Below are 144179 nucleotides of genomic sequence, written 5' to 3'. Positions count from 1 at the left end.
TTCCAGGCTGGGGAGATTATTAGCCAGAGTAAAGGAAAGTTGGGTTGGTGTACTGGGACTTTGCGAAGCCACAGCACCCACAGACTGCCCCGGGCTTCATCTCATTTACGAAGTTCAAGAAGCAACTGGCCAGCCAGGATAAATTTGGTTTTATGACCTGCCTCGCAAGAAAGGCCTCTGCTGAATTACATTTGAACGCTGAGTCCCAGTCTATTAAAATCAAGGGTTAGTGTTATAATAGTCTCCTGAAGAATGTTTATGTGTTCTATAAAACTCTCTTGCAGAATACATTATTATTTAAAGATTTTATTTATGTTTGAGAGAGAGAGAGAGAGAGTGAGAAAGAGACAGCAGGGGGAGGAGCAGAGGGAGAGGGAGTGGGGAAAGAATACTGAGCAGACTCCATGCAGAGCATGGAGTCCAACTTGGGGCTCGATTCCAGGACCCTGAGATCATGACCTGAGCCAAAGGTAGACGCTTAACCGACTGAGTCATCCAAGCAAACCCGAAAGTAGATACCATGTATGCCCACTGCTAACCACTGTCATTGACATTTGAGGTGGTTTCAAAAGGTCCCCAGTGGTTTTTGACAAATGTATTCTAATGGTTCAGCAAATGTTGCTACCATTTCCTGAGCATCTGTGAAGTTCCAGGCACTGTCTAGGAGCTAAGGATGTAGAGAGGAGGGAGCCACCCGCACAGAGGGTGACTGTATCTCAATTACAGTCTCCCGGTCCTGGAAGTTACCTGCTGGCAGGTGCCATCCAGGCCAACGGCTTCCAGCTTCTCTCTGCCTCAGGTGTTCTCTGCCTATGGTTCTTGGCCCATGCTCGGGGGCATGCCTCTGTCCATGGGGGGAGGAAGTGGGTAAGTGCCATAGCTTCCTTGCTCTTTGGTAGGACAAGGTGAGCTGTGATCTTTTCGGACTGTCTGAGACTCGCCAACAGAACTGGGCCCTGTTCTTGAACCCACAGCAGTGACGTTGTGAATGCTTCCTCTCTTGTCTCTCTGCCATTCCCTGTCTCAATTCCTCACTCACTTGCCTCTGCTTCTTGGGCGCATTTTCTAAAGAAATTACTTGCATCCACATCCTTAATTTGGGATCTGCTTTTGGGGGAATGTGTCCTCAAGGGGCTTCTGACCTCATTGTTAGGGCATATGGATTATTACTGAGGCTGCAGATGGACTGGAAAAAACCACACTGACAAAATGAGAGGTGCCTTCCTTAGCAATGACAAATGCATCATGCGCCTCCCTTTCAGGGCTTTTGGGTCAGAGTTTAACATGGAGCAAAGACATCCAGGGACACCTGCAAGGCGAAGCCAGGCCAGAGCACCCATGCTGAGGTGTGAAGCTCTGGCACGTGGGGATGGAATTTCCAAGTGGTTCATAGCACCATCATCTGGCGCCTGAACTAGAGGAAAGAGGGGAAGAGCATGGGAGGAGAAAGGGATCATTGTAGAGAGCGCTGGGAAGGCCTTATTTTAAGCCGCCAGTTGTCTTTGTCCTCACAGGCGAGCTCACGTTCTGACTCAGTGGGACATTCTGTCCCTGGACACAAGGTCACTCCTACGGACGCTCCTATGGTTGTTGGCTGCAGGTTGGGGGAAACTGGAAAAATCTGGGACTTCATGCGCCCCAAAGAGCAGCATCATGGGAAAGGGGATATAGTGTCTTACAGGCAGGCAGTCTGATGTTCTCCTTTTGTACCACTATCCTTGAAACCTGGATATAAGTGATGGGGATCACAAGTACACCCTTCTCTAAGGTCATCTTCTAGCCTCCCGGCAACCACTCCCCCACCCCCACCCCCACCCCGGTCAGGCACGGTTTGTGCGAAGAGGATGAGTGCGAGGTTTGGGGTCTGCTTCCCACTGATTTTCAGTAAGTTGAAGCATATCTAGCAAACTATTGGAAAAGCTTAAGACCAGTCCATATCATAAGCGGATTTGCATGAGGGCTTTTATTACTGTTATAGGGAGAGAGCTTTGAGCTCTGCTTTCTGGGGCACAGGAAGCTGATATGAGATGCCTTGTCCCCTGCCAGACCTCAAGAGATGGGTCCTTCAAGCCCAGTGGAGAGGACGTGAAGAGGAGGCAGGAGAAGCTGTTGGCGTGAGGCACTGTGAGGCTTGTGGAGGCCGAAGCAGGTCAGATTTGGGCCTGTGCTAGACGTGGGTCAGAGTTGAAAGATGATCCTCTCCACTTCCCCCTGGGCACAGCAGGGCGGTGAGGCCAGAGAAAATGCAGGGATCATGAGCTCATCTCGTGGGGTCTCTGGCTTGGGGGCCCAGCCATGGAGGGAGCCAGCAGCCATGTTCCTTGGCTCACTGACCGTGTTGCAAGTGGCAGACACCCCTCATATGAATGATGGCTGCAGACCACAGTGGAGGGCCTGGAGAGGAAGCATAAGAGAACTCTGGGAGCACCTATAAGACACCTGCAGTGATCCCAGAAGTGACTGGCCGACATTTTTCACTGGGACAGAGGAAGAATTCAGTTCTTCCTCTGAACTGGGAGTGAGATTTGCAGTCTAAAAATTCCAAATCAAAGGTTGGGAAAACTGGCCAAAACTTGTATTGGTAGACGTGGAGAGGCTGACCCAGTCAAGTGCTAATCGTAGGCAGGTCCCCCCTGGTCTTCAAGGGTACTGAGTACCAAAAAGTGAGATCCAGCGTCAGGAGTGCACGCCATCTCCGGGCATGGACACTGACCCTAAATGTTTCCAAGGGCCAGTTATTGTAAACCTGGCTTTAAAGGTACCCAACTCAGCTGCAGGGTTATGAACTTGTTTTAATTTTGCAGCTTTATCCTTAGCTATTCTATGCATGTGCAAAAGCAAAGTTACATTTCTAGGTTCTTTATCGCTCTGTATTAGGGCTATCAGATTGAGCTAATAGAATGCATGATATCTACTTAAACTTGAATTTCAGATAAACAACAAATAATTTTTATTATAAAAAATTAGCATGTTTGGGTGCCTGGGTGGCTCAGTGGGTTAAGCCTCTGCCTTTGGCTCAGGTCATGTTCCTCGGGTCCTGGGATTTAGCCCTGCATCGGGCTCTCCACTCAGTGGGGAGTCTGCTTCCTCCTCTCTCTCTGCCGGCCTCTCTGCCTACTTGTGATCTCTGTCTGTCAAATAAATAAATAAAATTAAAAAAATAGCATGCAACTTGGGGACATATTTATACTAAAAATTATTTGTTATTTATACAAAATTCAAACTTAACTATTCATCCTGTATTTTATCTGGTAACCCTGCTCTGAATAGATCTTTCCCTAGAGAGCATCTGGAATAAAGGAAAAGTTTTGTGGTGGTCCTTTTTCCTCTGGGTAAGACTTCAATGGCTGATTGATTTGTCTTTCTTATTGCATTCTCCATTTATGTTACAAAAGCACTGGAATGGCCTAAAACAAAAGGCACAATCAAACCATTCAAATAGAAACAGAAGATCAAAAGAAATAGAAAAAGATGGGTAAGTTTGAATTCCAAAAGCCTACACTGATATGGTGGAGGTCAGTCTCTACATTTGCTTCTGAACTCCTTGGCAGGCCAAAGCCAAGAGAAAGCATTATTTAATACAAGGACACAGACAGTTCAAGCCTTTTTCTGGCCCTGACTTCCAGGGGAGTTCATTCTGTAGTTGGTAACAGCACGCTCACCAGTGTGCTCTGAAGCGACAGTGAGCTGGGGGGCTCCCACCCCTGGAATGGCTCACCCCATCACTTCAGCCATCTCCTCATTTACTCATCTGCAGCGAGACCTATCCCGCTGAATATACAAACTGAAACTACAGACATAAGATATTGTAACGAGAGCTGGGACTAAGGATATCAACCATGGCAATAATAACAATGTGTTCTGGGGTGCCTGGGTGGCTTGGTCCCTTAAGCATCTGACTTTTGGGCTCCCTGCTCAATGGGAAGTCTGCTTCTCCTTCTCCCTCTGCCTGCCACTCCCCCTGCTTGTGTGAGCTTTCTCTCTGTGTCAAATAAATACATAAAATCTTAAAAAAAAAAAAAAGATATCTGCTTTCAGTTTAAAGTCCTTGACTAGAGTAGATGGGAAGAATCATCAAATACAAAACCAAGAAGGGGAGTCTCCCTATATTGCACCTGAGAAATCATCCAGTGTATATAAATAAGAGATATTATTATCACCTCTATTCCTGGATGTTTCTGGGCATAGGTGACTCAGCACCTAACTGGGCTAATGATCTCATTGTCATGTAGCTTTGCCAGTTAGACAAGTCTTTTTATATTGAACCATAATTTCCCTCCTAATTGCTCATTGGTTTCTTCTACATCTACAGAAACCCAGTTTTGTCTTTTGGTTATTTATGTATTTATTTTTGTTGAACAAATATAGCCCCGTTGGCAGAACTTCTGTTAGGAACGGATGGATGGGCTGCATGGAGGAGTGAGACTATGGTTGAATGGTGAGACCCGGGGAGAGGAGGGAGATGTGAATACAAAGGGCAAAGGGGAAGTCTGAGACTCCGGTGAAGGCTCAAGGTACAGGAACGAGGTGTCAGGACCCAGCCTGCACGAGCTTCTCCTCTGGCTGCATCCTGGACACTGCCTTCATCTGACATTCGCTTGCTCTGAATCCTAATCACCAGTCACCTTTCTCCAACTGTTTGATCTCTTGGAAGTCTTGGACCTTTGTTTTTATTGACCCCCAACACCTCTTGTGCCCCCACCTCTACAAGGGCTCAGGGCACGCCCCCTGCCTCTCTCTGACGCTGCCAGTAGCTCCTTCCTAAGTTCTTTCACGGGCCTGCAATAAAGCTGCCCATGCTTCTCTCCTCACTCCTTCTCATTGACACCCATGCCTTTGACTACGATCCATGCTCTGACACCCCCTAAACCTAAATCTGTGCTTCAAACTTCCCTCTTCATGAGATCCGCCCACACATTTATAGTTTCTGTGTTTTTTAAAGATTTTATTCATTTATTCGTCAGAGAGAGAGAGAGCAAATGAGTACAAGCAGGGGGACAGACTGGTAGAAGGAGAAGCATTGGGCTCCCTGCTCTCTGAGGGGAGAGAGCAGGGAGCCCAACGCGGGACTCGATCCCAGGACCCCGGGATCATGACCTGAGCCAAAGGCAGATGCTTAACTGACTGAGCCACCCACATGTACCTATAATTTTTAATTTACTGTTTAATGTATCTAGATTTTCTGTTGGCCCCAAACTCAAAAGGTCCAAAGTGGAATTCTTTCTCTCTTCCCACTCTCAACTTATTTATCATGCTGCATTTTCTATTTCAGAAAATGACACAACTATCCAAGCCTGAAGCCTAGAAGTCATTCTAGAATCCCTTTTCCACGCCAGTGAGATTCCACTGATGGTATTTATGCATATCTCTTGCACCTGTCTTATCTCTTCTACGTCCCATCCTTGCCATTATTTAGACACTTTCCCACCTGGGCCATTCAACAACTTCCAAAAGATCTCCCTGCTACCCACATCGGCCACCTTTTTTGCCCTTCTAGCCCCACCCTCCATGTGGGTCCATCAGAGTCATCTTCGTAAGCTGCAAATGTTATCATATCTTCTTTGATATGGCACTTACAAGTCTTCGTCCACGGGACCCTTCCTACCTCTCCAGCTGTTGGTGACCATCTAAGAACCAGTATTTTATCTGTTGAAATCAACCGATTAAAAAGTATTTCTTGAATACCTTCTCCATGCTTAAGCTTGTGTTAGGTCTGGAGGATGACATAAAAGAAGTTTAGTACATGACCTTCAACTTCTATGGGCTTTCAAAACTAACATATGAAAAGAATTACTGCATAATTAAGTGCTTAATCGTGTGGTATAGACTCCAAAAGCAATATGAAGTGTATTTCCAGATTTTCTAAGGTTCATAAAAATCTACCAGTATGTGTACATACATAAATTATGTATGTGTAATTCCCTGATAAAAAGTTTATAATACAAATTTGCCTTGGTAACGCTAGTCACAAACTGTGAAGGAGGAAGGAGGTCACCTCCATTAGGAAACAAGCCTTTATTAATTTGAGGGCTTACTTCACAGAACTATGTATTTTATTGCAATTTTCATCCTATTCTCATTTCAGTCGGAAGGAAAATGGTCTGTGTAATTGAAACCAAAAACGGGCTATTGCTTACACTTCTTAGAGGGATATAAATCAGACCGAGTCAACATCAGGCCCAACATGCAAGGTAAGAAGAAAAACCGCTCATAACTGTGCTATGGATTATATGTTTGTTTTCCCCCAAAATTCATGTGTTGAACCCTAGTCCCAATGTGATGATAATTGGAGGTGTGGTAATTAGGTCATGAGGGTGGAGCCCACATTTATGGGATTAGTGTCCTTGTAAGAAGAGAGCCTCTCTCTCGGCCATGTGAGTGTAACGGAGAAGGTAGCGTATCTACAAGCAAAGAGGCAGGTCCTCAGGGGAAAACAGATCCACCAGCACCTTGATCCTGGACTTCCCATCCTCCAGGACTCTTGAGAAATAGATGCTTGTTGTTTAGGCCAGCCAGTCTATGGTATTTTTGTTATAGCACCCTGAAGTGATGAAGACAAACTCTTCAGCATAGCAACCGAAATCAATGTACCGCCCAGCTTCCAAAGAACACAATTTAGCTCCAAGCAGAGAACCTTGAAAACTGATGCACACTCTCTGCAATCTAATAGTGGTCGAGCACTTCCATTATGAAGCCTGGGCAGGCTGGCGTATTATGAGGTTCCCATCATGTCAACTTCCCATGCAGAACTCCACAGAGAGGCCATAAGGGCCCAGCTTTTCTGTCCTGAAAATAGATGGATGTGGCTTTGCAGAAAGGAAACCAATTTAGATGAAACATGGTACCCATTACTTTCGCTGTGAAAACTGTTCATAGGTGAAATACCAGAAGTCCAGGGAAATTAAATCATCTCTTCTTGTTCTTGCTCATTAGCTTGTATGGGCTTGAAACAAAGGAAACTGGTGCTAAAGGATTTAAGTCACGCCGGACGGTTTTTCTGGAGTGGCCAGGGCTTTGGACTAGGAGGCAGGAAGCTTGAGTCCTACTCCTGCCTCTAACCGACTGTGTGTGCCTGCTAAGCCCCTTTGCTTCTGGAGTCGCAGGCTCCTTATAAAGTCCTGCTGGCAATAACACATGTTTTTTTAATGAAAACATCTCAGGAAGTTTGGGGGCCTATAAAAACATAGGGTATCTGGGATTTCTACTGCAACCCTTTAAAGAGCCCTTGGGCTATTTATATCCAGGGCCTTAATTCCTTCGTGACTTGCCTCTGTGCAGAGTTTACCATAATGTGAGCACCTGCTCACTTGTTCCACTGCCAAAATTAGATTTTAAAAGGACCTATTGTATTAACACAGTGTCTTCAAGTTTTGGAAACACTTTCACAACATCATTTCATTCAGTCCTCACAATACCTCTGAAACAGGCAGAGCAAGTATTGTTCTTATTTCAGGGGTGAGGGAACTGAACTCTTGGTTCAGGATCCAGGAGCGCTTCACTTCCTTTGTCCCCTCCCAACTCCCCAGCCTCTCTCTGCTTCCCCGAAGGCCCATGTGTTGGTTTTTCTGGGCCTTCCAGGTTAGAGCCTCGAAACTTGGGTTGATCTTCCCACTCGGCCCTAAATACAAGTGTTCTGTCTTGCTCCTTTTAATCTGAAGTTTTCTATATAAAACTTCATCTGGGGAGGAAAAAAAAAAATCCCAGTCTTTCGCCAAGCATCTACTGCCTGCCTATCCTAGGCCAGATATTCTATTTTCATCCTTTCTCCCTTCATTTTGCTCTCCATCACTACAAAAATAATTTATTCAGCAAATATTCCTTGAGTTCCTACTTTTTACAGGGCACCTTTTAGATATTTAATGGTGAAGGAGGCAGGTACAGGTAAGGTATTTGCCATGGTGGAGCAGCTATGTGAATTGGGAAGTGGTATATGCTTTATGATGTTCCTCTCCATTTGCATTTTCAGTCTTAGGTTTCAAATCACACAAGGCTGGAATAGCCAAACTATGGAAAGAACCTAGATGTCCATCAACAGATGAATGGATAAAGAAGATTTTATATACATACACACATATATATACATACACACACACACACACACGTATATATACGAATACTATGCAGTCATCAAAAATGGAAATCCAGCCATTTGTAACGATGCAGGTGGAACTAAGGGTATTACGCTGAGCAAAATAAGTCAATCAGAGAAAGATAATTATCGTATGAACTCACTGATATGAGGAATTTGAGAAACAAGACAGAGGATCATAGGGGAAGGGAGGGAAAATGAAACAAGATGAAACCAGAGACTGAGACAAACCATAAGAGACTCAGGACTCAGAGGGTAGTTGGAGTGGAGGGGGGTGGAGGGATGGGGTAGCACTGTGAATTGTGTAAGATTGATGATTTACAGACCTGTACCCCTGAAGCAAATAATATATGTTAATAAAAAGATTACACAAGTTTGGTTCCTTGCATTGTGTGAATTCATCCCTCCTTGATATATAGAGTTATCTCAATAGGGTATTTTTACCTGCCTCGAAGACTTCCACTGATACCAAAAGTCAGGGGGCACCTGGGTGGTACAGTTGGTTGGGAGGATGACTCTTGGTTTTGGCTGGGGTCCTCGTCTCAGGGTCCTGGGATTGAGCCCCGTATCAGGCTCCATGCTCAGTGCAGAGTTTGCTTGGGGATTCTCTCTTCCTCTAACCTCCCTTCTCAAATAACTATATAAATATTTATAAAAAGTCAGGACTGGTAGAAACATGAAAAGAAAACAAGAAGTTTTATCACACAAGAAATAGAGAAATAGTGACAAAACCAAGATCATTTAAATTACTGAGTGGTAAATGTTGTTGGGTCATTATTTATAAGACTCTAGAGATTCTCTGACACCCAGCTGGTGGGTTAAGAGAAATTTTCTACTAAGAACTAGCTGCATTTACAAAAGCTCATTTGTGCACCTGCTACATGAAGCCTGTAGTGAAGTATAAGTTCAAGACCTTCCTAATTCATTAGTCGGTAACTTATTGATTCTGAAAGCTACAGACCCCGTGCCTTGTCATCATTTTCATAGAGCATTCCTCAGGGTAGTGTTCACTGTAAAATATTGAGCTTATTAAGAGTTTTGGGGCCTCTGATTAACTTTCACAGCAAAAGCTATGTTAAGTAAATTAGGTACCAAATAAATCTAATATGATTGTGGAAAGTCTTTAGCTAAATTAAGATGCTGACAGCTCACATAACAAGATGTGAAGCAATGATAATTAAGAAAAATAATCACCTATGCTGCTGAGAGGACGGGTCTGACCCCCCAGTGAAGTGACTCCCAAGGCATCTCTTTTCTATAAGACAAATCTTGCTGTTTTGTTCTGCTGCAAAGGGTGGGGGTGGTGATGGGGCAAGAGATCTCTTTCTTTATTCCAGTATTCGCTATATACTCTAATACAGAGAATTATGTGTGGGGAATAATCTTGTTTGAGGCAGAAGAATGCAGAATAATCTTGTTAGAGGCAGAATCTCTAACACAGAGATTGTGTGTGGGGAATAATTTTGTTTTAGCAGAATTACCCAAGCTCTCTTACATCCTTCAATATGGCGCTCACAACTCCCACTCCCTGCTTTCCTCCTCTATTGAAGAGGCAAGAGGACGAAGAACTTCACCAGGTTAGACTCCTTCACAGGTAGGAATGGTCAAGTGACCCAATTCTGGCAGCTGAGATATGAGTAGCAGTCACTGGACACAGGTTCTGGGGAAGCATTTCAAAAGGGACAGATGTGACTGGCATGCCCATTCTACCTTTTGTTCCCTTATCCTTCTCCCTTCTTCCTGCGTGGAATGTGACCAGAATGCCCACCTGGAGGTTCAGCAGCTGACTTTGAAGGATGGCCGGACAGGGAGCCAAAGGACCCTCCAGTTGTCTACTCCTCGGCTGCCTTCTCACTTAGGAGAAGAGTTCCCATCAGTTGAAGCCATATGCAGCAGGGGTTTTGTTGTCTGCTATCAAATGTATGACTAATTTTAGGATTTTTCAGTTCAGATGATTTCTCAGCAGTGTTGCTGGGTTTAGTAAAAGTAAAACAACAACAGTCCCTTGCATCCTTTGTGGTAACAATTTACATTAGGAATTTTCAGGCAGAGACAGGAACTTCTTCAGCATCAGACCTGTGAGTATAGATCCAGTATGAGTGCTGTTCTCATTGGGCCCTTCGACCTCCCCTTCTGGGGACAGTCCTCTTCTTGGGAGATAATTCCATCGATTTCTAAGAACTTATTTATTTATTTATTTTAGATTTTAAATTTTTATTTATTTGACGAAGAGAGATCACAAGTAGGCAGAGAGGCAGGCAGAGAAAGAGAAAGGGGGGAAGCAGGCTCTCCACTGAGCAGAGAGCTAGATGCGGGGCTCGATCCCACAACCCTGAGATCATGACCTGAGCTGAAGGTTAGGTCATAGACTTAACCCACTGAGCCACCCAGGTGCCCTTAGGAACTTATTTAAATAGCAGGATCATACCTTCATTACTGGCCTCTTGGTTCAATGGTTCATCTGTGTTCACTCTTTTGAGATCTAGCATTTAAACCCTTCCCTTTCTAAGGAGGGTTTGTATGAATATAAAAATAAGATAGGGGTTCCTGGCTATATTGCTTTCACCTGTGCCATAGTTTGGTTCTTTCATATAATCCTGGGAAATGAAGCAATGATGACAAAGATAAATTTAGGCCTAAATAAATGAGAGAAACAAAAGGAGAATCCCAGGATGAGGAACCTCAGCTCCTGTGGAATATGACCTCCTAGGTCGCAATTTGTTTCTCAAGCCATTCCATGTATATTCTGGACACGACTTGAGCAGTCAAGTAAAAGGACAACAGTGGTCAGCTGGTGAAGTGAATTGTAATACTTCCACATACTTCCTCTTCGTATTATGTGTCAACACAGAAAACTATGATTCAGAGTCAACTTTTCTCTCTTCCAAGAATCTAATTGTATACATTTCAGATTTCTTGTACTTAATTATGGGGCCTACTGGGGATTTGGTTATATTCCTTCTTGAGATATGATCTGTTTCATGTTGTCAACAAATATTTATTTGAACACTGTGTTAGTTATCTATTATTATATAACACAGTGCCCTAAAATGTCATGTCCTAAAACCAAAATAAACATTTATTATTTCACACCATGTTTGAGAGTCAAGAATTCGGGAGCCATTTGGCTTGTTGATCTTGACTGTGGTCAAGATGTCAGTGGAGCTGCAGTCATCTGAAGGCTGGACTGAGGCAGGAGGATCTACGTCCAGTACTGCTCACTCACAAAGCTATCAGTAATAGGCCTCAATAGAGCTATTCCTTCCTAGAATGATTCTCAGTGGCCCCTGCCTCCACCCTCAGAGTCATTTCTCCTGTTCCATCACAGGTAACCCACGTGGGCAGCTGCATAGTTTTCTCAGCTTGTTTCCTCCTGTAGAAGTTTGGGGATCTAGAGGCTACTTTTCCTTTTGTACTACCTCTGTCCTTTATAATACAAGTTGGCCATATTTAGGACAATACAATGTGTGGGTCTGGCAAAGCTTTATGGGTCTATACTCTTATTGGGGTTCACTCCATTAGCTAAAAGTCATATTCACAAATTGCGTTAATGTAAGCCCCCCTCTTCCTGAGCTTCTCTGGGCCTGCTAGGGGCCGTCATCCTTAGACTTCTTGAAGCCCTACTGTCTGAATGAATATTTCTTTTTTTTTTTTTAAGATTTTATTTATTTATTTGACAGAGGGAGACCACAAGGAGGCAGAGAGGCAGGCAGAGAGAGAGGAGGAAGCAGGCTCCCTGCTGAGCGGAGAGCCTGATACAGGGCTTGATCCCAAGACCCTGAGATCATGACCTGAGTCGAAGGCAGAGGCTTTAACCCACTGAGCCACCCAGGCGCCCCTGAATGAATATTTCTTGAAGAACAACCTGGGATCTTTCTGAGACCTTAATGAAGGATTTTATAGTCAATTACTTGGCTTCATCTTTAGATCATGTTTTCCTGAGAGTACTCAGAAGAGTTTGTTAGAAGGGCAAACTGGGAAACTTTAAATATAATACTTCTGGGGTCATTGTGTTTATTGGCCCTTCCTTTAGCTCTCTTCACCCCTCTTACATTTTATTATAAGCACCAAGAAGAAACCAGGTGGCATCAACACTTTGACTGGAAATCTCCTTAGAAGATGAACCATTTCACCAGGAATATTTTCTACTTTTCACTTTGTTGCTGAACATTTTGCCACTTCATAAGAAGAATCAACTTTCCTCTCATTTCTAATAACTTTTTTCATATTTCCTTTAAGCCTCCCTTGCAGCATCCTCAAAGGCTATCAAGCTTCTACCATTAGGTCCTTGAAGGCTCTTCAGACTTCTTTCTCAGTTTCTTCTGTCCTCCCAACTTTTGCCTGCTTCCTGGTTCAAAAGCCACCCCCATGTTTTAGATTTTTTTTTATAGTAGCACAATTGTATCTTCAGGTACCAAAATATGAATTAATTACTCTTATATAACAAATTACTCAAAAATCTAACATTTTGACACTAGAAACATATATTATTACACATAGCTTCTGTGGTTTAGGAATTTGGTAAGGGCTTAGTTGGGAGATTCTGGCTCCAGTTCTCTCCTGATACTGCAGCCAAGATGTCAGTCAGGGCTTCAGTCACTGAAAGGCTTGACAGGCTGGAGGATCCATTTTCAATAGGGCTCACGTGGCCATTGGCAAGGTCCTCAGTCATAGAGCTGTTGAGTTTTCTCATGACAGCCTTCTCCTTGAGTGAGTGATCCAAGAGAGCCAGACAAATCTGTAATGTCTTTTACGAACTAACCTCAAAAGTCACAAGCTGTAATTTCTTCAGTATCCTACTGGTGGTATAGGTCAGGCCTATTTAATATAGAAAGAGACCATGCAAGGACATGAACAGCAGAAGGTGAGGATCTTTGTGGCCATCTCAGAGACTGACTGCCACAAACACTTATGGGGGCCAAGGTTCTGTGCAGGGCCCAACTGGGGATAGAAGAAAAGAATCCCATTCCTCCAGGAACTTACACGAGAACTAAGCTGATTAGATACATACACAAATGACGTGGAAAAATATCATTGAACTATAGAGCCAAATTGCTGGGAAAGGAAAAAGCACTTAGTTGATGCATTTCTATATTTATTTCTTCCACTATTTTATAGTCCTCCTGGCAGGACATCACTCATCTTTATTCCCCACAGGACTGAGCTCAGGGCCTTGCCAATATAGGTGTTTAGTAAATTTCTCCTGAGCAAACAAAACCCTCCATCAAGCTCAAGAAAGACAGAAATGTAAGGCTAGGCCATTGAGGCTAATGTTTAAATTTCAACTGTTTTCATTTTCTACAGAAATGATTTCAGGATACAATTGGAATAAAGTTGAGATTACAAGCTGTTAAGGAGGTGTTGAGAGTAGATGAAGTTTGGCAATAAAAGAAAGGGTAGAGATGAAGGTTAGCTTGAAAGGAAGTGGCCAAAAGATTCTTTCCACATTTAGAGAAAATGTGAGAGTTTTTCTAGGCAAGAGAGGAGTCAGAAAGAGAAGAGAGAAAATAGAACTAAAGATAAAAACATTGCCCATTGATGGAGCAATGTCCTAGGAGGGATTCCCAAGCACAGACAGAGGACTAGACTTTGAAGAGAAAAGGAACCTTTCTTCTTTTGAAAAAGGTCAGAAGATCAAGAGACACTTTTGAGTGAAAAAAAGGTAAGTTCTGTTATGTCATATTGAATGACTTTGATTGTTTTTCTGTAAAATTGGGGCAAAATCATTCTATAGACTGAGGGGACCAAGAAGAATGGGAACTTGAGAACACAGGAAGGTAAAAGAGCTGTTGGAAGGAATTTCAGAGGGAGTGACCCCAATACTCCGGGCTGGTAGAGAGGAGGCAGCCGAAGTTTAATCGCCTGGGTCTGTGGGAGAACCAGCACACATGGTGGCCTGATGCCCTCTGGCTGCACTCAGCGGGCTGTGAGCAGGAAGACAGGAAATAGATGGACAATAACAGCCGCCAGCACAACGGCTAACACACAGAATCTCAGGAGACCCGGGCCATCTGATTTCTGTCCTGACTGACTGACTGTTCCTCTTACATCATGGAATTTCTTTCCCCTGAAAATCACCATGAACTCTTAGCTGAGAAGAAATGGCATAGTCTTTCCCACAAATGTGGGGTGTATACTGGGGAAAACATGGAAAGAGTTTTAAATCTTTTTAACAATTCTTAGCATGAACAATTTAAGATTCAATTACTGATTAGCACTGCTTCAGATCAAGCAAATAAATGATGTCAATATCCTCTTTATAATTCATCCCACAGGAAATAAACACTTAGTTTTCATGATCCTCCATAGATGAGTCTTACAACCACCTACATAAAACCAACTGCATGTTATGGGAAATATTCTCAAGAGCATAGGAAACAACACGGGACTGGGAATGAGAAGATTTGGGTTCACGCAGCTGTGCCACTATCTATCTGACGCTAAGCAAGTCACTTAATCGCTGTGGAGCCCTTAGCACTCATTTGTAAAATAGGAAACTGGATTGGAAGCTCTCTGCTACATTCCAGCTCTACCATTTCATGGTTCTATGCTTTCCAGCCCATCAAATAATGTAGATTTTCCTCCGTGAGTGCCACGCAAGCTGGACATGAGGGGTTGCATTTAGGTAATCACTCATAAACATATCTGTCCGTGACTGGTAAACATGTCCCATTTCCTTCAGTAGATGGCATTCAGCAGCTATATGATGACTGGCCTCATTTCTCACTAAAAAAAGTCCTTCAAGGGGATTGTTTGTTTCCCTTTCTGGCCAGCTGAGGATTTGTGGGGGAAAGTGAGAAACGCAAGATTCTAGGACTCAGAACTTTCCCTTTTGGTTAATGGTGTTTTCTTTCTTTCACACATGACCCCAAATGAGGCCAATCGTTCATTCTTGGGGCACATAAATTCTTCTGGAAGTCTTCATATTTTTCCTATCCTCCTTGGCTAGGTGTGCGGTACCCCCAACCAGATCACTTAAAATAAAAATCAGAGTTGCTTTCATGAAAAAACAATTTGATTGCTCCTCTTTGAATGGTCACAATGGCTTCCACAACTGGTTTTCGTGGTCTATTTTGCTTTCAGGAGAAGTCACCTAGAGAGATGGGCTCCTTCCCCAATTTCTTTGCCAGAGGTCTCTGCAATATTTCTCTAGTATGTGGCGATTTAGGCATCCCCCCATCTAGCCAAAGCCATATTTGCCCTAACCTGATGTTTAATTCTCAGGGAAGATGAGAAATTAAAATTATGAGTCTCATGGGGAAGAATAATGTTATAAACAATTTCCACACTTAATAGTCATTCTTCTTTGCATCTATACCGATTTACAGTCTTAAAAATGCTCTTACAGATATTTTCGTTGAGTAACACTGGTGTTCCTTATACCCCCATATCTCTCTTGCTAAGAAACAGAACCCAAAAAGGACACAGGAAGGAAGGCACAGCAGAATAGGTGACCAGACCCAAAAGCCAGTGAAGTACTAGACCTTGCACCCTGGATTAAGCCCTGACTCTGGGTATCTTTGGGCAAGTCATGCCTAGTCTCTGGGCCTGGATTTCCTCATCTGAAAATTGTGGCTATGAACGCCCACTCTACCCATACTTGCTGGAGGAGAGTTTAAAGGAAGGGCCAGTTAACGGTATAATATTCACCCCTGGGAAGGGCTACTATCCTGGCTGCCTTCCCTCCTTCCAAATCCTGGTATATTCTGAGCTATGTGGATAGTCTGGAAGAAAATCAAGAGTCTCTTTTACTCCTAGAGACATCAGAAGGACAGAATTCCCTGCTTCCTCTCCTTTGGGGTCTACCTTCCAAAGCACAAAAGACAGTCCTTTCCTCTCTCCTGTTGCTCTTGATCCCCACCGGAGGCCCAGTGCCTCTACCTTAAACCATTATGCTGTCCCAGATTCTTGAGATCAGAGGACTCCCAGGAATGAAGGCTGGGCTCCACAGCAGACCAGGGCTTGCAAGCCCCGTGCTTTTCCTACTAATGCTTTACTCTTGCTGCAGTTTTGTGCTAACTCTCCTAGGGTAGGAAGTTGCTTAATTTCCTCCAAATCTTTTCTGGACTTGGAATACCTTCTTTTATAGCAAAGCATGTAGGAAAGCATTGGTGTTGGAGTCAGAAAAATTTATATTTGCATCCAGGCCCCTCAGATGACTGGTTGGGCAAGTTATTTAACTTCCTTGAGCCCTAGTGCAGACATGGCACAGTGTGGAAGCTGAGGATGTTGAGTGGGACTGTTCCTGTTGTCCTAGAAATGTAGCTAAACCAAACATGGACATCATAGGCACTGTACACTCTGCATTCCAAGTTCAGTGAATGGCCAGCATGCTTAGGAGGAAAAGAGGGGACATCCTATCCCTTCCATGGACTTGAAAGGATTTGGAAATGGATCCCTGTATGCACATAAAGGAGCTCAGAGAGGGTTAGAGGCTCAGGAGCTGTGTGGCTGCCAAGCAGCCTGTGGGTTACACAAGGGCATGCCCAACCCAGCAGAAGAACCACAGTACACACATGGGTTCCAACAGAGATGAAGCTGGCCCTTGGAGAAGGGGTTCAACAGCAGAGGGGTGGAGTGAAGCTGGACCCCACACTAAGAAAACCTGGAGTACATCCATCAGTAGAACACCCATCAGCAGAGGCCACCAAAAGTAAGCAAAATTTGGCTCACAGTTGAAGAGTGGGGAAAGAGAAAATTCAAAGACAAGCAAGCAAACAAACAAAACAAAACAAAAAATGAAAGAAAAAGAAGGTACAGTGCAAAGAGAACCATATATTTACTCTCCTCCCACAGTGAGGGCAGGAGAAGAGATGAGACCAGAATGAAGATTTTTTCTTTTTTTAAAGATTGATTGATTGATTGATTTGACAGACAGAAATCACAAGTAGGCAGAGAGGCAGCCAGAGAGATAGAGGGGGAAGCAGGCTCCCTGCTGAGCAGAGAGCCTGATGTGGGGCTTGATCCCAGAACCCTGAGATCATGACCTGAGCCGAAGGCAGAGGCTTAACACACTGAGCCACTCAGGTGCCCCCAGAATGAAGTTTTAAAATAAGTAAGATTCGTCTTAAATATCAAAATGAGATGGTTCCAGTAACCATAAGTGATAAGCGTGGTAGAGAAGACAGCCATCAGATAACAATGGACCCGCTACCTAATGGGAAAAGAGGGTGTCAAGAAAGCCTATTTAGAAGTAATTAGGAAAAATTTTAAACTTCAAATGTTTATACCCCAATGTGCTGAGGCCACTCCTCAGCAATCCAGTTATATGAATAATGGGTAGTTTATTGTTTTAATGGCTCTTAAACTCCTTCTAGCTGCTGCTTTCCCCACCCTTGAGAGATCCTTTTTAAAAAAACCCTTTCTCAGTGTTACCTGGGTGGCTCAGTCAGTTAAGCATTTGCCTTTGGGCTCAGGTCATGACCCCAGGGTTCTGGGATCTAGCCCCACAGGTGTTTTCCCTGCTCAGTCGGGAGCCTGCTTCTCCCTCTGCCTGCTGCTGCCCCTGCTTGCACAAATAAATAAACAAGTAAAATCTTTAAAAAAAATTAAAATACTTTTTCATTAGTTGTTTGTCTTTCCAGTCCTGTGTTCTTTTGTTTCAAAATGCCCCATCTTGCCTAATGAGCTCCATTTCTTTCCCCATCTTGATGAACATTTTAAGCATTTATTTTGAAATCACTTCCAGATTAACCCAATATTTGCAGCTCTTTGGGTTTAATTCCTCCTATTTTTGTACCAGTTGATTATCTCTGAACAAACTGCATTCCCTTATTTGCTTTCAGCTCATTTGCAGTGGCAATTACCTTCTTCAAGTATCCTATGCACTTCTGAGTTTAGAGACAGCCCATCAGGTCAGTTTTGAGATCACCTCTGACAGGGCGTTAAGAGGTCTACCAACTTCTCAACTCTGTGCATGTTTCTCTGTGTCTGTCTCTCTACGTAGTACAAGAGTCTGGTCATACCATTGCATGCACAGCAGTCTAAAGGTTCTGATTTTTCAAGAATGACTCTTTCCCCAATAAAAGTTTGACACTTGTGTCCAAAACCAGCCCTCAAACTGCAGACAAAGATTTCCCCAACTCCCAGCTTTGTTCAGGGAGCCAATTCAATTTCCTCATTTGTGCAGGACCTACGGCCTCTGTTCCTGTCCCCCTTTCCTGCACACCCCAATCCCCAAACGGTAAGAAAACCTGATGTTGAGTTTGCTTACTCCTGTGGGTCACAAAACCATAATTCTACTCAGCACTATGGAGCCCCTGTTCATTTTTGGCAACTAGAACTTTCTCTTTGTTTCTGAATTTGACATTTATTGTTAAAACACTTATCCAGTGTTTCTGTGTGTTTGCTGGGGAGAGAGCTAAATCCAAATGTTTCCCATTTCTATACTTGGAGATGAGAGCAAGCTTGGGAAAAGCTTTTGTCTATAGATGTTTAGAATCTGATGGCTTTAGAGGGAATTGGTGCATAGATTATCTGCAGTATTGTATTCCATTGTACTCCAGAATGGCTATGAAGTTAGTGTTGAGGTATTTATCATTAAATATTCTGAAAATGTCTGAGAGAATCTGGAAGCATGGAAAGGCAAGAAGTTAAGAGCTGTTTTCAGTACTTGGTTTGGGGAGTTGTAACCTAATTCTAAGGGTAATGGAGCAGCTGCTGGAGAAGGAACCCAAGATCTGATGAAATAAGCCTCTGGCCCTGGCCTAAGAATAATCAGAATGAGAAAGAAAGCAGGAAAAACGATTGTTGGTATGTATCTCAGAACTCCATTTTCTGTTTTAATCTATGAAAGAGATTAAAGAGATTGAGAAACTGAGTTCTGAGTTATTCAGGCCAGATAACTCTGTTGCAGTGAAATATTCTGCACTGTGGGCTGTTTAACAGTATGTCTGGCTTCTACCTGGTTGATACTGCTAGTAACCCTTCAGCCCCAGTTGCGATAACCAAAAAATGCTGGAGGTATTGTCAGATAACCCCAGGAATGGGAGAGGCGGTCCCCCCACTTTACTGAGAATTTCTCATCTATGAGAACAAGGGACTGTCAGCCTTATCTAACCAGATCAGTTAATCATTTGACCAAGCTGTACAAGAGGTTTTCAGGGAGGAGGCCATAGCACACAAAATTAGTTTAGAACATTGCCTGAAGTGTCCAAACATGGAGACTGTGCTACAACGACACATGGGCAGAGCATGTGGGGACTGACTGAGGAGAACCTCAAAAAGGTGATTGAACTTGGCTGGAATTCCCTCAACAAGGAGGACTTAGGGGTATCCCAGAACCAAATATGCTAGGTGATGAAGGCAAGAGAGGGCAGTCTGTGTTCTGGAGACCCAAAACACGAACCTTTCACGTCTCAGAGGGACATGTCCTTTGAAGAGTCCTCAATTTAGCAAACATTCTTGTAATAATTTTCTCCATAACATTCACAAACGTTTTAGACAAAGGTTCTCAGGTATCTCTTTATATCCTTAGTGGATGCTACAAATGTGGGGCTAGAATATGGGGTCTGAACAGGGAATGCTTCATAGCTCTGGAACCAGACACTCCTGAGTTCAGGCCCTGAGTCTGTCTCTTACTAGTTGTGTGACCTTGATTCTCTCTTCCTCGGTCCTCTCAGCTATGAAGTGGGGATCATAACAGCTTGAACCTCATAGGCTTGCTGTGATGATCAGGGGAGACTGGACACATGTACTTAGCACAGCTTCTGCACACAGTAAAGATTCATGAAAATCCTTGATTTTTCCCTCTCTCCTGGACCACTTCCATAAGTGTATACATATACCATTTTATACTTAATTTTTAAAAAACCTGCAGACCCCACTATCCTATTGCTCTCCTTTTCATAGAAAAACTCTTGAAAAGAATTGTCTATAGATCCAATACCACCTCTTTTATTCTCTCTCAAAGCCCCTCCAATCAAGCTTTGGACCCCATTGTTCCACCAAAATAGCTACAGCTGAGGTCACTAGTCTCATGACTTTAATATCACATCTTTATTTTGAAGCTTCTACATTCCTATCTCCCATCTAGACCTTTCCTCTAAACTCCAGACACATATCTAACTGGCTATTTGGCACCTTTATTTGAATGTTTACTGAGCATCCTAACAGAACAGGTCTGAAACAGAACTTCTGATTTTCCCCTCATTCTCCATGCAAACTGCTCGCCCTGCAGCCTTCCCATTTTTTGACAGAAACGATTATCTTCTGGTTGCTCAGGCCCAGAGTTTGAAATCATCCTGGACTCTTCATTTTCTCTCATACCCTACATCCAATTTATTAGCAAAGGCTGTCAGTTTGACCTTCAAAATATACCCAAAATTTGCCACTTCTCATCATCTCCACTGCTTAACACTCTGGTCTACTATTGCCCATCTGGATTATTCTCTTGCCTCCTTCCTGGTCTCTGATTCCACCCTATCTTCCTGTGATGATTACTTTGATGTGTCAACTTGGCTAGGCTGTGGTGCCCAGTTGTTTGATCAAATACCAGTCTAGATATTGCTGTGAAGGCATTTTTTAAAGCTGTGATTAACATTTAAATTAATAGACTTTAGGTAAAGCAGATTACCCTGCATAATGTGGGTGGGTCTTATCCAATCTGTTGAAGGTTGCTCTTAAGAAGAGCAAAGACAGAAGCTTCCTAAAGAAGAAAAATGCTGCCTCTAGACTATAACATGGAAATTCTGAGTTTCCATCTTTGGATTCAAGACTGCAGCATTACTTTTCCTCGCCCCTCCCATTTTTTTATTGTGGTCAAATGCATATAACATAAAAACTACCATCTTAACCATTTTTAGATGTACAATTTAGTGGTCTTGAATATATTCACAACATTGTATAGTTATCACCACCATAACACCTCCATATACCTTTTCATCTTGTAAAACTGAAACTTCATAATCCATTAAACAATAATTCCCCATTCCTTACTTCCACTAGCCCTGGGAAAACACTATTACACTTTCTATCTCCATGGTTTTGACTACCTTGATGTAAGTGGAGCCATACAGTATTTGTCCTTCTGTGAAAAGCTTATTTCAGTTAGTATAATATCCTCAAGGTTCATCTATGTCATAGCATAAGTCAAAATTTCTTTCATTGTAAAGGGTGAACAGCATTCTATTATATGTATATACTACATTTTGCTTATCCATTCATTTGCTGATGGACACTTGGGTTGCTTCCACATTTTAAGTACTGTGAATAACACTACTTTGAACATGAGTGTGCTAACACCTCTTCAGACCCTGCTTTCTCTTCTTTTAGGTATATACCTGGAAGTAGAATTCTAGATTATATAATAGCTCTATTTGTAATTGTTTGAGGAATCGTTATATTGTTTTCCACAGTAGCTGTACCATTTTACGTTCCCATCAACAGTGTACAAAGGTTCCAATTCTTACCAATACTTATTATTTTATTATTTTTCTGGGGTTTGTTTTTGGAGAGTAGTCATCCTAGTGGGTGTGAAATGGTGCTGTCCAACAATACAGATTTTAAACTTGCCAGTCCTAACAACAGTGTGGAATGATTCTTTAAGATAAATCTCCCTGTCTTTGTCTTTGTCTTTCTCTATATCATACTCTATTGGTTCTGTTTCTCTGGAGAACCCTAATACACCTCCTCATAATGGCTATCTACATGCAGCAATCACAGGCAGCTCCTTAAACAAAAATCAGCTTGTCACTCCTTTGATCAAAAACATGTTGCAGTGGCCTCCCATTTCAAACAGAGCAAAAGCTAAAGTATTTACAATGGCCTGAAAGGCCCCAGGTGATCTGGGCTGTCTGTTCTTCTAATGTTGTCTCTTTCTACTCCCCCTTTCAAGCTGGATCAAGTTAAAGAGCATTGCTGTAAAGATAAAGCGGGTAATATTATGTACATATGTGGACCATGCAAAGACAGGAAATAAATCGCACATTAGAAGCCTAATGGGAGTCAGAATAGGGAACTCATAAGTTGAAGAGGGAGGCTATTCTGTCTCTCGGGGGTTCAAGATCTCTTTTCTTGGCTCCCCCCCCATGTGTGTTTTCTTTTCCTTTACCCTCCTCTGCTTACTAATCTTGCATATGGCCTCCAAACAGCTAACTCACCCCCAGCCATTCAACAAGGTTTAAGAACGCACCTAGTATGTGACCTCTGCCCTGTGGATGAAGCAGTGAAGAAAACCAACAGGAAAGGGTGTCTTCCTAGAGCTTAGGATCTAGTCTTGGGTGGCATAGAGGAAACATGTAAAAATTAAACAAGATGAACATGCAAAGCATAACGTGTCATGGTTAAAAGTGTCTCAGAAAATAAAGCAAGGAAGAAGAGAGAAGATTAGACAGGTATGAGAGTCAACGAGGCAGTGAGAGAAGGACTCTATGAGATAACTGTAAGAACCTACACAGGAAGGAAGGAAACAGGCAGGGAGCAGGGTGGCCAGGATGGTACGAGGGGGGTCAGATTGCTGTCAGTGGTCAGCAGATTAGGAAGCCCCTGGCTTTGATTTTGGGTGAGATGGGAAGTTATTAGAGGGTTGTAAGCAGAGGAATTTTATGATCCAACTCAAATTTTAACAGAATCATGCTGACAGCTGTATTGCAAACAGACTGTAGGGAGACAAGGGAAGAAGAAGGGAGTACATTTATTTATTTATTTTTAAGATTTTGCTTATTTATTTGCTACAGAAACAGAGATAGCAAGAGAGAGCACAAGTGAGAAGAGGGAGAAGCAGGCTTCCCGCTGAGCAGGGAGCCTGATATGGGCTCAATCCCAGGGCCCTGAGATCATGATCCAAGCAGAAGGCAGACTCTTAGCCAACTGAGCCACCCTGGCAGCCCTGAAGGGAGTCCATTTAAAAGGCAACTCGAATCATCTGGGGGAATGATGGGGTAGCTTGTGTAGAGCAAGGCAAAGGGCTCACAGCGACCATCCAGCTGAATACAAACAGACAAAGCAAACAGGCACATCAAGCGACCCACCTTCGAATAACCACAGGCCCTAACTGACGAGTTAAAACCAGGTAGAGTTCCCAAGTTTACCAAAGAAGGAGCAATCCCATACATCCCTCACTCTGCCCTTGCTCCGCCCTGCACCGCCACCTAGTCACAGTCTCACCTTTGCTGTCCTGCCTGCTGTTCCCTTGAGCTTTGTTCTGCCTGGGGTGAATGCCTTCACCGCCCATGACATCGGTCCCCAGTCCGATTGGGACACCCCACATTTGGTGACCTGTACAAGGACCCTCTGTCGGCCCCAGAATCTCTCGGGGAATTTCTGGGGACTTCCCTGATGGACCGACTATAGTACTCCTCGGGGAACAGATGATCTCTGGTGGAGTTTACTCCATGGTTAGGATTGGAAGCCCCAGGGGGAACCAGCCAGACTGCCCTTTCTGGAAAGGGTGAGGGATTTCCCTTCTTGCCCTTCAGAGGACCCCTTCTTCCCTCTCCTTTCTCTTTTCAGCCCTTCAGCACTGCCCTAGTAGTCCTCGGACAACTGAAGATCTCTGGCCAGGGTAGCTCCCTGCTGTGGTCTGTAGGTCTGAGGGCCAACAGATTGGACTGACCATGCCTGTGAGGGCAAAGACCCCTTTCCTCTCCTCTCCCACTCCATCCGCAGCTTATCTAGGGTGAATCTGCACACAGTATGGACTTGGTTGGGACCCTTTCCTGATGCTGGCTGACTCTTGGCTACCTTGCTTCTTTGGGTCCTCCCCTTTCTCCTTTGTTTCTGTGGATCCAGTTGCCATCCTGACCTACAGGCAAAACACGTTCCTAGGCATCTGAGTGGTGAGTCCTCCCCCTCCTTTTTCTGACCCCTTGTGGCCACCCCCTTGCAGGGGACATCCCAGCAGGGATTGCTATTGGCATGTTGTGGTCCTCCCCTTAGTGAGATGCCCCAGGAGTCAGTTTGCCCCCAGAAGGTCCAGTCCTTTCAACAGGTCAGTGGGATGCCCTGACTGAGATGGCCATCACGAGTTGGAGCCCCATTCCCTTTGGTGGGACATCCCTTTGGGAACTGGCAGCCAGTCCTTCCCACTATGGGACAAACCCCCTCTTCCTTCAGATTCACCCTTGGGCTGTATTCTTAAGAACTGGTACAAATTTGACCCCCCCAAAGCCAGAGGAAAAATGTCTCATCTTTTTATTTAATGTTTCCTGTCCTCAGTATGAACTCCCATATCAAGAGGTATGGCTCCTCCATGGAACCCTTTCTTATAATATCATTTTCCATCTTGACCTCCTTTTCTTTTTTAAAAAAAGATCGTATTTATTCATTCGAGAGAGTATGAGAGAGATCACCAGCAGGGGGGAGGGGCACAAGGAGAAGCAGACTCCCTGCTGAACTGGGACTCACGCCTCTGCCACTCCCCACCAATGCGGGACTCCATTCAAGGACCTCAGGATCAGCATCCCAGCCAAAGGCAGACACTTGACTGACTGAGCTACCCAGGTGCCCAGCCTGATCTCTTTTGCCATAACTCCTCCATATGGTTGGAAGTTCCATATATGAAAACTTTCAGGGCATTGTCTCTCAAATTCCGACCTCCACAAAAACTGTAGAAGACCCCACATCTTGGACCAGAGTGGAAGCAGCGAGAGCCTCCTAATACTCTGGTATGGTTTAGAGTGAATTCTTTGTGAAGTATTTCTAGAATCTATGGGGCAGAAACCAAAGCATGATTAAAAAAAAAATCAGTAAAGTCCTCTTTTAAAAAACCTACAGATTGTTGCCACACCATCTATGAGCAGATAATCACCAAATTTGATCACTAAAGACTTACTCATCACCCATCTTGCCATCTCTCCTTGGAGTATGGGAAAGAACTTGTTCTAAATGGGAAAAAATTGTTGAGTGAATTATTTAATTAGAAATGAGTGTTTGCATATTTCACGGGCTTTTATCTCTAGTTTGAAATTAGTTGATAACTCCTTGCAGGAGACCTGGTGTCATCCTGTTGATATTCAACAGATCACGACTGCCCTGATGGGATACCAAAGAAAGATTAGGCTGTAAAGGTATTAACCTCTCTCAGACCTTCCCATTTATCTAGTTGAGGCAGAAAGCCTGGAGGTAATTTTAAAACTTTTTTCCATCTTATCTTAAGAAGATAAATGAAATGAATTGAAATGTTGGAAAACTTATTAAGATAGTTTAAGGATTACTGTAAGTGAAAAAGTAAGATAACCTCCAGGAATCTCATTTTGGAGGACTCATGAACTTGCTATGCCTCTTTCTTCTGTGCACAGTAGGGCCTCCAGGGACAGGCAGGAGGAAGACACATTATCATCATTATGGCACTCAAATGGGGAAAGTAAGGCTGCTTCTGCTTGGGGCCTTCTACAGAACAGAAGGACCCGGGCCCGGCCACCACTCCAGATGTCCCTGAAGCCTGCACCTGATTCCCAAAGTCACCCCCAATATGCCTTAGAGTTGGAAGTTTTGGAGGAAGTGGGAGAAGATCTGAAGAAGGGCTTGGAACCATGTGAGATGCAGCCTCACTGACCCGGGCCCAGGCCAGTGATGGGCAGCACCCAGACAGAAAATGGCACATACATCCTTTCCACAGCGCCCACAGTCCTTGAAAAATCAGATGTCAGAAAGTTGCCTTCAATCTGCTGTTTCTCAGGCATGTGAATCTTAACATCTGGGGCCTAAATGATCATAGCAACTTTTCTTTTCCTTATTCATTAATGTAAACTAGGTTTAAAGAATACACATTCCCATAGGAATCCAGGAAGCTATACTCATTTTGAATAAAACAGAACATAGGTTGTTAGGGTATATAACTTCCCTGCTCTGAGCTGTGACCAAAACCCATTGCTCGCCTGGGACAACACAAAGGCCCCGGAGTTCAGTGAGGAGATTCCGGATGTGCCAGGGCTGACAGGGAGCAGGAGGCTGCCTGTCTTGTGCCTGGCCTCTTATGGCAGAGGGGCTGCTGAGCCCATCTCGGGTCTAGAAGGTGGGCTGGTGGGAATGCCAGTTTCATCCTCAATGACAGCTTGTGTACGGTGTGTGTAAGATGGCTGTCAGCCAAGCTGAAAGGACTTTCCACTCAGAGTGATGTGGGCTTCATGAAGGGATGCCAAACCCAAAGGCCTAAGATGACTGTGAAAGGAGTATTGGAAAAACTTGGGCAATTTTTGCCACAATTGGTGGTGGCCTCCTGGTTTGAGTGAGACAGAGAGAAAATGCGAGGGAGAGCTCCAGGCTGGGTTCAGACACTGTGGTCCTGGTTTCTTCCTTTGGAGGGAGAAGGCAGGCTGATTCTAACAGGAAAGAGAGCCTGACTTTCCTCAAAATGGCCAGCAGTGGGCTAGAAGCAGTGGTTTTGTGATCACAGTAAGTATCCAGGATGCTCTGGAACTGATAATAAGGCTTGAAATAAAATTATTCATGTATATGTCACCCCCAAGAGAGAGAAAGAGAGTGAGAGAGAGAGAGAGAGATTTCCTTCCCCTGAAGACACAGGATAAATAACCTCTTGTTCTGAGGGCTATATTTTGAAAGGTGTCTGGTTTGCTTTCTACTAGAAGGAGCTAGAATGTCCCAAGGCAGCTGTGGTTCCTGGGGCTTGAGAGAGCTTTTTGGCACTGTGTTAGAGCTGGAACCCTGAGGATAGAGCCAGAAGAGCCAGCAGTCTGAGGCACATATGGGAGCAAGCTGGAGAGATCCAAAAGATGGAGGAGGCAAACGCAAAAATGTGTGAGCAGGAGGATGGGGCAGGTGTTGTGTTTTGCATGCTCCCACAAGCCCCACTAAGTGGCCAGAGAAGTCTGGTTAGAAACTGGGGACCAAAGAGCAGCTCTTATTCTTCACGCAATGGGGTGAGGTGTTAAGAAGGAGCGTTGCCAGTCTTTACCTTCCCCTCAGGAAAGAGAGGCTGTACCATTTTTCTAAAGTCCAAAGTCCTCATATCACAGACTGTGCCAAAACAACCACCCCTTACACACACACACACACACACACACACACACACCTCTGAGAGGGGAAGTAAAGAGCTTTCAAGTTTTTAAGCCCCTTGAGGAAGTTTGAAGTGAAAAGTCCCTCTGCGGGGAGGTGAGAGAGGACAGAAGGTAGGTCGTGAGTCAGTGAAGTAGAAGTGGCTGGACCCAAAAGTTACTGGCAAGGGAACTTTTCTAGTCTGGGAAGGTGGAGGAGAGAGAGGATTGTGGAATGAGGAAGCAGAGTGGATTCACACCTGATCATCCCATTCAGCTAATCCTCCTTCCTTGAGGGACGCGGCCATATTGTTCCATACTGACTCTTTCTCTGACTTCTCATCCAGCATTCAGATTTTTCAATCTAGAACTTAGTAAAATAGCCATGATGTCAGGAACACAGAGGCTTAAAAAACCTTTTACAACTGACCCCTATGTCCTAACTATGCAAGTTCTATGTCTGCCTCTATTCATTAAGACCCAAGAAGATAGATTCCAGGGTTGATATAAAAGACCCACCCAGCAAAGCCAAATCCTACTGTTTAGCATTTTCTAAAAATCTCTTCTTCCTCTTTTTGCCTTTGTGCTATATTCCCGTGTTTATGTATCATCCAGAAGTATCTTATGTTAAATTATGGATTTTGTTTTCAGCAATAATGCAAATGTCTAAAAGCCTTCAGACTCTCAAACTTCTTTTTTCTTTCCACTAAGATAAATTTCACTCGATGTTGGTTTCAGTCTTCATCATGAAACTGTCATCTTAGTTGAGTGGCTGAATTGGAAAACTAAATGTTAGTTATTTTCAAAATGAAGTTTTCACTCTGGGCTCCCATTGTCCACATGTGATCACATGCCTTGAGAAGTTAGACTCAAAAAGAAAATCCCTACTCAATGGATTAACTCCCAGTGATGACCTATAGCCATAGAAACCTCTTAGATGTCACTTGATTGGCCACAAAACTTGGAATAATTGTTTTTTTAAAAAATCTTTTATTTATTTATTTGACAGAGAGATAGACAGCACAAGTCTGCGGAGCAGCAGGCAAAGAGAGAGGGGAAGCAGGCTCCCTGCTGAGCAGAGAGCCCGATGCAGGGTTTGATCCCTGGACCTGAGATCATGACTGGAGCTGAAGGCAGAGGCTTAGACTACTGAGCCACCCAGGTGCCCCAGAATAATTGTTTTTACATTCACTTATGAAGCCTACACCTCTATTTGCATAAAGAATCTGGGGCAGTCTTTTGGAATATCAGGAAATTTGTATTTCCACCTCACACACACAAAAGTAGCTCACAGTGGTACTGATATATTTTCATTTAAAATTATTTAAATGATTTTACCAAAAGCTAAAGAAATTATGTATTTTCATGTTTATATTATTTAAAAAATAATACTATGACTTTGTATAATTATGTATACTTTTATATATTGCCGTGTTTCTGAGTAATATAACCCTGTGGGACTTGAATTGAAATTCACCAATTTTGAACTTCACATTATCACAAGCAAGCTAACCATATGGTTCTGTTATATGTAAAAGCCAGCCAGAAAACCCAAGGTCACAACTCCTTTCCATAGTCTCAGGTGTCAGCAGGTGTCACACTTGTTCTCAGTCATCAGCATCATATGCTGAGAATAATCTTCTCAGCTCTCTTTTGACTTAATGGGTTGGCATGTATACCACTTTAATTGGAATACCACCATTGCATACTTTATAAACCAACTACTTTCCTCATACCCTCTCATATTTTGGGGGTATCTTCCTCAAGCTTACCATTATCTCAACTTCCTCTTTCTATGTGATACTTTCTTTCTGAAGTTTTGTCAGTTTTCCATGGCAGTTTCCAAGGTCATTTAAAATCTATGTTCTAGTGACAATTCCCACTTTACTGTAATTTTAAAGGCATAAATTGTAATTCATTTTATATTGGCCTTTCTCAAACTACATTCCACTGAACACTAGGTTCCTCCAAATGTTTACATGTGTTCTGAAAAAAAGGTTTCGTGGTTAATATGGTTTCCAAAATGCTGGTGATTATGACACATACCAGTGTTTTAAAGAAGTCCTAGAGTAAAGAAGTTTGCCTAATTTGGATTAAGCTAGCATTTCCCAAATGTATTTGCCATAGCCTGACCCCCTTCCCATTACTTTCATGAAATACATTTTGGGACATAAATATTCATGGACCTTGCAGACTCCTGGAGCAGACGGTTATTACCCAGATGATATACATGAAGGTCTATTTGTAAACTGAGATAGTTACTCTTAAGACCCTCACTTAGGCTGGGGATTGAAGAATGTTTCCCCACCAATGTTATTCTTTTGCTGAGATCTGAATGGTGAACAGGGGTTAGCTACTTGCTGGTAGGGTGAGGCATCTCAGGGCATGTAGTCCATCCGTCTATCTTACTGGAAAGGCTCCTAGGTCAGCTCAAAAGATAGGGATTGGGAAAAGATACTTCATTCTTTGTGACATATGGCCATTCATTTTAGTCTCTGGTAACAGTGAGATTTCCTTAGAGAGAGAACAGGAAGAACAAAAAAGCCACTAAAGCTTTCTGGGGAAACAAAAACCCTCACAGAATTAGGAGACAGCTGGGATGTGGGAGGTGGTGGCTGGAGGGAGTGAGGAGGAAGATGCCAAAGATAACACTGATTTTTATAAAAGGACTTGGTTATTTTTACAAATGATTGTACAGATTGTTCAACTGTGGTCTATAAAACATAGACTGTCACTTGTCAGTAGTTACAGGATATTGTGTAGTACAAACCTCAAGAGCTTAGCCTATTTCACATCATACACTTGTTAATTGCTGAAATTATTCACCTTCACCCATGAATGGACTAAACTTAGTATTTAAAGGATTGAGACCAGGTGCAGGAGGCATTTACAATTAGGGATGCAATTATGGGTTTATTTAAAGACCAGAAAGTTGAGGCTTCTTTCTTTGACTCCTTTTTTTTTTTTTTTTTTAGATTTTTCAGGGGAGATGATCTAAACATTTTGCTCTCGCTGGCAGAGCATCTAGTTTTGAGAAATCTTATACTCACCCATTTCTATGTTCCCCTAAATGCAATACAATACAGTAAGCCAGACCTCAGTGCAACAATAAATAAATAATAGGACCTCATCAGGAGAGACATGAATCTTGATGACTGACCAATAGAGTACTATTTATGTATGATTTATTTTAGCAGGCATCTCCTAGCCTGGGAGGTCAGATGGTCAGAAATCCAGGAATCTAGGGTGGAGTGTGGGGACACAAACGAACACAGGAGAGCGCAAGTAGGATGCATTATCATGAAAAGATAGGGTCCCTAAGGATTGAAGCTTAGGGGAGGGGCCAGAACCAAGAGCACCAGGCAGAGGCTGGATTGCTTTCAAGCAGTGGCAAGCCTAATGAGCAACGTGAGATTTACAGCTGCCTTAACGGCAGGTGTTTAGTGCCATGAGAAGTCCTCATCTTGTAGCAAATCCAGGATGATGAGACTGGCCCTGTGGGTTAAGGGAGCAGAGTCAGAACAGGGTAGAGCATTGTGGTGTCACAGAAGGCCTTAGACATGAGCTCTCCTGGCCTGTTTTTGACCTTTGGGTTGGTGGTCCTGTAAAGTTAACTCATGACAGTGAGCAGTGAGAACACAAAGTGGGAAGCTCCCTCTGGGGAAACATCCCTTAGTTTGTGGTTGACATTCAGAGAAATCTGTGTTTTAACTGTCAGTGTAATGTGGTCTTCAGAGGGTGGGTGCTGGATCAGACTGCATTTTGAATCCCATCTCAGCTGCGTATTTACTGCTGTGTGAGTCAGGATACAGGCAAGACAATGGGGCCATGCCAGTTAACAGAAGAAACTGGAGGGGCGCCTGGGTGGCTCAGTAGGTTAAGCCTCTGCCTTCGGCTCGTGTCATGATCCCAGGGTCCTGGGATTGAGCCCCACATCGGGCTCTCACATAAGGCGGGGAGCCTGCTTCCTCCTCTCTCTGCCTGCCTCTCTGCCTGCTTGTGATCTCTCTCTCTGTCAGGTGGATGAATGAAATCTTTAAAAAAAAAAAAAAGAATAGAAGAAACTGGATACAGCAGACCAATGACAAACGGAATTAAAGTGATGAAAAGCTGAACAGGAGACTTCCAAAGATTAGCCAAAGTAGGAAGCTGCTCTCACTTCTAGGCCTGGCAGGTCAAAGAGAGGACTGGCCTGCCCAGTGGGAGCTGGGAATATGGAAGAAAGGTACTCTCATGGGATCTGGGACATGAAAGAGATGCAGTCACTGACATAGAAGTGGCCCAAAGCACAGAGAGGGAGAGATTTCCTGGCCTTCCCTTCTTTCCTGTTCTTTCATTTCCTACCAGTGAACCTCTTTATGAGCCAGAAGCCTACTCGCAAGGGAGCCTGGGAAATGTAGTTTGTATGGCCAGCCAAGCAGGAGAAGGCTGGGAAATAGAAAGAGCAATAGAGAGAGAGCAAAGAGGGGAAGGAAGGACCAGCGGGGGAGTTATGTGATCTCGCTTTTTAATGTCTTACAGGCCTCATTTTTATAAAATAGGAATATTATCCCTACCTCTTAGGTTTGTTGGGAGGATTAAATGACTTAACATATGTTTCAGTTGGGTTCTCTTGGTTGTAAGGAATATCTCACTTAAATAAGCTGAAGTAAATGGAGCAGCAGAAGGGAGACAGTTATAAAGATATCCATAAAACCGAGGAAAGAGAGGTCCAAGCCTGGGGCCGAGCTGGCCAGTCACCTAGGAGAAGCCAAACTAACGCCTCCAGGAAGACCAGCCGGCATGACTGCACAGTTGGGTCTCCTGGAAGCTGGAATTAGAAAGACCTTCAGAATCTGGAGACTCCTAGGGAGCTCAGTGGTGGGAGCTCTAGAACTATGCTTTCCTTTACTGCTTTAATAGGCTCCCAAATCTCTCCATGGGTCTGGTTTCCTCATTTAGCTGTCAACTGGCATCTTTATCCCCCACTCTAAGCTTATCGGTCGTGATCCCAGAGTTTCTTCTTCCTCATGACTTTGGCCCCTCAGAGCATTTTTGTCCTTACTCCACCTTAGGATCTTTCACCTTTAGTTCCCACCTACAACTGTTTACTTCTGCACTTATTTACCAATTTAATTTTACTGGAATAAGAAACTTAGAGGGCTACTTCTTATTCATTTGGTTGAACTTTTCACTTTAGTTCCCCTCATAGGAGCCTTTGAGTAAAGTGTCCATGTTTGGTCTGGTCAGCGGTCAGGGTGATATGGTACAGAATCAGGCTTCCTAGCACTCCCATTTTAGAATGGGCTGCAGATGGGTAACTTTAGGAGCCCACACTTCTGTCCCTACCTTCTCTGGAGTATTTTGGATCCCATAACCGCATAGGAGCTAGAATTACTGGCCATCCCTGCTCACTTATGAGTGAGTCCCCAATAGTCTCACTTCCCATCTTTTGTTTCTCTTCTGATTATAATACATAAGAGATATTTATCTTGTTTTGAAGAAGGCCATTTTTTAAAATTTTCTTTTTTTTTCATATCTTCTATCACAGCAATGTCTCTGCGGAAGAATGAAGCCTCAAGATTTGAACTTACAACACCATTTTGACCAGAATTCATGCTATTAATTGGTAAAACTTACGGGTAATAACAAAGCTGGAAGTGATCAAAATGAAGTTCTTATGAGAAACTCTTAATAAAAATGGGTGGCTAAGTGAGGAAAAGACAAGAGATGAAGATATTCTTGTTCACAGACTGACAGAATGTGACAATGGTGGTGCCACTGAAGACACCTGGAAAACCAGTGTTCAGAGAATACAACTTTTGGAATAGACTGTTCTAGAGGGGAAGAGGGCTCCTTATCTTAAATAACCCCTCACAAAAATAGTACAAAAAGAAGGACTCGGGCACCTGGATAGTTTAGTGGGTTAAGCCTCTGCCTTCGGCTCAGGTCATGATCTCAGGGTCCTGGGATTGAACCCTGCATCAGGCTCTCTGCTCAGTGAGGAACCTGCTTTCCCCTCTCTCTCTGCCTGCCTCTCTGCCTGCTTGTGATCTCTGCCTGTCAAATAAATAAATAAAATCTTTAAAGAAAAAAAAAAGAAATACTCATACACAGTAACAATAAACTCAATAAGCACCCCAAATGCTGGTATACGTGAGGGGAGGAGTCAAGTGACGAGCAGAAAATAAGCTGAGACAGAGACAATTTTAAAGCCTGAGAGGAATGTGAGTCACTTTGTCTTAAAATCATCAAAATCCTACTTGCCCCCCACGTCAGCTCCCAGATACACTCTGGTCCAAATCCCCAACCAGCCACAAAAGTCAAGAATAAACCCAGACCAGACAATATATGGAACCATGTGAAAAAATGGACTGCCCGTGGGATTTATTGCTGAGTGAACAGAGTTTTGAAGGAGAAAAGGACCACAGCAAAGGATTTCTTGGCACATCGCACTTTCTGCAGTAGAGGGGGATGGAGGGGAGGGAGAGGCAGAACTAACCAACTCAGCTCTGTCACCCACAGAGCAATGCCCCCACCTGGTTGTGAGGAGGGACATAGTCTTTCCTCAACTTTCACATGACCTGTCAGGACTTACAGCTATTGTCTTCTTCTCCACAGTATTTGGGGAGCCCTCTCTCCTTCTGTAGTGGGAATAAAACAAAAGAGGCCCGAAGATGCTCTGGACTTGGTGGTCTCAAGAGGAGAAAAGCCAGGCTTTCTGAGGATTAGGATGCACACCGTGGGGCATTCCATATCCCCACTTCCGTTCCCACTGCCTGTCAGGCTTATGGAGCAAACCCAGATAAGGGAGAGAAGAAACTCTCTTCAGGGATGGGTCATTGCCTAGTTGGAAATACTCTGTCTGGGCCCACTGATTAGAGAAAGGAAGGCTCATTTAGTGCTGCCAGAAAAGAAAGGTCTTGGCTGACATCTATGGGGTGGTTTTTGTCTTCAGAGCAGACAGGATATTGACTAGCTGCCTCCTGAACCATGTACTGGAGCTAAAAAGTGGATCAGGCCCCATGTCAGAGAGAATGAGTCAAAGTGAGCTGAATTTAACGTGGAGGAGTAGAGGGCTGGCTGGGGGGGTGGGGGGGTCAGGAGACCTGGGTCCCAAGACCCTCTCATGGTACGGCCTGGACTTCTTTTTCCTCTTCAGTGAAAGGAAGGACTGAGCAAGATTATTTGTAAAGTCCCTCCAACTCCAAAACTCATTCACACAGGTAGGGGGAAGGAATGAGGATACCTAGGGTATAAAGAGCAGTCAACTGGAAGCTGAGGGAATATTTTAAGCTTAAAAATCAAAATGACAAAAATGGTTAAAGAAGAGAAGAAAATATCTGACTTCTCTCAGAAAGATCAGGAGATTTTAGACCTCATCAAAGTTTTTTCTCTTTTCTCAGGAAAAAAATGGTAACCAAACTTTATTTTACTCATAATCCCTTCCAATGATTTTTAATAGTTTACTAGTCTCTGTGTAGCTACTGTTTTTCACATTTAATGTGAAATGATCATTTAATGATCTTAAAAGTGTTAGTATGAAGCTTGTTAATAGCCCCACTCTGGGAAATTACAGAGGTTGTCTCTAATTCTTTTTTTTTTTTTTTCTTAAAGATTTTATTTATTTATTTGACAGACAGAGATCACAAGTAGGCAGAGAGGCAGGCAGAGAGAGAGGAGGAAGCAGGCTCCCCGCTGAGCAGAGAGCCTGATGCAGGACTCGATTCCAGGACCCTGGGATCATGACCTGAGCCGAAGGCAGAGGCTTTAACCCACTGAGCCACCCAGGCGCCCCTCTAATGCTTTTTTTCTTTACTACTCAGACCCATCCGCTTGCCTTTTGTTTCAGAGAGAAGAGTCCAGCGCAAACACCCCTTTGGATTCAAGATATTAAATTCACTTGCTGTTTATTGAATATTTGTTGAGAGCTCCTATGTGCTGAGAGCTAGCACTGAGGCAAATGCTGGTGACAAAGGAGGGAACAAGCCAGATGTGAGCCCTGTGTGCATGCGGAGGGGGCGCAGTCCGGAAACAGGAAAGCAGGACATAAGTTATGTAACTATGTCTTATGATAAGAGCCGTGAAGTAGACCAAGGGCTGAGAGAGAGTAAATGCAAGGGTGACGGTGTGTCCATTGAGGTGTTGGGGGATGAAGGGCAGCCTTTGAATGTGAACTCAGAGAAGGCCTCTTGGCACAGGTAAACTCTCATGTGAAGTTTGGCCAGGGGAAGCAGCTGAGGCAAGGGGGCAGATCGGATCCCAGGGTGTGGAAAAGTAAAAGGGCCTCGAGGCAGGAATTGATGGAGCCCCTCGGTGGCTGGGGAGATGGATGCATGCCCTCTACCCTACACACTATGTTAATGTTAATGTTGATCTGTAACATTTTGTTTAGCTATTGAAAAACTCTTCCTACGTTCACATACATCAAACCCTGTTAAGGGCTCCGTGAGGTGAGTCTGGGGTCCTCAGCAGGCCTGACCTCCTGCAGCACAGCATGTTGTCTCCTTCAGTGTAAAGACCAGCCAGGGGTACTTGTTTGTAGGGTTTGGGCCTGGAAAAAGCTCCACTTATTTTTTTTAAATCCTCCTACCAATCCAAGTCCAAAGAATGGGAAGTAGATTCAAATAATAATAGTTAACCTTTACTGACCTTAATCTGTGCCAGGCTCTTTCTCATTATTTTACATGCTTGTGTTAAGCCTTGCTTCATCTCTATGGAGTAAGAATTATAGTTATCCCACTTTTATACATAAAGACACATGCAGAGGTATATAGGCTCCCCCAAGTTCTCATAGCCGTGAGATTCCAGAATCTCAATCTCTCTCTCTCTCTTTTTAAAGATTTACTAATTTGTCAGAGAGAGAAAGAGCACAAGCATAAGCAGGGAGAGCAGCGGGCTGCTTGCTGAGCAGGGAGCCTGATTCTGGGCTCCATCCCAGGACCCTGGGATCATGGCCTGAGCTGAAGGCAAGTGCTTAACCGACTGAGCCACCCAGGTGCCCCAGAACTCAATCTCTTAAGCATTAGATGACACTGCTTGAGAGGTCAGTGTCATATAACAACTTCAGCTGGCACATTAGCTAAAAAGGAGAGGTAGAGGTTCTCTCTCTTTCTGGAGTTGTTTAAGAGAAAGCCAATTTTCCATCCAAGAGTGAGACTTCTAGGCCCTGTCATATATACTAAATTAGAATTTTGAGGGTTGGAACTCAGAAATTTGCATTTTAAATTGCAGTCTAATTGATTCTAAATGCTACCCACTAATGCGTGAAAAGCACAGATGTGGGCCCTCACAGCCTCACAGCCAAGAGGCCAGACTCTGAATTCCTCCAATATTAACAGTAACAGTAACAATAACCACAACAACAAGAGCAACAACAATTATAGTACCATTTCTTGAGTGACTTCTCTGGGACAGACATTATATTAGGTGTTTGCATGTGTGATTATATTCAATCTCAATAATTCTGCAAGAAGCATATGACTTTACACTTTACAAACGTGGGAATCAACTCAGAGAGATAGTAACTTGTCTGAAGTCACGCAGACATTGAGTGGCAGAACCAATGTTCAAAGCCCATCTGCCTGATCATGTCCCGCAATATCATATTTGATATCTACAATTCTGCAGGGCCATTTATGGAATACAGGAGAGCCAAGTCACTCTATAATTTTTTTTCTTGTCTCATCTCAGAACATAACCAAATAATTAAATGAACTCTTACTAGATACAGGACCTTTGGTGAATTGTTTAGCTCTCATTTTCTTATTTGCAAAATGGGATAAACAATAGTGCCTAACACAGAAATCTCTTGCAAGGATAACGTGAGAAAGTCCATGTGAAGTCTTTTAAGAAGGTCCCCAGCATTTGGTGAACACTCAATGAAGGTAGCTACTTTTGCTGTCACTGCTACTGTACTGTTCCAACTCTTGTCAAACTAATTCGCATAATTGTTTCATGTAAGAATTTCTGACAACCAAGTCTTGTCCCTGGCTTTCTCTTGGCCCTCTTCAACTCTCAAAATTTTGCCTGATCCCTAAAAAGCAAAAATAAAGAGAGTCCTCAGATGATGCCATTGAGTGTCCCTTGCAAGATATCATTCATGGCACATTTCTCAGCTCAGAGCCCTACAATGGCAACCAGAGCACTAGGCATGTGTCTTTGGCTTCACCTTCTCATTTTGGCCACTTTTCCTTGGCCAGGTACTCACTATTCCAGGCAATAGAGAGGCAGCAGTGAACAAAACAAAGATCCCTCCTCTTTTGGAGCTTACATGTTGGTGGTGGCTGAGAGACTGACATAAACAAGTTAGTCAAGTATAAAACATGTTAGACAGGGATATGTTCTATGGAGGAAACTAAGGCAGGGAAGGGTATGAGTAATACCTGGGGACAATGATGCAGTTTTAAACAGCTTTGTCAGGGAAGCCTTCACCAAAGAGGGAATATTTCAGCAGTGGTTAAAGGGAGGTGAGGGAGTAGATCATGTGGGTTTCTGGGGGAAGAACTTTCCAGGGAGAATTTCAGCAAGTAAACAGCCCTCGAAGCAGGAATGTGTGAGTTGCCGTGACAGGTTGGGTAAGGAGGGATGGTGATGGCGATACGTTCAGAGAGGCCACCACTGACTTCTTAACCCATTGGACATCTTTGACTTTTAGGCTGAATGAGAAGGGATACCACAGGAGGGTTCTGAGCTAAGAGATCGTATGCCACAATTGATGTTTTCTCAGGAACATTCTAGCTCTTCAATAGAAAATAGACTATAGACGGTCAAGGCATAGGGAGAGCATCTATTAGGACTCTTGCAATCGTGCAAGGTCATTAAAGGAGGGAAAAAAATTTTATTCAGCAGATATTAGGTAGCTCATCAAATACCTGAGAGGTCAGCAAGCTGGCCATCAGAGTGTAGGCTTGGCTCTGCACCTCCATGCTGCCATGGCCTTCTCCGTGCTGTGGCCTGCACCTGCAATGCAGCTGGGTCTGGACCCATCTGCTTGAATCTCTGCCCAGCACCATCATGCATCCCTTCTGCTCACTGGGCTTCTCATCCTGTCTGGAGATTACCTCCAGATCAATGAAGCTGGCATCAGGAACCTATGTCTGTGTCCCAGCTGCAAGGGCAGCAGCCAAAAAGAGCATCTGACACTTCTAGGTTCTCCAGTGGGAGGCGAGTGATGCCCAAACACAGGACAGGGATGCAGAATAATTGGCCAAAAAGGAATGACAAGTGTCCATCACTGGTGGGTTCCTTCCGTTCCTTCCTTAGTCCTTGTGCTTCCGCCTGATTGTACACCAAATGGCAGCTTGGGGGTAGTCTTCCCGGCTTTTTCCACAATGGCGGGAGCAATAGAATGTCAGTGATCTTATAGTTATCCACACTACACCCTCACAAAGCTCGTGAGTCAGCTACATAATGTGAGTCATGTTGTGATGTTACTGCCATACGGTTCCATCACTTGATAGCATTTTCCCTATTCCTTTACTGAAGGCATATTAATTCTCTCCTGCTCCTTTCTTATCACTGTAACTGACAGCTCAGAATGGTGACTAGATGGGGAACTTGAAAAGAGATGTGTGGCATCAGGGAAAAGTAATAAACCCTCTGACATTCTCACAGTTGTCAATATTTTGACCTCAGTCACTCGGTCATCAGATGACTCATGTTATTTAATGAATCAAACATGTGAGATGAACAGAATTTAGAATGTGCCATTCTTCACTCATCTTAGAGAGACTTGACAACCAGGCATGTGTCACATTCCTTAAAGACCTCTTTCTCTCCTCCAGCCCACTTTTTGTTTAAATTCAGTATCAGGAGCTATTGATGAGCTAAGAGGAATTTGCATGACCTTCAAATCAGAAGCTGAAATAGCCCCAAAAGCCTAATTTGTCTCCCCTGTGGTCAAATTGTTAAATCAAAAATCAATATTTGCCAATACTTATTAGAGATTGGGAGTATATTTCCCTCTTGCAACCTTATTTGATAATTAATATTTTCAATCTTTACCCCTTGATTATAGCTTTCAGTTTTGTTAGTAAAACTTTGAGGGGATTTTACAAGGCACTTCCCCCAATAAAACAAACTGGGGAGCTGTGAAAAATGCAAACAGCTGGGCTCACTCAAGACCAAATGAATCAGACTCTCCAAGGACCAGTCACCCCATTCCCCTAATGTGTACCCAGGGGCTGAGAACCCCGGGTTTAGACCTTGGAAGCATCTGGATGTCGAATCAAAGAACATCCAAGTGGCGGCTCAGCTGGTAACTGACCTTAACTCAGACTAGACACTGGGATGGATCAGATATAAAGATAGTCCGGGCTTTATGATAGGAAGGGATAAGTCACTAACTTGGGGCTGTGAGGGGGTGAAGTGGTGAGGTAGGTTGCAGGGAAAGCTGGTGTTTCCTTCCATGGTCATGCTGTTCTATTCTTGAAGAACTGAAAAGCTGAATTTCACCCAAGGGTAGGATTAGCCTAAAAAATAGGCAGATAACTGTGTCAAATAAATCAAACAAGGTGGAGGAAAGTGGGTCAGAGAGGGTGGGCTCTGCCGGGGCTAGAGTGAGACTTTCAGAGATGATAACAGAACTATCTGTCAGGTTGTGCAGGGCTTCCGTTTGCAAGTGCAATGCTGCAGTGAAGGTGGCCTTCTGAGAAGTCTTGCTCTCAGAAGCAGCAGTGGCAGAAGGCATAATGAGGACCTTCTGGCCTGGGAACAGTGGTATAGTCAATGGGGTCTTGCTGGCTGCCGAAGCAGGAGGATCTGGGAGAACTTGGAGGTGTAATCAGGGAAGCCTTCCTGGCTTCATTGCCTCTAAACCCTATTCCCCAGCCTTCCTGGAGATTGTTGTCCCTCAGAATCCCTTAATCATAAATGGCTGCTGTGTTTATGAAGCCCGTGGGGTAAGTGTATGCTTACAATGAATAATCTGAACCATATACATACTTTCTTATTTAATACTCATTGAACTCAATAAGACAGAAAATATTATGCAGACCTGACAGTGAGAATCAGAGAACAAGCTTATCCAAGATCAGCCAGCCATTAAAGGGGAAGACTGAAGTCAAATTGCCATGTAAATGATCTCTGAGCCCATGTCCTTTCCTCTGTACAGACCCTGGAAAGGACCCTCATATGCTGCACAGTGGAAGTCTGAGTATCTTTTTTTTTTTTTTAAGATTCATGTATTTATTATTGGAGAAAGAGAGTACTCGCACATGTGCGCACTTGCCCATAATGCATGGTGGGGGAAGGCAGAGGGAAAGGGAGAGAGAGCATTTCAAGCAGATTCCCCCTGAGCATGGAGCCTGACTTGAGCCAAAACCGAGAGTTGGAAGCTTAACCCACTGAGCCACCCAGGTATCCTAAAGTTTGAGTATCTTTGACTGGGCTTCCTTCTCCTTCATGGTTCAGCTGAGGAAAATGACCTGGGACTCAAGGTTACCTAAAATGTGCTAATCAACATCTACTTGTTGTTAAAGTTATTCAACAAATGTAGGCTCTGTGTGGATGTGTCTATTGTCTTGTGTTTTTGTACTTTATATTTTCCTAGCAAGAAGTCTTTCTGAAAAATTTCTTGCTTTTCAGTGAACTTAAGGAGAAGGATTTCTCCTACACCCACCCAGTATGAGAGAGGTTACATGTTATGACCTGGGGACCTGGTTCTAGAAGAGCTCAGCAGGTAGTGAGTGTCCACGAGGGAATAAACCAGGGGTCACTGTCGGCTCCTCTTCCTGATGACTGCTCATAGATGCTACCCATCCATGACCTCCAGAAACATGCAGTTAGACCCAAAACCACTGTGGCCAGATGAGCTCTATCCAGTAAACCAACTCTAGTTCTCTTTGGAAAGTCCCTGTGTTTAAAAACTGGGGGGGGGGGGGGGGGGGGGCTTAGAAATCTCATTTCGCACATGAGAACACCAGTCCAGAAGGATTTTCCTAAAGTCACCCACTTAGTAGCCAGCGAGGGTCACTGTTTTTGGTTGAACATGACAGAAAATACAGAAGCACTTTATAAAAAAGAAAGCTTGAGAGAGAAAAAAAAAAAGCATATGGCTCTTTATGTGTTTTATGGTATAAATGGGGACACATATTACTGAGATGAAAAGTCGTGCAAACTGTTGAAAATGCTGCAGCAATTAAGGGGTGGGGGATCCCAAGGATTCTAGGTGGTCAGAAAAGGCTTCAGAGGATGTGGAAGGGCTACCAGGAGAACCCCAAGGCCAGCTCTGGGAGAAGAGGAAAAGAAAGCAGGTGGTGTCTCTCCTGGCCTGAGGAAGGGGGAGAGCCCTGCCCTCCTACCCGCCGACTCCCCACCCCAGCTGAAAGCCCTGGGTCCTGGAGCAAAGATGGCTCTACAGGGTGACCCCCCATTCTCGCAGGGAGTACAAGCTCAGCCCCAGTCCACCACGGCTTTGTCTTCCCTTGCTCTGGGCTCCACACATTCAGCTCCCACAGTCCTCTCCTCCTCCCCCCCGCACCCCTGACCTTGATCACATTGCTATTGCTTTAGCCTGAGCGGAAGGCCCAGAACATGCAGGCTTTTCCAGTTAACGAAGGCTGGGAAGGGTATGTGGCAAGTAGAGAGTCAGCACTCCCCTCCCATGTCCCCCACGCTGCCTGCTCTCTTTCCATGCCTGCCCTGCCTGGTCCTGAGTGCATGGATGGCCGCGAATGCAGCCCTGCACACACAGCTGGGCGTGTCTGGGCACTGCTGTCCATCTGCTTAAGAAGCAGATCTTGCAGTTGAAGGTGGCGCTTTCAAATCCCAGTTTCATTATATTTTTGTGTTTCCTGTCTACTAGACCCAGCTAACTGCTATTCATGCTGCAAGGGGTGGGCTGAGGGGGAAGATGCATTCATCCCTATTCAATTTATTTATTCACGGTAGCCATGATTTTGAAAGAACAGGTTCACAATACAAAATCCAGGAAAAGAGCTGTCAAAAGAATGGGAACAAGACGACCCGGAAACACAGCCAATAATCCAGCAAGCTGAAGGGGCCATCCTTCCCCTGCTTTGGTACCGTGACCTCCTCACAGGGCAGAAGGTCTGGAGACTCCACCTCTGCTCCCCTTGCTTTCCAGTTTGCACAAGAAAACAGTCTTTAGTCAGTTGGCCAAGTTTTGCTGGGTTTTGCATTTCAGAATCCTCCCTAAGGGCCCAAGGCTCTTCTTCTAGGACTGAAAGAAAGCTTTTTCCTCCGAGGTTTTCATTCATTCGTTCATTCTACAAATACTTACTGAGTGACTAACAAGTGCCAGGCATTGTTTTAATGAACAAACCTAACACACTTGCCCTCATAAGAATATGCATTCTCATGGAGGAAAGAGAAAATAAAGAACCTAATAAATAAGGGAACCACGCATCTGAAAGTGATGCGATCATGCTGGTAAGTGGGTAAGAGGGATCAGAGTGTGGTAGGTTCCAGTTTCATGGGCAGTGGCCTGGGCAGCACCCCCAAGGACCACACCATGGAAATCTGCTAGGTAGAAAGTAGGCCATGTGCAGATTAGTGCCTCTGTCCCAGGACAGGCTCTTCGGAGTACTTCTTTGTGTTCACAGGTTTGCGCAGAGTTGGACAACCTTTCAGAGAGGCTTTTACTTCTAGGATAGGAGGGGAGGGGAGCCATAAATTATTCATATTTAAACATCTTAATTAATAACTAGAAGTGTGTACCTCTCAGTCCCCTTCATTAATTTCACCCATCCCTCCAACTACTTCTACTCTGGCAACCATCAATTTGTTCTCTGTACTCAAGAGTGTAATTTTTGGGGTGCTGGGCTGGCTCAGTCAGTAGAACATGCAACTCTTGATCTCATGGTCATGAATTCAAGCCCCACAATGGGCGTAGAGATTACTTTAAGAAAAAAAAAAAAGTGCTTGGTTTTCTTGTTTGTTCATTTGTTTTGTTTCTTAGAATCCACATATAAGTGAAATCACATGGTATTTATCTTTCTCTAACTTATCTCACTCTGCACAATATCTTCTAGATATATATATATATATATATATATATATATCATATATATATGAGATGTGAGATACATATATATATATGTATCTCACATCTTTATCAACTCTTTATGGATGGACACTTGAGCTTCCATTTCTTGACTTATGATTAGTAATGAAAGTGAATCAGTAATCAATAAACTACCAACAAACAAAATCTAGGATGGCTTCATAGACGAATTCCACCAAACATTTAAAGAAGGGTTAATACCTATTTTTCTCAAACTATTCCAAAAAAATTCAAGATCAAGGAAAACTTTCAAATTCATTCTATGCAGCCAGCATGATCCTGATAGCAAAACCAGACAAAGACACTACAAAGAAAAAAAAGAAGAAGAAGAAAAAGAAAGAAAGAAAGAAAAAAAAACTATAGGCCAATATCCATGATGAACATAGATGCCGAAATCCTCAACAAAATATTAGCAAACTACATACAACAATACATTAAAAAAAATGATTCACCACAGTCAAGTGGGATTTATTTTAGGGAAGCAGGGGTAGTTCAATATTTGCAAATCAATCAGTGTGATACAATACATTAACAAGAGGAAAGATAAAAAAACAAATGATCATCAATAGATACAGAAAAAGCACTTAACAAAATACAACATCTGTTGGTGATAAAAACCATCAACAGAGTGGGTTTGGAGGGAATGGAAATTAAGAAAACAATTCCATTTACACTGTCACCAAAAAAGAGAAAACACAGGAATAAATTGAACCAAGGAGATAAAAGACCCATATTCTGAAAACTATAAGAAAATGATGAAAGCAACCAAAGATCATACAAACAAATGTAAAGATATACCATGCTCATGGACTGGAAGATGTAAAATGTTCATACTACTCAAAGCAATCTAGGCAATTATCAAAATACCAACTGCTCATTTTTATTATTTTTTTTTTATTTTATTTTTTTAAAAGATTTTATTTATTTATCTGACAGAGAGAAATCACAAGTAGTCGGAGAGGCAGGCAGAGATAGAGAGAGAAGCAGGCTCCCTGCTGAGCAGAGAGCCCGATGTGGGACTCGATCCCAGGACCCTGAGATCATGACCCGAGCCGAAGGCAGAGGCTTAACCCTCTGAGCCACCCAGGCGCCCCCAACTGCTCATTTTTAAATAGGAAATTATAGCTCTGACTTCCCTATCTTCCATGCCTAACCTCTAAAGAGCTGGGGAAAGAGTTGTGATCTCTGAAAAGAGGTAGGAAAATAGGGGAGGGGAAAGACAATAAAATGTAAGGAGTTCTGTGCTGTGATAGACACAGTGGTTCTGAGGTTGGTTTATGAGAAAGCTAGTGTGAGATGGTAGGTCCATCTTTAGGGCAGGAAAAACATATAATTAGTGTGATGTCAAGAAGCACTTTTTAATAATCCTAAATTAGGTTTTTTAGGTGGGCAGATAATAATTAAATTGCTAGTGTTTACTGAGTGCTTGCTTTGTAACAGACATTATGCATTGGTTTCAAAGGTAATCTCTTAGTAATCTCTGATTTTTCTTCAACTAGAATGCCACATAAGCTCCATGAGAGAACTTGATTCTATTCATTGTTGTGCCCAAACTAATTCCTGGCACTCACTGAATGGATATATGATTGCATGGAGAAGAGTTTCAAGGTGCTCCTACTGTGGGCCTTATATCAAGATGCTAAGGTTTTAGGCCCTTCATAATTTTCAGCATTCAGCATACATAATAATACTTCTCATTCTTCTTATTGTTAACCACTCTGCATACGACTCTAGGCCTTATTAGGAGTGGTGTTTCATTTTTTCCTATGTTTATCACCTTCCCCTGATCCATCGTGGATGAGTGGGTAGAAGAAGAAAAAGCGAGAGGAGTGGAAAAGAAAACCTTATCTTGCCATTTGTGCATTAGCTCATTTAGTTTTTATGACAACCTATTTTACAAAAGAGTTAACAGATTTAGTATTAGGTAGTTGCCGAGCTGTGCTTTTACCCACTGCCCTGGCTGGTGGGATTTAAAAAAAAAAAAAAAAAAAAAAAAGCATGATCTCTATTTTGCATTGCTCACCCCATTTTCACGCTCACCCCACCTCCAGGGATAGTGGAGTGTTTAGGGCAGGTTCCTTGTTCTTTGGGGGGATGTTTTTTAAAAGTATGCCAAATCCTTTAACAGTGAATTTAAAACAAGATACCACATTATTTTATTTCCTGGAATGGGGTTGAGTTCATTATTGCTTACAGTTGGCTCACTGCTTGAGGAATATTGGGCCAGAGAGATAATTTGGGGGCAGGATTTAGGCTATTACTGCTTGGCCTGTTTACCTTCTTTGAGGTTGTTCAGGAACAAGGGTTCATTAGTGCCTATTAGGTACTTCATGCTAAAGCAAGTCACTGAATGGTGAGGGCCAGAATCGATGAAAATTGCAGCAGAAATCCTCCTACTCAATCTGACTGTTCTGATGGTGGGTAGCAACTGAGGAAAAAATTTTTTAAAATGATTCCACTAAAGATTTATTTTAATTTTATAGATATATGTAGATTAATATATAAAGCACGAGTACATTCATTTGCCATCTTTTCATGTAAGACTAAGACCTTGGATTTGATTGTAACTGGCTCACTGAAGTCCTGTATTGTCTTTCTGGAATCAATCACACTCATAGAGAGCCCTATACCACTTCCACTTTTGATTTCTTACAAGGGAATCAAAACTTCAAGACAATTTTTAAGCAAGCTGAGTGCAGAATACTTCTAGATTTTTTTAAGGTAATTTTTCCCTGGTCTTTTAGACCTGTCTTTATCACACCTATTTTGATTGTGAGGTTTTTGTATATATGAAATTCAAATTTATGACTCTTTTCAAGGCATTCAAATTAGTTTTTGTAGAAACACTAATTTTTTTCTATTCATATGCATTGAGTTTACCTATGAATTAAATTATAGAATTATAATTAAGGCACTCCTGGTATAAACTGATATGGGAACAAACATGGCTGATCCTTGGTAAGCTAAAAGACATAAAAGTTGGAACTGAAATCTCCCTAATGGCTTATACATAAGCAAGTCTAGGAGGAAGCAGTAATTATGATGAAGCAGATAAAGGGCTCACTGAGGGAAGGCTAAGCAGTCAGTATGCAGAGAGAAGCAGGGTCTGTGGGGATCTTGTGATCCAGAAAGAGGAGGGAAGAGCTAATTGCTTAAGCCATCTTACTTCCTGATGGTTTTCCAGTTCTAAATTGTGTTCTGGTAACATGGATTTTTTCAGAAACTTCTTTTTCCCCTAGGGCCCTGAGTTGGGTCTTCGTACCTTAAAGCTCCCAAAATGGAAGTACAACAGGGATTCTACTGAATACTGTGCAGAGGCCCTCAGAAGACTGAGGTGTTTGGGGCAGCAAGAACCAATGCTGAAGGCTTCAAGTCTGCTCTGCTCTTTAGGCTGCAGCTACTTTTCCTTGGTTGTCTTTTGGGTTTCTGTAAGTCCCTTCTCCTCTCTGGTGGGGGCTCTGTTTCTTCCTGAATCATCTTCATGTCTAGGCTCCACTCTGGCTTCTCTCTCTCTCTCTCTCTTTTTTTTTTTTTTTTTTTGCCACTTCTCATTTTTCATCACTTCTCTCTACTTCTTGCACTTAATTCTCCATGGCGGACATTTATGACTTTAGAGGTCCTGCTCTGCTCTCCTGGGCATGTTCCATTGTCTGTGGGAAGAACTGGTTGTTTTGTGTCTTCTGTAACCTTCAAGGTTTGAATCTTTCCAGAGTGGTCACTCCCAGAGGCTTTGGGGGATGTTTTCAGGTTTGCAGATGTTGTGGAAAATAGGGGGAACCAGATGTCAGAGTAATACCAGTTGGTTCTTAATGCATTATTATTATTATTATTATTATTAATTGGCAGCAAAATCTTGCCTTTGGAGTCCCCTGCTTATTTTTAAATTAGCTTGCATTCCATGAGCTCAAAGACTAGTGGAGCTGTGGGGGGCAAATGAGCCAAGATGTTTGTTGTGCTAAATTTCAGGAGTAAGTCAACCCAAATTAAAAATTGACCTCAAGTAATGAACAGAATACTGTTAGATAATTAAGAACTGATGATAGTGTTGATTCTAATACTATCTCGAAAACACTTGGACACAGTATAAACAAGCAAAGTAGAGTAATTCAGAGGGAGAATTATAAACATTCCAAATACCAGGTAAGCAAAGATCCTAGCAGGAAACCTCTTATAGTCCGTTTTCTTGATAGACTGGAAAACCTATCCTTTGTCTAATTTCTGCATTCCCATGGGCCTTTTGTGCCTGAATAAATGTGAAACTAAGTGTCATAGATTGGTCTATTTAATAGCATGAGAAAATAAAGTGACCTAACATCTTTAAAATACCACTTTCTCCTCCATATGGTTTTAGAAAGAAAGTGTGGAGCAGCAAATGGTTCGGAGCATAGCTTTCCTTATCTCCTTTCCCTGCTCTCACCTTAACAAGATAGAAAAACAGACCTCTCACCCGTGCTAGATCTTACTGTGGAGTACTACTACTCTGGATTGTAAAAGACTTCTGGACACCAAACAAACAATCCAAAAATGCATCCCTTCTGAGAGTCACATGAAAGCAAAGCAAAGAAAGTGCTGGGAGGAAATATCAAAGAGCTTCACTTAGGGGAATAGGTCATAGTGAGAGTCCATTCATTCGTCCATCCACCCATCCATGTAGCTTAGAATTTAAATTTAGATGTAATGTTTGCCAAGGAATAAGTATTAACAGGCTTATTTGAAATGTTAAAAAGAAAAAAACGAAAAGCCACATCTGAATGAAAGTAAGTCTCATTTTGCTAATCAATTTTCAAGAGGACAGCTTTGTGAAACATGGAACATGGGGGACATTTTCTATAAACTGTATGAGCTAACCTTGTAGTTTCAAAGTTAAAAAAAAATTTAAAGTATTACACAATTTAAAATATGGCAGAGATTCCATTTTTTTTGATTTATTTAAATTGATAAAACTTTTAGATGCCAGCTTAGAAATGTGTGATTATGGATGTGTTTTCCCAAAAAACTTTCCCCCGGGGCAGCAGAACAAAAGAAAGAATACAACTGCTATTAAGAGAGTGATGGTATTTTGCTTTGAGAAGATGAAGAGAGATGGAAATTGTGGAGGGCGTGCATGGCGGAGGTTGGTCCAAACAATTTGCTGCAATTGAATAAATGTTGTAATTATTTATTTTGTGCAGGACAAGTTGCTAAGGGCACACAGAAGTGAGAACATGCTGATGACACTGCCATATCCTTAAACCAGGTTGATTCTATTTAAGAAACATCTATGCCATATATCATTTTGGGAGGAAGTGGGTGCCTAATGAAATAAACGTAGGGTAGCATAACTCAAAAAAATGTTGTGAATCTTAGGAGTGAACCATCTTCCTGGTAATAAGGATCATAGCAACGATGGGCAGTCCTGCATCAAAATTTTAAAGTATGATATGGTCGGGGTACCTGGGTGGCTCAGTCAGTTAGGTGTCACGTTCAGCTCAGGTCATGATCCTGGGTTCCTGGGACTGAGCCCTGTATTGGGCTCCACATCAGTGAGGAGTCTGCTTCTCACCCTTTCCCTCTCCCTCTCTCTCAAATATATAGAAATCTTTAAAAAAATATAAAATATGATATGGTATGTGCTAGAATGTTCACAGCAATGCTATGCACATGGTCACAAACCAAACCACCCGAATACCCTCTTCAGTAGAAGAAATATATGAATTCTGCATGTTTAAACAACAGAAGACATTCCAAGAACAAGTGCAAAAGTCAACAACTCACAACTATATGTTACATGGTGGTTCTCACAAACCTAAGTTTGAGTAACAAAAATGACATAAAAGAGTATGTACCATATAATTCTATTTTTTAAGCAAGTTCAGAAATAGGCAAAACAGACTGTCATAGTTAGAATCAGTCAGGGTCATGGTTATACCTGAGTAGGGAGGCAGAGACTAGGGGGACATGAAGGGGTTCTGGGGGTTGATCATGCTCTGTCTCAGGACCTGGGTGTATATAAAGCTGATTGTAGTAATGTGTGCAGTTGTGTGGACATATGTTACACTTAAATACAATTTTGAAACAAAAAAAAACAAAAAACAACAGGAGTCTAACTTTAGTCCTGGGCTGAATGACGGCCTTGCTGGTTTGGATAATTAGACCTAAAGCACGAAATAGGAATAGGGATGCTTGGTTGGTGGGGGGCTGTTTTGCATAGTTTAGGACACTGGGGTGCGCATTCAGAGTTCCACTGATGTGGCTTCTACTCCGTCAGTAGCAAACCAGGGCCCTTTTCCTTCTCATACCAACACAAGAGCTTTCAAGCCTCTGGCTCTGATTTAAGCTATGAATCCCATAAAATTTGGAATAAATCTGCTGGTTCAGAGGCATGGTTGCATTCCATTTCTACACATTCGTTCCCTCAGTTGTCTGGGGTTCGCGCATCCATTCCCTTCACTTTCAGTCAAAACCCCAAGAAGCTGTGAGACAGCGGGGCAGGAAGCTTCACCAGCTTGAGCTGCCTGGTTAGAAATTTCTCCTGTGAGACCTGATACGGGGGAGACTTGGGAGTTTCAGCTTCTAGACACATGGTGGGAGATGTTCCAAGTACCACAGGAGGACTCTTGATGTGCCTGGCAGGGCAGGGAAGGAGGGAGAAGCCTTTCCTGTGAGCCTCCCAGGCTGGGTTACAACGAGGCCTGTGCGTGGATGGGCTTGGCACGGGCAAGACTGAGAATTCTTTTTCGGAAACTGCGGCAGGCATATTCAGACATTTTGAAAACACAAGACACGGGCTTCCAGGTTTTCCAGAGGTGATGTGGCGGGTCTGGACCGGACACCGCTCCGTTACAGCAAGGCCGCGCGGCTGGGATGGCACATGGCCCCGGCCAGGCCAGCCTGTCTCTGGGCGGGTCAGCTGGCCTGCAGAAAACAACAGGCCTCAACGTGACAGTTCCCACATTCTGCAGACTTGAAAGGGAAATCCTCTGGCCTCTGACTGGGCTCCTGGGGCTCAGCCCTGGCCTTGCCTGAGACCACAGGAGGAAGAACAATAAGGAAAAGGGGCCTGTTGCTGTCCCTGGCTCTTCAGGTGATCAGACACATCTTCACTCCTGCCAGGGCTCTGCAGCCTTGTTCCTCCTTGTTCCTCCAAGTGCCCTCACTGCCTCTGCTGAGCGATGCCACAGAAACCCAGCCCCAGCCTCTGCCTACTTCTCCCCACTCACCCTCACCTCACCCCCACCTACTTCCGTGCACATCCCAGCACGGGGCTTCCTGACGCTCACAAGCGCTCCAGCGTCTGCCCCCAAGGCTGCCAGTCCTGTAAAAAATCCCCGCACCTATCCCTTCTCCGCTCCATGCTCTCACGCTCCTCTTCTGCCTTCTCAGACTCTCTCTGTGATTTTCTTTCTCCTTTCTGCAAAGGCAGGGTGCAGAGGAAGGCCAGCAGGGGGCCTAGGGCCCTGGAGCTGACTCAGGAGACAGAGGAGCGTTTTGGGTTTTGCCCCTGATGTGCGTGACCTCGGGCAAGTGGGACAGACTCTTCTCTGGGTATGAGTTTTCTCCTGTGTGGATGGGGCTGGGGGACCCAGGCCAGAAATCCCTGTGTTGTGCCAGGAGGGGTGCCATGGGCAATACAAGGTAGAAGATAGTTCTGGTTCGAATAAACCTACTGAGTAACAGTCTCTTTGCCTTCTCATTCTCTCACTCTATCTCTCTGTCTCTTTCTCTCTCTGTCACACACACACACACCCTTAGAGGCTGGATCAGAATGTTTCCTACTCCTGACTCATTTTAGCAGTTTCCTGCTATCAGGTGTAATTCCACACCCCATTTTGTTTTTTAAATTCTGGAGAAATGGAGACATGAACTAAAGGCTGGTTTTCTTTTGCCTTCGTATATGTTCACCTAATTGCTGGATCCTCTTAGAGGGGAAATGGCCTTTGTCCTTATCTCAAGGCATACAAAGGACATGACAGCCAGATCTAGAGGGATGGGACAGACAGAGCAAATCAGAGATTTACAGAGCTGCACCTGGCAGAACCAGAACTAGAAGTGCATTAGGGGAAGAGCACTGGGTTCAGTTTAAATTTTTGCAGAATCCACTTAACCTGCTTTCTACTTGGTTCCTTGTAACTTCTACTCACCTCTGTGCTCAAAGGACGAGTCTTCTGATTAACCAAACCCAGATTCTTCCTATATTTGTACCTAGACCCTGAAATGATGTGAGCAAGTTTTGATTACTCTCAAACATCAAGGTTTAATCAGAATCTACAGTTCTCACGTTTGGAACAGTTTATATGGAGATGGGGTTTTGTTTGGGAGTGGGGTATGAATGTAAATGAGGACATCTATAGAATACTCAAAATCAAGACCGAAGGGGAATCTCAAGTTTGTTCTGGACTCAAGACTGTAATATAACCTGGGGGTTAACTTTCTATCAGAATATGAAATACATTGCTTTCCATTAGGAAGAAGGAAAAAAATGAATATATCTTCGTGTATGCTGTGTGCCAGGTACTTTACATATGTTAATTTATTTGGTCCTGACCATAAATCTTTTAGGAGATATTTTATTCCCTTTTGTAAGTGAAAATATGTGAAGAGGATACACAGCAGCTGTAGAGCCCAAACCAGAATTGTCACCCATACTTGGAAGCCACTGCTGCCACTCCTCAAACCTCAGCTTTGCCGTCATCTTTTATCACCTTTCATCTCGTTTTAATTTTAATTTTAGTTACTTTTACTAAATGCTTAAGAGTTTAGACACTGCCATTAGCCCTGCACTGACCACTAACTCTCTGCAAGCTTCAGTTTGCTCAGCTTGAAAATGGACATATAATTATGCATATAATTACCTACCTCATAGGCTCTTTTCCAAGATTGAATGAATAAATAAATATAGCGAAGGTTTAGATAGTGCCTTTTGAAATATTAGCAGTAACCACTCCTTTGAAATTTTTTTTTCTTTTGCTTTTGCTTTAAATCATTTGCCATTTCTCTGAAAAATCATTGGCTTACCTCTTTTTTAAAAGCTTCACTGGGATACAATTTCCATATAATAAAATGTGCTCACCAACAATGGGTCAGAAGTTTGGTTGCCTCATAATCTTACCAATACATAGTATCTTCAGTCTTCTTCCCTTTAGCTATTCTAAAGGCTTTGTTCTTATCTGCCTACTTTTAATTGATTACTTGTCTTCTTATTGAGTTGTAGGAGTTTTTTTTATATATTCTGGTCCTTCATCAAATATATGTATCATGAAAACTTTCTCCCAGACAGTGACTTGTCTTTTCATTTTCTTAATGGTATTTTCCAGAAAACGTAAAGTTTTAATTTTGAGGAAGTCCAATTTAAAAAATTTTTCTTACAGTTTTGTGTTATATTTTGTGTTAAGATATTATAAAATATCTTAATTTTTATGTTACCTACATGTCAAAATGATAATACCTTGCATAAAGTAGGTTAAAAATACATTATTAAAATTAATTTCATTTTAATGTAGCAACTAAAAATTGTTAAATGGCATACGTGGCCCACATTTGTGGCTTACATTGTATTTTTATTGGACAACGCTACTCTAGATGATCCCATTCTCACTGCTGGAGCCATTTGGAAAACAGGTTTTATCAGTTGGAATGCTTCAGTGTTCAGGAAACAGAAACCTCAGCTCAAAGTGAAATAAATAATAAAGAAATGTATTATCTTGTAGAGATAACAAAGAGGCAGAGAAATGCTAGGTTGTTAATGATGGTTATTGACATCATCAGGATTCATTCCTTCTCATGTTTCCATTCTACTCTCATCTGGCTCAGCTCAAGTTCTCTCTCTCTCTATATATATATAGGTAGAAGTCCCGAAAGTCACATCCAGACATTTTCAATGTCCGAAAGAAACAAAGAGGAGGATTCCTGTATTTTTCTTATTAAGAGTGAAAATTCTTTCCCAGAAGTCTCTCCTCTTCCACCTCTCCCCTTGCTCTCAGGATTAACTGGCCAGAACTGGGTCACAAAGTCCATGCTGAGTCACTCACTGGTGACATAATTGGATACTGAACAGCCTGAAGTAATCTGGAGAGATAGAAGAACCAGCACCACAACTGCAGGAATGGCTCTTGCGGACCAAATAACCCCCGAAGTTCTTGGACAATTCAGGGAGAGGGCACAGGGCCACTACATGTTCCACACTCCCAACTGAGCTGCTTTAGTCCTAAATACAAATGAGATGTTGTTATGTTTCTATCCCCAGGCTACTGAAGCCTAATCCATCATTTTACATAAAAAGACAAAGCAAATAAAATCCCATAGCTCAATGTGGTGCAGTGGAGAGAGGACTGCTAACCGAGGCACTTGGCTTTCATAATACCTTGCTCTGGGATCTGCAAAGTTCTTCTAACCTGTCTGGGCTTCAGCTGGCCCATCTTTCAAATGAATGTCCAAAGATTGTGAGATGAGACAGTAAAGTAATCACAAGAGTCTTTCTCTACTCTAATACAAACACAGAGAAATGGTGATACAAATGGAATGTAAAACATTAAAAAATAGATATCATTCTGAAGAGTTTCAGACCCAGTTCCAATGTGTGTGTGTGTGTGTGTGTGTGTATTGGGGGGTGTTTCCATATACCACCAAGCAACTCTTGGGACAACAGCTAGCTGGGTGCCCTATAGTTCAACTCAGCTCTGACACAATTTACCTGAAAATAGATAACATCAGTTTCCACAGGGTAAGGACTGAGTCCCACAAGACCGCCCCTCCCCCAATCCCGTTCCATTTCAGACACCAGTCGCAAGTAAATCCACCTTGTCCCCCTACACTTCTGACCAAGCTACTATAGATCAGACATTCCCGCGACTCCCACCACCTCAGGTTTTGTTAATTTCTTAGAGTAGTTCGCAGAACTCAGGAAACTAGTGTACTCACTAGATTACCAGTTGAGATCAAAGGATACAACTCAGGAACAGCCAGATGGAAAAGCAGCGTGGGGTAAGGTGTGGAGAAAGAGGGCAGGGCTACCATGCCCTCTCCGGGTGCATCCTTCTCCCTGTATCTCGAGTTCACCAACCTGCAAGCCTTCTGGGTTTTCATGGAGGCTTTATTCCAGATGCATGGTTGATTAAATCATTGTTCTTTGGCTACTGATTCAGCCTCCAGCCCCTCTCTCCTTTCTGGGGGTAGGAGTGGGACTGAAAGTTCTAAGGCTCTGATCATATGGTTAGCTCCTTTGGCGACCAGCTCCCATCCTCAGGTACTGTCCCAAAGTCACCTCATCAACAAAGGCCACCTTTTCACCTCTCATCACAGAGGAAATTCCAAGGGTTTTAGAAATTCTGTGTCAGAAACAATGTAAAACCAAATATACATATTTCTTATCATAAACCAGAAAATCATACCTATTCAGAAACCAAAGGAAAAAAAAATCTCTTCTTAAAATCAGAAACAGCAAATGTTTGGAAAGTTGGAGTCGTGGGGCCTGTGGAAACGAGGTCCTGTCAGAGGTCCTTTGGAAATGGGGACCAAATGAACTGTGTGTATCATAGTGGACCAGGTTCTCTGAGTGAGACAGGGTGCTGGGACAATAACTCCAACCTGGGTGCTGGGGCTGAAATCCCAGCGATGGCTACAAATGTCCCACCTAAGAGATCCCCAGACTGGAACTGGAGCCTCCGTCTGCCTTCAGAGCTACCACACCACAGGGCTCAGCCCTTGTAGTCCAGGAACCCAAGGCCGCTCAGCTCCCAGAGAGCCCAAGGATTCATGTCTCTCTTAAGATCAATCCCAGGGTACAGCCACTCTGGAAAACAGCATTGAGGTTCCTCAAAAAGTTGAAAATGGAGCTACCCTATGACCCAGCAATCACACTACTGGGTATTTACCCTAAAGATACAAATGTAGTGATCCGAAGGGGCACACACACCCCAATGTTAATAGCAGCAATGTCCACAATAGCTAAACAATGGAAAGAGCCAAGTTGTCCATCAACAGATGAATGGATAAAGAAGATGTGGTATATGTATACAATGGAATACTGTGCAGCCATCAAAATATCCCCTGAAATCTTGCTATTTGCAATGACGTGGATGGAACTAGAGGGTATTACGCTAAGTGAAATAAGTCAATCAGGGGAAGACAATTATCATGTGATCTCTCCGATATGAGGAATTTGAGAGTCAGGGCAGGGAGTTGTGGGGGTTAGAGAGGAAAAAATGAAACAAGATGGGACCAGGGAGGGAGACAAACCATAAGAGACTCTTAGTCTGAGGAAACAAACTGAGGGTTGCTGGGTGGGGGGGTGGGTAGGGATAGGGTGGCTGGGTGATGGACATTGGGGAGGGTATGTACTATGGTGAGTGCTGTGAAATGTGTAAGCCTGACGATTCACAGACCTGTACCCCTGGGACAAATAATACATTGTATGTTAATTTAAAAAGCCTATTTCTATTTGTTAATTTAATACACATATATTTAAATTCATATATCATATAAAATAAATATTGATTCATAAAAAAAGGATCAATCCCAGGGATCTGGTTTTTATCTAAGCCTGAGGCCTCCATTCCTTTGTCTATATAATCCCCCCTCCTGTCGCCTCTCCCTCCACTCCTGCCCCACTATTTGAACATACAACTCTAAATGTCTGTTTGTCTAATTATTTGTTTACTAATTACACACACAAGAAATATTCATTCATTATAAAACATATACAAAAGAAATTTTTAAAGATGGAAAAAATGGAGTAAAACATACTTCAAGGTTTTCTGCTAATTATGATGGTCCATTCTACCATGAGCTGATGTCAGTTGCTATTACTTGAGATTTTCACTAATGACATAGGGTATAAATCTGTATTTCCAAAAGCTTTCTTGATAGTGTTTAGTATTTCTATCAGGCTTCTTTGAAGATCTGATTACATTATCATTATTTTAACTTTGTAATATGGTTGAAGAAATAGGAAAAATTTCAGCTGTGCTGTTTTCTTGTTCTTTGCTTCAGTTCACACTATTAATATTTTACTCAACTTGTAATTCTTTTTGGCAGGAATCCTCTTAAGCCAAATGTCCAGATTATTAGCTGGCAACATACAGGCTACATTAGGTTGCATTACACTGCAAGCCAATGAAGGAATGATGTTGGAAGAGTCACCCACTTCACTGAATGGAATTCCCAGCTTTCTCTCAGGGTAACTCCAGCCCTGTTGAACTGTAACCATCTTGCATATGGACTAAGGGAGGGCATGTGTCATTAGATTTATTAAGTGTTGATAAATCTAAATTTCTTATGGTAAGGATAAATATGAATAGCTTTGAAGTTCAGCCCCCTCTCCTTTAGAGACCCGTGAGTTGCATTTTTCATTTGCTCACTCAAGTAAATGATCATTGTAGATTTTGGCAAGGGAGTGAACAGTCATTTAAAGGGGCACTCATTTCACCTTTAACTAAGACCTCTCTACCCCTAACATATGCCGTTCCCACCCATATGCCACCTCAAATATCTTGCCCAGTAGCTGACAGAGGCTTAAGAGAATTCAATTTTATCTCAGCAGAGGGCGTCGCTTCCTTCCAGGAAAGTGACAAGCCCTTAGCAAAAAGAGGCTGTCTTAAGACCTGGGACCTAAGAAAAGAGGTCATGAGAGCAGTGTCTATGTCTATAAGAGCTGAATGAAGCTCATTCTTTATCCAAACTAATATTCTCACTTCCTGAGGGGACTCAATCCAGAGAATTGCTCAGAATTCTATAATTAGCTGATGACTAAACTAGCACCTGAATTCAGGCTTTCTACCCTGAGCCCAGTGCACTCTCCCATTCCTCACAGTCCTCCCATGTGTATTTGTTAAGAAACAGTAACCTTGGTCCATTTCATTTGATGTAATTACTGACATATTAGCATTTTAATTTCACAATTTCAACATATCCTACCTCTTCAATAATTCTTCTTCTTTTGTTTTCTGACTACTTTTGGATGGACTAAGATTGTTTATTACTGTTTTTTCCCCTTTACCATTTTGGAAGATTTACATTAATTATTTCTTCTTTCAGAGGTTAGTTTAAAAACTTTATTTTTTTTTGCCATTTATTATATCTTTAACCTTGCATTGTTAAACTTACTCAAATCTAATATTAACACTGATCTTTATTATTGGCTTATACAATTTGGAAACATAAGAACACTTAAACCCACAACCAAACTCTTGCTAATATTGACAGTGTTTTAAATTTTATCTAATTTTTAAATTCCACAAGACACTTCTATTGTTGTAGTTGTTGATGTTTTTTTCTTGCATCTCAGACTTGCCATCTGGATCATTTTACTTTATCCTGAAATACATCTTTTAGAATTTCCCAAACTCTCTCATTTGAAATAAGTCTTCATTCATCTTTGAATGAAGATATACATATACATATACATAGATACATATACATACATATACATATACATACATACATATACACACACATACACACACATATACATTTACTGGGAACAGAATTCTAAGTAGACACTTATTTTCTTTCAGCATGTTGACAATATCATTTTACTGTTTTCCGACTTCCATTATTGATCTTAGAAGTCAGCTGTCAATTTAACTTTGTCTTTGAAGACAATATATCCTTTCCTCTATGGCCGCTTTAAATGTATGGTATATAGAGAGTTCAGGGGTTTTTTTGGCTTCCTATGGTTTTACTATAATGTGCATGGGAATGCTGCATTAATATACTGGGCAGACTCTTTTAGACTTCTTAAATCTATGGAAAGATGTCTTTCATTAGCTCTAAATATTCTCAGCTATTATATCTTAAGATAGTACTTTTCGCTCTCCCTCTTCTTCAAACATGGGGTCTTCAAACAAGACTTTAGCTCTCTCTTCTTTAAACAAAGGAAGGTTGTTTTATATTTTATGGTTAATAATTCCAACAGACATTATTGCCAATGCTTATGGGCCTATTTGAGTTGTCGTTTCTTCTGTTTCCTGCTCATTGTGTTTTATTTCCCCATAATGACATGATTTTTGAAAGTGTGCTGGGCCCTGTATTTTAAAAATTATCTGCAAGAATAATCTGAGACTTAGCATGATAACATCTTCAAAAAGGATTTTCATTTGTCTTTGCCAGACACCTGGGGTGCTATCAGTCTAGCTCCAGCTCAAACCAAGTTCAATGTTCAAGGTTCCCTGGACCATCCACCTGACAGAAAGGGAGAATGAAACTGTGTGCAGGGATTGGTTTATTCATGATTCACCTTACTGGAAGCTGCAACTCTTTGGGATCTCAGTTTAAAGAGAAGGTGATTGACTAGAATCCCCACCTCTGGTGGATTGCAGGTCTTTCCTATTATCCCCCACACCAGGAATTTATCAGAAGTACAGTTCAGTTTTACAGCTAGTTCTTTAGGATTGGCAAAAGCCCAGAAGGCAAAATCAAAGATTTGAAAATCAGTCCTATTCCATGAGTTCTCCTCTTCTGGATTTTGGCTTTTAAACTCCTCACTACCTTGTTGACATTTTGAGGCCTTTAAGATGTTTTTCATATTTCATCTCAAAATTCTTTAGGTTTTTTTTAGTGGAGGATTGGTCCAAATTTCCCAGTCATCAGTTACTGGGACTAGATGTTAGAATTTAGTCATCAGAGGAAAGGAAATTTTTCATAGTCCTTTATTTCTACTTTATGTTTATCAATTTGTTAGTCCCTAGAAAGTACTTTGCATATGCCAAGAATGTAATTTATCTAACAGAACCAATATTGTTATTGAGCACTCATCAAATCCATCCTTTCAAAGAACCTTATCTGGTATGATAAAAAATAGATCATAAGACATTTTTAAGTCATGACTACTTCTAGCCTTTGGATGTTAGTATGACAAACTGATGGCCCACAAACTTGTAAAAACATAATGGAAGATCCAGGGATCATATATAACATACATACATAATATATCCTACTAAGAACACTTGCTCTTCCCACTGAATAAAAGCCTCTGCCCCTTCCCTTGCCTCTTTCAGATGTTTTCTCTGTTCTCACCTTCTCACTGAGGCCTTCTCCAGACATCCTGCTTGGAACTATAAACTCTACCTCATTCCCACACTTCTCAATTTACATTGTTCTTTTATCCATCTTCCTCCACCATTTTATATACTATATATTATATACCTTGGCTCTATTTATGGCTGCCTCTCCAATCTTGATATATCTGTTTAACTTCTACGTTACTGGGTTATAAAATAGGACTAAGAAAACTATCCCACCATTCTTCATATAGCTTTTTCACATATAAGCATAGTAATAGATCAGGAAGAAAGTCTAAAAAGTGATATTTTTGAAAAAAAGAACCAAATGAAAATTCTAGAACTGAAAATTACAACATCAAAAAGAATCTACTGGTTGGGCTTAACAGTAAAATAGAACAGAACAAAAATCAGTGTACTTTAAAATAGTTCAAACAACGGTAGAAGCGAAGAACAGAGAGAAGAGAGATTAAAAAAAAAAAAAAAAGAGCAAATCCCCAGAGACCTGTGGACAATATCAAAAGGTCTAATATATGTGCAATTGGAGTCACTGAAGGAGAAAAGAGGGGGCAGCAAAGACTATTTGAAAAAAGAATAAATGAAAAACATCACAATTAGGAGAAATATTTAAATTTACAGATTTGGAAAGGAGAGAAAACCCACACAAAATAGATTTAAACACACATACAAGCATAGGCATGAGTGTCAAACTGCTAAAAATAAAATTTGATGAGAAAAACTTGAAGAAAAAAGACCAAAGGATTTCTACAAACTCATTCCGCATCAAGTAAAATATGGCAACCAAAGTTTAGTGAGCTTGGAGTACTGGGAAAATTTTACACTGGAAACATTGCTGCTTTTCACTACGTAGCACAACAGTTATGCCAGGAGTTCACTGACAAGGAGCGTCAGATAAAACAGAGATGGCCGGCTGGAGAGGATATTAACAGCTCTTTATTTCCCTTTTGGTTGGGCAAGTCTCCCCTGGGAAATAGGATGATACAGGCTCATTGAAGGCAGAGAGATTTTGACACAAATAATTCTAAAATCAGGGAAAGAGAGAAGTGAGATCCTCATGGTAAGCTTGCGAATGGCCTGACCAGAAAGTCTAGTGCTTCGTGGAGCCAGGGGAATTTCTGAAGTAGAATTAGAGGAAAGAAATTTGGGGGACATGGGGAAGTCCCAGAAGATTTTGATTATTTGCCTGCATTTGTTTCCTTGGTGTGATTTTCTTCCCTCACACTGTAATCTAACCCTTCTCAGGGTGGGTAGGTCTCATGAACAAGTGTTTTAAAAAATAAGAAGGCAGATCATTCTTTCCCTTCCCTTTCATGAATACATCACAGAGTTCTAGAGGTAGCTGTAGACAGATCAGTTTTCTAGGGAAGGGTTCTTAACTCTTTTTGGCAGATGTGGTGTCTTTAGTTCATGGAGGATGATTTTAATGACTGAAAACAAATACATAAAACTCCCAAATGTAAACCCAAAGTTTGTTGCTTCTAATTATATTTTCCACGCTAGACTAGAAATGAGGTTATAGCTTATTTGTGATATAAACCTCTTTTCCTCTTTTTGTTCCCCCTTCCTTCTCCACCCACCCATGATTCCCTCACCATCTTTATGCTTTAGGATCAATATTCCTCAGGGAAGGGAGGAGTAGAGCAGTCCAAGCAATCGGTACAGTTTGGTTGCCTGATGTGGAGGTAAGTGCCCAGTGTCGGGTCCCACGGCTGCACACCGATGGAAAAGGTGCAAACTCCCAGCATCGCAGCAAGTCTTCCAGGCCTGTCTGCAGCCCTTCCTGTGAGCAGAGGCATTTTCCTGTGTTTGAACTCACCACCAATGGCTGTCCTACCAAAGGTAAACAGCAGCAGTCTAAGCAAACTACCCTTTTCCAAAAGAAAGCTTTTAACTTTTCTTTTGGAAGAGGCAGAAGGGGGTTGTTTGAGGACTGGGTGGAGGAGGACAGGGAGGAGGTGAGACCAGAGGAAACACAAGTGACCCCAAGCCTTGCCTTGCATGTTCATTCTCTCCTCTCCTCTCTTCTCTTCTCTTCTCTTTCCTTTTCTTTTCACCTCCCTCATTATTTTTGGCTGGCTCCTTTGTGCAGGCTGCCTTCTATTAACTGACAGCTGCTTTGAATGTCAGTCGTATCAAGTCACCTGCTAGCTGTGCACCTCTGCTCACATCACTCTGAGGCCTCCGGTTTGTCAGCTTCAAAGCGCCTCACAAGTGGTGACTTGCCTCCTTTGGGGTGAGTGTTAAAAGAAGGGGAAGCCTGGAAAAACTCATGACACTTCTGGAATTAAGCCTCATTTTGCAGAAGAACAAATCAGGACCAGGGCTCCTGGGTGGCTCAGTTGGTTGAGCATTGGACTCTTGGTTTCCACTTGGGTCAGGATTTTGGGTCCTGTTACAGAGCCTGTGTCGGGCTTCTCACTCAGTAGGCTCAGCACCAGGTCGATGTAGCTTGAGAAATTCTCTCTCCCTCTCCCTCCCCCCGCTTGTGTACTCTCTTTGAAATAAATAAAATCTTTAAAAAAGAGAATGAGTGAAGAAATCAGAACCAAAGAAGAGCAGTGAAGCCTACTGCCAGGCCTTGTGGCCAGTAAGTGGAAGGATGGGGAACCAGATCTCCTCATATCTAATCCCAAAGGGATTCTTCCTGGTCCTTGCATTTAGTTATTTATTTATTTATTTACCTTATTTATTTATTTATAAATACTACATTTTTTAGAAGATTTTACTTATTTAAGAGAGAGACCAAGAGAGAACAAAGGTACTAAGTGTTGGGGGGCGGGGTAGGGAGGAGTAGAAGGTGAGGAAGAAGCAGATTCCCTGCTGAGCAGAGATCCTGATGCAGAACTCAATCCTAGCACCCTGGGATCATAACCTGAGCCTCAGGCAGACACTTAACCAACTGAGCCACCGAAATGCTCCTGGACCTTGCATTTAAAACCATGTTTCTCAAGAAATCTTAGCTTCCTCCTGTGTTGGGGATGATGACATTTGAGAGGGGATGGGGGAAGGAAGGGTGGAGGAGAACGCCTAATGGCCCCTTCAATGGAGCCTTTCTCTTTGATCTCATTCATTCATTCAACAAATGTATATGGAGCGATTTCTATGTTCCAGGTAACTTCTAGACGCTAGAGATACAACAAAGAACTCAGAAAGTTTGGGTTCCCCCCAAATTTATAATCTGTTGTTTGTACTCGTCTCTAATGAGATTCTGGTTTTGGTAAACTGGTTCTGTTAATTCTTTTTTTTTTTTTTTTTTTTAAATATTTAATTTATTTATTTGACAGAGAGAGATTACAAGTAGGCAGAGAGAGAGAGGAGGAAGCAGGCTCCCTGCCGAGCAGAGAGCCCGATGTGGGACTCGATCCCAGGACCCTGAGATCATGACCTGAGCCGAAGGCAGCGGCCCAACCCACTGAGCCACCCAGGCACCCTATTCTTTTTTTTTTTTTTAATAAAATATTCCCCCCCAATAAAATATTTTCCATATCTAGCTTTCAAAGCCTTAACTGATATTCATCAAACACTCAGAGCCTTAAGCGCAGATTTTGCCATTACCTAACAAATTAGCTGCTGATCTTCTAACTCCTGGCAATTTGAAATCTATTTTAAAAAATAAGAAACACACCTAAAAAAAGATTTGCCCCAGACAGCATCATCTCCGCTCACTGACAAATGTAGGAGAGAAATAAAGAAACAAATCAATGGTACAGATAGCCAGCTGAACACTTACAGTCCGTTATATCCACCTCAGGGGTCACTCTCCAGTATTCCAGGCAGAATGCAGAAAAGTATGAATACTTTAAAGCCAACCCCCTTTGTTTGGTGATGGGGTGGACATGGATGTGGCAGCTAATAGCCTTGTTGAGTTTCGTGATTGCCATCAGTAAATACTCCCACCTGGGATTTGGGGTTTGAAAATTTAAGGCCAAAAGTAAACTAATGGCCTTTCTGGTGTTAATGTATTTATTACCTTTCAGGGTGTAACAAATTTCCCCCAAACCTAGTGGCTTCAAAAGCACAAATATTAATTATTTCACAGATTCTATGGGCTGGGCATCAGGAAGAACTTAGCCAGGTGATTTGGCTCAGGAGCTCTCACGAGTCTGCCATCAGAATGGGACATCAGAAGGCTTGACTGGGCTGGATGAGTCACTGTCAGAATGGGGCATGCATGGGGTTGTTAGAGGAGGCCTCAGTTTCTCTTTGTGTGCCCCTTTTCACAGGTTACTTAAGTGTCCTTACAACACAGCAGCTAGACTGCTTTTCCCAGAGAGAGCACTCTAAGAGAGTGAATGGAGAGGAAACCTTAATGCCTTTTATGATGGGTCTTCTAAGTCCTTCCCCAGTACATCTGCCTTATTCTGTTTTTAGAAACAAATCACTAAGTCCAAGTGATTAGATCTCCCAGGGTGGAAAATTGGGCTCCATCTTCTCTTAAAAAGAGCCATATCATAGACGTATTTTAAGACCACCAAGGGGCGCCTGGGTGGCTCAGTGGGTTAAGCCGCTGCCTTCGGCTCAGGTCATGATCTCAGGGTCCTGGGATCGAGTCCTGCATCGGGCTCTCTGCTCAGCAGGGAGCCTGCTTCCTCCTCTTTCTCTCTGCCTGCCTCTCTGCCTACTTGTAACCTCTCTCTGTCAAATAAATAAATAAAAATCTTTAAAAAAAAAAAAAAGACCATCAAATTTAGGTTCCTTTCTCATATAAAATTTTTTTTTTGTAGAATCTTAAAACAAATCAGCAGTTTCATCTGCTAATACTTCCCTATAAACTTTAAAAACAAAACCACCATTACATTATCACCCCCTCAAATTAATAATCCCTTACTATCTTTTAAAAACAATGTTTTCAGTTCTAAAATCTTAAAACTAAGAGATTCCACATCAAAATTTAGATTTTTTTATTTTTTAAAATAAGATGATCCAGTCCCATTAGGCCTATGTTCTCACATGGTCACAAAACACTTTAGATGGGACATGGACCCTTCAATTTGCCATGCTCCTTACCACACCCTCTTGTATTATGCAGGAGGCACTGATCTGTGGTTCATTTAATATTTGGGTTTATCACTGGTCTAGGTCCAAGGAGGCTGAAAAGTATGGCAATGGCATTGAGGGAGAGAAAAGCCTGACCACCAGTATGAGCTGGGTCCCAGAAGATCAGGAAATGAGTCAGGGTGTAGGTTTTCATAGAATAGCAGCAACCCTTGGATCTTACCTATGCAGGGCTGTAGAGATGACAAGGGTAATGTAGGGCTGTAGAGATGACAAGGGTAACCAGAGATCTGGGCATTAGTCAATACGGTCTTGGAGTATTTAGTTGCTGTTCCTGCACAGAATTTGGTCCTGAGGACCTAGAGCCCCAAGCACAATCAGCCACCACTGAGGGGACCATGAATCAGCCAACATATATCAAGTTTCAGTGCTTTTCCTAGGACTGTGGAAGTTACAACCTAAAGAAGGGCCTGAGAGCCATGAAAATTGATATAGAATTGTTAAGCCAGCTTTATCATATTTAACTCAATTTATAAATATAAAGAGAGCTATTTCTTGTCCCTTGAGTGCCACAGCCACGTGCAATTTTAGGATGCCTGGAGAGAACCTGTATGTGGAGAAAAAGGCCTCTGTGTTCCCTCTGGAGGAAAGCTGAAAGGATGAGCTTTACGGAATTGTGGAAATGAATACTGGAGGAGAAGGCGTGCCTATCTCTAGCAAAATAATGAACCCACAGTTTCTTTTAACACAACTACTGCCATTCCTTAAATTAACAATGCCCATTTGCTTGCATCAGACTTCTGGAGCTCAGAATGCACTTTCCCATAGACAGCACATGTTCCTTGGTGTTTAGTCCACAGGCCAGACCATAAGACCCATTATACGCTGGAAATAAATCCTAATGCTACCAATCTGTCACCTATAACAGACTTCCTTAGAAAATGTCAGCCCGGATTCTAACATGGAATACCTAGAACACATTTTCCCCAACCCTAGCAGTTCGGACACTGAGTTCTTCTACTCCATCCCTCAAACTCATTCCCTCTGGGTCCCGTCTGAAGCCACAAGTTTTCAGTGACAGCACTGGGTATATGCTAGAGGAGAAGGACCTTTTTTGGGTGAATGTTAAGAAATTGAGGCATGGGGATTCCTCTTAGGCCAGTGACAGCAAGACAAGCAGACCAGGAGGCTGGGCTGGAGCAAGGCAGGTAGGTACTCAGCTTTGGAGGTTCCCAGAAATTGAGGATAAGGGTGGGGACATGGTAGAATGTGTTGCCATTCAGGAGTATGAATCTTTCATAAGTCAGCTGTCTGTGTGCCAGGTACTGTCAATATTCATTTTCCAACATCCTCTTGTCATACAATATATCAGCATAGCTCTCACATCTTATCATCCCATGACCTCTCCGGGCACTGCCAAGCCCAACGACATCTCTGGATAGGCTCTTGATGGCACGGTCACATTTAGACGAGACTTCACAACTGATCATTTTCTCCCACTCTTGCCCTTCTAAAATCCATCCCTTGCACAGGGACCACAATAGGCTTTCTGAAACACAAGTCTGATGATGTCATTCCTCTCTGTAAAATCGCCAATGATTTCTCATCCATCTTAGCATCAGGTCCCAAATCCAAACTCAGATCTATCGGGCTGCCCCCTGTGTAAGCTGCCGCCCCATCTCTGTCTGGCACACACCTGCTCAATCTTCAGGTCTCAGTTTACATGTCATTTTCTTTTCTTTTCTTTTTAAGATTTTATTTATATTACAGATACCACAAGTAGGCGGAGGCAAGCAGAAAGAGAGGGGGAAGCAGACTCTCTGCTGAGCAGAGAGCCTGATGTGGGGCTCGATCCCAGGACCCTGGGATCATGACCTGAGCCAAAAACAGAGGCTTAACCCACTGAGCCACCCAGGCGCCCCTACATGTCATTTTCTTATGAGGACCTTCCCTGACCATTTGTCCAGATTTAGTACCAGACTTCAAGCTCTCTTAACTCCTCTACTTCTTCTTCAGAGGACTGACCACAACTGTAATTATTTACACATTCAGGTACAACCTGTTCAGTTTTTTTCTGGGTCTCTCCTCTGCCAGGCTGTGAAATCCAGAAGCACATGAACCACATCTAGCACAGGGTTTTCTGGTCTATAAGACACACTCACCAAATGATTGCATAAAGAGCCTCTGTGCCATGCATTTTTACCTTTTATGTCATAAAGCATGTTACTCTCCAGTCTGAAGGGCCATTCACGATGTGATAAGAAGTGTTTGGTTAGAGGGCAGGGCAAGTTAGAATTGGGGTTCAAGGTCTGAATTCCCTGGGTTTGAAATCTTACTCATCATGTGATGTTGGGGGAGAACTTCTCCATGCCTGTTTCCTCATCTATCAAAAAGGACAAGGGAAAAGACAGTAAGGGCACCTACTTCATAGGGCAATGTGATAGCTGCGTTATGGCATGTAGTGTGTTTATTAGAACGGGGCCTGGTGCTTGGTGAGTATGTGAAAGATATTAACTATTCCTCTTCTTTGCTCCTAATACTATGAAAACTAGGTATTGTGTTATTATCTCCGCTTTGTTAAATGAAGAAACTAGAAGCATAAAAAAAACTTTAACGTCAATAACTTGTTTAAATAAATCCTTCGTATCATTTTTATATGCAGAAAAAAAAAACTAAAAAGAACGAAAGGAATGAATGGTCTCATGTTTTGAGACTTGAGATTTGGAGGATGTTGGGGCTTGGCAAGATGAAGAGAATGAATCAAAGATAAAAGGAAGCGTGAAGGCAGTTTCAGGCCCAGGACTAAGCCCTCTCTTCTATGCACTGATATGATGAAACTTAGCATGTCCGTAAAAAGCCGAGATGGGGAATGTGGAAGGGAGAGGGTGAGTCAATGGAGCCTGACTCAGAGCAGCATCTCCAGGCTGCAGGAGGAAGTCAGAGCTCCAGCTCCACAAGCCCTTCCAGAGCTGCTCAGGAACTCTGCCAGTTATCTCCAAGGGCATTACTCCTTAAACTGAATCCATTTGAATTTAAAAACCAAAACCAAAAAAAAAAAAAAACCATAAAAAAACTATGCCATGCATCTCATGTGAGAGGGAGCAAATGCCAAAAACCAAAACCAAACAAACAACAAAAGAAAACAAAACAAAATCAAGCAAAAACGATGTGAATCACGTATGGACAATTGTCCTAGAGGGAGGTGATTCATGTATCGGACATTTTAAAAGACACCTGGCAAGGACAGGAATTCCTGGCAGCCCACTTGTAATGGTACCAAACTAGAAACAACCCAATGTCCATCTGCAGTAGAGTGGATGTATTAACTGCGGTACTGTCACAAAATAAAATACTCTCTAAAAATATGAACGAATGAGCCACACCTGCACTCTAAAATAGGGGTGAAAGTCACAAATATTGGGGGAGGGGAACCCAAAACAGAACTACAATCTGATATCACCTGTTATGCAAATTCAAAACCAGGTAATTCCCATCTATACCAGCGTGAGATGTCAGGACCATGTGATCCCTGAAGGAAGGTAGTGGCTGGAACACCAAAGGGCAGGGGTCGGGGGGGGGGAGATTTCCTTCCATTTCTGTTACTCAGATATGTTCATTCTGTGAAAGTTTAGTAACATGTACTTATTTTTTGTGCACTGTTCTGACCATATGCTATATTTCAGTCCACCCTTCATTTCCTCACCTTCCATGATTGGGGTCAAGTTAGTCCTGGGGTCAATAGATAGCCTCAGAGTTCTGGATAACCAGAAGCTTGGAGACGTACGAAAGAGGATGCTTGCCAATTGTGAAGCCATTTTGCGTAGAGCTCGTGTTTCTGTTGTGCTGGTTCTGAGTCCTGGGTCACTGCCTTGGCCTCACTGAATTTTACATCTTGGTTTTTCTTCTTGTCCTCTGATCCCGTCACAGGGTCTTGCAGTCCTCTTTCTACTCAAACAATCTCCACAGTAACCAGTGCCATGTGGGGCTTACCTGAGAGGTGTGTGGCCGAGCCATATTCCATTTCTACACATGTGTTCCCTCAGTTGTCTGGGGTTCGCGCATCCATTCCCTTCACTTTCAAGTCAAAACCCGAAGAGGCTGTGAGACAGCGGGGCAGGGAGCTTCACCAGCTTGAGCTGCCTGGTTAGAAATTTCTCCTGTGAGACCTGATACGGGGGAGAGTCGGGAGTTTCAGCTTCTAGACACATGGTGGGAGATGTTCCAAGTACCACAGGAGGACTCTTGATGTGCCTGGCAGGGCAGGGAAGGAGGGAGAAGCCTTTCCTGTGAGCCTCCCAGGCTGGGTTACAACGAGGCCTGTGCGTGGATGGGCTTGGCACGGGCAAGACTGAGAATTCTTTTTCGGAAACTGCGGCAGGCATATTCAGACATTTTGAAAACACAAGACACGGGCTTCCAGGTTTTCCAGAGGTGATGTGGCGGGTCTGGACCGGACACCGCTCCGTTACAGCAAGGCCGCGCGGCTGGGATGGCACATGGCCCCGGCCAGGCCAGCCTGTCTCTGGGCGGGTCAGCTGGCCTGCAGAAAACAACAGGCCTCAACGTGACAGTTCCCACATTCTGCAGACTTGAAAGGGAAATCCTCTGGCCTCTGACTGGGCTCCTGGGGTTCAGCCCTGGCCTTGCCTGAGACCACAGGAGGAAGAACAATAAGGAAAAGGGGCCTGTTGCTGTCCCTGGCTCTTCAGGTGATCAGACACATCTTCACTCCTGCCAGGGCTCTGCAGCCTTGTTCCTCCTTGTTCCTCCAAGTGCCCTCACTGCCTCTGCTGAGCGATGCCACAGAAACCCAGCCCCAGCCTCTGCCTACTTCTCCCCACTCACCCTCACCTCACCCCCACCTACTTCCGTGCACATCCCAGCACGGGGCTTCCTGACGCTCACAAGCGCTCCAGCGTCTGCCCCCAAGGCTGCCAGTCCTGTAAAAAATCCCCGCACCTATCCCTTCTCCGCTCCATGCTCTCACGCTCCTCTTCTGCCTTCTCAGACTCTCTCTGTGATTTTCTTTCTCCTTTCTGCAAAGGCAGGGTGCAGAGGAAGGCCAGCAGGGGGCCCAGGGCCCTGGAGCTGACTCAGGAGACAGAGGAGCGTTTTGGGTTTTGCCCCTGATGTGCGTGACCTCGGGCAAGTGGGACAGACTCTTCTCTGGGTATGAGTTTTCTCCTGTGTGGATGGGGCTGGGGGACCCAGGCCAAAAATCCCTGTGTTGTGCCAGGAGGGGTGCCATGGGCAATACAAAAAAGAAGACTGTTCTGGTTCGAATAAACCTACTGAGTAACACACATATGCAGATAGATGGAAGGATGGATGGATAGATACACAGATAAATTAATGGGGGAAGAAAACTGTAAAAGAGTAACCCTATTCACCACTGAACCCAATAAAAGTCGGAGACACTGAATCAGAATCCCCCTTTCCCTGAATTCACCTTAATTGGTCCTTGTGATCAGGTGTGACTCTCCACCCTATTTTTTCACAACTGAGTGAAATGAGGAAGTTCTTTGAAGCTGGTTTTTCTTCTGCTGCCACGAAGGTCCACATAACTGCCGGTTCCCGTTTGCGGTGAAAATGGTCTTAACCAGATGAATGAAAGGTACAAGGTACACAACACAATCAGAGCGCCCCTCCTCTAACCGGAGCTCACGCCAACCCACTGAACTACCACGCACCTCTCGCTTGTTAAAGGATATTCCCTCCATGTCCTCACTCCTTCTAGTCAGCCTCCCCTTCCCTTTTCAACAACTGGCCGGCTTATCCAAGACCTAGGCTGCTTCACTGTGTTTTGAAAACAAATGAGAAATTGCCTTTCAGTTTTTCCAGAGGTGACAAAGTCCAACATGAGCTAACTATGTCCAGTGGCAGTATGGGTGGGTGGCTTTTTGGTTTTGTTTTGTTTTCTATTTGAACATATTAACAAACATGGAAGCTTGCCTTGGTGTTGGCTGCAGAGAGTTCTCAGGAACTAGTACATGAATCTGCTCTGTTCCTGGAAGATGTCTAAGGATCTGCAGTTGGGCTACAAAATGGTAGCAATGCTGGTGTTTTAAAGAGCCCAAGAAGAGCCAGATGTCCTGACTGACCAGCACCCTGCCCAGCCTCACCGGCTGCAGATTCGCCTCGGGTAACACAACTGACCAACAGTGCCTTTGCTCAGAGGCAACGTGAAATGATTTGTTCCCTTTTGGCTGTGTCAGTTCTGCAAACCAGATAGCAGAGGCTACAAGCTCAGGAGAGCCTGCCTTTCTGGAACACCATTTGTTTGGACAGGACAGGCCAGTAAGGCTTTTCATCTCTTTAAACCTCTCGGGGTTGAGGGGGCGGGGTGAGGTGGGGGGGGTATATTTGAGGAATTCCTTTTTTTCAAAGATTTTTTTTTTTTTTTTTTGCCCCTTCCAACATTTTGTTTAAGAGAAAATGAGATGTCTATCTTCTGTTTCCTTATTTTTTTTCAGGAAAGCAAAGGGTTGTTGACTTCCTCTCTCTCCCCTCCCTTCCTTCCTTCTTCCCGAAGGTACTCATCTGAGAAAAAGAGAACGAAGTATTGTTCCTGTTCTCTTTCTTAAGTCATTTGAAACATTGTCCCTGCGAGTTCTTTAAGTTCCCTGCAATCTGTACACAAGAGAAAGAGGGAGAGAGAGAGGGAGAGAGACAGAGAGAGCAAGGGATCAGGTAAAGCACGGGGGCTGCTGCAGCCATTCAGACTCAGGAGCTGGTAAGTTACCCATGCAATCATTTCTACTTCCATTTCAATGTCCTTGGGATGGATACTGCTGTGGGCACCTCCAACAGAAAATGCCTTGCTGGGTATAATCCTTAATCAAAAGGTATGACTGATGGATGGCCCAGAATTTAAGCTTATACTTTTTTTTTTTTTTTTTTTTTTAAGAGGATACTGATGCTTTGCAGAGCTGAGGCCGGCAGAACTGGAAATAAAATTGCACTGGGGCTAAGGAGGACAGTGTTTTAGACCTGATTTTGGGTACAGATAGCGTGGCTGGGCTAGCTTGGAGCCACTGGAGTGTGTGATGTGTCTTACTGGAGGGTTCAGTGTTCCTCAGTGCTATGTCCTGGGAAACTTTTGAGGGGGTCTGCTAAGCTGTGGTTTGCGCTAGGGCTTTTGTTACTTGTTGTCTGGATTGAGGGTGGCCTTCTCTTGTTCTTTTCTTTCCATTCAAGAACACTCTTCCCCCCAAAAGAATGTTAAGTTATAACTGTTATTCTGCATCACTGAGGCTGGAGGAAAAAGAAACGAATGTCACTTTGAATTGTACCGCATGCTTATGTGTTCAGTTCCCACATGTGGACTGAGCGTAAATGTATTACCCCTGTCAATGGAAGATGTCACCTGCCACAGGAAAGAAGGCAAAGATTTGGGGGGCATATAGCTTTAGTTTTGGAAAACAACATGTGGCTAGAATAGGATTAAGATTGATCTTTTCTGACAGGAGGAGCAAAAAACTAAGCTACAGACGCGATCGAAAAATACTCACCCAGCTCCTGGTTTTCCAAGCACCAGATAGAACAGAGCAAACTGGTCAAGCTTATGCAGACAGCTAGTTTTGAAAAGTCTAACTTGCTTCACTTAAACTTGTCAGAAAGGATAATGTTACCAAGAACTCATCATGGCAAGCCATGAGGGAGTCAAGAGCACACTGTCAAAAGTAGGCCAGCAAGGTCACTCGGAAAGACTTTGTATAATTACTAATATTAGCCATTTAATTCAGAGAGGTGTTGAGTGGATGAAAGACAAAGATCATGCAGTTTTTGGAATATTCATTTCTATAAAACTTAGGGAAAGAACCTAGAAAGTGAAGAGTACACTAAAAACAACCAGTTTCTCATTTACAGATTAATTTGGCCAGACTGCACATGAACCACAGCCCAGTAATTAATCTTTACTCAGAACTGAGCCATCATCTTAATGAGACTCAGAAAATGTGCTGCCACCAAGCTGTAATGGACGTTTTGTTCCATTAGTGAGATTTCTTTTTTCTTCTCCTTTTTTCAAGAGGCTTTCCTTATGAGCACTGTAAAATGAGCAATGTAAGACAAGCTTGATTAGCGTTTGCCTGCTTCGGGATGCAAAATTATTCTAATAACACTTGAAAGGGGCTTCCAGCCACCCCATTTCATAGATCTTTGGGGTCAAAGGCTAGCCAGGACATACCGACTTGGGCATTTTGCACCTTTTGTCAGCAACTGTGACCCCAGGAGAAGACTCTGTGTTGTGATCTCGACTCGCTTCTTTCGGTTTCATTTTTTCTTGATAACATACTTAATTTTGTGCTTAATTAGAACGACATAGAATGTTCTGCAGTTTGGTTATTGAATAAAAGCATCAGATGCAATACAGTATGACAAAAAATGACGGCAGGGTCACCCTGTCTGAAGACAAGCAAGGTAAAATGTGGGTATGATGCCAAAGGCGCAGAATACAGCCACACTTCTAGCATGCATCTTCACTGTGGCCTGAGGTTAAGGAGCTGGGGATATGTTCTCTTCTTTAGAAGAAAAAATATGGATTATTTCCATTTAAGTTGTTAATCCAGTGCAATGAGAATATTAGTTTGATGTTGGGGGAAAATTTCATCTACATAAAGAGAAAAGCCATTTAGTCTAGTTGCTACCAATCTGTCTCCACTCAACTCCAGGGAGTTGGTGCTTATGGAAACTTCCACTGTGTGATTCTTCTTTGGGGTCATCGGAGGCTCTTTTGTGATATCATCAGGGGAACTCCTGCTCAGAATGATTCAGAATTTGATGCAAAGAAGATTTTGTTAATTTATTTGGGTCAAAACTGTGCATCTAATTACAAATTTGTCAAATAAGTGTTAAATTATGTTAGGATGTGTCCTGTAGGTTTTCGTGCTGCAATGTGAATCAAATTAGAGCCTCAAAAGCACGGACTTTGTTGTCCTACAAATTTGGGTTTGAATTCCAGCTTTGTCACTTGCTGACTATGGACCGGACTTAGGACAGGTTGTTCACCCCCCTAAGCCTCAGTTTCCTTAAGTATAAACTTGCATCCATGTAATAGACTTGTGAGGATTAAATAAGATTATGTATGTAATGCAATCAACCGTGGCAATTATGGACAACGCATGGCAAGGAGCGGGCAAGTAGCGGGTCAATCAATACCACCTGTAATTTTTTAAATTTTCATATATTACTTAAGGGTACTGTATTTTTGAAGATGTGGTGAATAGAACACTTCTTCCATAATCTGTCGTCATTATCTTTGGTCAATACTGTGACAAGGATCTATCAGAACAAAATTCCTCTTCACAGCTTTAGAGTTGGGCCCACATTTAGTGAAGGTATCTTGAACCCCAAATTCTTGTAAGATAAAGGAAGACAGAGCTGAATGTTTTGATGTTCATTTCCGCTCATGGCAGAAACACCAGATTTAACCCCATTAAAATGCCGGCTTTGTTCAGCAGAGCTTGATGCAGGGGAAAGGTTGCCCTGGAATAAAAGTTTTCAGCTTAGATGAGTGTTAGAAGAGACTGCAATTATACTGTAGATGTTCCATTCTCCTTTTCACCTACTTCCCTAAACCGTTGATCTCTGTGTGGTTGGTGACCTTTTCCCTGGCCATGGAGGGCTGGAGACATGTTTTTTTGGAGACCATCGTGGCAGTACCATGACTCAGCCACAGAGAAAGGACTTGAAATGACATGTTGTCTCCCTACTGAGGGCGGCACCCTTGGTGATCTCTCTCCCTAAACATTTTCGTAAAGAGCTACTTAACTTCACGTGGATAATAAGAACACCATTATTACCCTAGTGTGCGTCGGTGGCTGGAGGTGGGTGGGGGGTGTGGTTCATCCAACTGCTGTTTTTCTCTCACTTTAAACTTTAATACATACATGCTGATTAATTTGCCAAGTAATAAAGATACTTGAGCTTAGGTCTTGGTTAAACCTCCCTCTCTACTTTCCCAAAGAAAACGTACAACCACAGCAACGACCAGAAATCTGTCACTTATAACGCGAAACTTTAAGATTCTTTTGTTGGATTTCTGATACAGTAAAGACTTGTTTGAACAACTTAATCTTTGGAGAGCCACCTGAGGTTGGGGTGTTCTACATACTGCGCAAAAGGTACCTTCAAATGTGACTTCAGTGTAATGGAACAAGGAGCAAACTAGGAGTCACAGCACTTGGGTTCTGTTCTCGTCTGACCTCCACCATTCCCTGTATGTGGGACCTGGAAGGTTTCTTTACTTGCTTGGACCTCAGTTTTCTTGTCTCCAAAATGATGGAATCAAACAAAATCAGTGATTCTCAGGGTGGTCTGTGTGGGTTCAGTGTGCATCAGAATTTACCGGGGTGCTTGTTTACACTCTTCTTCCCTGCCCACTGCAGTGGGTGATCTGTGAGATATGATACCGACATCCTATGATTTTCTAAACAAATGGTAAGTGTCTTGTTCTGTTTTCTTCAGGATTGCACTGACATTAAATAAAAATGTATCTTTTAAGTGGAATTCCTTTTAAGTGGGATTCCTATTTGGCATCACATATTTTTTCCAGAAATTAGTTTTCAATTGATCAATTGTAATTCTAGAAGCTGTTAGTCTTATAAAGTAAGAAATATGCTAGCCAAACAATCTGTTGAGACTAATCAGAGTTCTATAACCATATATAAATCACAAAGAGAGCAATTGCTTAGGTGTATAAATACTATAATATTGCATGCATAGCATTTTTTGATTTATGCATTTCTATAATATTTTCCTCTTACAGTGAGCATGCATTGTATATTTAGTCAAGAAAAACAGACACTAAATTTTTCTATTCAAGTTTTAAAAATTATTCTTAGTTTCAATCTCATAGACTTTTTGATTTGTTTTTGCGTTTTGAAAGTGCATGCTTGCCGAGCTTATTTCAGACATCAGATCCTCGTCCCTAAGTTAGTGGTGACATGGAAAGGCAAAAGAATGATACTAGTGTTTGAAAAACCAGCACACACAAGCCATGTTAAATCTGCTTTAATTATAAGGAAAACCTGCAACTTAAAGAAGAAATTGTTCTGATTTTCTTGATTTTGTTTCTACCTACATCACTCAATTTTTTTCTAAGTTTATACCTAATTAAGTGGAGTAGCAAGGGATGCAGGTCTCCATCTGATAGGAACAGAGAGACAGGAGAGACACAACAGCACTCTTAGAAGCAGCTAGCCTAATAATGGCTGCTCACTTTTGACCATTCAAATAACAAATACTTTGGGGGAAAAACAAAGACATTCAGATAAAGGAATAAGAACATGTCTTCATCAGGAGATACGTGTAAGATAGGAGTTCACCAGAAAATAGACATCATGAGTATAGGGACCTCACCTGTTCACTGCGATGTGCTCAGGGCCTAGAAAAACACACGGCATCTAACAGCTGCACAATAAATATTTGTTGAATAGATAACTTAATACTTAAATGGGCTATAGAGTGAAATATGCTATGTTTACATAAAGCCAAATGCAGTAGCTAGTAAGTAAAAAAAGTTCACCAAACTTTTTTAGGGTCTAGGCGATGGCAAACTGCCAGCCTGACATATTTCTTCCCGGCCTCAACTGACTGCAATTATGGCTTGTTCCACCATTATGTATGTGGCGCTGCTATACTTATGTGTATTAAGGTGTCATCTCAGCAAGGACCCCACCTACTCGCTCATGGGAGATCAACATTTCTCAGATCCACAAAGAAGACTGTCAGTCGCATTTTATTTTCCATTTGTTTTCTGGGCAGATGATGGGTTAGCAAATTGTTTTTGGAGAAAGAAAGAGAGAGAGAGATGGTTTGTTTTTCCTTGGCTGGAAGAGCTGGGGGCCAGAATTAGCCTTGTAGGAAACGCTCAGGGCTCTCTGTTTTTTTTATAGGCAGGGTTGTAAATTCAAGTAAAGGGATGTCACTCGGGCTGAGTTTACACAAACATGAAGGGGTGAATTCAGGGAGGGAAATGTGATCTCCTTGGGGTGCACAATACCCTTTCCTTTATATAAGCAGGCAGTAGAGATTATCAAATGGACCAACACAGGATAGAGACAGATCTGTACTTTTTTGGCCAATTTAAAGTGTAAATATAAGTATAACAACAACAAGGGGCTCATGGGGTCTAAGGTTTCTGTCATTTGCAGTAGAAACTGAAAAATCTCTTTCTGTTCACACTGATAAAGCCAAGGACCAGAGCACACAAAGGCAATTTTGACCCATGCTATTTTTCTGTAATGTTACGGCCTCACTTAGACCTCATTCTATGATGGCCACAGGTCTAAAATGGCAGAATGAGCACCACCGTCACCCCCTACCACCAACGGCAACATTTAGAGAGGAGTCATTTCCAAGTTTGGAGCCTGCTAAGAACTGTATATACATCATTTCACCTCACCTTCCCATTCTAAGAAGTTAGTGCTTTGTTGCTCTCAATTCAGAAATGAGGAAAGACAACCACCTTGTTTAACAGATAAATTAGAGAAAGTAAGTGATTTACTCAAGGTCACTAAATTGACATTGCTTGTGTCGGGTTTCTCATCAAGGAGAAAAAGTTATCTGCAGCTAATAATATTTTTAAAAAATTAAGTTTCCCTGAAGGTCATGCTCCTCATCAATAGCATGGCATCGCCTGGGAGTCTGTTAAAGCACAACCCCCAACTCCATCCCAGACCTCTTGAATCTGAATCAGTATCTTAACATGACCTCCATGGGATTAAGATACACATTCAAGTTTGAGCAGCACTACATTAGGGGTTTGGCCTATTGTATACGGAGTGATTTCAGAATGTAGGTCCCTGTTCAAAAGAGTTACAAAAGCCATTTGTTAACCTTGACTTTATTGAGACAACAGAACTCCTTCCTGGAGAGTGATTACAGTGGTTATTGGACAAGTCTTGAGTCTATGCAACTCTCAGTTACATTAGGCATGATTTTTATGGTCACACCAAGCAGGTCAGCTCCACATCAAGGGACCCTGATAATCTCAAAGAGATAGGTCTGGGGTATTGTTTTTCAAGTGGGTTCTGAGCACCAAACATCAGAATCACCTGGCACAGATTTCTAGGCCTTCCCCAAATCTAATGAAGCTGGGAAGGGGGCCAATGGTCTGCCTATTCCATAAGCTACTAGCTCAGGATAAGGAAGTCCCATGAGGAGTAGTTGGGGTGACATCAGCCCCCAAAGAAAGGCAGCTTTTCAGCAGCTTGAAAAAAAATTTTTTTTTAAAGAAACCATACCAGAGAGAGTAAGCTCAGAGTGCTTCCAGGAAGAAGAGGTGTTCTACCAGCTTCTTCCATTGACTGCTGGAGAATGGGGACAAGAAACCCTGCTACCTGCCTTGAGTCTGCCTCAGGGAAAAGGACGGGGGCCTCTGGGGTCTCCAGCATCCCTGCCAAGGAGCAGATGCCAACACACACACCTCACTCTGCCCAGTTAGAAAACTTCATGGAAAGAATCCTTCAAGTTTCCTTTTCATGGGGACTCACCGTTCTGTCTTGGAACAGAAATCAAGAGGGGGTATTGTTGGAGGGGTGGGGAAAGGAAGCAGGGCCGGAAGAGAGTGAGGGAGAGGACCGGAATAGCCTCTGGTTTGCTTCGTCCAGGCCTCTGCCTGGATGGAGATGGTGGCTTCTCCCCCTTAATCAAGGCCCTCTGGCCTTCTTCCACAGGAAGTGCAGGGAGACGGAGAACTTCACGTTTTCAGCTCTGTTTTATGGAACACCCACCGCAGTACACCACCACTTTGTTTCTGGCTGTTTTTCTAGTTCAGGCAGCTTTCTTCCCCACAGCACAGTGGATCCTCCCACCCCCAGTAAACGCCCCCTCCACTGGAGGATTTTTTCAGTCAAGAAAGAAAGAAAGAGATCTTCCAGCATTATCATATGTGTGTGTGTGTGTGTGTGTGTGTGTGTGTGTGTGTGTGTGTATATATTTTTACTAAATATATACATATAATAAAAATATAGAAATACATATGATATACTAAATATATATATCCAGGTGCTAATGAGAACAATTTTAAGGTGTTAATGAGAACAATACTTAATCTATCAAGACGGGCTTCCTGAAATACTAGACCTTGAACTTTTAGGGTGAGCAACATTCAAAAAGTTCCACACAGTTACTCCTAGGTATGTGCAGAATCTCTCCTTCTACCAGGTTTTTTTCAGAGAGGTGGGTAAGGAGGGACTATTTGGAGCACCATCTTTTCTGACGCTCAGGAGACATCTAGTAATGCAGTAAGCAAGTCAGTGTTTCCTCCGACTTCGTCCGCAGTGTTCCTGCCACCCAGTCCAAACTCAGCACAATGACCCATCTCTGGCTCTGTCTAGGTCCCCAGGGGGGAGAGTTCTTATCTCCTGACTATAGCCCAGGCCCCAGGTTTGAGTAGCCATGCTGGAGAGGAGTGGAAAGCCCAGTTTGGGGACATGGTATAGCCTAGTACTGTGTCATTTTGAAGAAGGAAATCCTATCTAGTGTGTCTTTACAACCTCTAAGGGCGCAGACCCCCCACTCTTTACAATGGCTTACATTGGCTCCTTTGTGTTCCTTCTGATCCTTCTAGGGGAGGAATTTTGGCATTACATATTAATCCATGAAGCAGGGAAGGACCTTGAACCATGAGCACATCCCATTGCAGAATGATTAGAACATAAAGTGACAGACTTGTTTTCTCGACCACTATGGATTTTGGGGTGGGGAGATGGGGGGGTTTGGTTTACTTAACAAAGTGCTACTTCTTCTGCTTATGGCACAGAGGATTACACACATGTGTATAAACATACACACAGAGAGACACATAGCCTATCCCAAATCATTGTTCTAGAAGGAAACCATAGATTAGTACCAATTTATTTATTTGACTCAAAAATGTAGTTATCTCATTATTAATCCCCTAGACTTCCAAACAGACTTACTATCCCAATTATATTTTCCTAATAGGAGTATTAGAAAGAGTTTGAATTTTGTTAGCTAGTAACAGCAGGAGAGAAGTTGAGAAAGGACCAAGTGTTAATACAAACAATTCTTAAGTTTTCATTCACTAATTGTCATTTTGAAGATACAAGGAACACAGGACAGAAGTAGTCAGAGAATAGAGGACTGAGTATGCTTATTAACACATGAATAGATGGCAGATCAGTATGCCCGAATGCATATGGAAATTTAGTATATGACAAAAACAGCATTATGTTATCAGAGGGGAATGCTGAATCAAAAATTGGAACATTAAAAATAAGAAAAAATGAGAGATTCATTTTTTGAATCTCAGAGTAGGGAATATCTGGTTTTACCAAGAAGCTTTAACATTTATTATACATTTTATCACTTAAAATAAAGGGCTTCTATAGGGCTAAAACTCAGTTAATAAGATCGAAAGACAAACACAAAACTGGGGGAAACTTACAATGTGTATCACAAGGAACTTAATATCACAAGAAAGGGGCAAATGACATGAACTACATTTCACAGAAAATGAAATATAGTTGGCTCTAAAATTTACGAAAGATACTTATCCTACTTCCTAATAAGAATATATAAATTAAAACTAGGAGATACTATTTTTTACCTGCTTGATGAAACAAAAGATGAAACATTTATCAGTATATTTGTTTCTGGGGATTTGGAGAGTATTGTCATGCATCTGATGCAATAGTGAGCTAGCAAAACTTACTGTAGGGAGCAATTTAGTAATGTCTATCAAAATGTAAAACTGACTTCTCTTGGAATTAACTCTACAATATACATATAAGATGCAAAAAGACATTCCTACAATGCAACATATTTGTCACAGCATTATTTGAAATAGGGAGAAAGGAGTTTAAGAAGCATAACTGTGCATTAATAAGGGACTGATTAAATTAAGCCCAGTATGGCTCTAGAATGGAGTATTATGCGGCCCTAAAAAAGAATGAATAGAATAAAGTCCAGGAATGGATTCTAGGTATACACTCAACTGTGACAAAGGTGTAAAGGTAATGCAATGAAGGAAAGACAATCTTTGAAACAAATGGCACTGGAAAAACTGCATATCTATATGCGAAAGAAAGCCTGACCTTAGGCTCTTACTTCAAACCATACACATACATTAACTAAGAGTAGATCATAGACTTAAATGTAAGAGTTAAGATTATAAAAAATTTTTAAAGGAAATGTAGGAGAAAATCTTTGTAACCATTTTTAGTCAGTGATTTCTTAGTTATGACATAAAATGCACAAACAATACATGAAAAAATTGATAAATTGGACTTTGTCAAAATCAAAAACTTTTGCTATTTTTTTTTTAAAAAAGACACCATTAGAAAAATAAAACAAGTGAGAAGAAAATAGAGCTGATAAAGCCCTTGTTTCCAGAATATATAAAGAACACTTAACAACTCAAGAATAGGACAAACAACCCAATTAAAAGCTGGGTGAATATTTTGAATAGATACTTAACCCCAGAAGATATATAAAGAGCAAATAAACACATGAAAAGATATGTAATAGCAATAAAGAAAATGCAAATTAGAACCATAATGAGCTATAATTACATATCCAGTAAAATGTCTCAAACCAAAAAGACTAAAAATACCAAATGTTCTTGAGGATGTGCAGAAAGTAGACTCTTATCCACTGTGGGTTAAGACAGGTGGGAATGTGACAGGGTACTGCTAGTTGGGGAAACAGTTTGGCAGTTTCTCAAATAGTTAAATCTATACTTACCATGCAACCCAGCAATTCTACTTCTGGGCAACTACCCACTAATAAAGAAATCACATGTCCATATAAAAGACTCACACACAAATGTTCACAGCATCCTTATTCATTTGACCCAAACTGGAAACAATTCAAAGGTCAATCAGTTGGTGAGTAGAGAAACAAAAGGTGGTAGATGTAGTGGGGTACCTCCCAGCCATGAAAAGGGACTACTGCTTTGTGCAATGACGTGGTGAATGTCAAAAACTGCTTGCTAAGGAAAAGAAACCAGACGCAATAGAATTTAAGGAGCCAGATGTAGAACAAACATTGAATGATTTCATTTATTTGAAATTTTGAAAAACCAAAAAATCTAGAAAGGGGAGAAAGTAGCTGAGTGACTGACAGGGGCTAGAAGTGGAAGCTGGAAGTGACTGCAAATGAACATCATGGAACTTTCTGGAAGTAATGAAATTATTCCAAAAGTGGGGTTTGGTAATGATTGTACAACTATATAAATTTTCTAAAACTCATCACACTGACACTTAGAAATGTATGCATTTTATATTATGTAAATTATACCTCAATAAAACTGTCAAATTTGCGAAAGAAAAATGTGAGGAAGTTCTATACATTGTAATAATGGAGCAACCTCTAACCTGTACACCTGCCAGTGTACATAATGCTACCACTTTTATGTAAAAAAAAAAAACAAAAGTATATTTTTGGTATGCAGAGAATATCTTTAAAGAGATACAATCCTCCTGCTAATACAATTTGCCCTTGGGAACAAAACAGATGAATATAGGGGAAGGGAAGGAAAAATAAAATAAGAGGAAAACAGAGAGGGAGAGGCTCTGAACTCTAGGAAAGAGACTGAGGGTTGCTGGAGGGGAGGGGGGCAGGGTAGAAGAATGGGGTAACTGGGGATGGGCATGAAGGAGGGCACTTGAAGTAATGAGCACTAGGTGTTAAAGGCAACTGATGAATCACTGACCTTTACCGCTGAAACTAATGATACAGTATATCTTAATTAACCTTAAATAAATCAGTTAACTAATTAATTAATTATAATTTTTAAAAAAGAATTTGCCTTTGGGCAGGCGAGTGTGATGGCTGGGGTGGGGGAAGGAGTGTAAAGGAAACATTTTCACTGAATATCCTTTTGTAATCAATCAAAACAAATGAGAAGAGAGAGGAAGAGGGAGAGAGAGGGGGGAGCTGTGAGTCCCACACCAGCTCCGTGACTGTAGGCAACTGTCTGAGCCTCTAGTTCCTTATCTGTAAGATGAAGGGATTGGACCAGCTGCTCTCTGAGGATGCTTCTGACTTTTCAAGTTCTGTACTTGGAGAATTTCTTTAAGGATGATCATCTCACATCTGTCTACATTCCCACTGTCTTCCCGCTGCCAGCATGTCACGGACTATCACACAGAAAGCCACGACCCAAGGCTTTGTTCTTTCTTGCTCAGGTGCGTCTCAGTGTATCAGGTCCCCATAGTCTTGGCAACATGGAAAATATGGTTATTAACCAGGGTGACAAGGCATCCCAGCAAGCACATACGTGGGGAAGAAGTGACAAGTCAATACAGAGGAATGCTCACAACTCATGTTGGAGGGCAACTGCTTGAAATCAAGTCCCAGCCCTCTTGCTTGCCAGCAGTGTGGTAATAAACACATGGATAGTTCCAATTTCTTCATCTGTATGGCAGATACAAAACAGCTCCCCCCTCTTAAGATTTACTGTGGAGAGTAAGAGTGATAATTCATGTAATTGCTTAGTACAGTGCCCGCCTAATGGTAATATTCAATAAATATTAGCCCTTCTAATTATTAATCTGAATTCCCCTGCTCATGGGACCCACTTTCCTGGCAGTGGAGGGAAGGTAATCAAGCTGCATGTACTCACTAATGTCATGAGCTGGGAGTCCGGGGGTGATGGAATGGCTTGTTTTTTTTAAATCCAAGAACCCAAATGGAGATACTGGAGCCATTTCTGCTGCCCCCAAGCCAGTATCACTGAGGGAAACGTCTAAGGTTACATCCCTGGAGTCGATTATATCCATGTGATAAAGGCAAGCTGCAAAGAGACTGACATCAGGCTGCGAGGTCGAGCCTCATAAGTTACAGAGCAAGTTTCCATATGCATGATAAAAGTGCCTTAATTACACTTGGACCAGAAGATCATCAAATATTAATATCAGGGCCATCACATAACCTCCTTGCCATGGTAGCCATTCAGTAAATGTGAGTTGTGGCTTCCAAGCAAATCAAACCAAACGTCTTCCATCACCGTGATGTACAGAGGCTCATGGTCCCCAACTTCAGTCTCAGTGCCGCACAGCAAGGGCGGTATCTAAACCCAGACAACGTGGGGTCCCTGTAACTTTGTCTCAGCCACAGATAGTGGCCAGAACCTCACAACAAACTGATAGCTTTCAAGTGAACTAAAGGTCTCCTGTTTATAAGGTGATTGTGAACCCCTTTTGTGTACACTCCCTGCCTCATACATTACCATGTCACATTCTAGAACTAGGCTCCAGAAGGCATAATTTACTTAAGGGGGTTGCCCAGCTCATGTGCATCTGTTCTGCTTAACTACATCGGAACCATATTGGTTAGGGACTGTTTTTAAGCATTTTGGTCTCTTCCAGAACAAGAGCCCTCCAAATTCCTGCTGGCCTCACATTAGTTCTCTCAGATCCTCTGGGAATGCTCTTATTATTCCCACTTAGAGATGGGAAAACTGAGGCTCAGGGAAGAGGAACACCTGGCTGGAGTGCTACAGCTCTGTGGCTCTCCAGGGTGTCTGGGGACTGAAGGAGGCAAGGAATCTGTATTAGATGTCAAGGCTTAATATTTGCATGCATACTAAACAATGTTGTGAGTGTGTATATAACTCTGCTTTTCCAATCTAATTATATTAGGATAATTAATAAAATATAAATTAATTTGAAGAGGTTACTGAACTCGAAGAGCTTTGGGTTATTTCATTTTTTTCCTAACTTATTAGGGATTTGGAAAATGAGTTTATTTTTATGATTTGCAATGAGAATCCTCATGCTGAGATGCCTGGGAATCACTGCAGGAGACCAAAACCGGGATTCGCTAATAAAATGCAGGGAGGTACTTGGAATAATTTAAGTCTCTGGTGGCAATGAGTTTTCCATTCTTAAACTACTACCTAGAACCAATTCGTGTATTTGAAATAAGTCTAGAAAGTGTTTGGAAGTATGTGTCATTACTGTTTAAGTTCTTCATCTAACAGCTGTCTTAAAAATAAAACAAAATCAAACCCTGGGACGCCTGGTGGTTCAGTCGGTTAAGCAGTTGCCTTCAGCTCAGGTCATGATCCCAGGGTCCTGGGATCGAGTCCCGCATTGGGCTCCCTGCTCTGTGGGGAGCCTGCTTCTCCCTCTGCCTGCCACTACCCCTGCTTGTGCTCGCTCACACTCTCTCTCTGACAAATAAATAAATAATATTAAAAAAAAAAAAAGTCCTGGTTCCTTTCCTTTCTATCTGTGTGACCTTGGGCAATTTGCTTAACCTGTTTGTGTCCTAGTCTCCTCATTGGTAAAATGGAGAAAAGAACAGTACCTGCCTCACACCATGCTGGGAGAGTCACATGAGCTAACGCATGTGACGTCTTTCATGCATTCTTGACACACAGCAAACACTCAGCAAATATTATGGTTGTGTTAGGCTCCACTTGCCACTGTTTTTGACACATAGTTGGGACTTAGACATTTTTGGAATGAATAATGAGTAACTGAAAATGTGAAACTGGAAGAGAGGGCAATTCTAGATATGTGATTCCTCATCTACATTTCCTTCATCCCAGGACAGCGGCTTTTGCGCAGATGACCTGTTGAGGGATTTTTGCTTCAGGGAGCTTCAGCCAGCCAGCCTGGTTCCTCAGACTTCACAAGTCTCTCGAATTTAGATGCCCCAAGACATGTGTGGAAGGGATTGGGCAGAAAGAGCCAACCTTGGAACCCAAGTGCAGGCTATATTCCTCTTGAAAGACTGTAAGAGGAAACAAGACTAGTAGACCTTCTAGATAGGAGAGAAGCAATGCCTTCTTACCACAAACCAAAATGCTGAGGACCACAGTTACAAGAGGGTCAAAGGAAGTTAGAATGAACTTTCATAGCAGGCTCAGTGTTTATCTAGCTTAAAATTTCACTTCCAGATTGTCCCATGGACAGCTATGCTTCTTTACATAAATAATCTTGGAGCCTAACAGAAAGAGGGTTTTTGTTTTTGTTTTGGTGTTGGCAAAGGGAAGTGTTGACCGAAGGTAGAGGTAAAACACCTGTTGCTAGACTTTAAAAGATAGGCTGCTCTGAGTTTCAGTGCTGGCTGACATAGCTTTCTCTCTCTCTCTCTCTTTTTCCTTTTCTTTTTTTAGAGGGGGTGGGGAGGGGCAGAGGAAGAGAGAGAATCTTAGCTAGTAATCCCAGTAAGCCCAGTGCGGAGCCCACAGTGTGGCTCAATTTCACAACCCTGAAATCATGTCCTGAGCTGAAATCAAGAGTTGGACACTTAACTGACTGATCCACCCAGGCGCCCCCGCCATAGTGCTTTTTACCGTAAGTCTCAGGCAGATGGGCCAATGAAGAGACTACCAGCTTTTCAAAATTGGCTGCCTTTTTTTTTTTTTTTTAAGACCAGCCAATAATAAGAGATAATAATAATAATAATAATAATAACAATAATCCTAGCAGTTACCGTTCCATGGTAGTCCCATGTGGGCGAGGATCTGCGCTGGTGCTGTGGACACTAAGGTGAATGAAAGCCAGCTGGAGTCTTTCAGAAGTTGCCAGTAAACTAACGGCTCTATGAAATGGAGATGAAGACTTCCCTGTCACCTCCATCCACTGGCCCTGTTTCTGCTCACTGGGACCACACAGAACAAATCCAGTCTTCCAAGTATCATCTGTTTGAAGTATGAAAACCTACGTTACCCGGCTGCAGGCCTCCAGAGCACCTCCTTCATAACCCACAGGACTCTTCAGCCACCTCAATAAGGTGTGGCTCCAGGACCCCCCAGCAGCAGGCTGCACACTTCAGCAATCTCTAGTTTGTCCCCATCCCTCGTGTTTGACCCAGAATGTTCCCTTCCCCCATCCCAGGGGTCTGGCCAATCACCAATAGACTGGGCTCCAGGTGGTCCATTTTTAGGCCAAAGTAACTGCTGGGATTCTCTCTCAGAGGGTCCAGATGAAGGAGCCTAGAGTAAAAACCAAGGAACTTGAACTGAGAATTACTTATTTGTCTTATTATTTTTCTAGCTCCCAGCCCTTATCTTGTCTTATGTTTTCTTCCTTCCTCTTTACAATGATGAGAATATCTTCTTACCAGTGTTGTTAAGAAGCCCAAATACTGGTAAAGGGTAGTTACTAATTATTGAATGCCTTTTTCTATGTCAAGTGGTTTGTATTTCTTATTTTATGAAATCTCTTAATAGCCCTGTGAGGTGGGTTATATATATTTTTTTAATTGCCATTTTCCCACTGAGGAAAACTGGGACTCAACGATTAAGTACCTTGTCACAGACAGTTAAGTGGAAGACCTAGAATCCAAGCCCTGGGCTTCCTGACTTCCAAGTGTATGCTGCTTGTCTCATATCACTTGGCCTCTCTGTGACATAACACACTCGAACATTCATAGTCCTTTACCTGGCCACATTGGGTGCTCGGTAAGTCAGTTTCCCTTTCACCTACCATCCTTTGTCTTCCTTGGGGAAATATGTAGATAGCAAGTGCCATCTCAGGGAGAAGAAGGGGGTCTCAGGGTGGACTTCTCTCTCATTCCCACCCTCACTGGGATCCCTTATGCATCTTTGAGTGCTTGGTTCTGTCCCCTGGAGCAACAACCATTACTCAAGTTCAGGAGTTCTCAGCTGGAGGCAGTCCAGTCCCCCCATTGGGACATTTGAAAGGAGATAGGACACCTTTTGGTGATCAGAACTAGTAGGGACCACCCATGGCCTCTCGTGTTTGGGATGGGCCGGGATGGTAAAGTTCGGCAATGAACCCACCCAAAATAGCAATAACGTCTATTCCCTTTGAGAAGGTCAGGGCTTTGGCTGTCTTCTTGCCACTGTCCCTCCATACCCAGCTCAGTACCTGTCCCTCCATAGACGCTTAATACAAATCTTTGTTTTCCTTTGTCACCTGTCCTATTTTCTGCATCTCTCTTCTCCCACTGGAGGCTCTGAAAGATAGTTGTCCAGCTTGACTCTAATTCTAATTTCTGGAGGCCTTTTATAGCTCTGTCTCATCTATATTCCAATCCTCTCTCCTTCCCTTACTTTCCATATTTTCAACTATTTGGAGGCACACAGCCCTTATAAATGCCTTCTAACTTGATCAGTTACTATTTACCATTTTAGTAAAGGTCAAGGACATGGTTTTCTAGAGTAATTTTAGGTAGAAACCTTTTTTCTTTTCCAGTGGATTTAAACACCCTAAAAGGGTATTAGGTCGATGGCCTCAATGAACGCATTGTGACGTGATTAACTCAAAGTGATCTGGCTTTGGCCCAGCCAGCAGCAGTGGCCCTGGCTGGCTTGCCTTCTCAGACCCATGAAGCTACAGTCTGGATGGGTTACAGGGAGGGAGAGGCCCCTTAAGAGGCCAATGAGGAAAACGCTAAAGCTTGAGGTCTGACCAGTTTCATCATTCTCGCTGACATGCCCAGAAAGCTGGTACCATGTAGCTCAAGGACTCTACCTCACTCCAGAACAGATAACCTGGTAAAGGGGAGTCAGAACTGGAATCCCAGGACACGTGTGTGCCCTGATTCTGGCTCCAGAATCACAGCACAGTGCTGCAGGGGCAGAGCATATCTGTGGCTGGATATTTCCAGAGTTCACAGCTTCTACTTTCTGGCTGATTTCTTTGGTAAGACCCTTAGCTCCCTTCTCCTTTATACATTTCAGACAGGAGGTTCTCTTCCCATGCTGGGAATTCCCCACTCTAATCCACTTGGTCTCTCTCACTTTAGGGAATGGTTTAGTCTTAAGTTCATTTTCGTTCTTTCTTAATGGAAAATCACTCTACAGAGTAGCATAGCTCAGGACTGATAAGGAAGGGCTGAGAAGGATCACAAAGCAGAGAAATGTGGTGAAGGCGGAAAGAACTAGCGTTTACTTAGCACCAGCTCTGTGCCAAGCGTACTACCTATCACGTATCACGTTCGAATCTTTTTCCAGATCCACGAAGGAGTATATTAGTCAGGGTATACTCACTTAGACTTTAAAGACAAACAACTTTCAAATTTCCATGGCTATAAAAAAAGAAAGAAAGAAAGAAAGAAGGAAAAAGGAAAGAAGAAAAAGAAAGATTTTTATCTTGCTTCCGCTACATGGCTCCAACTGTAGCTTCATTCCAGGTCATCTTAACTTTAGGCTTAAGGCTAACAGAATAGCTATTATTGGAAATATTTCAGGTTGCTATGGCAGGGGGATAGAAGATTATGCAAAATCATGAACTACTTTGCAAAGATTCCACAAGGAAATGACACATGTCACATATGCTCACATTTTATTGGCGAAAGCAAGTCTCAAGGCCATGCCTACCTATAAAGGGAACAGAGGAATGCAATCCAACTATATGTGCAGAAGGAAAGCTAGAAACATTTGGTGGATAACGTGTTATTATAGCTGAGAAAATGGATGCTTACGAGAGTGAGTGGGTAGTGGAGTTGGAACTCCAAGCCAGGTCTTGTGACTTGGTCTCCTGGGCTCTCTACTCTCCTATGGCAGGTACGTTCTGTGAGCACATTGTCACATACGTGGCATCATATCTTCTCTTCAAATAAAGTGTCCTTGGTGCTTAAGAAGGAGGTGTGCACAGGCACCTGGGTATGAATAGGTTAGAGTCAAAGTTAATGTGACTCAGCACATTTATTTCCTTTATTGTACCAATTTCTACTCTCTGTAAAGTCTTTAACACGCTTGGCATGAAATCATTATGTAATAGAAGTTTCATCTCTGAACACATGCCAGATTTTTGTTTTTAATCAGAGTTTCAAGTACAACAGCTTTCCTTGCTTATTGCTTTTATTTGCTGTATATGAGAAAACGGTCACTGTACCCTTAGTCTGGTAAGGCTGTTGGCCTGGTGGATGTTCAAGGTCCAAGGGAAAGGATGTCCCAGATTCCCTCTATTATTTTCAAGATAATCTCTAGAAAAAAAAAATCTTATTCAAAGAAACAAAATAATAAGACTAATTCTACCAGCCCTTAGAAAATCATTCCCAATATTTCAACTCCCTGGAGCCCAGCGGAAAGGCTATGTTAGTTCTTCTCAGAATTTTCTAATCTAAGTACCCCTAATGGAAGGGAAAAGAAATCCTAAGTGGTGTGCCACAGGTGCAGTTTCAGATTTTAACCAGTCCTGGGTACGTGCGTGTATGTTTGCATTCTGCTCCCTAACATACCCACATTTGTCTGCATGTAAAATGTTTTAAATCACTCACCACTGCATAAAATTGATATGCCAGAAAAATACTTATTCTTGACTTTCACCACTCCCTAGGAATCTGACCTCAAGCCTTCCCTATCCACAAATAACAATATGCTTATCACCTGAAAATGCCCCCCCATAGGGATAAGGATTACTCTTAGGTTGAGGATATGCGGGGTTTCCCTTGGCAACTAGAGTACCCCCAAAAACCAGGAGAGGATAAAGGTGAAAACAAAGAGGAAGTGGAGGGGGTTGCCTGGGTAGCTCAGTCGGTTAAGTGTCTGCCTTCAGTTCAGCTCAGGATCCCAGAGTCCTGAGATTGAGTCCCACATCGGGCTCCCTGCTCAGTGGAAAATCTGCTTCTCCTTCTCCCTCCCCTCTGGGTTCTCTCTCTCTCTCTTTCAAATAAATAAATGAATTTTTAAAAAGAAGAAGAAGAGCAAAAGCCAGGGGTTTCCAAGGTTATCCATGAGGCAGTTATCCCCCTCCCCACATACCCTACCACACCCTCCATTGCTTACTCTACTCCAACCCCCCTGGCGTCTGGCTGTTTCTCACACACAGAAAGCAGTCTCCCACCTCCGGACCTCGCACTTGCTTCTCTTTCTGCCTAGAGAGCTCTTCCCCAGATATCTACATGGATCTCTCTTTTGCTTCCTTCGAGTTTTTGTGCGGTACCACCTTTTCACTGAGGCTATCCTAACCCTGTGTCCCCACCCCCCAGCCCTCGTACTCCCCGTTCACTCTCTTTTCCTGCTTTGAAATTCTCCATACCTTTTAACACAACTTACAGATTTTATTCAGTGTCCATTTCCATCCACTAGAACACAAGCTCCATAAGCACAGAGATGTTCGTCTTTTGTTTCCTGAAATACCCCCAGTGCCTAAAACTGTCTGCTGGAATCGGTTGATGCATGTTTGCTGAATGAAAAACCAAGAACCCACCCATGCTGAGAAATAGGCAGCCTTGAAATCAGCCAGCTAGTGAGAACGTGCAGCAGGGGCCTTTGTTGTCAGCAGGCTGACTTGGCCCTACCTTGGGAGCTGGTTCAGGAATCTTGGAGGTTCCCTCAGGCAGGATCATCTGCCCACTTTCCCAGCATCGTTCTGGTAACTGTCTGTGAGGCCCAAGGAAAAGGTCTGGTTCCAGAGAGCATCTAAATGTCTCCTCCCAACATCCTCTGCTCCTCCCCCTCCTTCATCACATACAAATACACCACACAACCCTCTCATTTTCCAAGGACACAACTCAGGCTATTTCCAAAACTGAGATTCGGATCCAAAACAGTAGCACGGTGTGTCTCCATGTGCACAGGAAGAGACAGAAGACCTCTGAGCAATTTCCTGGCCCTATATTTTTCCATTCCAGTAAATGAGGCCTTCTTTAGCTCAGGAATCTCTCTCTGAACCAAGCCAATGCCTTACTGCTGCCTGCCATTTGTCACCGCCTGGGCTTGCTTCTTTGTTCTTTTATTTTCTATTTTAAGTGACCAGTGCCAGGGTCCCTTATGTCAAAAAACTTTTGACTTCCAACTCTACCAGGTGTTGACTACTCGTTTAGGCACACACAATGCTAATGGAGAGTTCCCTTCCCAAATAGGCATTTTATTTAATAATACGGAATACTTCAACTGCACTCAGTCTTCAAAGAGTTCTGCAAACTGCATATGCTGTTAGGCTGAGCAGCACTTGAGTTCATGTTTTATGGCTCAGAAACCAGCAAGGTTAAATAATTGCTAAGACTCTCGCTAGCTGTGCTTCAGACAAGGCACTTTGCTTTTTTTTTAATGGATAAGGAAATATAATCCATACAAATGTTATTCTTTAGCAACTGACTTAATAAATTAGTTTTCAGTTCTCCCCATGTGCTTTTTTAAAAGCCATATTTGTAACTTGCTGCCTTGCCTGTGCTAGCTTCTCTTTGTTCCCAGAGACCGTTTGTTTCAAGGTCCTCTTCTCCCTTATCCCCATCCCTCCTCTTCCTCTTTCTTTCTTTTTTTTTTTGTTTTTTTTTTTTTTAAGATTTTATTTACTTATTTGAGAGAGAGAGAGGGAGAGCAGTAGCAAGGGGGAGAGTCTGAGGGGAAGGAGAGAAGCAGATTCCCTGCTGAGCAGGGAGCTGGATGTGGGACTCAATCCCAGGTCCCTGGGATTTCTCTCTCTTTCTGCCCCTTCCCCTGCCCTTTCTCTCTAAAAATAAATAAATAAATCTTAACCAAGATTTATTTTTAAATCTTTAAATTCTATTTAAGCCAAACTTCCTGGAAGAAGGCTGTTTGGCAAGGGCCATGGTAGGGGCAGTCCAGGTGGTGAGAAACGGCTGGAATCTGCATGGACATTGAAAACAGAACCCACAGTATTTGGTAATCCATATACTTGGGCACTCAGGAGGTCTGTCCAGGACTATGTCAGTGAGCTGTGAAGGAATGGTTATGAATGGTGTGCCTTCTTCCCTTCCAGTAAAGGAAGAAGAGGCAGGATTCTTGTTGGTTCAACCCCCTTGCCTTTTGTTTTTTTTTTTCCTTCACGTTAATTGAGGGCCTATTTATGTGCTATAAGCATTGTGTTGGGATATAGCAGTAAATGTGAACGGGGTGACTGCCCTTACAGAGCAAACAGTTTACAAAGAGGGTCAGATGTTAAGTGAATAATCACACACACGTAAATGTAAAATGACCACTCTCATGTACACTAGGTGTCAAAATTAGTTTATCTGGGGTTATCTGGGTGGCTCAGTTATTAGGCATCTGCCTTCCGCTCAGAACATGATCCTGGGGTCCTCTGATCAAGCCCTGCATTGGGCTGCCTGCTCTACAGGCAACCTGCTTCTCCCTCTCACACTCCCCCTGCTTGTGTTCCCTCTCCTGCTGTCTCTCTCTGTCAAAGGAATAAATAACATCTTAAAAAAAAAAAAAAAAAAAAAAAGGTTTATCTGCCCTGGTCAGGAAGCGCTAAAGAAAGAACGCTTTACTGGGATCTGAATAGACACGTGCCAACCAGACAAAGATGGCAGAGGGAGGGGAAGAGTGTCCCAGGCCATGGGAATGGAATGCACAGTGGTTCTGGAGGGAGGGGGAGCACAGTATGGATGAGGAACTGAGAGAAGGTCAAAGTGAGTAAAATGCAGAGAGCTTGGGGAACGTGAGCAAAATGAAGCTGGAGAAATGGACAGGGTCAGACTGTTGGGCTTGTGGGCCATGTTCAGATTTTGATCCTCAGCCTGAAATCAATGGGAAATAGCTGGAAGCCTTCAAGTAGGGGAATGATGGTGCTACATGCTTGCTGAGTGGAGTGAGAGTGATGCGGAAGGCCACGTACGAGACAAATGCAGCAGCTCAGGTGAGTCGGTGCTTGGTGCTCCTGTGGACCTGGGAGAGAGCTGGGAGGTCCTGATGAGAAGAAAGATCAAGATCTGAGAGCTATTTAGAAAGTAGACCAGGGTTTGGTTGGGCCAAGAGGCATGTTCCCAGTTCTTTGTTTCAAATACCTGTACCAGTGGGGGTAAGACTCTCCTATTTGTAGAAGTCACCTACTTATATTAGACCAAGCCCTAAGGCAAGCTGGAAAATCTATTTTTCTTTAAATATTTTTTAAAAAAGTGTTTACCGTAGGATGATTTAGTGTCTAGGCTTACCAGAAAGAGAGGATGAGACAGATGATTGTCCCTAGCCCTGTCCTGGCCTGCTTGTATAATGAATTAATATAGTCCTGCACCAACAACAAGGTCTCTAAGCCAGCATTGTCCAAAAGAAACATAATATGATACAAGCCCCAAATGTGATCTTGTATTTATGAGTAGCTATATTTAAAGAGAAAAAACCCAGATGAAATTAATTTGAATAACCTATTTTATTTAACCCAGTAAATTAAAAAAAAAAAAAATACTGAGACAGGTAACCAACAGAATAATCACTAGTGAGGTACTTTTTTTTTTTTTAACTAAATTTTTAAAATCCAGTGTGCTTCTACACATATAGCATGTCTATATTTGGATTAGCCATATTTCATGTGCTCAAAAGCCACATCACACATGGCTGGTGAGTACTGAACTGGACCACACAGCTCTAAACCACCGAAGAGGCCACACAGATCTTAAAACCACATACAAAACACTGAAAATATAAGTCCTTCTACAGTAATTTAAAAAGGCAAGTAAGGGAACCTGGGTGGCTCAGTCGGTTAAGCGTCTGCCTTCGGCTCTGGTCAGAATCCCAGGGTCCTGGGATCGAGACCCACGATGGGCTCCTTGCTCAGCGAGGAGCCTGACTCTCCCTCTGCCGTCTGCTTGCCTCTCTCCCTACTTGGGTGTTGTGTGTGTGTGTGTGCATGTGTGTGTGTCATATAAATAAATAAAATCTTTTTTTTTAAAGGCAAGTAATATTTTAAGTAGAGCTTCTTCAATTTCAAAATCAAATAATTTGCAATTAACTAACTATATGAATTCAAGGAAGCTGGTTTTCTTTTCCATGCCTCAGTGTACAGAAAGGAACCACAGTGGGACTGGATAGTATGTATCAGCCTTTCTGGTCTTAACAATCACTGACTCCCTGTGAAGGAAGTCCAAATAGTTTTTCCTCCTCTTTATTCTAATTCTCATTTCCCACAGAAATCTTTCCTTCCAAACTTCTAAATTCTTCTGTGATAGCTGAAGGTGGGAAATGAGCTAGTTCAATAGTAAGCAGACAAAACTCCAATAATAGTTTTCATTCTAAGGCAAAAAAAATTGGATTTTCTTAGGAAATATGAATACTAACTGGATATTTAATGATTAAGGAAACTTATGATGTTTTAGATATTATATATAGCACTGTGGCTGTATTTTAAGAAAAAAATCCTTATGTTTAAGAGATACCTCCTAAAATATATTTATAGAGGAAATAATATGTTGTCATGGATCTACTTCAAAATCATCTTAATTAGGAGGCAGGGGAGAAGGTGGGGTTTAGATGAAATAAGATTTGTTGTAACTGAAATTTGGTGTGAGATTCACATGGGATTCATTGTACTATACTCTCTACTTTTATAGTGTATTTTTTCTTTTCCTAAAGATTTCCAGACTTTCTGAGGTCCTACTTGAGGTAAGATTTTCAAACATTCCCCTTAAATACTGTGTATGCCTCATAGTACAGATGCAAAAGCTTACCTAAGCACCGAGAATACATGATTCTTATTTAATACTGCAATGGAATAAAGCCATATGTTTAAGGGCTCCGAATCCCCATCATAGTTTAAATCTCTGATATTTTTGGTGGTAACAAGACTTCACCGGTTCATCCTACACTTTGGTACAATTTAGGATCAACATTGATAAGCAAAGCCTGTGTCTTCTGTGTCATGGAGAGCTCCAGACTCTGCCTCAGCCACATAGGGGCTCGGGGAGCATAGTGATAAATCATATAGACAAAGGACATTGCAAACCCGGAATGGTACAGACGCTTGGCCTATAGGCATAAAGACTATCACCTCTTCCTGGCTTCATGGAGGCTGCATGTGACAGGGGTAGGTAGGAGCAGAGGAAGGAACTCAGAGGACATGGAGCCTCAGAGGCCAGAAGACATAACACCTAAGACCCACAAAGGGGGATGTATGAGTATGGGTCACTTGTTACAAAAATGCCTGAGCATTTTGTAAAGTTCTGGTGTAACACTCTCTCTAAATTCCATGCAAGATTTCTGGCTACCTCCTGTCCACTCAGCCCTCTTGAACATCGTGATGGGAGATGAGGAAGCTAGAGTCTACTTCCAAGTTCTTGCCCAAGACAGTGTGAGGAGCTGAATAATAAACTGAGAACATAGGACTACCTTGCAGATATGCTGCCTTCAGGCACCCTTGACTGCTAAGCTTGGATCTTCCTGCCTCCAAGCCTTTGGGTGCTTGACCTCTCACCAAGAACCACAGAGCAGGTGCTCATTTTCACGCCCAAAGGAATATCACTGCTAATGTCTACATAAAATGATATACAAAGGAAGAGAACAGGACTCAGTCTTAGAATGTTTTCCTTTTGCATTTTCATCAGCCAAAGGAGTATTGAGTTTAGGGTACCAACATATGGCACAAATGTTAATTTTAAGGAAAATTTGGCACCCGTAAGACGCTCAGCCATGCTACTCTCCACACATGGGATACTTGGCTTCAGTGGAGCAGTACTGTGCCAGATTTTCTTAAATGTCAAGCATTTTAAGAAATGGTTTCTTTGAATTAAAATTTCACACCCCCCAAAATGGAAATACTACTGAGATGTTTCTAAATAAAATAAGGCAACTGTTGACCAGAGGCCATGGTAGACTGCTGGAGAGCCAAACATCAGCAGAATGGTGTTTTAACTTCTAAGTAATTTATTACAGTCCTGTAGTACATTAACCAGATGATAATCTGCAAAGAGTATCCAAGTCTTTGGGGTAAAAGAAGACTTGACAGTTTTCACTGAAGATTTGTCCTATCTGTTGACAGAATTCACTGCTGCCTAAGTCACATGAGCAGGTAGAACTTATTCATGGACATGATTCCCCCTGGGTAAGCACACTCTGGCATTCCGCAGTCCTCACGGTCAGAACAATCTGGTGGTGAAATATGTCAAGCCTGGAGCCCTAGACTTGTTTTTATGAAGCTTCCCTTGACCACTTTGGTTCATCAAGTTTACTCCAAGTTCAGACCTGACTACCTCAACTCCACTGGCTCATTTTAATTCATACACTCCTTTTTTAAGTCATCATACACATCACAGATAAATGCTCATTTCCAGATTGCTCTCTCTCTCTGCTTAGGAGTCTGAGTCTAGATTTCCGGTTACTCCCAAATCCCTAATACAGGGAGAGACTGAGTGGTATACTTCCCAACAGATTGACAAAAAAGTACAGGAAGGGAGGAAGTTGGGAATGACAAAGGCTTACAGGAGCCAGTAGAGAGTCAAGGTCATCCAGTAGGAAGTCATATATGAACTGAGATTATAGACACTTGGGCTCTAGAACTTTAAGACTCATATTCTCCCTTTGCCTCTATCACATGGAAACATTAATATAATCTGAACAAGATGATGCCTGAAATCCTCTCCCATGATTGAAACATTCTACAATGAATTCTCTTCATCTCATGGGGTTTTTGTGGGAACTAAATGTAATAACGAGTATGAAAGGTTGTTTTTGTTTGTTGTTTTTGTTTTTTTGCAACTTGAGAACCATCTTGGTATAAGTTACCACAATATCACAAAATAATTCTCTCAATAAACCTGGAATTATTTTTCATTTCTATTATAAAAATGTTGGGTCAAGTTTAGCATTTTATTTAATTTCAGGTGGAAAATGAAAGGATCTACAGCAGGTGAAAAGATGCTTTGAAGGAAATGAGTAGTTTTTGTATAAATTTAAGTGAACTTTCTGGAAATCAATTTAGCAATATGTACTGAAGCCTGAAAATTCATATCCTTTGACTTGGTAATTCTATTTCTAGAGACGCTAATCTAAGGAAATGGTAGTCAAACAAGATTTATGTATAAAGCTATCTACTGCAGTGTTATTTGTATACTGCATAGAGATGTACAGTAAATAGTGTTGGAAAAGAAAACATTCATTCATATAAAAGACTTTCAAGAAACAAATCAAAATAGTAACAGTTTCCTGTTCTTCTTTAAGCATGTCAGTATTAAATTTTATGATGGTAATGAATTCATATTATATAAAGATCATTAAAAATATATCATGTAGAGTTACTCACCTTCATCTAATTGTGGTGTTAACACATTTTGTCTCTTAATTCATCTTGGTCAATAGTGAGCTTAACTCAACTGCTCCCATGACTTTCTTCTTATTCTTCTGCTATCAACAACGTTCTGTGGGCCTTAAATTATGCCTGTCATTTGCCCGCAGGCGAGACAGCACCCAGAAAGCTGACTCACCCGTCAGACTGAGACTGTCCACATATGTGAATATCCCATATATTCTTTCTTCTCATGAAGTTCACAAGATGTGAATTGGCCCAGGGCTCATTTCTTCTAGAATAGGACCTACCGGGGCACCTGGGTGGCTCAGTGGGTTGAGCCTCTGCCTTTGACTCGGGTCATGATCTCAGGGTACTGGGATCGAGTCCCACATCGGACTCTCTGCTCTGCAGGGAGCCTGCTTCCTCCTCTCTCTCTCTCTCTCTCTCTCTGCCTCTCTGCCCACTTGTGATCTCTCTCTGTCAAATAAATAAAATCTTAAAAAAAAAAAGAGAGATGTAGGAAATAAAAAATTTCCTATACTTCTTCTTTAGAATAGGACCTACCAACTAACACTCCTGAAGTGTGGCTTGCTTGATTCTCCCTCAAAAGCCCCCAGGCAGAGGGGTACCTGGGTGGCTCAGTTGTTTGAGCATATGGCTCTTGATTTTAGCTCATCATGATCTCAGGGTAGTGACATGGACCACCCCTGTCAGGCTCTGTGCTGGGCATAGACCCTAGCTTCAGATATTCTCTCTCCCCCTCCCTCTCTTAAAAAAAAAAGAAAGAAAGAAAGAAAAAGAAAAAAAAAATTTCTCAGGCAGAGGCATTCTCCAGTCACACTGAATTTTCCATCAATCCCTACAAAATAGTCTTTTATTCTAAAAAAAACAAAACAAAACAAAGGTTTCAGAAATTATAGGCAATTCCCTAAACTCTAGATCGAATTTACTCCTATTGTGTTATTAAATGGAATTCACATGAGTTATCTCTTACCAGATGGTAAGCAGAAAGTTGTTTTTTTATTTACTCACTACATATTCACTCAACCAAAGAGTTCCATGTTAAGTTAGCTCCAGCATTTCTTGCATTTCTTCAATCAGCATGAATGGAGATGAAAACTTGAAGGAATTATTTCCCAAATACTCCATTAAATGATGCTATCTATCAAATGTACCCTTTTCATTAGAAAGCCAGAGAAGGTTAATAATCTAACAGAATCAGCCTGCCTGTTGCTGGTAATGGAGAGTGAGGGAGAAGGGGAGAGAGACAGAGACAGACTGATTAACTAAAACCAAAGTTACTCCTAACCACTCAAAGTCAGAAAGCTCCAAAAAACCAGACAACAACCTATGGCAAAGCCCATCAAAGGATTCTTTCTTTGGCTAACTCTTCCAAGGAAATAGTCTTTAGCCAGAATCTTCCAGATTCAGTCTTGTAGCATTCAGACTCTCAGAGTAAGCCTGTCAGTATCTTAACTGGCTTTTTCTTCACCACCTCATCAATTTGTTGCACAGTTCTTGCGCAGTTTAGATTCAGCTATTTCTTCACAATTTTACAGTGATTTGGAAAATGTCCTTCATACTTTGGTTGTTGTCACTCCTCATGAAATGCCATTTACATTAGGATGATTCAGTTTAATGAATGGATTTTCTTCCTGTGTGACTGCAGCCTTAGATGAGACTAGGGCCTTGTACACTTCATTCCAGATATCGTTGCAAAACAAGAGTTGTGAGGCTGCTTCCATCTTCCTCCCTAAATATACACCTTTTTCTTTCTCCCTTTGTCCAAATTCTCAGTCTTGAAATCTTAGTTGTATTTATATATGGTGTTTTCATAAATTTTAAATCTGAAACTCAGTCCAATCCTTGTCTCTGGTACTATTCTCTATTCTGTCATCTCAACTGCCTCAGGCAGGTGTGGCTTACACAGAGATTACACACCTGTGCACACATACACACAACTTATGAATGGTCCTGTATGTTTTGTCAAAACAATTCCATTACTGGCAATTCCATGAGAATTGGAGGTCTAGTGTTACTTGAAAGTAGCCAAAAAAAAATTTTTTTTTAGATCTGTCTTTTGAACTGTTCATGTGCATTCCCTTTTGATGGCTTTTGCCCAATTTTCTACTTTAAGTAGTCACATTTCTGACTGATCTGTGGAGGCTCTTAGATATCAAATGATACTGTTTCTCTGTCATATGCTGCAATTATTTTTCCAGTCTGCTATTGCATTTTTAATTTTTTAAATAAGATTTTATTTATTTGAGAGAGAGTACGGGTGGTAGGGTGGGGAGAGGGAGAAGCAGGCTCCCCGCTGAGCAGGGAGCCTGATGCAGGGCTTGATCCCAGGATTCTAGGATCGTGACCTGAGTCATCCAGGTGCGCCAATTTTATGTGATTTTTGACATACTGGATTTTTTTTCCTTATATAATTAAACTATTCAAACTTTTCTAGGTTGGTCTGGTTTTGTTTTTTGTTTTTTGTTTTTTTGTTTTTGTTTTTTGTTTTTTTACCAAGGGCTTTAAAAGGTTACAGTTATAAGGCACATGAAAGCCCTCTTCCCTGTGAGCTGGAGCTTCAGGCTTTGAATGAAGCTGGTACAATCCTTCCCTACCATGTTCTTGAAACAACTGGGCAGGGGATCAGTCTGGAAGATATGGTTGGATTTACCCTCATCCTGAGGAGAAAAAAGTCATTGTGAAAATAAAGGAGTAGAAGTAGGGTGAATGCAGGGTGAGGAGGGACAGCAATAACACTCATGTGTCATGTGTGCTCCAAAGAATCACTTATGTGACCAGAAACTGGATGACTACTTCTGTAACCTTTTCCTAGTTCCTGAGCTTTGGGTTGATTTCAGGGGATTTTTTTAGGGGCTAATTCCTTCCCAGACTTGAGCAATCTGAATGATTCCGTGGCCAGGGTCCCCTGGGTGCAGGGGAATACTTTCAGTGGCCAGCAATGTGGTGAGGAGGTGAAGGGACCGGCCTCACCACGGCTATGACCAGGTCCCTGACAGATGCCACTGCTGCACATCCAATGAGCGTTCCGCCCTTTGCAAGTATCCTTTAGATGCTCGACCTTATTGGCTTATGGCAACAAGTATGTGAAGCAGGTAGGGCACGCCGAGGTTTCCTCTTCCTCTTCTACAGACTAGAAGTAAATAGAATACCAAATATAACTGACTTTCCAAACTTACGTGAGTGTGTGATTGAGTTCTGAAGCAAGGTGAGGTATGTGGTCTGCTATAAATGAGCAGCGTGGCCAGCGGGTGTACAGGCAAAGAGAGGGGGCACATCTAGGAGGAAATGCCAACTCAGCCAGTTATTTGCTCTTTGGCCTCAGGCAAGTGGCTTCCCTCAGCGCTTCTAGTTCTCATCTCTGGAACAGAATAATGGTCTGGCAGGACTGATGTGAGGATGAAGTTACATAATGCTCCATCTCCTTCAGTCTTCTGTCTTGTTGGGGCTGTGTGGTTTTGAGGGCCACCTTGAAACTTGCATGGAAGGAGTAATATATAAAGACCCTCTCAGGAAAGGCAGAGCATGAAGAGCCCCTGCACTGTGCCTGGCAGAGAGTGGGTGCCACAAGAACCTAACGTCTCCTCTACTGTGCCAGCTTCCAGTCTCCTGAGAGCTAAGATGCACTTGGGGGCTTTCCTCTGAAGAGTCCGTGTGTGGTTTATAACCCTGCTCAGCTAAAAGTCCTCCCCTATCTTAACACTTTCAGTGCTGCTGGCATTGAGGATTATGGTTCATCAAAAAGCTCAATTATTTGCCCAGTAGGCCATTGTATAAGTTGGCTTGATTAGCGTTTGCAATAGCGCATATGTAAATGTAAAGGATCTTGAAAGAGGGTTGTTAGAGCAAGAGTTCAGCAACAGCCCTCAAGAGAGAGCTCAGTGTCATGGTTAAGAGTAGGAGTTGGCAAACTGCAGCCCCCAGGCCAAGTCTAGCCCATCACCTGTTTTTGTATACAAAGGCTTATTGGAACACGGCCCCACTCCCGTTTGTTGATGTGGCTATGATGGCTGCTTTCATTACAAGGACAGGGCTGAATAGTTGCAACAGAGACTGTAGGCTTCACAAAGCCAAGATTATTTGCTCTTTGACCCTCGAAGTAAAAGTTTATCAATTCCTGGCTAAGAGCTGCTACTTTCAGGCTATGTGACCTTAACAAATAATTTACACTTATTGTGCCTTAAATTCCTCTTCTGTAAAATAGGGATAGTAATAATAGTGATTGAATGAGATAATCCATGTCAAAGCCTTGCATGTGCTGAGTCCTTGGTTAATGATAGTTACTATTTTACTAATAATACCACTGATTGTTAGCAAAGTCCCTTGAGTAAAGCATCCTGACCCAGGGACAAAAACCTGTTTGTTCAACTTCAGTTGCAAAGCCCCTAGGCCCACTGCATATATCAACAGCACCTAAAATAGTCACCTCTTCTTGCCGCAGTAGCTTTCTTAAAAGCAGCCATTTCAGTGCCAATAGCTCAGCTTCTGGGATATTAAATGCACACTCTACCTTTCCTTCACACTTAATATAGACATTTGGATTAGTGTCATTGAATATTTTCCGATAGTCTGCATATCCTATCTGGGGGGGGGGGGACCTGGATGAGGCCTTTTGATGGAATTTAATATCAGTAGTATCAGCTATTTCTTTCTACAAACACGAGCAAGATATTCTAAAAGATGTGAATAATCAACCAATGTACAGGGAAGACCTTGCCTTTAGTCACTCACTGAAAATGAAAAGATTTTCTTTTATCAAAGACAATCAAGCTTGACAAATGGCATTAAAAGCCACTAAGGAAGCTGAAAAAACAGCAACTCACTTTGCTTCCTAAATATAATGGGAAATGCTTTCTCAATGTAAAGAAGAAGTCTTATCCTACAGTCCAATGAGCATATGGAGGTGATTTCCAAGAGAGAAGTGAGAAAGAAAAAATCCCACAGCTCAACCTTTCACAAGTATCAGTCATGCAGGGAGAAAACCTTCTTGTACTCTCTTCCGCATTGTCAAGTTTTGCAGGTTAGAAGAGCCAAGACGAGCCATCCCTATGAGGGACCAGATCTGCAGCCCAGCTTCCCAGCAGGTGGCTAAGCAGGTTGGGGTAGGTTGGGGCTTGGGAGGAGAAAAAAAGGTGGGGAATGTTCTCTAGTTTGAGACTCACATGCCCTCAAATGATCCATGGGTGGTAACCCACGAGCACCAGGTACAGCATGACCCACCCAGGATGCTTCCCTTTGTGGATTACTTGGACCCCACAATGGCTATTGCCTGAGCTGTGCCTCATCAATTCAGCCTTGTCACAGAGAAGAATCTCATCACCCCTGTATCCCACCCCTAGTAGCCTGATTGTGTGGAAGATAGGGAAGGATAACTGCATGTCACAGAGCTTCTTCCATCAGAATCCTTCTTCTGCCACCCTAGGCCCCATCACCTTTCCCTTATCATAGAGTTTCTGCCATTGATAGATAACACAGCTTTATGGCATGCCTCCCTGCAGTAGTTCTTAATCTTGGATAGCTGTGAGAATCCCCTATAAAGCTCTTAAAATAGACTAATGCCTGGTTCCCACCCCCAGATCCTGATATAAGTTAGATCTGGAGAGGGGTCTAGGCATGACATTGTGTTCAGGCATGGGGGTGGGTGGGTTCTGTGCATTTAAAAGTTCTCAAGTGATTCCCATGTACTAACCAACTATGTGCAGGGTACTCTTCTCGGTGGGTACAACTGTGAATAGAACAGGCAAAGACCTGGTCTCACGGAGCCTATGGTCTAGTGGAGTAAGACAGAGAACAAATAAATGAATGGCAAAGACTTCTTCTGACTGCCACTGGGAAAATAAAGCATGGCACCGTGCAAGAGTTGGAGGATGGGAGATGATGCAACTTTAAAATGATCAGGACATCATCCCTGTGGGGTCCTACTCTGCTGCTTTGCTTGTGGTAAGCTCTGTTAGCTCTCGGGGTAGTGACAGGGTTGTGGTTAGACGCCTACTTCTTGTTCAGGAAGTGACAGTTAGTGTCCCTGTATCTCCTGAGCCCAGTTTCCATAGATTGATGCACCATGCGAGACCCTCACTGGACAGCCCAAATCAATCACTGTAACCAGAAGCAGCCCCACAGGGCGTGCCTTCTCCTCAGTATGCCAGCATGCCCCCTCCCTCTTTCCCTTTCACCCACTATTAATTGGGTGGTATCTTATCACCAGCATCCTTACCGAACATAATTTGCTGACTTGTAATAATGATAATATTAAAAACAGACTGAATGACATTTACTATGTGCTGGCACTCTACAAGATATATTATCTCATTCAGTTCACTACTAAGCTAGACAGTATCAGCTCTGTCTAAACACCTTTATGAACGGTTAAGAGACTTATAACATGGCTGACATTTTAGACCTTTTAGGTACCCCCCAACTCAGACAGTCTGTGATCCTACAATCTCCAGCTCGTTTCCTCAGCTAGGTGGCAAGCTCCTGGAGGAAAGGCACTGTGTCATATACTTCTTTGCAGGAGAATCCCTTCTCTCCTCACCCCCATGTTGCCTTGCCTAAGGTGGGCAACATATACATCAGAGGTCAATTTGTGGAGGTAACCTGGCAATTACTCCTGAGCCCCTGAGGTCCCCAAGGTATCCTTTGAGTCCTGCAAGCCTGGGTATCACTGCTCATAAGCTTGGACTCTGTCCTTTTCTATCAAGACTGCCTGGTGGAGTTTCTACCAAGCAACACTGAGACTCCTCAGAGTGCCCCAAAGCAACTCACAAACACTTATAAATGGGTCCTGTGGGCATTTTCTCCAAGGTTTTTCCCAAAAGAGATGATTATTTCATGTTCCCCATCATTTTTGTTTCGCTAATTAAATTATTTTTTAAAAGATTAATATATGAAATAAAAAAAGTCATTGCAATTTCTTGACTAGAGATTGCTATTCAATAAGACACACTTCCGCTGATGTTTTAAGGTATTTGGAGGACGTATCTTTGAAGAGAATTCCTCATTTTTCCCCCAGCTTTTCTGAGGTATAACTGGCAAATAAAATTGTAAGATCTTTAAACAACGTGATGACTCGATACGCCTACACATTGTGAAAGGATCCCCTCCAACTAGTTAAGTAACACATGCATCACCCCACATATTTACCACTTTTTTGTTGGAGGGGAGAGGACTTTTAAGTTCTACCCTTTTAACAAATTTCAAGTATATAGTATGGTGTTATCAACTAGAGTCACCATGTTTTACATTTGATCCTCAGATTTTTCATCATATAACTGAAATTATATACCCTTTTACCAGCCTCCATTTCCCCCACACCCATGCCTCTGGCACCTACTTCTCAACATTCTGTTTCTAGGGGATTCAACTTTTTTTTTTAGATTCCACATATAAGGGATGCCATGCAATATTTATCTTTCTCTGTCTAGTTTATTTCACTTAGTAGAATGCCCTCCAGCTCCATTCATACTGTCACAAATGCCAGGATTCCTTCCTTTTTAAGGCTGAATAATATTCCAGTACATATACTTTTCTTGATTTATTCATCCATTGACAGACATTTGGGTTGTTTCCACCTCTTGGCTATTGTGAATAATGCTGCTGTAAACATGGGAATGCAGGTATCTCTTCCTAGATGGAAATACAACCTAAATTCACATGTCCTCATAAAGCCACAAACAAATGTATTTCAAAAAGCAGCTATAGCAGTGCATAGTAAGAATCTTAACCAGGCAACAGTTCTCTACCAAGTAACTTCATGGCAATTAGTACCATGCAAGGCACAATGGGAGACAGACGGGTATGAATCTCAGGCTGAAAGGAGCTTATGGGAAAACAAAACCTATGTGTGAAGGAACCAGAGTGAAGTAAAGAAAAAAAAGAAACAAACAAACAAAAAACAAAAAACAAAAAAAAACCCCCAAAAATCCCAAACACTGTATTTAACCCAGGGTTCAGTGGGGTGATACAATAAGATTTGAAAGAAGGAAGGGCCACCTGGGTGGCTCAGAGGGTTAAGCATCTGATTCTTGTTTTTGGCTCAGGTTATGATCTCAGGGTCCTGAGATAGAGTCTGAGTGGGTTCCACGCTCACTGGAGTCTGCCTGAGATTCTCTCTCTCCTCCCCTTGCCCCACACCCCTCCACTCACAGGCACTCTCTCTCAAATTAATTTTAAAAACTTAAAAAAAAAAAAAAAGAAAGAGAAAGAAAGGAGGAAAAGATAACTGGGCATAAGGGTTAAGGTGGAAAAGTTTCTGGGAGGAAGCCTGGAACTATGGGATTGATCAATGGAAAGAATATTCCTGGGAGGCTGACCAGTCTAAACAAAAGCCGGGAGATAGAAATCAGTTTGCTCCTTGGTGCTGAGAGGGTTTTCGTGAGAAGAAGAAATCAGTTGGATCTGTTTTAAAGGACCTGAAAGTCAGGGAGAGGAGTTCACATTTGCTTTGAATGTCAGGGAGCAAAGTTTACATTGCCCTGTGTAACAGGTAGGGATTTTGTTTAGTTGTAGACACAGAACACTGCATACATTTTCCTAATGAAGTAAAGGATTTGTTTTGCCAAATAACCAGAAGACCAGCACCAAGAGGATCACTGCAGTTTCATACTGGCAACTGCTCTCTTCCCCTCTACTATACATTGTCATTAACTTTGTTTCATGGTTGTGATATGACTGCTGCACTTCCAACCTCATATCCACATTCCAGAAAGAAAGAATTAAAAAAGGAAAAGATAAAGCAGGTGGTTTCTGTGTTAGGAATGCAAGAGCTTTCTCAGAAATCCCTAGCCCCCCGCTGCTCACATCTCATTGGCCAGAACTGTGGCACCAGACAACCCCTACCTCAAGGGATGCTGAAAAGGCTAGCACTTCGGCTGGGCACATAGTCACCACAAGCAAAATCTAGGTTCAAATCCTAAAGGTAGAAGGAGGAATGGATATAGGAGCAGCAATTAGCAAGCTCTACAAACTATGTATAGCAATATCTATACACTATTGTTGTTGGTTCCTTAACAGAGAGCTGTCTTAGAAAAAGAGACGAGTTTTCCTGATGTCCTCAAGCTATTCCTTATGTTCCACAAATAAGTGAAACCATATGATAACTGACTTTCTCTGCTTGACTTATTTCACTTAGCATAATCTCGTCCAGTTCCATCCATGTTGATGCAAAAGTTGGGTATCCAGCAGCATGGAGGACATTAGGAGAAGGAAAGGAAAAACGAAGGGAAGGAAGTCAGACCAGGAGATGAACCATGAGAGATTACAGACTCCAGAAAACAAACTGAGGGTTTTAGAGAGGAAGGGGATAGAGGATGGGTTGGCCCAGTGATGGGTATTAAGGGGGGCACGTACTGCATGGAGCACTGGGTGTTATACGCAAACAATGAATCATGGGACACTGCATCAGAAACTAAGGATGTACTGTATGGTGACTAGCATAATAAAAAAAAAAATACAAATTGTATTTAAGAGTTTAAAAAAAAAGAAAAAGGGCCAAATTTTTAGGAGATTAATTTGACTCTGGTATTCAAGAAATCTTTAAAAAAAAATCTTTAAAAAAGGAGAAAAATGGTCTGGAAGAGTGGATGGAAACTGTTGAAGGAAACCTAGGAGTGAAGTGGGCAACCAGACTACAGTCCTTGCTCTGGGAATGGAAACAAAGAGAGAGGCTAACAGCCATTTCTAAGAAACAGTGAACAAGATTTTCTGGCAACCACCCAACAATGCATGGCCAATGTGAAAGGTGTTGGCAAGCTGACTTCTTGGTGCCCTCCCTCCTTCCTTTTCTTCCTTATCTTTTACATAAAGTTAGTATTGGGGATTTATGGGAGAGAACATATTAAAGGGAGAAACTGTCAAAGAAGAATGCTAGAATGAGACACGTGGAGGTGATTATGAATCTTGGAGTATTATCACATTTTAATGTCATAAGCACTTGAGGTATGGAAAAGAAACCAGTTAGATTCGAAGTTATGGATTCTGATATGAATGTGCTCCTTCTTGGGAATGTGAGCATTGCTTTTCAGGGCAATTCTCTAAGCACAACACTTAATTAGCAAGATGAACCACATCTGAAAATAAATTATGTTCCTTTTTTTTTTTTTTTAAGATTTTATTTATTTATTCGACAGAGAGAAATCACAAGTAGATGGAGAGGCAGGCAGGGAGAGAGAGAGGGAAGCAGGCTCCCCGCTGAGCAGAGAGCCAGATTCGGGACTCGATCCCAAGACCCTGAGATCATGACCTGAGCCAAAGGCAGCGGCTTAACCCACTGAGCCACCCAGGCGCCCCAATTATGTTCCTTTTGATGACTAATCCTAAACAACAACAGAAAAGCATTGTCTATTTGTTAGATGGGAAGTAGAAAGAAAAGAGCACAAAGAAAGAACTCCACAGACTTTTTTTGTAGTTTTATCTACTAGTTAGTGCTAATGAACAGAGTAAGATTATTTTATGACGAGAAAGTTACTGCAATTTGAAAATGTCTCACTTAAAACTGTTGGTAAGTACCAGTCATTTTACAAGGCCATGAAGACTCAGAGAAGTTTAGGCATCAGTCCAGCCCTCAAGGGGATCCCAGTGACGTGGGCAAGCAGGTTGTTGCAGTGCTCAGGGAGGAATCGGCGTGACGGGTGTGGGCACCGACTGTGGGAGCTGAGAGGAAGGAGGGACTAATTCTGTCTGAGGGCTGGAGCAGGCTTGCGCTTTGCCATTTTATGATTGTACAGTGTCATAAATAGGCTTGGACTTTTGCCCTGGAAGAAGATTTTAAGCACCCTAATTACCTTAGTGCCCTGGAAGAGGACCTGATAATCCAAGGGTCTCATCCTTAGCATCCCAAAGTTCCTTCTCAGCACTGGGGAAGGAGCCAGGATAAACTCAGGGATGGGTAGCTTGAAGAAACTGGATTAGTCATATTTGCCTTGTGTGATTCTGTAATTACTGTGAATCTTCATATCAAACTCATTTAATCTGAACTTCCAAGGTTGAATGTATTTTTGTCTTATATACTCCCGGTTTTCTTAATGAAGTTCATCAAAGGTCAGCCCAATTTTCAAGTCACCAAAGTCTTCCTCTGTTCTACAGGATACATTGCTAGTGGAGACTAGAGCACTAGTTGGGGGAAAGGGCAATTTCATTTCTCTCACATTCACAGATACTCTTCCATCTGTTTTTTTGTTATTCTAATGGAAGTTTTAATGATAAAAAAAATAAAGGAATATCTTGAAAGAAATTATTTTATGTCAAAGAAATGCCATTCTGCTTCTCGTTCCCTCATATCCAGCAAATCAACCTGCCAGTTCAAGAATTCTCTACTGTAGCTCCTAGAATTTTTTTCTCCACATCTGTTTGTCAGTTTCTTCTCCCAGACCATGAATTCCTTGAAGTTAGCTTTTGGCAAATTAGACATTATCCTCTGGCTCCCACACAGTGCAGGCACAGCAAAAGCACTTGAAGAAATTTCCCGAGTGAATGCCTTTGGGGAGGTTTCTCCATGTCTGACTCTTTGCGGTTGCTTACACTTAACTTCCCTGGGTCCCAAAGCTGCAAGCCCAAAGTCTAAACTAGGATTAACTTTGCCAGGGGCATCAAAAGACCTTGGGCAGAAAACTTGAGAAGTCCAAAGAAATGCTTCCAGAGAGTTCTTAACCACTCAAATGTTTGCTGTTTGAAAGCCAATGTGAATTTTTCTTTTTTAGTGCAAGTATTTGAGCAGCTAAGTCAGTCACAGTTTGCTAAAGTATAAGTTGAAAGGGTACACAATTAAAAGTTTCCTTTCCACCCAGAGAACTCGACACCCACAGGGCACTTTTCCATGTCTATAGACTATGACGGCAACAGTCCATCCTGAATGGGTAACTTGAGGGCTGGACTCCCAAGCCTTCCTCCACTAGCCATATAGTCTACCTCCTCAGAGGCAACCAGTCTTACTAGATTCTTGTATTTCCTTCCAGAGACAGGCTGGGGGTACAAGTACATGAGGAAATAAATACATTTATGTATTTTCCAAGAATGCTTTTAGTGAGCAGAATCAGTAGAAAAATCAACAGGAAACAGAAGACCTTAAACTAAAAAGTATGAGGTGAAAACTGGTATCCAGGATAAAAAGTGATCATGTGTCAGAAGATAGAAATAGAGCAGGAATTTTTCTCTACATAAAAATAAAAAGAAAGGGTGAGGTCACAGATCCTTTTGCCCATTAGGGTGGGCAGGCAGCCGAGATAGTGCAGCGGGGAGAGTGTTAGACTGAAGATCCATTAGGGTGGGCATTTCCACAAAACTAATGGACATTTGCCCAGCAGATCATGGGGGAACTCACAATTATGGAGTGACTGAGAGAAATTGTGGTGGCCTGCCTTGTTGGGATATTGTTTGCTAGAACGTGGGCATGTTCTGCTCTAGGGTGACACATTCCCTTAGAGGCTCGGTGGCATTTGATCACTGGGTGTTTCCAGAGCCTTCCCACATTCACTCAAATTATTTCAGTATAACAGGACTGGAATTCCACCTTTTGGGTCAAAGGAATACGGCCTACGCTGGCTAAGGATCCTGTACCCACAGCAAGCAAAGAGGGCCATGCTTTCTGAAAAGCAAAACCCTAGCCATTGCTATACCTTAGCTAAACCACCTTCCTCGCCAGAGTTGTTCTTGGCAGGGTATTGATGTGAAGTTGGCCCCATGAACTGGGACAGGGCAGGTCAACCAGTTATTCTTTCTTTCAGGTAAGAATAGGGACCAGGGAACAAGAACAAGCTAAAACGTGGGACTTATTAAATCAATTTCTACACATTTACTGGATCCCAACAACAGTTAACACACCAGGCAAGTTTCTGACTTTCTAACTAGATTGTTAGAAATATAAGATACCTACCCACAGGGAAGGTGACTAGCAACACAGGAACTAGTATTCAATGAGTCAGACAGACAAATGTGATAAACGTCAGAGAAGTGATGCATTTTCTTCCAGCTTTGATAGAAAGGAGAGTTTCACCTGTCCATCTCCATAAAGCCTCCAGTAGGTGAGGTTCTCTCTGCCTCCTGTCCTGTACAATCTTGGGACAGTCTGGCTCATATCCAGTGTAAGGTATAAAAGACAGATGGCAGATGACTGCTCAGGTAGACTTTATGGGATAGCAGCATCTGATGGGGCTGCCATGACTCAGGATTGGGTCTGTGGGTTTGGACATTCATGTGTTCCATTTCATAAAATCACTCCATTAATCACTCTTAGAGGAAATGATTCATTCACAAGAGTTATCTTTGGACCTGCATGTCAATACCAATCTATTGATTTACAAGGGGGAGAAATATCTTCCCTAATGACCAGAATGATCCTGTCCACTGATGGTAGACAAACATTTCAAAAATGTTGGAGAAGTAATTATTTACTGAATATGCAATTGGGGCCAAAAATTAGACCTTGAAGTGTAATTTAAAGCACCATGCCTGCCTCCATAACATATACATTTCGGTATGTTCAGAAAACATACAGAACAAAACAAACAAACAAACAAGCTGATATATCTGCCACATTCAAAGTCTCCTCTTTGGAAAGATCAATATTTAAGATCACCAAATACTTGTAACTGAGTTCCCCTCTTCATAAATCATATGCATATTATTGGATACATTCCAAAGATAAGACTTGATTAGAGGGTGAAGTCTGCTAGCCCTGACTAGTATTTTCCAAATATCCTCCGTTACTTTTTTTATACTAATGTGCAGAGTAGCATTTTGGGGTATGTTTCTTTTATATTTTTAAACTTATTTTTAATTTACATACTGTAAAATTCATTTGAGTTCTAGGAGCTCTGACAAATAGAGTTGTGTAACCACCACCAGAATTAAGATACAAAACAGTTCTTCACACCCCTCTCCCAAAAATACAGCCTTGAGTTAGGCTGTTAAGATAGGTTCCTTCCACAGATGGCTAGCCTCATTTATTATGGGTTAATTCTTACCACCCTTGCTTGCCAGAGGGTCATATTTTCTGGCATTAGCTACCTATTCTAAGGCCTACCTAACAATATGTTGTCATTCCCAGAGATAGACAAAACTAAGCTTTATAATATGCATGTTTATATTTGCTTAGCTAGAAGGGGCTGTATCAAATGTACTTCATCTACAAACATAAAACCAAAAAACAAACAAAAAAACGTTGACATATATTCTAAGGATAATTCCCCCAAAAGAAAGGAGGAAAAAATTTTAACATTCCAGTTACAGCTCCATCCACAAGAAATATGTTAGCTCTGAGGGTTGGGAAAGAAAACTGCTAAGTCACATCTCCAATTCATTTCCTTCCTTTAAATGGGTCACGAGGGCAGAGATAACCCCAACACCCTAGCAGCTGTTCCAGGGCCCAAGTCGTTATATTCACTCCTGCTTTCCAGAAACTTGACCTAGGCATTAGCACTTTCCTAAATGAGACCCACATCTCTTTATTTATTTTTTTCCACATCTACTTAATTTATGCACGTTAATAGCTAAATTTGTCACTGTTTTAATAAGACCTTTTTGGTGTACATGTCAATATATATGGTATATATGCATACTCAGCATGGACAATCTAAACAATGAAAAACTAAATGACTTTAACCATGTAATGTCCTGGTGATTTCTAGAAACCTAAGAAAATAAATTATGTGAGTTCAATTAACTGTTTTACATGTAAATAGGTCTCATGACCAATTAATATCTTCTGACCACCAGGCTGTAGGCTGACAGATTACTTTACAACAAAATGGGAGGAATTTGGGTTTATAAATTAAATAAGGGGCACAAGGCCATCCAGAAGGGCCCTACCTGGGATCTTGCTAGCAGGTAGCTAGCAAGTAGGTAGCTGGTTACCTCCTTTTGGGTTTATAAGTTAATTAGGTTTTATTAATTGGGTTTAATTAATTTATTAATTGGGTTTATAAATTAATTTTGGGTTTATAAATTTGGGTTTATAAATTAAATAAGGGCCACAAGGCCATCCAGAAGGACCCTACCTGGGATCTTGCTAGCAGGTAGTTAGCAGAGGTAGCTGGTTACCTCTTTTTAGGTATACCACTAATCCAGGGTGTGACAAGGCAGACAATTCCTTTCTTTGGAACATATTGCCTTATTTGCCAGCTGCATAGAGACCCTTCTATTCCTGCCAATCACAGGAATACAAGACTGAATCCTTATTTGCCAAATATACACAGATGAAGAACTCAGCAATACAACTACATATATCTTAAGACAATAGTGTTCCATCATTACAATGTTGAATTCTAAGGTTCGAAGTTCTTTTGTTATCAAAATCACAAAGAACCAGGTGATCCAATAACATCTCACTTTGGAGGAATGTTACAAAACTTTCTTGCATGAACAGAATCCACATATCTCTCATCCTGCCTTCCTGATTCCTTCCCCCTCAACACCCTACCCTTTGCTTCTCTTAGCACTGGTGCTTTATCTTAAATGTCTCCTCAATGCCCACCTCCTCCCTGCATCCATCTTTGTTGAGAGCAGCGCTCCAAGTAGACCACATAAGAAAGTGCCACTCTCTCAAGTCAAAAAGGAAGCCAGTGCCTCCAAAAGCAAGATGTAACATTTTCCAATGAAATGTGGAAAGCTCCAAGGAGTAAAGAATGTGAGAGAATATTTTTCCATAAATTTCAAGATGAACAAAAATCAGTGTTACGGAGTTAAGGTAAGCAGATCTGCCTCTGGCATGCTGACTCACCATGACTCTTCTGATACCATTTACTGGAATGACCTTAGATTCGAGTGAGAACCACAAAATACCAGTAATTTTATCTGGGGAATATTTATATTTTAGTGCAGTAGGTGAATTCCTGATTAAAGGGCATTATTAGAAGAATTTTTTTTTTCCCAAACTAAATGTGGTTTCATCGTAGGCCTTGCGTTTCTAATTGGTCCTTATGGTTCAGAAGGAGATTTTATTTTTGTTTTTAAAATCTTTTCATTCCCCAGTTCCTCATCCCTAACTCTTGTGGATAATACCCACGAACAAAGACATCTTAAGTCCCAGATTCTTCTAACACAGATCAACCCAGTATTTTCCTCCTGAAATTATTCGCTTCCTGATTTATAGTCCATTTGCCTTGGTGATTTGAGTATACAAGGAAGAAAGTCAGAGACATTCTCGGACAGTAGCAATGAAAATTTGTGATTATTCTAAACCTCCACACTCACTTCACAGCACAAAATGTGGACTGCTACTACCCTTCCAAATATCTTCTTTAGATGGAAGAGCACAGGGTGACTATTTAGTCTTGGTCTAGGTTTCACATTCTTGATCCACGCCTCCCCCAACCTTTTTAAAGTAGGCTCCTTACAGGGCTTGACTCACACCCCTGAGATCAAGGCCTGAGCTGAGATTAAGAGGCAGATGCATAACTGACTGAGCCACCCAGGCACCCCCAAAGGTCTGTCTTTCTAGTCACTCTTGCCTGTTGGCCTTTTTGGGCATCTGTTTTCCAACTGGGTTGCAGACCCTTATAAAGCACTTTGAGGATGGCTCCCCAGCATTAGCTTCCATATACTTTGCATCCTGGAAATAGCCAGGATGTAGGGCTTACCCTGATTTGAGGATCAGGTCAGGGAAGGCAGCCCTTGGAAACTGAGGAGGGTAAGAAATAGCACACACAAGGTGTATATTTCAAGTTCCTCCCACAATAATTATCTGAGAGTTTATGAGTGTGTTCATGCTCTGATTAGGGATGGCTCAAAAAGTCATCTGCAGGCTAAATAAAGATAAAATTATACATTGAAAAGTTCCATATGGAGACTAAAAACAAGAGCTTTCCTCCCTTCTCTCAACCACAGCAATTTCTTGAGCATTTCCTTGGCGTCCGGCACTTGCCGGGTGAACAAAACAGACCCAGTTCCTAGCAGGAATTGTGAGAGTCAGTTGGCCACTGTTGGCTCAGCACTGTCCTAAGTATCTGAGACTTGGGGTTTGACAAACAGATCCTCCTGTCTCTGGGAAGGTGACCTCTGATATTAGACTAGGGGCAATCCTTCAGCTTCCCACAGATTGGCTGAAGACCTTACAAGCCACCATATCCCTTTGGTCCCCACTCACCAAACCCATCTGTTCTTTTTTTTTTTTTTTTATCCCTTAAGAGATGTACAATGCATAATTTCACTTTTTATTTTGAAAAAAAGTTCAATTTACAGAAAACTGCAAGATTACATCTGCAAATGAAAGAGACTTTCATTTCTCTTAAGAGATGTACAATGTATACATGTATAAGTATTTATTGAACAAATCATTTAACAGTAAGTTGCCATCACCATAATAGGAAAGACAGTCAGAGAGAAGGGATGGGGGAGTAGTCTCAAACCAGAAGTTTGATCCCCACACTGAATGAATACCCGTGTCCTGACCTCACCCACTGGCCTGTTGTAGTGTGGTTCACATCTATGGCTGTGACAAGATCAACTCAGGGTTAATGAGTCCAGTCTATGTTCTGACCTGCAAAGCAGAGACCCAGAGGCTGACCAAGAGCTTCAGCATGGAAAAGAGAGATGCTGTCAGTCAGCATCAGTCTACCGATCACAACAGCAAACCTCCCCTCCTGTCTACTCTTTCTTACCCCTCGAGAGTACCATGCTATCCAGTGTTTAACACACTTTCACATACATGCTCTATTTTAAGTTTCCAACAACCTAGTGGGGATATCCCAACTCCCAAGGAAACCAAGCCCCAAAGTTAACTTGCTCAGTTCCTCATAGCTGCTAACACAAAGAATTCAAATCTAGATCCTCAGCCTCCAAAGCAAAGCTCCAAACTATTCCACAGGTGGCTATTTTACAATTTCAGTTCTTCTTTTTTACATATGGTCTTGCTCATCCTAATGGGGAATGGTCTTACGACAGGCCAGTTTTCTGGGGGAAGCCATGGGTTACTGGCCAGGGGAGGGCCTGCAGTTCCCCAGTCGTCTGCCTTTGACCAAGATGACTGTGTCACTCAGATCTCTCTTGCCGCCTGAATGGGAATCCATTCTTGCCACCTGAATGGGAATCCCTATCTGCCATGGATGCCTGTGGACTTATTTTTAGAAATAGAGGGGAGTCTGTGGGTGGTCCACACTGAGGATTTCTAGGAGTTTGTTAATATTTTTGTAGAGGCCAGAGTTGTAAGTCAACTGATTTCAAGATAAATTACCTCCTGGAGAAAACATCCTTTCCCTGTTCTTCCCTTCAACATTCCCCACCCCCAATGAGTTTGCTTTTTGTGGTTTTCTTTTTACCCCTTAGGGCTTCTCCTTAGCACCCTGTGCCCAGAAGACAGGGATATTAATAACTAGCAGCAGCTATGGCTGATTTCTCTCTCAAGAGGACTGAGAGGAAGCAGATCCAGTTCTCCTTGACCTCTGTAGGGACTGCTAGTATCCCTTAAGATCTTTATGCAGAGGGGACTGCTGTTTTAAAGTTCTGGGAAAATGCCTGTGGATGGATCTCAATGCCTTTTTAAAGCTCCTGAATTAATGATTTTATTCCAGAATAGGCACACGACTGTTTTAGGGATAGGTTATGTATACACACAAGTCAGAAACAGGAGAAAATTGTAATCATATTAAAATAGGGAGGAAACTAAAATGCATATACAGAAAATCTCTGCCTTTGGGGACAACAACTCTGTTGATGTTTAAAAACACAATATCTCTGTTCAACAATGTTTTTTTGCCTTACTAGGGTGATGGTGATAAAATGCAAACACTGAAAACAAGTATGCTTTTGAAATTAGTATTGTATTTAAAATGTCACTTCTAATACAGTAAAGTGACTCAATTAGTAGACTATATCACAACTAAAAACAAAGATACTAAACAAAGGCAAAAATAATATGTATATACCAAAACACCTTCTATTTCAAAATTAGGGGTAACATCCATTTCCATGTAAGTAGCTTTCTAGTAGAAGATATAACACTGGTATAGAGATACCAGACCTCATTAGCCATGCATTATCTAATACCTGCTTAACAAGAAAATACACACACAAAAAGCTAATAAATTCTGGTCAGTGCTAAATAAGCAAACTCTTGCTCTTAATTACTAACTTCCAAACCCATGGAAAGAAGATAAACCACCACATAAATACAAAGCAAAGATTAATGCCATTATTTTTTCATTTTCTGATGATTTTATGTAACAGTTTTAAGTAATGCCCAAATATTCATATAATACAAATACCTATTTTTTCTCTCAGTTGGTTCATCTGTATATGGAATTGGTAATCCAATGTAAAAAGACCCATTTTGTTTTAATTGTGCTTCAGTTTTCAATCCTCCCATGAAGACACATGTGCAATTTGGGGACTATCTAGGTCCTTGTTAATCTACATTTGGTCCATCAAGGACTGAAGAAAATCAGTAGAAGCTGTTGGTTCCCTCACCCCTGGGACCCTCACCCTACATTGCTCAGCATGTAGCCATTCTCACAGGGCCAGGGCCCTAGGTATCCTATTCAAACTCAGAGGACTTCAGTACAAAGGGCCTCCCTGGAAACATGGAGTCAGGACCACTTGGTTCTTTCTACCACTATCCACATGCGGAGTGTAGAAAAATGGCAAGGAGACACGTGAAAGGAAGCAGAGTCCTTGGTTTACACTCCAGCTCACAGGCTCTCCCCCACATACCTGATGCAGTCACCAGGATGCAGTCAGTAACCGGCTCAGCAACGAAATGTCACGCACCTCAGGAATCACTGAAAGTCAGCCTTTACCCGGACACCTGTGTGAAAGGAGGAGAGGCAAGTACAGTTTTAGAGATGCCCCAATCTTGGAAATTTGCACCTGAGGTTGCTCCAGGTGGAAGATGAAAATGCAAAAGTTGCCAAGGGGACTCTGTGACATGGGCTTATAGGCTTCTCTGGATCCCATTGACCTCATCCACTTGATATACCCCGGCAGCACACCTTGCTTGGAGTGGGTAACTCAGAAAATCTGAGAGCCCAGTTAAGCAGGCAAATCTCTTCACCTGTGTGGACCTGAGTACTCCCCACCCTCCAGAAGCCAAGACCCCCAAGACAGAGAGGGGTAGGGGAAATTGGTTCCTTCAGAACACAAACAACCCCAAAGACAAATATAAGTCACCACTAACAGATGACAGTTCCATCCAGGCTATCAGAATGGGTCCCAGTTCCGACTCCTGCCCTGACCAGCTGTGGGCTTCAGCATGCCACTTCATCTGTCTGGGTCTTGCTACCCTCATTTTTTGTGTGTGTGTGTGTGTAACTTCATCTTAAGTGGGCACCATGGCTGGTTGAACTCTCAGGTTTCTTCCCAGTTCAGTGTACTCTCACACCCTCCCCGCCAAACCCCAGCTAGGATTCTGTGGCTGTGGATTTAGACTGAACCTCTAGGGTCCCAATCCAGGGGGCCCGGGCTATCCAGGAAATGGGTCTGTAAGGGGGAAAAAAAAATCATACTTCAAACAGTCCTAGGATAAGTGAGGGTCAGTAGTAAACAAGCATCACTCTTCATAAATTAGTACTGATACATAGCCAGAACCCTTCAGGGGAAAAAAGGGACTCTTTTTTTAAACAGTAAGTTTCTTTCTCTTTAAAGGAAAATTGCCAAGGATGCAGAAGGAAATGAAGATGATCAAAGATGAGGATGTGCACTTCAGTTTGGGTGTGAAGAGAGCCCCCTCCTTTCCCCACTGCCTGCAGCCAGTGGTTTCCCGAGGGAAAGCTCCCCAAAGGCACCCCTTCCCAGAAGCTCTCCGGGGGCCTTTTTCCCAATTTCGGTATGAGCCTCCTCCGGGACACCTAGACGGATTCCCGGGGGTCTTTGAAGGAGGAGGGTCCCGGAAACGGAAGAGCATGCCCACTAAGATGCCGTACAACCACCCCGCGGAAGAAGCCCCTCTCTCCCTCCACTCTGAGGAGAGCAAAAACCAAGGCCCTCCGAGCCTCCCTCTGCTCTTTCCGCAACCCCCGCGCCCCAAGTATGACTCGCAAATGATCGACCTGTGCAACGTGGGCTTCCAATTCTACCGCACCCTGGAACACTTGGGGGGCAAGCCCGTCAAGCAGGAGCCCGTGAAGCCCAGCGCCGTGTGGCCCCAGCCGGCCCCTGCCCCGTTCCTGCCCACGCCCTACCCCTACTACCCCAAGGTGCCCCCGGGGCTCATGTTCCCCTTCTTCATGCCCTCGGCCTCCCCCTTCCCCTTCGGCCGGCACACCTTCCTGCCCAAGCAGCCCCCGGAAGCGCTGCTGCCGCGCAAAGCCGAACCTCCGGAGAGCGAGGAGACCAAGCAGAAAGTGGAGCGGGTGGACGTGAACGTGCGCATCGACGACAGCTACTACGTGGACGTGGGCGGGGCGCAGAAGCGCTGGCAGTGCCCCACCTGCGAGAAGTCCTACACCTCCAAGTACAACCTGGTCACCCACATCCTGGGCCACAGCGGGATCAAGCCGCACGCGTGCACGCGCTGCGGGAAGCTCTTCAAGCAGCTCAGCCACCTGCACACCCACATGCTCACCCACCAGGGCACACGGCCCCACAAGTGCCAGGTGTGCCACAAGGCCTTCACGCAGACCAGCCACCTGAAGCGCCACATGATGCAGCACAGCGAAGTGAAGCCGCACAACTGCCGCGTGTGCGGCCGCGGCTTCGCCTACCCCAGCGAGCTCAAGGCCCACGAGGCCAAGCACGCCAGCGGGCGCGACAACATCTGCGTCGAGTGCGGCCTCGACTTCCCTACGTTGGCCCAGCTCAAGAGGCACCTCACCACGCACCGCGGCCCCATCCAGTACAGCTGCTCTGAGTGTGACAAGACCTTCCAGTACCCGAGCCAGCTGCAGAACCACATGATGAAGCACAAGGACATCCGGCCCTATATCTGCTCCGAGTGCGGCATGGAGTTCGTGCAGCCCCACCACCTCAAGCAGCACTCGCTCACCCACAAGGTACTGTGGGCTCCGCGGGCCCCGGGGGCGGGCACTTGGGGAGCCAGCTCAGAGCCCCGGGTAGGGGAGGGGTGGAGGGGGCCAGGGGCCCTTCGCTGCCCTCCGCTTAGTACTGGAGGGGCAAGGGGCTGCTTCCCTGAGTCCTCACCTTTTCCTCCCCTTGGTTGAGACACCAGCAAGCAAGTCCTTTCCCATCCAGCCTTCTAGAGTCTAAGATGGGCCTCGAAATAAATAATGTGGCCAGTTTGGAAAGGAGGGTGAGGAAGGCGGAAGGAAAGAACAGGTCCTTGTGCTGTTGCTTCTTAGCCTCCTCCAAACCCTAAAATTAGGTGTCTGGAAACCTCATCCAGGGCACTAGCACGAGTGTGTTCTTAGGCTTATTTACCCAAAACCAGCTCTGTGCCTGGGATATACTCATCAGAGCCTTCTTCTAAATACTTCTCTTGGTCCTTTGCTGCTGGAGCAGTGGCTACATTTTGGGTTGTTTCTCCCTTCGCTGTGAGAACTGCTTCATATGCATATGGCTCTGGGTCCAGCAAGGCCTGTGCTTCCCGTAGCAGAGTCCCCAGCTGGTTGCCTGCAGTGCCCTGTGGTGTCTTTTGTGGGAGACATGAGATAGCATCCTTCTGTTTGCTTTGGTTTCATCGTCCCTGGGCTCAGGTCTTTAAGGGGGAAATACAGGCCCAGGGATCTAAGCTCAGCCTAGACTGCAAGCAGAGCTCTGGAGTCAGGCAGGATGAACTAAGGCCAGGCCCCAGTTGTATCCCAGAAATCTTACCCTGCTAAGCTGACTTGGGTTGGCTTCGAGCTTCCCAGAGAGGAACTTTGCCCCACTGACCTCTACCCTCACACTTTTGACCTCAAGTGGTTTATTGGCAGAAGAGACTTCTAGTAAGCCAGCGTTTCTAAAGCACTCTTTAATTCAGAAAGGTCAGTGGAGGACTTTGCCCAGCCAAGATAGTATCTCTACTCTGCCATAATGAGTTTCATTTGCTAGGCCAGGACACAACATGGGCATGTTTTGGCTCTGCAGCAGAAGTGAAATGGGTGGCTGCCTTGTGGGTAGTATACCAACAGCTTCTGCCCTATCAAAGGCACCTTCCGGACAGGAGGCACCTGCCTAATGCAGGAGCCATCAACAAAGAAACTGTGCTGAGATTCAGCCACAAAGAGGACCATATGCTGATTTCAGGGGCTCCTACATATATGAAAAGGAGCCAAAGATGCATTTTGGAACACAAAAAAAATCTGTAAGATAGTAGAAAATGAAGTAAAAATGGACAAAACAGCCTGGTATCTGAAATGTCTCATTTGAATTAGGAAGCTAAACACATTTTAATCCACAGTGTCAGCAAACAATGAGAGGTAGTATTTATTGAACACTTGCTGTGGCACAGGTGCTTTACTTCTCATTTGATCCTGGTCAACAACTCTAAGAGCTACCAGTGGGTATCTTTTTTTTTTTTTTAAGATTTTATTTTATTTATTTGACAGAGATCACAAGTAGGCAGAGAGGTAGGCAGAGGGTGGGGGGAAGCAGGTTCCCTGCTGAGCAGAGAGCCTGATGTGGGGCTCGATTCCAGGACCCTGGGATCATGACCTGAGGGGAAGGCAGAGGCTTTAACCCACTGAGCCACCCAGGCACCCCTACCTGTGGGTATCTTTGCTCCAGACTTGCAGATGAAGGCACTGAAGCATGGAACAGTCACCCAGAATCCGGGAGTCCAGCTCTTGAACGCTCTGTCAAGTGTCCCCCTTCTCCTCATTTCCCTCCCTCACTTCTGACAACTCCCACGGGCTCTCTCCCTGTGCTATCACTGATCCTCTTAGTGACACAGTCACTTCCTTTGTTCCCCAAGTTGTGTCCAGCCTTCCATTCACTGGAGTTGTAGGCCAGCCTACCTGTGAATTTTACTTGGGACACTGAATTCTCTTTAGAGAATTCCAAAACCAGTGATAAGTAGATTCTTCTCCTTGGTTGCAGGATAATAGAATCTTGAGAAGAAAGATGCTGAAGAAATGTTTAAAACCCATCAAGAACATAATTTTTATTAATTTTAAGATTTTAAACTCATGGCTTGAATATGCAACACATTGTTAAAATTCATCTTCTTAGGAGGCCATTAAAATTTAGGTCTCTTCCTTACCATAGATTCATACTCACCTACAGTCATCTAGACTCAAGAGTATTCCAGCTGGTAAGAGTCCCTGATTCTCATGACCCACCACCACATCTTGAGATGAGGGAAAGCCATCACCAGGAAAGGCCACGAAACTTGTCTGAAGTTACACAGCCAATACATGACTGGGCAGAGACCTGGACTCACCCTTGCATGCCATGGGCTCACCAGAACTGAGGGCTATTTTCTTATCATGGCCCACATTAAAGAAATGGACATATAGGCAAAGAGCCTCAGAGCTAAACTTGGAAATCCTCTCTCCCCAGGTCACTAAGGATACCAGATAATATGTGTTTTATAAGGTACAGTTATTAGCTAAATAACTTGTTATAATCCTGTAAACAACCTTGGTTTTAACGCCATCATTCTCTAAGTTTTCCTTTTGTGTTAAGATGGCTTGCAAATGTCTTATCAGGAAAGCACTGTGAGTCAGGGATAGATAATATAAGCTATGAGTCCCTGGGAGTGCTTTCAACTGAGGGCATTGATGCTTAAGTATTCAAACACTTCTCCATAAACAGCAAGGAAAGTAGAAAGTCTCCTTCTGTCCTGTTTTCTAATTCAGAAAGCTGTCCTCTGCTAAATTTCTCTATAGGACAGAAGCTAGCTGAGCTGAGGCTCCATAGCCAAATCACGTAGAGGTCACTATGACCTGTAGGAGCCCAGGAGACTATTTCAAGAGGTGATTATCCAATTGTAATTTATTCAAGTGTGCATATGAATTGTTCTTCTGGGGTTTTCAAGTCCATTAATGAGAAGGCAAGGAAACATTGGTTTTCATGTGAGAAATGACGTTATCACTTGAGGAGATTTTATTTTTCCATTATCAGGAAAGATGGATTATAGACTCATTTCACATATCATTCCATAGTGCTCTTACCAAAATCCTATGAATGCCCAGAACTGTTACTGTAGAATTAACCCCTGTCCCAGCAGGAACAAGAGTTGTAGCTTTCTTTTCCTCTAAAGTTCTGGCTTAGTTCCTGGTTTTCAGAAAACAAAAAAAGAGTACGTAAGCAACACTTTTCAAGAAAACAGCAATTCACAAGGCTAATGCCACACCATTTGGGACTCTGCATCTGTCACCAAGCTTTTCATGGACTTGTGTGGCAAAGAGAAAAATGAAGGCAAAGATTCTGACGAAAGAAAGCGAGTTACCTGCTAACCACAGCATGTTTGGAATCTTGCTTCCCTCCAGGGCGTGAAGGAGCACAAATGCGGAATTTGTGGGCGGGAGTTCACTCTGTTGGCCAACATGAAGAGACACGTGCTGATCCACACCAACATTCGCGCCTACCAGTGTCACCTCTGCTACAAGAGTTTTGTGCAGAAACAGACCCTCAAGGCACACATGATCGTCCACTCTGATGTAAAGCCTTTCAAATGCAAGGTGGGCAGTGGGCCCCAGGAGGGATACGGGAGGGGAAGGACTCAGAAGGTTATGCTAATGCCCTGGGGGGAGAATCTCTGGGAAACTTTCTACTTGCTTCATCAGTGGGGTCACCCAGGCTCAGAGTAGGTCTGTGGCCAGCCCCAGGCCCATCTGCTGCTCTGCTCCTCCTTGCACCACCTATGCTCACACCAGGCCTTAGCTGGTCCCTGAGAAGCCTGCCCTGTTTGTCTCACTGTGGAATCAGACTGTGCAGGGGAGGAGGGAGCTAGTAAGGGAGATCTGAGGACGGAAGGCCCATTTGGGGAATGAGGTTGTTAGAGGGCGAAGGTGATGCAGAGAGTTCCCATTCCAGAAAGGAACAGTTGGGTATAGTCCTCTTCTTACAAGCCAATGAGTAGAATAGAGAAAGGAGTCAGAGAGGCTTCTAGCACTGCCCCTCCCTTCTCATAGCTCCTCTCTTGCCCTCCTGTCACTTCGACTGAGCCGTGTAATTTGAGGGCAGGTCTCCCAGGCAAGATGAATGAGATTCTGAGGTTAGCCCCTCTGATGACCTTAGAAATACTTGTTTGGGTCAAGGTGAGAGTAGTCATCTAAAGTGTTTCCCATTTGTTCCTAAGACCATGGAGGGCAAGGACTGAGCACCTTCATTAAAATGTCTGTATCACGTTAACTTGTTGGATTTTTATTTTATCACATGGGAGCTGGAGATTTGTAAAACTCAAGACAATGACTGGTATTACTTAGAAATGCTTGGGTTTTCCAGACTCTTCCCCACTCTTCCCATCCCCTCACTCTTCCCCTTCTCCACCTCCAGAGTGAGAAGGAATTTTGCTGAGGATTGGGTAGTTTAATTCAAGGAATGTACAGACACGTGTCATCCCCATGGTGAAGAGAGAGCGGAGGGGGAAGGAAAGGGGAATCACAACTTCAGTTGGAGCCTCTCTGTTTGAAATGAAGTTTTTCTTCTTAGTCACTGTATGTCTGATGGGGTCCCCATGATATGCTCCATCCATCCAAAGGGCTGTTCCTGCTTTAATCCCTCTGTAGCATGTCCCCTGCCCCCCCCCCTTGAAGGAACCCCCTGCGAAGCAAACTGCTTTCCTGTGTTGGCCGCTCCTGGACAGGGTGAGAGGGGTCAGGAACCAGAGCTTCCCTAGACCTGTATGAGCATTCTCTGGAGGTGGGGGAGGGAGGTTTCTCCCTCCAGCCCTTTCCTGCCACCCACTTGTGTTTCCCCTCTTTTCCTTCAAGTTCCCAGTGGTTTGAAAGTCAATTTATGTCCATCTTGAGTGATCTGAGCTCAAGGGGGAGGAAGCTGCCTGCAGACGGGGCTACATAATTCATAGTGCCTGGGGCAAAATGAAAATGTGAGGGCCCTTGTTCAAACATTATGAAGAATTTCAAGGTGGTAAACTCAGGACTCTTCTGAGTTGGGGCCTGTGTGACTGCATTGGTCACATGTCCATGGAGCCAGCCCTGACAACATGAGCCTGGGGATTCCACCCACCTCTTTGCGCTCTCATTAGATACCTTGATTTCCCTCCCACTTCCCACTTGAGCCCTTGCTTTTAATGGAGCTGTTCCTGCCTGCTAGGGGTTTGCTGTCTCCTACAGTGGGGGTGCAAACAGGCTGTCGGTCACTCCTCATGCGTTACACTGAGTTTACTCTTGGGTTTTAAGCACGAACTGGGTTTTCTATCTTATCAACCGGTGGCCAAACATGTACCTTGTTAAAACATGAAGGGAGTCATGCTTGCTGTCCCTTCCATACGTGTTTAGTCCAACCAACTCCCACTTCTACCTCATCAATTCAGGTCCAGCAGTAGTGGTTAAACCAGGTGGAAAAATCTCTCTGAGACCAGGGATATGTCAGGGAGCACAGCAGCAACAGGAAAAGGGCTTACAGGCTGGGTTTGACCTGCGGATGCAGAGGCAGTTCTGTGTGCCTACCTCAAGGGCCTCAGAGGGGCCTGGAGGATTTCTTGAACCAGGTGGTATCTGAGGGTTTAGAAGGTTCTCTCTGGTACCAGTGTACAGAAGATTGCACATGGTAGTGCAAACTGGGCCCAATGATCAGTGAGCTAGTCCTGCTCAATGCTTTATGCCTCCCCTCATCCTCCATCCACCCCAGTGATGGTGCACCATACAGGGCTCAACAGGCACCTGAAGTTCCACTCCATGGTTTAGAAACTCAGTGTGACCTCTCCTTGAGCGTGCATTAGGCTCTGGATGCATACTTATACCACCAGCTTCCACAAAAGAGTCCTGCAGGATGAAATACCAGCTCTGAGATGATGTACAGTTTATATTCTTCAGTGGCAGATGGGCCTGTTGTGGGAATGAGATGAGTCATCTGCAGAAACCATCCTGGTTTTCCCAGGAGACCAAACTATGGGTCAGGAGGCTGCCTAGGAGAGTGTATCTATCTGTAGAAAAAATAAGTTGTTGTTGAAGGGTATTTTGTCAATCAGTTGGCTCTTCTCCATTCTTAGACATCTCTGAAACAAGAACAGGTGTCAGTCACCTCACTGAAGAGCCTTCTACCTCCAGGAAAGTGTCAGAAGCATCTCCCTTTCCCCATCTCCCTGTCCCATGTTCCTGCCAAGTGCTCCCCTGGTTGGTATCCTCTTTGTGTCATCACCTTTCTTCATTTCAAAGGAATTTCAGCACATGTCTGAGTTTCTAGAGTATGTGACAGGGCTCTGTGTGTTTGTAAACTAGCTCCAGATCCCACTGGAGGACTGGGTCATCTCAAGATGGTGTCTGCCACGTGCTGGAGGGCCATGTGCTCATCACTACAAAATTCACAGCCAGTCAGAGATGGGTGGCTGGCTGACTGCATAGTGATGTTGGAGAAGAGACCCAGAAAACGAAACCCAACATTTCTCATGGGTAACAAGGAGGAGATAGTCCCTTTTCATGATTGGCATGGCTGGAAAAAGAGGCAGACCTTGCTCCAATCATGCTCCAAGAATTAGCTTTATCTCTTTGACCCAAAACCTTGTAAAAAGGGGAGATTGTTTAAGTAACAGATTCTACTCTCTTGGGTTTCTCACCACTAAAAATCCTGGCTAACCTAGAAGTCCAGCCCCTGTTGTAACCTGGCCTGGCTCTCTCTGGCCCCATGCTCAGTGGACACAGCTGTCCACAGCAAGCGAAACATTCGCTCACTGTGGGATTAAGCATTAACAATGGGATGGAAAATCAGAGGAGAGGAAAGATTTTCCATTCTATATTTCTTTTTTTTTTTTTCCTTAAAAAAAAAAAAATTACTGCCCTTCTGGGCTCTTTTGCTATTGGCTTCACTTTTGGACTCCCTGCTTCTTGGAGCCAGCTGGAGTAGTTCCAAAGACCTGCGCCTGTAGACTTGAGCCATGTTTCACAAATATGCTTCCCAGATTCTGCGTAAGCACGCAGGGGTTGATCGGGATGCTATCCTTGTAGCAGCCACACTCCATAATAGCAAAGAACCAGCTGCCGTCTTTGGGAAACCTGTCCAGGAAAAGCAGCCATCCAGAGTTTCCGGGACAAATTCTCCTCTGAGATGGGTGAAGCCGGGAGCTGCCTAAGTTATGAGTCACCAGGTCATCTGCAGCCTCATCTGAGGCAGAGGCCTGAAGGTGGAGGGCAGAGTTGATAGAAGAGGAGGAGGTCTCCTTGGAAAGGGTCCCCACTGCCTTTGCCACCATGGCTCTGCTTCCCATTCCAGCTCTTGGAGGCCCTGTGGGGGACAAACCAGTGGGGGGCATTTAGGGGCCCAGAACTTTGGGTCAGGGCTCTCAGACTGGCATGGAGAGGGTTAAGGCAGTGACCAGATAGCAGCCTTTTGGCAGCACAGCCCTCCTCAGCAGAAGGAAGGATATAGCTGTATGAACTGCCTGCTTCACAATGCCTCACATGTCCCCAGGGGCCCGCCTGCAAATAGATTTCATCTTGCTTTCTCTTGTACTTTTCAAAGCTTCCTGTTTTCTCACGGTCCTTTTGGACAGTTTACAGTCTCTCTCTCCCTCCCTCCCTCTCTCTCCCTTTGAGGAAAGGAACACCCTTCTTATTAAAAGAGAGAGAGAGAGAAGAATGTAAGGGAAGGGCAGCTGAGCAGAGGCCATTCTCCTCGGCTGCAGGCTTCGGCTCTTTGACCTTTTCTCTTAGAATAGGAAAACACAGGCTTCCTGGTGCATCTCAGTCCTCAGGCTCAGAGTAGCTGGTTGGCACGAAGTGGTGTGCCTCTTCTTGGCTCTGTGGGCCTCTGGCCCAGGGCAGCCTGCTGCCATCACCTCGTCTCTGCACGCAGCCGGCTTCTTGGTGTCGCTGGCTGTCCACATTGTCACTGCAGCTCACGGGAAGTGGCCTGAGGTGCCTCCAGGCCCTGGACAGGGAGGGAAGGGGTATGAGGAGGCCAAAATCTGAATAAGTGAGCTGGGCATCAGCCAGTTATTAAAAGGGCTGAGGATTGGGGAGCCACAGAAAGGGCTCTCCCAAAGGCTGCAATTCAGGATGAATCTTCTCTTTCCAACCACATTTCTCAGTGCAGTGTCAGACACAGCTCCTTCCATTTCTGTATGCCTCAAGTGACCTGGCGACTATTTACTCAAAGGACTCCTTACTTCATCCTCCTGTTAATATTTCCTCCAAATAATTAGTTTAAAAAACACTCTTCTTGGGGCACCTGGGTGGCTAAAGCCTCCGCCTTCCGCTCAGGTCATGATCCCAGGGTCCTGGGATCGAGCCCCACATCAGGCTCTCTGCTCAGTGGGGAGCCTGCTTCCTCCTCTCTCTGCCTGCCTCTCTGCCCACTTGTAATCTCTGTCTGTCAAATAAATAAAATCTTAAAAAAAAAAAAAAAAACAACAACCAACAAAAAACACTCTTCTCTCTAAAGATCTCTCGATTTCCAGAATGTGAGAGGCTACTATGTACATGTTAATGATGCTAATATTTACTGTTTAGCAAGCCCTTTACATGAATTATCTCATTTGATCCTTACAACAATCTTCATAAGAAACCATTATGGTCATTGACATTTTACAGAAGAGAAAATGGAGCAAGTTCTCTCTCCTTCTGTGGTCTCACTATCACCTCTCTGCTCTGCTATTTCCAAACCTAATGATTCATGCAACCCACTTTTAAAGGACAGTTCAAAACATTTGTTCCAATTTTCTATTAAATGTTGAGGTCCCCCTCCATTTAAAAAGTAAGCATAAAAGTGGGTCTTTGATGAAAAAGCTGAGATTTGAGATCAGAGGCACATGAATACCCTTCATTAGAGCAACCGAGGGTTCAGGAGGGACAGACCCATTGAAATGACCACCTGCACCATGAAATCTGAGACTTCACCATTCCAGGAGCTTCCTGACAGCCGCCCTAATTTAATCCCCCACAGACCTTGGCAGGAGATGATTCAGCAAGTCTTGACGTGGGTAAGCTCTTAGCCACATATCTCATGATTATAAGGGGCCTAGACATAGACTGACTGCATTTCCCAGGAGAAGAAACTAGCATTTTGGTGATCCTCCCCGACTCTTCTTCTTTCTTCCCGTCTACTTCCCCTTCTCTACTGTAATGACTCTTCTTGGAGCTCACATCTCAAACCCCACCCAAGGGTGCCATCTTCAATTCACCCAGTTCATTTTCTCTGGCCTCTTTTCACTAACAGGGAATAAGGGGACTCTGAATTTCACAGACATAAAGTACCTTCTACAATCATCTATTGTCATGGGAGGATGGTCTTCTGAGAAAGGAAAAGAGGCCAGATATTCTGGACAAGGACCAAAGGGTTTTGTGGAAGGGTCAGAAGTTGAAAGGAAGAAGCTAAAGGTTTCTACCACAGAGGTGTGAATAGTGTCTAGTATCTCAGGTCCTGAGTACTCATCCCTATCTATCCTTCTCCCCCTAGGGATTCTGGTTTGTGAACTAGTGTGTATAGGGCTTATACGCATTTTAGTGGGAGAAAGGAAGAGATTTGGTGATGGCTGCTTTTTGGAATTTTTGCATGGGGTAGTGATACTTTCCTGACTTGTTTGCTTCTTCCTGCAACTAAATACTTAGGTATTTATTAAGTGTTATTGTGTGGATGACTCTGTGCTTGATCCTGAGGCTGACCACAAAGAAAAGGAAGGTACCCCTTGCATTTCAGAAAATAGCCTAGAGCTCCTTTAGTGTCCCAGACATCTTTATGAGTTGAGACACCCTCCTTCAACCCTGCAAAAGCTTTCCATTGGTGGGCCTGAAAGACTACCATAAACCATGAAGGGTAACTCTGTATGTAAATGGTTAACTTTACCAACAGCACAGAAATAAGTCTCCTCTACCAGTCACTCTCAGATAATAAAGCTGACCAGTCATCCCATCCCCCACTGTGGATCTTCCCCAAAACCATATGCTTTGAGTTCAGGGGACAATATCACTTTAATGTCCTGATATACTGTTGTACCACTAAAAATGTCCCACGATGTTTAGGAGTGAATGAATTGAGTCAGAAAAGCATTATGGTAGAAACACATTGTGCTATGTTAAAGGATCATAAAACATGGCTTGTTTAAAGCTAAGAAAGAATGTGGAAATTACTTATCAGTAGCCATTCTGGTGTGTGCATACCTCTGTGTGTTGGGGTGGGAGTGGGTTGGGTTGGGGAATGGGAAGGGAAGTGGGACCTCAGAGTAGATGAACTGCATTATTCCTCTGACCTTCAAGTCACAGTAGCTGTGGCAACAACAAATAGTTGGTCATTATCACAACGGTGATCACTGTGTTGCCTGTAATTTAAGGCTGAATAAAGTCCCTGAAAATAATGAAGAGATTTTATTCTGTATGAACACAAAAACAAACAGCACCCTATACATTCCTCAAGGTTAGGCTAAAATTCCATCTCCTTTATAAAAACCCTTTCAGACAAGTCCAGCTTCGAATACCTTAGCAACTAGAGATAGTAACTAAATGCAGAATCTCCCCTTTATAGGAGCCAAGTCCAGAAGGCACCCATCTCTTCAATTTTGTCTGGATTAAACTAGCATGAGACCCATTCAAGCTTGGACTAGTAGAGTAGTCTAATCTTGCAGCCTCCTGCTCATTTCCTCCTATGTGTCTTATGCTTAACCACACAGGGCTTGTGCTGTTTTCAGATCTTTTGCTGCAACCTCACCCCAAATAATCAGGAACCATCCCACAAACCAAAGGAGATAAACTTTTTTCTAAAAAGATTCATGAGTGGAAATTCCTAATACAGAATCTCTAGACTTAAAGCTTGCTTTCCTCCCTAGCCAGGAGGGAGAACTAGATAAACTAAGCTAAGCTAATAAACAGTACTGTACCAGAACTTCCACACACGTGCCAAGCTGAGTCACAGATTGATTCATCTTACCAGATCGTCTCTACTAAGAATAAAAGAAAGCAAGTGTCCATCCCACATGTAGGGCTTCTCCCCGGGACATTAAAATGAGACCAACACTCCCAGCCGTTTCCCTCTTGGGTCACCTTTTCCCCATGAATGTGGTGTGCAGATGCACTGAATACCGAGCGTGGGACACCAGTATGTCAAATTCATTCTTGCCAGTAAGGATGTTAAAAGGGAAAAAAGTACTTAAAACCCCCAAATATGAATCATTTACAAATACAGAACCAATTAGTTATTATCCATGCGAGGATTGTCTGCGACAGAGTTGTCATCCCAGCTGGCTGTCTCTTACCACCCAGCATTCTTTTCGGTTGGCCTCCCAAGGTCACTGTTAGGTCTACCCATTTTGCAGGGCCAGCTTAACTCTTACTTCCTAGGCCATTCAGAATCCACAACACTGTCCCTGAAAATATCTCTCCATGAGAAAGGAAAACTGGGGTCAGCTCAGGGGACACTGTACCCCAAGACCTCTCTCCAAGCCATCTCTCCCCTCATCTCAGTGCCCTCACAACATGGGCCTCCGAGGTTGGAGAGGGAAGGGAAACATTGCTCCCTTAACTCTGGCCTTAGCACAGACAGAAAACCTTCTTTCTCTTTTTCTCAGCACAGCCAAGGAAGGGCCGGATTCTCCAAACCCTTCTTACAAAAGAAGTTGGAGAACCACCGTTCTAACCCAACACATATCTGCACTTTGCTGGAAAAAGAAATGACAAAAGGACAAAAAGAAAGGAACAAATAAAACACATTTACTTTTTGTATAGCTGAGATAATATTTTCAGTATTTCAAATCTCTCCGCACAGACAAGACGCATTCCTTCCTTTAGGTCTCTATTTGTTTCTTCTAATTTTGACACCCGTCCCCACAAGAAGCCAATTAAAAAATTAGAAAGACATTGCACGATACAGTCTAACAAAAAAGTTATGTTGAGGGGACACAGGACGGTGTGGTGTTTGACCATATGGCCTCTGGTGGCTAGTGGCCTTAGTTCATGTTCCCAGCTCCAGCACCCATTAGCTGTGTGCCTTGGCCAAAGTGCCTTCATCCCTCAGTTTGTCTGTCTGCAAAATGGGAGTGATAACAGTACCCAACTCAGGGGACTGATGTGGGAATTAGATGTGATACTCTACAGTGGACTTGGGACAGTATCTTCCATGCTATAATACTCCATAAGCATTAAACAAGCAATCATATACTTACTCTTAAAGTGAAGCATACTTGGAGATTTGCTTTTCAGATCAGGCCTTCTACTTTTCTACAGCTTACATCAAAATGAAGCTATAATAGGTTTGCGAGTTTTGCCTTATGTTTAATGTAATAGGGACACAATCTCAGGAGTCCGTCCCTACTGGCTTCCCCTCTGAGCCTAGGCACCATCCACGCCCTCCCTGATGTCACTGGGGACCTTTCACTTGGAGGTCACTTCAAATGCCAGGATCCCCCACAAAGTCAAAGCACGTTCATCCTTACTCAGGCCCGGGTATGGGATTATCTGGCAGGGCCCACTGCCACAACTGACCTGTCTTCCCCTCATCATTGTTTCTGACAGCTGTGTGGAAAGGAATTCAACCGGATGCACAACCTCATGGGTCACATGCACCTGCACTCCGACAGCAAACCCTTCAAGTGTCTTTACTGTCCGAGCAAATTCACCCTAAAGGGGAACCTGACACGCCACATGAAAGTCAAGCATGGGGTCATGGAGCGGGGCCTCCATTCTCAAGGTAATCTCTCCTCCAGGAAGCACCCAAGGCTGCTGAGACCAGTGGATAACAAAAGGGAGCTGAATTTGGTTTTAGGGGGCTTTATTTTGGGGGGCTATTCCTATTGTTGAAAAGGGATCATAATTTTCAAGACACAGCAGAGAAGGAAGAGGCTTACAATATGACTATAACAAATACAGTGCCACTATCTGAAGGTAATATATAGAAGTGAATTATAGAGGAGAGATTGGAATATCAGAATGATGCCAGTCAGTACTGTTATTAGACAGTCCTCCATTTGAGAGCCTAACCTGGTCACTGTATCTTACCCCAATTGGGGTCTTAAATCCTAAAAGGCACCTAACGACTCTGTCATTCTTTTGGAAAAATAAAGAGCATCACTATATATCAGAGAGATGCTTTGAAAGTTAACAGACTTTCAACAATTTTAATGTTTTCATCTACAAAAGGTGTTAGCACTTTTTCACTCTAGTGTTTGAAATGGCTCAAAAATCATGAGTCAGATTAAAAAGATCCTCCCTGTGCCCCTTATATGATCAAAGCTATAGACATCTCCATTGCCTGACAATATCATAAGGCAGGCTGAGTTGGACTTCTGTCTCCTTTCTGTGCCCCCACCCTGGACGCCTGATTGTCCCCACCTCCTCCTCAGGGCCTGGCTGCTGGCTTATCAGGAGCAGAGACCTTCAAGATCAAACCAGGCGGAGCCTTACCATGTGTTTGTTGGCTCCTGAAAAATCCCTCCCTGCAGGGCCCTCAAAATGAAACTCAGAGTGAGAGCCTTTCACAGGGCTGTGCCCAACAGCAGGGATACTCGTGGTTGGACACGGGGGCTTTGGATCTCTCTGTGCCCTCTCTATCCTATTTCTGCTCAGGGGCCTGGTTATGGAGTGGCCTCCTTGGCCCCAAATGGTATATATATATATTTTTCAAGATGATAATATCTTTCTTACAATTTTATCTTTTTCTCATGGCAAAATATATGCTCATGGAAAATAATGAGAAATGTATTAGAAGTGAAAAGAAAAATATGTCAGAATCACCTAATGTTTGAGATTTTGACATAAATCCTTCCAGCAAATGTGGTGATGAACATCCTTATGCATTTTGTGCACCTGTCTGACTATTTTCATAGTTTCAGTCCTCAATGGTATAATTGCTAAGTCAAGCTATGCTTATTTTAAGCTTTTGGCACGTGTCGCCCAATTTACCTTAAAGGAGTTATACTGATGTAAACTACATCTGTAACAAGGCCCATCTGTCCACAGTCTTACTGGGAATTTACTTTTATTTATTTTTATTTTATTTTAATCTAGTTTAATTTTTTTAAGTAGGCTCCACACTCAGTATGGAGCCCAGTGTGCGGCTTGAACTCATGACCTGAGCTGAAATCAAGAATGGGATGCTTAACCGACAGAGCCTCCCAGGCGCCTCTGGGAATTTGTTTTTAAAATGTAAAATCAAACTATACTAAATGGCCCTGGGTACCATCCAATGACCTATTTTCACAGCTTTTCCTGGGGCCTGAATATTACTTTTTATTACAGGTTTTGGAAGGGGGAGAATTGCCCTGGCCCAGACGGCAGGAGTACTCAGGAGTCTGGAGCAGGAGGAGCCCTTTGACCTTTCCCAGAAGCGTGGGCTGAAGGGGCCAGTGTTCCAGTCAGATGGGGAGAGCGCCCGGGGCAGCTCCTGCCATGAGGAAGAGGAGGAGGACACCGGCTGTGAGGTGGGAGGAGACAGCCCAGGTCTGGCCCCCCAGAGCAGGCAGCCCTGCACTCCCCACAATCTACCCGTGCAGCCCGAGCAGGCTCCCAGGGCACTCAAGGACACCTGCGAGGAGGAGGAGGAAGAGGAGGAGGCCGAGGCTGAGGAGGACAAGCCAAAAGGAGAGCACCAGGAGAGGAGCAAGGACAGCCTCAGGGCAGAGGGCAGCCAGGAGAGAGAATTGGCTGGGAGAGAAGAGTGTCTCCGCCTCAGGGCTCTGCAGAGTGCCCGGCGGGGGCCCTCCTTTTCTGATTACTTGTACTTCAAACACCGAGATGAGAGTTTAAAAGAATTACTGGAGAGGAAAATGGAAAAACAAGCAGTGCTTTTAGGTATCTAAGTGGACAGTTTTAAAATTGCATTTGGAAAATGAGAACTAGGCAGCTCAAATATAACTTTCTGCATGAGCTGTCATTTGCTGGAGACCAGCGAATGGTGCAAATCTTTACAAATGGCTCAAGACTACATGACTGGGGGTTTATCCTCAGTCATGTAAATGCTTCTCAGGTCTTTCCCTGGGCCCTTGGTTTCTAACAGCCATGCAGGGTCCTCTTCAGTGCTATTTTATACAACTCCTCTATAATAGACTGTCCATATTCTAGATACCTAATTGCAAGCTGATGCTGAGGTGCTTTTCAGAAATTCTCTTTTCCTTTGACTAATATGCAATACATGGTAAATTTCCTTTTAGTTGCAAAAATATGGTGCTTGATATGTTACCTTATTAATGATGATTTAGTTGAATGTGTGGAAGTAATAATCTTTTTCTAGATAGATAAAAATGTTAGTAGTTGTATATATGAAAATCACCTTTATTAAATAAGCCAACATACCAGAGACGACAAGGAGAGTGAGGTATTGAAGAGGATATTCTCAAGTAATTGGTGCAGATATAAGAGAGAAAGTTCAAGAAAATACAAACTTTAGCTAATGGAAAACCAGCAGTACTTAGATTCCTGCCTGGGTCTGCCTCATTTGGCATCAGCTCATTAGATGTGGCATTTGGAGCATATTTTCAGGGGCCCCCAAAGTGGTCAGCACCTGCAGGCTAACCTCTTGTGTCCTGAGTAGAGCTCCCTCCTGGAGATCTTGCTCTGAGGTCCTAGGCCCCATAAAGTAACTGCAGAAGTTGTCGCCTTAGGAGCAGTGGATTTCTCCTCAGCACTGAACTAGGGGTGTGGGGAGGAAGCCTGGCCATCTAACTGCTGCTTATTTAGACTGTCAGAATAGCCATCAGCTCATTACTGCTAAGGGAGATGCTGGATTGTGTTCTCAATGCTGCCAGCACGTTAGAATCATCTAGGGGAACTTCAAATATATATATCAATGCTGAGGCCTCAACCTCTGAGATTCTGATTTAGTTTGACCTAGACTGGATCCCCAGCTATGGTCTTTTCTAAAAGTCTTCCCCAAATGATTCTTCTGTGCAGGAAGATGGAGAAAGACTGACTGGGCTAATAGGGTGGTTCCCAAGACCCCTCCTTTGGACTCCATAAATATGTATTTCTGGCTTCAGACTCATTAAAATACAGAGCAGGAGACCTTGAAATCATACTGCTAGCTTAGGGCTTCTTACCTGATCTGGAAGAGCCTCACAAGGACACAGACACACGTATGTGTGCATGCGCGCACACACACACACACACACATACACACTCTGTAGAAACACACACTCTTTTTATTAGAAGATGATGCCTGTGATGTTTATGGTCACCTAATATGTTTAAAAATACATAGCCAGCCTACAGTGACTCGTTATCTCTCCCTAGATGCTTGAATCATGATTCTAGTAGGTGGCGATGACTGTCCTGGGTGGGTCGAACCCAGCTGTAGGCTTTCCTTAGGCACGGCTGCCAAGTAAAGCAGGGGTCAAGGGACATCGCAGACTGACCATAAGCAGTAACCCTCTGGTACTGTGTCTAAGTAAAAACTGCCTCTTGGTTAGTAGTTTCAACTCTTACTGATAGAGCTAGGTACTGTTTCTTGTGTTGCTTTCTCTCCTCCTAAAGTTCCAGTACATTCCTTGAGAAGACCCGGCCCATCTCTGATGGCTGGATGCCAGCTTTTTCTCTTGGCCAAGGTTCCCCCTGAGCCTCATCCACTTCTAATCATCCCCACCCCCCACCCCTGCCCTCACTGAGCGCTTTGTCAATCCCTGACACATTTCTTGCCCCCTTGCCTAAAACTCTTTCTTTTCAACCTCACCACCACCGCAAAGTGCCAAAGCTGTTTGGGTTTCCTACCCACTCATCTCCTGAGATCAGGCTCCCACAAAGGGATGCTGAAGGGAATAGTGTGGGTTTCTGTGGGTACAAACCTAATTCTGTGCCGGGAAAATGTACCAAGTCCTCAGAGGCATGGCTTGCCTTCTGTTCATTATTAATATAGCTCATTAGTGCCTCTGGTAAAATCATGCAGGAGGCTGGCAACATCTGTGAGGCCTCCAACTCTCAGGGTCCTGTCACAAGTTCATTCTCTCAGTAGCCTATAGTAATTGAAGACAGACTTCCATGGTGCTCTGGGTATGCTTTGCCAGAACCAGGAAATCTAGATTACCAAACTCTAGTCTTCTCCAACCAAATGAATCATGTGAGAATGTTCGAGGATCAAGTTTATGTTGAGATGGAGAGAGTATGGTCTAGAATGGTGGTTTCCAAACTGTGGATCGAGGAGCCAGAGGTCTCTCTTAGGCCCCTCCAAAGCTGCTAGGGGAGAAGGAGAAACTCTCAGCGCCCATACCCATTGCACTCAAAGTGGCTCACATTTCATCTGTTTCTCATGTTAGCCTTCCAAGTAAAATTTCATTTTGAGGGAGAAAAAAGATGTCTAAGAAAAGTAATTTAAAAAGTGTGAGGAAGTATATTATAAAGCCTGTTTTTAGTTCTTGACTCTGGGTATGAGAGACTTAATTAGATCTAGCCCGATGGTAAATATACACTGACTTTGTAAGAATTAAGGCTAAATCTTGGTTTTGTATAATATTGAGTGGCCAAAATCCTGATTTGCCTGGACCGACCCTGGTTTATAACTCTGCCCCAGGATAATTACTAAGAGCATCACCTCAGCTCTCAAAAGTATCCCAGTTGGGGTGCTGAATTCTATGAACACCCATGCACAAGTGCAGAGCGAAGGGAAGGGTTGGCCAACCTTGCCTACTGGGCTAATGAATAATAATAATGCAAACCTGAAGGACAGCACATGGGGATCACCCCGAGAGAATTCAGGGTAAAACCATCCAAAGCTATCAGCTCTCTAAGGGCTAGAGCAGCATAACATTCACCTTCTTGTGACACTCTGAAAATAGGTCACTACCGAACACTCTCCAGGATTTTGACTGCTGTCACTCTGAAACAGCCAACTGACTAGCCAAGTGGCGTATTTTTCTTTTATCCTTTTTCTTCAGGCCTATGATTACCTCCCTGTTTTTGCCTTCTAATTCCTTCCATTCTTTCTTTAAAAAAAAAAATTTTGACTCCCCATTGGCCATTAGACTGAGGCTGATCGTTCATAACCCCACAAGGGGAACTGGAATATTTGTATATGAGTAGCTGCGTGAGAAAGTCCAATGTGCATACTGTATTTATTAAGCCCGAAAGGCATTTAATAAAATATTAACATTGCATTTTGAATCTTGATCTTTGCTTTGCTAGAACAAAATGTAACAGAGCTAACATTTAAAAATCCTTCACATATTTGGACAACATTACACCAAATGTTGATTTTGTACAGAACTCTGGCTTGCTATTTAAATACTAAAATTCCAAGTATGTAGTACCCCAAGTTGTGAATATCGCTTTCTGCTTCAGTGAAAAAGCAGTTTACCTGAAAATAGCATGTAACCTATATTTTGTTAATTTAAGCAAATAAAGACATGTTGAAAAGGCTGAGTCAATTATTTGCACATACCTGAAATTTTGCAAGGAAGCTACGATTATCAGTGTCTCACTCCTGCCCTTATCCCTTTTGCCAGGGTGGTTCCTTTTGGAGCTTCAACCCTAGGGATATACAGATTTTGGAGTCTCCCTGTCTCAAGGCTTCAGAAAGGATTCATGAACCTCAGACAATCCGCAGGAGGGATGACACCTTCTTCATCCTCTTTTTCTTTCCCATTCAGAAAAACTAGTTCTGGAAGGGTGTTATGAGGAAGTAGGAAGTGAGCAACAAGATGGCCTTCCTCTGTGTTAAGTTCTTTGTAGGATAAAGTTGAACCAAGAGGCCATGTACCATACTGGACATGAGCACCAATTCTGGTGTCAGCTTCCTGGGTCCAAAGTCCAGCTCTCCTACTTGCAATCTTTGACCAGTTTGTGAACCTCTCTGTGCCTCTGTTTCTTCACCTGTAAAATGGGATTAGGAACCTTACTCACCAAGTTGTTTGTAGGTTAACTGAGTCAATTGTGCAAGACACCTGAAAAGTGCCTGGCTCATGGTGCATGCTGTGTAAGAATTCACCATTAACTGTCTCCAGCAAAGTGGCCAGAAGACAGAACACTCAGCTCTTCTTCTCAGCCCACAAAGCTGTGTTGGCAAGGAAAGTCCCCAATTCTGAGAGTGCTTCACTTTTAAACATCATACACTGTTCTATGCCATGCATGGTGCCAGGTGATCACACACTTGATTTTATTCAAACCTCACACAACCCTAAGAGACAAATGTTGTTATTTCCATTTTACTGATGAAGAAATGGAGGTTCAGCAGAGTGAAATAAGTTGCTTCAAACAAATTGCCTCCAAAGCATGTACCGGGTTGGTTTCTTTGGAAGTAGATGATGAGACAAATCTGGGTGCAAGATGTTTACCAGGGATTAGCCCTGGTGAAAACAAAGGGGAGGAGAGAAGGCTGAGTAAAGAGAGAGGACGAGCTGTGATACAGGTCTGACAAAGGCTCACTCAACAGAGCAGATGGCTCACAGCCATGATTGGCCATCAGAGTTGTGCCATGTTGGGTAGAGATGCTCAGGGCTTTGCACAGCCTTCTTGCTCAGTTATGAGGTATGGGCTACCCTGGAAAGGGCACAGCCTCAGACAGTGTGACTCTGTATCAGGGACAGACCCTGAAGGAGCCAGCGGCTAGAGGCTATCTACTGACCGACAGCTCCATACAAGCCCTTCCTTGGAGACACACTGCTTGCCCCATCCCTGTGTCTACTACAGTCTACCCCTGGCATTACTCCAGTACACTCATCCATGTGCATTCATGGAATATCTCCTCAGGGATACGAGTGGGCCTCTCTTTCTGAAGGAAAACTTAGAAGAGGAAGATGAGTAGGATAAACTTTAGCCCTCACTGTTGTCATTAGTCTAGGAGACACAGCTGATACTCCTTCTTCCTCCATTACCTGTCTGGATCATTGTCACCATCAGATACCACCTACACTAGTTTCAGTGGCTTTTTAATTAGTGTGACCCAGAGTCTCATTCCCAAGGGGTCTGAGCCTTGACCACCAAGTTGCTATAGATTACAAGTTTGTGTCCTCCCACCCCCAATTTATATGTTGAAGCCCTGATCGCTGGTATGATGGTATTTGGAGGTAAGCCTTTGGGAAATCATTAGATTTAGAAGAAGTCATAAACTTGGAAGCTGCTCCTGATGGGATTAGTGCCCTTACAAGAAGAGGAGGAAACCAAGAGTTCTCTCTTTCTCTACCACTTGAAGACATGGCATGAAGACAAACCACAAAGCTGATCCTTAACCAGATACAGAACCTGTCAACACTTTGATCTTATAATTCCCAACCTCCAGAACTCTGAGAAATAAGTGTTTATTGCTTAAACTACCTAGTCTGTGATATTGTGTTATAGCAGTCCAATTGGATGAAGACATACGGCCTTTTCAGAATGAGGTTGCTGTTCTTGTTCATTTGTAGTCACAAGTAGGAAAGGAAGTACCAAAAGAAACCCAATTGGGTGACCTGGGTTCCATATGTATTCCTCCATGACGCATTTTGTAATCACAGCCTTCTCCCTCCTGATGATTGGGTTGATTACCTCTGCCAGAATGGTGACTCCATTCCTTGTTTGCTGGTCCCCGGAAACAAGGAACAAAAAATGCCTAGACGGCAGCTGTAGCTTCTAATGCAAAGGTACCCTTGCTAAATCCACAGGTGAAAGGGTATTCCTTTTTGAGGATGAGAATTTCTAACCCTGCAGAACCCAGAGTTACAGGAATGAGAAATCTAATAGTGTGTTACTATCAGTATTGACCGGGGTGGTGGTGGGGGGCAGATTCCTGTCTCTACCTTTGGAAGTATGGGTCTGTTCCTATGATGAAAAAAAACACTGACTCTTCAAGATGGAAAGGCCTCAATACAGTTAATGTCTCACTAATTGATTAATTGATCTTCCTGAACAATGGTGCCATATTGGAAGATCAGCATCAGTTTTTGTGGCTGGCATGTTGGATATTCAGTAGTGATAAGGGTTAGATCAGACTTGGTAAATGTACTTTATGTTGTTAGGTGCATGTGTAGCCTCCATATCTATCACTGTGGCTACTTCATTCATATGTGGGGGGGGGTTTGTTTATTTTAGCACTGGGGTGGTTGTTGATAAGGGTTGAATTCAACTAGCAATGTCATTGTCTGTCTGGTTTTTTAATGTCTCCTCCATAGTGCATGCTACCTGGTGAATGTTAACATGTGATGCAGATTTTCATTCTTCTATTCATTTGCTTATGTCCATCCACCCTAAATAATAGTGAATACCTACTTTAATTAGAGTGGTCTGAAAAAGTGACATTTAATTTGGGAACTTTAGAATATAAGGAGGCTGGGGTGCCTGGGTGGCTCAGTGGGTTAAGCCCCTGCCTTTGGCTCAGGTCATGATCTCAGGGTCCTGGGATCAAGTCCCACATGGGGCTCTCTGCTCAGCGGGGAGCCTACTTCTCCCTCTCTCTCTGCCTGCCTCTCTGCCTACTTGTGATCTCTGTCTCTCTGTCAAATAAATAAAATATTTGAAAAAAAATAAAAAGAATATAAGGAGCCATCCATGGGGAAAGCCAGGGGAAGGGCATTCCAGACAGAGCAGACAGCATGTGCAAAGGGCAATGGTATAGGGAACATGGCCAAGGAGAGAAGACACTGTGGTCGCACACAGCAGGAACAAGAGAGTGATGTAAGGAGAGGCTGGCATGCAAAGGCACTGAGCAAGGGGGCTGAAATGATGAGATTCACATGTTCTAAAGCTCATTCTGGCTGTAGTGTGGAGGACAGATTAGAAGGAAGCCAGGATGATGTTGGGAGACGACTAAGAAGCAGTTTTAATAGCCTGTGAGAGGTAACATCAGCCTTGATTAAGGAGGTAGCAAGGAAGAGTTATAAGTGAATGGTTCAAAAGCTCTTTTGGGGGTCGAATTGATTTGTTCTATTGAAGACTAATTGTCATAATAACAAAAATGTATATTTTTCTAAATACAAAATAAAATGCCACTTAATACAAAGTCCATCTCCTCACATAATGATAGAAAGGATGAATCAGAGTCTCAGAGCTATCCTAAAACCCATTCTCTTCACTCAGTTGGCAAGACAGCATACTTACCAAGTAATGTAGGTAGAATTAAGCCCATCTGGTTTCTTGGGGTTTGCTCTGGGTTACAGTTCTGATGAAATAAATAGTCAGGACCAAAGAAATCAGTGAAGCTTTTCAGACGCAGAGCCTGGGAAGGAATGGTGGAAGTGAGGACAAATGAGCACACGGTCAGAAATCCGAGAACTAAGGAAAGACGCTAGAACTCCAAGACGGTAAGTGAGGCTGCAAAAAGTCCTTTTGGTCTCTGTAGGCCCTGAGGACATCTCTGATGCAGCCAATAAAATAAGGCATGTTAATAACAATGAACTTGCCTGTTTATTAACTAGATGCCCTCCAAATAACATTTTCCTTTGAAGCTCTTCAAAGGGCAAGAGTACCGTCATCAGGAAATTTTTATCCAGTGCACATAGTCTTCAGCAACAATGCAGGACAAATGAGATGTTGTCATATTTTAAGTCCCCAACTGAATTGGCCCACAGCACCACAGTCAACACCTGAAGAAAAAGTAAAACATAAAAACATGTGGAAGGAATTGGTTCCTATCCTTAAGGAATGCACAGTTCCTAGCAAGGACTATGGAGGTTGGCAGGAGCATGGCTAATGGTTTTTTCAAATCTCCACAAAGCCTTCAAACTGAAAACTGTCTTCCTTGTGAAAACCCAGGTGTGAACACAGCCTGAATCATGAAACGCTGCGGCATTTCATAGTTTTGCACAGCAGAGCTGAGCCAAAAGTAACTTCCAAGCCCATTACAAACTTGCTGTGCAAGTGGAGGAAGACACGTTCATTTGAGAGCTGGGGAGTGACCCTTATAGGGTCCCAGGGGACCCAGTATCAGTGGCGCTCACTGCTTCCTCTTCCCTGGATGCAACAATATATTAAGAGAGAAAAAAAAAGAGGAGGCTGGTTCTTTTCATGATTTTCCTTTTTAATTTTTGTTGAAAATGGAACTGTGTTCTCTTGATCCTTCAAACAAATGGAAGGGAAGTGGAAGCCCAAAAGTTTCTCTTAGGCTCCCCAGAGAGAGGGGCTGCGTTTGTAGTGCGATGTGGGAAAAGTCCTTGTGTATCTGCCGCATTGTCACGTCGTCATACCAGAGTGATTTGCAGTAGGAAGTGTGGGATGAATACAATTTTTATGTAAGAGAAAGTGAAGGAGCCCCAGTCTTTGAATCCAAAGATCTCAGTTTGCCCTTCCTCCCTATGACGTGCTTCTCCTGACCACAGCACACCCTGCCCTCCATCCTCATTAGATGATGAAAGAAACACAAGAACACTCTCTGAACTTGACCCAAACATTGTCCAGCCAGAAATCTTTGTTATTCAGAATGCCCTTGGGTAGAGAAGGGGGGACAGGAGGGAGCTTGGAAGGACAAGCCTGAGAATACAGAGAAGCATTGCGAAGGGGGTCATTAAAGTTTCTGGCATCCCACCTGAAGAATCATTTTAAACCGATGTTTGCAATAGGAATTGCAAACTGGGTACATCTTAATAAACAAATGATCTTTGGAAGGAGACTGAAGAGATGCATTAAGAGACATCTAAAAGGATTATAAAGATACTTCTCTAAATTCAGCAATTCATCATTTCAAGCAAACTGGCAAATAATTTTGTTTCTTCTTCCAGAAAGTAGTAATAACGAAACTGTTCTCCAACTTCTGTCAGAAGAGGGGATGGCTGAGGTAAAATCTATTAATCATTCTGGACTTGCAATGATAGCTGTGTCATTCGCCTTTGTTGAAGGACAGCTTCCCCTCCAACCTGTCGCAAGCCGAGTGAAGAAAATAGCTTTGCTTCTCAAATCAGGCTAATGTTTAAAATCCTCAGCCATGGTTTTGCAAGACTATAGACCCAGAGCATTGAGTCAACTGCCTCTTCTGAAAAACCAGCTGAAAATAAAAGGAATATGAAATCCCCAGTGATAGTAGAGTCTTTAAAGGAAGAAAAAGCAAAAATCAAAGCAAGGTTAGGCAGAGACTTAGAAAGAGATCATTACAATGCCAGCCTCTCAGGGGACTTTTCATAAACATCATTGAGAATAATGCTGCATCTCTAGGAAGTAGGCACCACCGAAAGGGTCTAATCCCCTCAGAAGTCACTCTAAGCCCCTATGGAGACACAGATGATTTTGTGGATCTCAAAGGGCTCATCTTACTTCTTTCTGAAAGCTCTGCAGGCCTCCAGGATGCTAATCCCCTTACCTTCCCGAGGCGACACTTCACTTTTGATCTCAGGTTTATCTAATCAAATCATTTGCCTTATTTGGACTGTTAACTCCCTGAGCAAAGGACTTGCCCACCACTACATCCTCTCCAAGTTTTTAGGCCAACCAGAGATTGGATGTGACTGCTATCTCTGCTTCTCCTTGGGATACTATAAGAAGGGTATGAGATCGATACATGAGGTGACAAGAAAGATCCTGCAAAGGGACCTGCACAAAATGATGCTGTTCAGAAATATACATCTTTCCATGAAGGTTAAACTCTACAGAGCAGGAGGAGCTTCCAGAATGGTCCTGTGAGGATCTCACTGAAACCTCAACCCCAGAGAGACATCTATTAAACTATTAAAAGTAGCAGAGACAATCATACAAAAATCTCTGGAGAGGGACCAGAAAGGGCTTACAATAATTTAAGTATTATTTATTCAACCACACCTAAGGAAACTCAATAGGGAGAGTAAAAGACATGGCTGCACCCATCCCATCTACCCAGCTCCAGTGTGGTGGGAGATCAGCTCAGTGAGGTTGAAAGCCAAATGGCAAGTCCCATGTCCTTAGCTCTGTGCAGACCTCTGGGTGAGGGGCCAGGCTGGGGTGCCGGTTTCCCCACCCCAGACCCCTGTTCCATAAGGAGGAGCTGAGTGGGGCAGCTGGTGAATGCAGAAACTCCTTCCCCCACCTCCCTGTGTTGTGGAAGAGCTACTGAGGAGACTTGGAAGCGCAGTGGCAGCTCCCATCTCCTCCCATTTCTGTGGAGGAAGGCTATTCAAGACAACCCTGCCCCTGGGCTATGTAACCCCTCTTCTTAGGGAGGTGGTGGCAGCTGGTGGTATGTTTTTACAACACCATAATTAATGTAATTAATGTATCTAATGTAATAATTATATATTACAATGTAATTAGTATATTCACAGGTTTTATAATATATTCTTTTTTATTGTGATAAAATATACATAACATAAACATGACCATTTAAACCATTTTTAGGTGTACCCTGCAGTGGCCTTAGATACATTTATAATGTTATATAACTGTCACCACTCTCCATTTCCAGAGCTGTTGCATTGTCCCAAACAGAAACTCTGGACCTACTAAACACTAACTCCCTGCTCTCCCTCCCCCATCCCCTGGTAACCTGTATTTTCCTTTCTGGCCCTATGAATGTGGCTACTCT

The 144179-nt window shown here is 43.1% G+C and overlaps 1 protein-coding gene across 3 annotated transcripts; it reads left to right on the top strand.

The window, feature by feature from the left end:
* Positions 1–70178: 70178 nt before the first annotated feature.
* Positions 70179–137140, top strand: ZNF366 (zinc finger protein 366). 3 transcript variants are annotated; one of them, XM_059175208.1, is made up of 5 exons: positions 70179–70314; positions 117462–118807; positions 122186–122377; positions 131318–131492; positions 133040–137140. In XM_059175208.1, the coding sequence occupies exons 2-5, from the start codon at positions 117476–117478 to the stop codon at positions 133597–133599; spliced, it is 2259 nt and encodes a 752-aa protein (XP_059031191.1). In that variant the 5' UTR covers positions 70179–70314; positions 117462–117475; the 3' UTR covers positions 133600–137140. The 3 variants fall into 3 exon arrangements, with proteins under 3 accessions (XP_059031191.1, XP_059031190.1, XP_059031189.1); XM_059175207.1 differs by lacking the exon at positions 70179–70314 and adding an exon at positions 70567–70750; XM_059175206.1 differs by lacking the exon at positions 70179–70314 and adding an exon at positions 91366–92516.
* The last annotated feature ends 7039 nt before the right edge of the window (positions 137141–144179 follow it).

The sequence above is a fragment of the Mustela lutreola genome, chromosome 5 (genome assembly GCF_030435805.1).
Source record: "Mustela lutreola isolate mMusLut2 chromosome 5, mMusLut2.pri, whole genome shotgun sequence".
Lineage (NCBI taxonomy): Eukaryota > Metazoa > Chordata > Mammalia > Carnivora > Mustelidae > Mustela > Mustela lutreola.
Note: the sequence above shows the minus strand (reverse complement) of the source record. Positions and strands in the feature narration are given on the sequence as shown.

What these genes read in the sequence shown, in the direction of transcription:
- ZNF366 (XM_059175206.1), top strand. Translation starts at nt 92,453, where the DNA reads ATGCTTGCTGAGTGGAGTGAGAGTGATGCGGAAGGCCACGTACGAGAC. An exon ending in AGACAAATGCAGCAGCTCAG is followed by an intron (nt 92,517 to 117,461) that starts GTGAGTCGGTGC and finishes TTCTCTTTAAAG; the next exon opens with GAAAATTGCCAAGGATGCAG. An exon ending in AGCACTCGCTCACCCACAAG is followed by an intron (nt 118,808 to 122,185) that starts GTACTGTGGGCT and finishes GCTTCCCTCCAG; the next exon opens with GGCGTGAAGGAGCACAAATG.